General features: G+C 41.4%; 2 protein-coding genes and 2 long non-coding RNA genes across 7 annotated transcripts in view; 2 read left to right on the top strand and 2 right to left on the bottom strand.

Moving 5' to 3' along the window:
• Positions 1–24,697: 24,697 nt before the first annotated feature.
• On the bottom strand, positions 24,698–26,668 carry LOC133543531 (uncharacterized). 2 transcript variants are annotated; one of them, XR_009804398.1, is made up of 5 exons: positions 26,552–26,668; positions 25,426–25,500; positions 25,163–25,227; positions 24,926–25,021; positions 24,698–24,830 (listed from the first exon to the last, which is right to left on the bottom strand). It is a non-coding gene; the product is annotated as an uncharacterized LOC133543531 (long non-coding RNA). The 2 variants fall into 2 exon arrangements; XR_009804397.1 differs by lacking the exon at positions 25,426–25,500 and having other exon boundaries at positions 26,552–26,642.
• Positions 26,669–40,888: 14,220 nt separating this feature from the next.
• On the top strand, positions 40,889–112,238 carry LOC133543767 (uncharacterized). 2 transcript variants are annotated; one of them, XR_009804520.1, is made up of 4 exons: positions 40,889–41,186; positions 63,355–63,468; positions 69,103–69,197; positions 111,924–112,238. It is a non-coding gene; the product is annotated as an uncharacterized LOC133543767 (long non-coding RNA). The 2 variants fall into 2 exon arrangements; XR_009804519.1 differs by lacking the exon at positions 63,355–63,468.
• Positions 112,239–116,060: 3,822 nt separating this feature from the next.
• On the top strand, positions 116,061–126,350 carry si:ch211-212d10.2 (uncharacterized protein LOC557710 homolog). The gene is made up of 3 exons (XM_061888218.1): positions 116,061–116,389; positions 116,774–116,889; positions 123,823–126,350. Exons 1-3 carry the CDS (start codon positions 116,209–116,211, stop codon positions 123,919–123,921), a joined length of 396 nt encoding a protein of 131 aa, XP_061744202.1. The 5' UTR covers positions 116,061–116,208; the 3' UTR covers positions 123,922–126,350.
• A 6,767-nt stretch (positions 126,351–133,117) lies between these two features.
• The window catches only part of cilp2 (cartilage intermediate layer protein 2), a 55,939-nt gene continuing 44,877 nt past the window's right edge, over positions 133,118–144,179 (bottom strand). For both annotated transcript variants that reach the window (XM_061888650.1, XM_061888651.1), the window contains 2 exons: positions 141,091–143,513; positions 133,118–140,524 (listed from right to left, as the gene is read on the bottom strand). In XM_061888650.1, the coding sequence (XP_061744634.1) occupies positions 141,103–143,513 (2,411 nt within the window). In that variant the 3' untranslated portion in view covers positions 133,118–140,524; positions 141,091–141,102. The remainder of the gene's footprint in view (positions 140,525–141,090; positions 143,514–144,179) is intronic.

The following is a 144,179-nucleotide window of genomic DNA, read 5'->3' as shown; positions in this document are numbered from 1 at the left end:
AAAGTATTGACTTGTACTAGCCAATAACCTAACAACCTTCCCTAGTCATGGCGCAAAAAAAAAATGCAACCAACTTAAAATGTCACTACACATGGTCCCACATAACAACCTGCTCACTTTGTGGATATTATAAAAAAAACATGTCGACACACACCATAAAAAAAAATCTAAATTACACCCATTTATATCCATTACAGTGCACAATGGGGAAAATGCTAAACAGTCTCTTTACACTTATCCATGTTTGGCACGTTTTAGCTGCTTGAAATTTTTGATTGATTACAGAACTTTAAGGGTGTGGTCATGAAAGTAAACATGGTAGGAATCAAACGTTCTAATACTCTTAATATCCATATATATTGATTATATAACCATCATGTTGATTTAATATGTACACATACAAAACCCAAAGCCAGTGAAGTTGGCACATTGTGTAAATCGTAAATAAAAACAGAATTTCTCCATCCATCCATTTTCTACCGCTTGTGCCTTTTGGAGTCGCGGGTGGTGCTAAATCCTATCTCAGCTGCATTCGGGCCGAAGGTGGAGTACACCCTGGACAAATCGCCACCTCATCGCAGGGCCAACAGAGATAGACAGACAACATCCACACTCACATTCACACGCTAGAATACAATGATTTGCAAATCGTTTTCAACCTATATTTAATTGAATAGACTGCAAAGCCAAGATACTTAACGTTCGAACTGTTAAACTTTGTATTTTTTGCAAATATTAGCTCATTTGGAATTTGATGCCTGCAACATGTTTCAAAAAAGCTGGCAAAAGTGGCAAAAAATACTGGGGAAGTTGAGGAATGCTCATCAAACACTTATTTGGAACATCCCACGGGTGAACAGGATAAATGGGAACAGGTGGGTGCTATGATTGGGTATAAAAGCAGCTTCCATGAAATGCTCAGTCATTCACAAACAAGGACGGGGCGAGGGTCACCACTTTGTGAACAAATGCCTGAACAAATTTTCCAACAGTTTAAGAACAACATTTCTCAACGACCTATTGCAACAAATTTAGGGATTTCAACATAATTTCATCAAAAGGTTCAGAGAATCTAGAAAAATCACTGCACGTAAGTGATGATATTACGGACCTTAATTCCCTCAGGCGGTACTGCATCAAAAAGCAACATCAGTGTGTAAAGGATATAACCACATGGGATCAGGAACACTTCAGTAACTCCAGTCCGTCCCTACATCTGTAAGTGCAAGTGAAAACTCTGCAATGCAAAGTCAAAGCCATTTATCAACAACACCTTCGCTAGGCCCGGGCTTATTTAAGATGGACTGATGCAAAGTGGAAAAGTGTTCTGTGGTCACATTACAAATTGTTTTTTGGAAACCCAAGTGATCAAGGTATGGGCACCTTACACATCTGTGAAGGCACCATCAATGCTGAAAGGTACATAGAGATTTTGGAACAACAAATGTTGCTGTTATCATGGGCGCCCCTGCTTATTTCACCAAGACAATGATAAGCCACCAGTTACAACAGCGTGGTTTCATAGTAAAAGAATGGCCTGCCTGTAGTCCAGCCCTGTCTCCCATGTGGCACAATTTTATTGGCTGATTTTGTTTTTGTTGTTTTACTTTTGTGACTTTGTGTGAAAGATGGTTGTATCAGCTCTACTCTTTTAAAGGCCTTTGATGTTTCCCTCTTACACATGTTTATGTTGTGGGACATGCGCATTCTGCGTCTCTCTCCGCTGCGAGTCCAACCAGAGGACCCGCCGACAGCGCACTCCAGACACGCCCCCGCATTCATCAAGCGGACCGCGCCCACTCTCCGCCGCAGCCGGCTGCAGGACACACCTGTGACTGACGATGAGCAGCATAAAAGACCAGTGGACACAGGGATCCGTGCGGGAACTTAGTTCCAAATGCGTACCGTAAGCAATCACCCTGCTTTATGCAAACCTGCTCTCCCTGTGCCCTGTACCTCTACGTGTTCTCAGTGTCTTCTCCCGTGTCCCCACAGAATCCTCCGTCGCCCGCAAGGTGAGCTGTGCGTCTCACTCTTTTCCCTGGATCTCCCTCTGGATTCTGACTGCCTCCTTTGTACCTCGACTCCTCGCTCGTTTGACCTGAACCCTCTGCCTGCCCCACGGACTTCCGCGTTCTCTTTTGTCAACACTTGGGTAAAACACACTTCAGTTAATTAACACACTTAGACTAACACCATACACTCTAGAGTTTTTGCCACGCTCCATTTACTTAGTATGTTTTCTGTTGATTGATTATTACATATATACATTTGTTAATATAGATATATATATATATATATATATATATATATTAATAAATCTTTGGACATACTGCCACCTGGTGTCCGTTTTCCGTCACGTCCTCCTTAGTAAACCATAACAGTTTATGTGCTATGGCTATGAGGTTTTTTTCTCCCTTGGCCTCAGTCTGGACCCCCTCTCCAGGGGCCCAGGCTTGGACTGAATTATTTATTTTTTTGTCACCCCAATGTCTTGTATGTATGCGTATAGACAGACCTCCACAATGCGTAGGATTGCGTAGTTTGTACAATATCTATGGATTGACAGTTTGTTTAATGTCCATGTAACTGGACAGAAAGATAGTTCAGTTTCTTATAGATTCAGTTCTGAAAATTAAACGTTTCACAATGTATGCAGTCTTCTTCAGAAAGAAACTGAAAGGATATTCAATAAGAAGACATTAATAATCTATGTCAACTATTAGAGACCTATGTTTACATGACGTGTCTGAGAATGGACATACCTCCACAATGCATCATGTTCTTGGGGTCAAAACACCAACTAAGCGTCCTATTTTACCCATCTCTGCCTCACACATACCCCCTTGTGTCCCCCTCGCTTTCTGCATTCCTCTGTGAGTGGGTGGAAAGTTCAACGGGGATGTGGGAAACCCTGAAGGGTAGTGTGGTGGGTGGTGGCGTGAACAAAGACTAAAGCAAAGTATGTGTGACATTCAAGGAACACTTATCAGTCTGTCTTTCCTTAAAAAGCCGCATCAAAATTTGACCGAACTATTAATAAAACAGCTGTTAAAGGACACAAACATTGTTTTGTTTCATTATTCTCACTTCAGTGAAGGAAGCATAAAGATGCCGATATTAATAATGGAAGAAGGACCTCTGCTGGTTAGATTCTGATACTGCACCCTTGCTGTGCTCTGCCAGAGAATTCAATACAAACCATTAACAATAATAATAATAATAATAGTCATTAGTGACAATAAATGCAATTTCATAAATATGTACTGAAATATACATTTAAATTAGTAACTCCTCACCCAGAATGGGACTCTGGAAATACAAATCCCGTTTCCATATGAGTTGGGAAATTGAGTTAGATGTAAATATAAAACGGAATACAATCATTTTCAACCCATATTAAGTTGAATATGCTACGAAGACAACATATTTGATGTTCGAACTGATAAACATGTTTTATTTTTTTTTGCAAATAATCATTAACTTGGGAATTTCCTGCCAGCAACACGTGACAAAGAAGTTGGGAAAGGTGGCAATAAATACTGATAAAGTTGAGGAATACTCATCAAACACTTAATTGGAACATCCCACAGGTGTGCAGGCTAATTGGGAACAGGTGGGTGCCATGATTGGGTATGAAAACAAGCTTCCCAAAAAATGTTCAGTCTTTCACAAGAAAGGATGGGGCGAGTTACACCCCTTTGTCCACAACTGCGTGAGCAAATAGTCAAACAGTTTAAGAACAACGTTTCTCAAAGTGCAATTGCAAGAAATTTAGGGATTTCATCATCTACGGTCCATAATATCATCAGAAGGTTCAGAGAATCTGGAGAAAAAACTCCACGTAAGCGGCATGGCCGAAAACCAACATTGAATGACCGTGACCTTCGATCCCTCAGACGGCACTGTATCAAAAATCAACATCAATCTCTAAAGGATATCACCACACGGGCTCAGGAACACTTGAGAAAACCACTGTCACTAAATACAGTTCGTCGCTACATCTGTAAGTGCATGTTAAAGCTCTACTATGCAAAGCGAAAGCCATTTATCAACAACATCCAGAAACGCCGCATGCTTCCCTCGGCCCGGGATTATCTACGATGGACTGATGCAAAGTGAAAAAGTGTTTTGTGGGCTGACGAGTCCACATTTCAAATTGCTTTTGGAAATATTCGACATCGTGTCATCCGGACCAAAGGGGAAACGAACCATCCAGACTGTTATCGACGCAAAGTTAAAAAGCCAGCATCTATGATGGTATGGGGGTGCATTAGTGCCCAAGGCATGGGTAACTTACACAATTAATGCTGAAAGGTACATACACTTTTTGAAACAACATATGCTGCCATCTAAGCGCCGTCTATTTCATGGACGCCCCTACTTATTTCAGCGAGACAATGCCAAGCTACATTCAGCACGTGTTACAACAGCGTGGCTTCATAAAAAAAGAGTGCAGGTACTTTCCTGGCTCGCCTGCAGTACAGACCTGTCTCCCATCGAAAATGTGTGGTGCATTATGAAGCGTAAAATACGACAGTGGAGACCCCGGACTGTTGAACGACTGAAGCTCTACATAAAACAAGAATGGGAAAGAATTTCCATTTTCAAAGCTTCGATAATTAGTTTCCTCAGTTCCCAAACGTTTATTGAGTGTTGTTAAAAGAAAAGGTGCTGTAACACAGTGGTGAACATGCCCTTTCCCAACTACTTTGGCACGTGTTGCAGCCATGAAATTCTAAGTAAATTATTATTTGCAAAAAAAAATAAAGTTTTTGAGTTTGAACATAAAATATCTTGTCTTTGTAGTGCATTCAACTGAATGTGGGCTGAAAAGGATTTGCAAATCATTGTATTCTGTTTTGATTTACACCTAACACAATTTCCCAACTCATATAGAAACAGGGTGCGTACAAATCACCAAGTGTAGAGGTTGCTCCCTAGCGGTACCACTGACATACACTTCACAGGAGCCAGACATGCCAAGTTGAACAAAGTTTTAACGTACGTAGATTGTATCAAAGTCTTTTCTCCAGCAGAATGTGACTTTTCAGTCGCGTCCTTATCCTCGCCCCCCTCCTGCTGCCGGCCGCTCACTGTTAATGAAGAAAAATGATTAGATAAACACGTACCGCCTGTGAAATCTAATCACCTGCCAGCTGTGTGTCGCCGTCAGCACTGCCACGCCCCTGTCCTCAGCACCATGGACAGAGGCGGTGACCTTTGCTCCTGCAGGCAGCGCTGGCCACATCTCTCTTCACACCAAGCATTGAAGCAACGTTAAGAACTTGTTAAATTCAGGTCCTAGCGTTGATTTACAATTCACACATACACGTACAACTATGTTCCAACTTTGTTTCAAAGTCCTTTTTAAAGGACAAATATGTAGAATCAACGCTGTGTCGCCCATCCATCCGTTTTCTACCGCTTGTCCCTTTTGGAGTTGCGGGGCGCGCTGGAGCCTATCTCAGCTGCATTCGGGCGGAAGGCGGAATACACCCTGGATAAGTCGTCGTGATCTGCTTTTTGTTGCAGTGCCTGGTTTTCAGGCTACATGTCAGAGCCACCTTTGTGCACACCTGATAGCCATTCCTAATGACGCTTCCAGTCGTGTTCATCTCCCCTGATCTGGCTCCAGTCAAGGTCTTTTTTTCTGTGGTTCTGTTTCAGACAAAAAAATGTGATAAAACTACCAATAAATACTACCGTGTAGCTTTTACCGTATTTTTCGGACTATAAGGCGCACTTAAAATTCTTTCATTTTCTCAAAAAAATCGACAGTGGGCCTTATAACCCGGTGCTCCTAATGTACGGAATAATTCTGGTTGTGCTTAGCAGAAGTCATTTTATTTGGTAAATGGTGTAATGATAAGTGTGACCAGTAGATGGCAGTCACACATAAGAGATACCGCAATATGATGCCAGTAAACACCAAAACTTTAAAAGTTTCCTTGGGAATATAGCACATTACACACAGCGCTCTAAAATCTGTCAACATTTTTGAGTACGACTATGGTAAACTATGAAGCTTGATGGATTGTCGGAGCATTACAGCTATCGTAGTCAGACGTATTGTGCTTTAACAAATGGCACCCATGAGCAGACAGATTAACCGGCGTCTTGTTTCGCAATATTATGTAAAACTAACTTTTCTTTCCTTCTGGTACCTGCTGAGGTGTATTTGGGATCTGCATAAGTCCCGTAAATTTGCGCGGGTCCGCCTTTGTAGTCCGTAGATGTAGATTGTGATGGGGGGTAAAGTTCTAACTTATATCTGTCAGTAGACTCGCTATGAAAGTGCTAAAAGTACCAATGTAGTGGGTTTGCATAATTCATCCACGGTACTTTAGTTATTATCCGCTTCCTTCTGGTTCCTTCTCTCTCCGTCTCTCCCCCGGCGTTTACGGCCGCTGCCCTTTTATTTAGTGCGAGAGGAGATTAAAATTGTGCCCAGCTGGGCGACCCACGCACCTAATGATAATTGCGGGGTGTGCCCCGCCTCGCTGCTTGCTCGCAGTCCACGCCTCCTCGCCGCCATCTCGGGCTGGGCTAAGGTGTGCCCTGCCTCGCTGTCGTACTGCCGGCTCCACCTCTCCACACAAACTTTTTCATGGTATTAAATGTTTTGAGATGTGCCTGTGTAATAAATAAATTAAATTGTTTTGAATCAATTATCCTATTAGTTAAAATAAATAACGACTGTTTGTGTCACAAAGATTCGTGTAATAGTGCCATGTTCTATTGTCTAAAACCTGCTCCTAAGAAAGTCGAAATGTCTCCCGAGATAACCTGAACAGTTCAGTTGCAACACCCGAGTGAATGAAAGTATTCCAAGACAAACTATTGTCTCATTGCAGCAACACCTGCATACTTGGCAGGTACAAAATGAACAGGTAGGGCCGTGTTGGCGGCTTGCGTAACACTGTCACGGTGACAAAAACACATGTCGGTCAGACACGCACTCAAACTTTCGCTTGCTTGTTTGTTGTTGCACATATTTTCTAATGTAACTTGGCTACTTGGGCAAGGAGTGGAGAAGACACACAGGAAGTGGTGGGCGACCAATGAACTGCATTTCCCCCCCGTCTGTGTCTTCTTCCATGCCCCGTGGCTATTAATGCTCAAAGCTACCCACCACACACCCACATGATCACTAGGAGCTGCTAGGAATTGTACTTTATTTTCACAAAATAAATACGCAGCAAGGAGTATGGAAGTAGAATTGTCTCACATCAACTTATATATATACTGTATATCAATATGATATTAATACATATGCATTAGAGATGTCCGATAATGGCTTTTTTGCTGATATTCAATATTGTCCAACTCTTAATTACTGATACTGATATATACAGTCGTGGAAATAACACATTATGCCGCCTAATTTTTTTGTGATGCCCCATTGGATGCATTAAACCAGGGGTCACCAAACCTTTATGAAACCAAGAGCTATTTCTTGGGTACTTATTAATGCGAAGGGCTACCAGTTTGATACACACTTAAATAAATTGCCAGAAACAGACAATTCGCTCAATTTGCCTTTAATAAATATAAATATATATATATATATATATATATATATATATATATATATATATATATATATATATATATATATATATATATATATATATATATATATAAATGGGTATTTCTGTCTGTAATTCCGGAAGGTTTTTTGTAGAGAATAAATGATGAAAGAAACACTCAATTGAACGGTTTAAAAAAGGAGAAAACAGGAAAAAAAAAAAAATGGAAATTAAATTTTGAAACATAGTTTATCTTCAATTTCGACTCTTTAAACTTCAAAATTCAACCGAAAAAAAGAAGAGAAAAATCTTTTGGAAAAAATTAAAAAGAGAATTTATGGAACATCATTAGTAATTTTTCCTGATTATGATTAATTTTAGAATTTTGATGACATGTTTTAAATAGGCGAAAATCCAATCTGACCTTTGTTAGAATATATAAAAAAATTGGACCAAGCTATATTTCTAACAAAGACAAATCATTATTTATTGTAGATTTTCCAGAACAAAAATTTTAAAAGAAATTCAAAAGTCTTTGAAATAAGATTTAAATTTGAGTCTAAAGATGTTCTAGATTTGCCACAATAATGTTTTTGAATTTTAATCATATTATGTTTGAAGAAATATTTCACAAATATTCTTTGGCGAAAAAACAGAAGCTAAAATGAAGAATTAAATTAAAATGTATTTATGATTCCTTACAATTAAAAAAATAAATTTACTTGAACATTGATTCAATTTGTCAGGAAAGAAGAATGATTTTAAAAGGTAAACAGGTATATGTGTTTAAAAATCTTAAAATCATTTTTAATGTTGTATTTTTTTCTCTAAAATTGTCTTTCTGAATGTTATAAGAAGCAAAGTTAAAAAAAAATAAATGAATTTATTTAAACGAGTGAAGACCAAGTCTTTAAAATATTTTCTTGGATTTTCAAATTCTATTTGAGTTTTGTCTCTCTTATAATTAAAAATATCGAGCAAAGCGAGACCAGCTTGCTAGTAAATAAATACAATTAAAAAAATAGAGGCAGCTCACTGGTAAGTGCTGCTTTTTGAGCTATTTTTAGAACAGGCCAGCGGGCTACTCATCTGGTCCTTACGGGCTACCTGTTGCCCGCGTGTACCGCGTTGGTGACCCCTGCATTAAGCAATGTAACAAGGTTTTCCAAAATAAATCAACTCAACTTATGGAAAAAAAAATGCCAACATGGCACTGCCATATCTATTATTGAAGTCACAAAGTGCATTATTTATTTTAACATGCCTCAAAACAGCAGCTTGGAATTTGGGATATGCTCTCCCTGAGAGAGCATTAGGAGGTTCAGGTGGTTGGGGTTGGAAGGTGTGGGGTTCATGGTGTAGCGGGGGAGGGGGGGAGGTATATTGTAGCCCCAGAAGAGTTAGTGCTGCAAGGGGTTCTGGGTATTTGTTCTGTTGTGTTACGGTGCGGATGTTCTCCCGAAATGTGTTTGTCATTCTTGTTTGGTGTGGATTCACAGTGTGGCGCATATTTGTAACAGTGTTAAAGTTGTTTATACGGCCACCCTCAGTGTGACCTGTGTGGCTGTTGACCAAGTATGCCTTGCATTCACTTGTGTGTGAAAAGCCGTAGATATTATGTGACATGGTCGGCACGCAAAGGCAGTTCGTTTAAGGCTTATTGGCGCTCTGTTCTTCTCCCTACGTCCGTGTACCAATCCGTATAGCGGCGTTTTAACACAATTTCCCAACTCATATGGAAACGGGTGTCACCACCTGCTGCCATCTTGTGGTTAGTCTACTCAGTTTCCCTTGTTGGTGCAGCAGACTTGTCTCTGACGTTTGATCTTCTTTAGAGTTCCTGTGTTTCTTGTGGGCGGAGCTGCAAGACGTGCACAGCTGGATCTAATTTCACCTGCACTATATAAGCAGCACCTGGCCAACTGGATGGTACTTGGCTATTCCACTCCATGACGGTGTTTGATGATTCCTCCTAGTGTCTTTGTATTTTAGCCTCAGACCTGCTTGTCCATTCCCTGTGCCATCCAGCTGGTATGTCTATTGTAGTTTGTACGTCTTGCAATTTCGACCCTAGTTTTAGTTTATCCATCCATCCATTTTCTACCGCTTATTCCCTTTTGGGGTGGCGGGGGGCGCTGGCACCTATCTCAGCTACAATCGGGCAGTTTAGCCTTTGTTCTTTTATCACTGTGCCTTTTTGTGTTCCTCTTTTTCCGCACCGTCGCCTTTTGTTGCATTCTAGTTTTTTGAGCATTTTTGTATTGACTTTTTCTTATTTGTGAAGTAAAGACTATTTACTCTCAAATTCATCTGCATCCGTGGGTCCCTTTGTTACTTTGCTAAACGAACTGTGACAGAATAGCCAAGTCAATATGGAACCCGCAGATGATCAGGTTCAGCTGGCCCTCAGGGCTCATGGCCAGCGCATAAGTGACCATGAACAAGCTTTGGTAAACCTGACCACACTTGTGCAAGAGATGCATACTAGCATGTTTGTGCCTCGCCCGCTCCCAGACGCTGAGGCTGCTCAACCAGCAGCTCCCTCTTACCCCACGTACTCGACATCGGGTTTTCTTGCCTGGGAGCCCAGCATACCACACCCACCCAGGTATGAGGGGGACTTTGGACAATGCAGACTATTTTTGTATCAATGCTCTCTAGTTTTTGCACAGCAGCCTCACACATACGCTACAGACTCTGCCCAAGTGGCATATATTTTAAGTTTACTGGCTGGAAGAGCAGCGAGCTGGGCTATGGAGGTGTGTGAGAGTAAACCCGGACTTCGTTACAGCTTCCCCCTATTTTCAGCTGAATTACGCAGCGTCTTTGATCACCCCGTGAGGGAACGATAGGAAGGCAGCCGCCTCCTCGCTACACGCCAGGGGCCCTCCTCGGTAAAGGACCACTCTATATCCTTCCGAATCCTGGCGGTGGAGAGTGGCTGGGGGGAGAGAGCCTTACGAGGAATATTCCTGGCTAGCCTTAGCTCCCAGATCCAAGACGAGCTGGCTGCCCGAGACGAGACCCAGACCCTCGAGGAGCTCATATCGCTCGCCATCCAATTGGACAACCGCCTACGAGAGCGTCACGCCCAGAGGAGGGTGGATCCCCCGACCACATGAGGGCAGTCATCTACCTGGTCCACACGGTCAACACCCAAGCCTCAAGATTTGTCGTTTCCACCTTCCGACTGCAGTGCCCCGAAGGAGGGGCTAGAGGGGGCCATTCCCATGCAGCTGGGTGGCAGTCGCCTGCTCCTGTGGTGACGTCTGCTTCCTCAATCGTGGGAAGACTTCAAGTTGAAGGTACTCTGTCATGGGTGGGGGGTTCTTGTCCTATTAAGGCACTTATTGACTCAGGGGCTGATGAAAATATCATTGACAGTGGCCTTGATGAATCTTTAAAGATTCCTACTATGAGTATTGATCGTATTAAGAATGTTAGCTCACTTGACGGGCGCCACCTGGCTAATATTACTCATCAAACACAGACTACATCCCTCCTTATTTCTGGTAATCACCGTGAGGAGGTTAAATTGTTTATAATGCCTTCTCGTTCGGCGCCCCTAGTTCTTGGACTTCCATGGTTGCGACGTCACAGTCCAAGCATAGATTGGACTACTTGTAAGATTACCAATTGGAGCATTTTTTGCGCTCCGCTCCGTCTCCGGCTAACCTTGCTACTCTTCCTACTCTTCCGCCCCCTGATCTCGCATTGATTCCTGAGGAATATCATTCCCTTAGTGAGGTTTTTTGTAAAGACCGGGCTACGTCGCTACCCCCCCACCGCCCGTATGACTGTGCCATTGACCTCCTTCCTGGGTCGTCACTACCTTCTTCGCGGCTATATAATATTTCGCGTCCCGAACAACAGGCTATGGAGGAATAAGTCTCCTCTTCTCTCACCGCCGGACACATTCGCCCCTCTTCTGCTCCTGTGGCGGCGGGGTTTTTCTTTGTTCAAAAAAAGGATGGTGGGTTACGACCCTGTATAGACTATCGTGCTTTAAACAAAATTACCATCAATAATAAATACCCTCTTCCACTGCTGGAGTCTTCGTTTTCTCCTTTGCACGGGGCGGTAGTATTTACAAAATTGGATCTACGCAATGCATATCACCTTGTGCGTATTCGTGAGGGTGATGAATGGAAGACTGCTTTTAACACCCCTATTGGCCATTTTGAGTATTGCGTCATGCCGTTCGGCCTCACTAATGCCCCTGGGGTTTTCCAGTGTTTGATTAATGATGTCCTCCGTGACATGATAGGCCGTTTCGTGGTAGTCTACTTGGATGATATACTTGTTTTTTCACGCTCCATCGAATTACACCATCAGCATGTCCGTTTGGTTTTGCAGAGACTTTTAGAGAACCGATTATTTGTCAAACCCCAAAAGTGCACCTTTCATTCTACCACAGTGTCGTTTTTGGGGTTGATTGTGGAGAGGGGGCAGGTTAAGCCAGACCCAGCTAAGATCCAACCGGTTGTAGACTGGCCTACGCCGTCCTCCAGGAAGCTGCTACAAAGGTTTCTGGGGTTTGCTAATTTTTACCGACGTTTTATTAGAGACTTCAGCAAAATAGCCCAACCTTTAAATAGATTAACGTCCTCTAAGGTTCTTTTTGTGTGGTCTGCGGAGGCGGACCAGGCTTTCCGACACCTTAAATGTCTCTTTACCTCAGCTCCTGTGTTAGTTCACGCTAATTCTGATCTCCCATTTTTTGTTGAGGTGGACGCATCTGACACCGGGGTAGGGGCTGTTTTGTCCCAGCGCTCCAGTTCTGATCAGAAATTGCACCCCTGCGCCTTCTTCTCCAAACGCCTTTCGCCTGCTGAGAAGAACTATGACATTGGGAACAGAGAGCTTCTTGCAGTGGTCCTCGCCCTTCAAGAATGGAGGCACTGGCTTGAGGGTACCAAGCACCCCTTTACCATCCATACTGATCATCGAAACCTAGCCTACCTCCGCTCTGCTCAACGCCTCAATCCCCGTCAGGCTCGGTGGTCCCTGTTCTTTACAAGGTTTGATTTTTGTATCACCTTTCGCCCGGGCTCTCTCAATGGAAAACCTGACGCTTTGTCGAGGATGTTCTCTCCGCCTACAGAAGACACTCCCACAGAGACTATCCTTCCTCAGTCTTTGATCCTGGGCGCAATGCAGTGGGAGGTGGAGAGACGGGTGTTGGAGGCTAACAGGGACTCCCCATCCCCTGCTGGATGTCCTCCTGGTCGCCTTTTCGTACCAAGAATCCTCCGTCCAGAGGTCTTGTCGTGGGCTCACACAACCAAGATTGCTTGCCACCCAGGTGCCAGACGCACTGAGTTCCTGCTCACTCAGCGGTTCTGGTGGCCTACCGTTCGCTCAGACACTAAGGAATTTGTGGCGGCATGCCCCGTCTGTGCCAGAAGCAAGTCTTCCCATCAAGCTCCTGCGGGGTTGCTGCAGCCTCTTCCCATCCCCTCTCGCCCATGGTCGCACATTGCTTTGGACTTTGTCACAGGTCTACCCATCTCTAGGGGGTTTTCTGTCATCCTCACAATAGTAGACAGATTCTTTAAGTTCACGGACTTTGTCCCCCTTCACAGACTTCCCTCATCCCTGGAAACCGCCAAGCTTCTGGTCACCCATGTGGTCCGACTTCATGGGATCCCCTCAGATATGGTGTCAGACAGAGGGTCTCAATTTTCATCCGCGACATGGAGATCCTTTTGCAACTTGTTAGGAGCCACGGTCAGCATGTCATCAGGGTACCACCCACAATCTAATGGACAGTCGGAAAGAGCCAACCAGGACTTAGGGGCAGCCCTGAGATGTGTCTGTCACCAGCATCCATCACTGTGGTCCACCTATCTCCCATGGGTGGAGTATGCCCGTAACACACTCATATGTTCATCCACTGGGCTGTCTCCTTTTCATGTGGTGCATGGTTTTCAACCCCCCATCTTCTCCTCTCAGGAGGTCGAGTGTACTGTACCCTCTCCGTAGCTGCCTTCCTGCGACGTGTGCACCGTGTGTGGCGTAATACTCGTGCCGCTTTGTCTCGCACGGCCAGTCGGAACCAGATCATAGCTAATCGCCATCGCAGACCATCTCCCGACTACAAACCTGGCCAGAGGGTATGGTTATCGTCTAAAGACATTAAACTACCAGGAGAATCGAAAAAACTGGCACTAAGATTCATCGGTCCATACGAGGTGGAGCGGATGATAACTCCCGTCACAGCTCGACTCAAGGTACCAAAATCCTTCAAATCATATCCTGTCTTCCACGTTTCCCGCCTCAAGCCCGTTGAGTCCAGCAACCTTAGTCCTCCACCTGTGTCTCCCCCTGCTCCACAGCAGATTGAGGGTCATCCAGCCTTCACGGTCAACACTATTCTGGACGCCAGGAGGCGAGGCAGGGGGGTGCAGTTTCTGATCGACTGGGAGTGTTAACCCCCAGAGGATCGGTCCTGGATTTCACGTTCCCTTATCATTGACAAATCCCTAATTTCTGATTTCTATCATAGATTTCCCGGTAAACCAGGAGGTCCGCCAGGTGGCGCCCGTTGATTAGGGGGGGAATACTGTCACCACCTGCTTCCATCTTGTGGTTAGTCTACTCAGTTTCCCTTGTTGGTGCAGCAGACTTGACTTTTTCTTATTTGTGAAGTAAAGACTATTTACTCTCAAATTCATCTGCATCCTTGGGTCCCTTTGTTCCATTGCTAAACGAACTGTGACAACGGGATTTGTATGCTTGATGTATGTATTCGTATTTGTATTGAATTTGCATATGTGGATGGCTTTTTGCATTTGTGTCGATGAGACATTGCTACCACAAACCCGATGCACAAATAAATGTGACCTACACACTCTCCTGAACAACCAGCAGATGACACTGCAGCCAGAGCAGACTATTTACATTGTAGATTGTCACTGAAGGCATCAAAACTATGAATGAACACATGTGGAGTTATGTACTTAACAAAAAAGGTGAAATAACTGAAAACATGTTTTATATTCTAGTTTTTTTTTTCAAAATAGCCTTCCTTTGCTCTGATTACAACTTTGCACACTCTTGACATTCTCTCAATGAGCTTCAAGAAGTAGTCACCTGAATTTTTTTTTTCTTCCCAGGTGTGCTTGAAGCGGCCACAGGAGTATACAATCAAGCACTTAGGTATGGAAACTGTTTCTCCAAAAATTTGTGAAAGAATGGGCCGCTCTCAGGAGCTCAGTGATTTCCAGCATGGAACTTTCATAGGATGCCACCTTACAAAAAAATCCAGTCGTGAATTTTCCTCGCTCCAAAATATTCTAAAGTCTACTGTCGGATTTATTATAAAATGGAAGAGTTTGGGAACAACAGCAACTCAGCCACGTAGGCCACATAAACTGACAGACAGGGGTAAGCGGATGCTGAGGCGCACAGTGCAAATACTTTCTGCACAGTCAGTTGTTACAGAACTCCAAACTTCATGTGACCTTCCAATTAGCCCACGTACAGCATGCAGAGAGCTTCATGGAATGGGTTTCCATGGCCGAGCAGCTTCATCTAAGAAATACATCACCAAATCCAATGCAAAGCGTCGGGTGCAGTGGTGTAAAGCACGTCGCCACTAGACTCGAGAGCAATGGAGATGCGTTTTCTGGAGTAATGATACACGCTTTTCCATCTGGCAATCTGATGGACCAGTCTGGTTTTGGAGGTTGCCAGGAGAACGCTACATTTCGGACTGCATTGTGCCGAGTGTGAAATTTGGTCGCCCCACGGGATGAGATCTTGTGTGGAGCCGCAGATCGAGGGAGATTATCAGTGGTCTTGTATGTCTTCCATTTTCTGATAATTGCTCCCACAGTTGATTTTTTCCACACCAAGCTGCTTGCCTATTGTAGATTCACTCATCCCGAGGAGGAATTATGATGTGGGGTTGTTTTACAGGAGTTAATAACTTAGATTTATACTGCGCTTTTCTAGACACTCAAAGCGCTCACAGAGAAGTGGAACTAAACATTCATTCACACCTGGTGGTGTTAAGCTACATCAGTAGCCACAGCTGCCCTGGGGTAGACTGACGGAAGCGTGGCTCCCAGTTTGCGCCTACGGCCCCTCCGACCACCACCTATCATTCATTCTTCATTCATTCACCAGTGTGAGCGGCACCGGGGGCAAGGTTGAAGTCCCCTGCCCAAGGACACAACGGCAGCGATTTTTTGGATGTCAATAGGTGGGAAGCGAACCTGCGACCCTCAGGTTTCTGGCCGGCCGCTCTACCCACTACGCCTTGCTAAATAAGCCAGCAGTGGTAGCTTGCACGGGCAGCCATTGCACATCATCTCTGGAACTCCCTCCTACTCTAGTTACCGTATTTTTCGGAGCATAGGTCGCACTGGAGTATAAGTCGCACCTGCCAAAAATGCACAATAAAGAAGGGAAAAAACACGTATAAGTCACACTGGAGGATAAGTCGCATTTTTTGGGGAAATTAATTTGATAAAATCCAACACCAAGAATAGACATTTGAAAGGCAATTTAAAATAAATAAAGAATAGTGAACAACAGGCTGAATAAGTGTACGTTATATGACGCATAAATAACCAACTGAGAAGGTGCCTGGTATGTTAACGTAACATATTATGGTGAGAGTCATTCAAATAACTATAACATATAGAACATGCTATACGTTTACCAAACAATTTGTCACTCCTAATCGCTAAATCCCATGAAAACTTGTACGTCTAGTCTCTTACGTGAATGAGCTAAATAATATTATTTGATATTTTACGGTGATGCGTTAATAATTTCACACATAAATCGCTCTTGAGAATAAGTTCGACCCCTGGTCAAACTATGAAAAAAACTGCGACTTATAGTCCGAAAAATACGGTAATAGGGCGCAGTTCAGTCTCACAAGCAAGGAAGAGGTGGGTACAATGTGAATGCAGAGATAACAAAGCCGTACATTCTCTAAATGTCTCAAGATGTCCCTGTGCACAAGCGGCATATTTAAGTATGCACTATTTAAAGCACATGACCATGGTCGACCAAGCTAAGATGTCTGTTGTACAGCAAAAAGCGTACTAAAGAGGCTTAAATCTTCCTGCAAAAAGCAGATACGCCATACTTGCCAACCCTCACAAATTTTCCGGGAGACTCTCGAATTTCAGTGCCTCTCCCGAAATTCTCCCTGGACAACCATTCTCCCGGATTTCTCCGGATTTCTAGGCGGACTTGAGTGAGGACAGCCTGTCGTCACGTCCACTTTTCCTCCTTATAAACAGCGTGCTGGCCCAATCACTTTATAGAATCTACGGATTTTGGAGCTCAGTGCGCAACTGCACATACAACAAGAAGGAGACTATTATATATGTCTCCGTGATCCATAGGTTTATCTATAACCCATAAAGTAGGCAGGCACGGAGCTATTTCTCAGCGTGTGTTTATTCCAGCCGGCACGTTAATACACAGACACACAACACCCAGATTCCCATTATGCATTGCTTCAAAACTACAGCAAGTAGTAATGTCCGAAAAAAAGATAGTGACAGAGAATAGGATGGACAATTCAACCCTAAACTCACTCCTTTCCTGCAAACTAAATTTCACATATACTGCCCATACCTATGCTCCTTCAAAGGCTGTGCTCCTGGCTGCAAAGCATTGCACTTTAAAATACAATGAGTATAGAGGAGTGTTAAGTGTGTGTATATGTGTAGATAAATGAACACTGATATCAAATCAAATCAAATCAACTTTATTTATAGATAGATAGATAGATAGATAGATAGTACTTTGTTGATTCCTTCAGGAGAGTTCCTTCAGGAAAATTAAAATTCCAGCAGCAGTGTACAGAGTTGAGATCAATTTAAAGAAAAAAGTAAAAAGTAAATAATGGGGGTTTAAAAATCAAACAAAATTGAGAAATATTACAAAAAGAATAAAAACAATGGGAATAACAATATAATAGTAAAATAAGAATATAACAAGACAAAGTAGGCAGTAGTGACCATGTTATGAAAACGTATTGCACTGTTATTGTTTTGCATCCCCTGTCATCCTAGTACTCCCCATCCCCCGTCCCAGAGAGGAGTTGTACAGTCTAATGGCGTGTGGGACAAAGGAGTTCTTGAGTCTATTAGTCCTGCACTTGGGATGAAGCAGTCTAGCACTGAACAGGCTCCTCTGGCTACTGATAACGCTATGCAGAGGGTGACTGGCATCATCCAGGATGCTCACTAGTTTGTCAACAGTCCTCTTCTCTGCCACCGTCACCAGTGAGTCCAGTTTCATTCCCATTGTAGAACCGGCCCGCCTGATCAGTTTCTCAAGTCTGGAGCTGTCCTTCTTAGATGTACTGCCCCCCCAGCACACTACCATGTAGAACAGAACACTGGCAACCACAGACTGGGAGTACATCCACAGGAGTTTTCTACAAATGTTGAAGGAGTGCAGTCTCTTGAGGAAGTACAGCCTGCTCTGTCCTTTCTTGTACTGGTGGTCCGTGTTAACAGTCCAGTCCAGCTTATTGTCCACACAAACCCCGAGGTACTTGAATGAGTCCACGGTCTGCACCTCAACTCCCTCGATCACAATAGGTTGTGACCGTGGACTCGACCTCCCAAAGTCAATGACCAGCTTCTTGGTCTTTGACGGATTTAGCTGCAAGACGTTCGTGTGGCACCAGACAACAAAGTCCCACACCAGGTTCCGAAACTCCTCCTCTCTGCCGTCCCTGATGCACCCGACGATGGCTGTGTCATCCGCGTACTTCTGGATGTGACACAACTCTGAGTTGTAGCAGAAGTCAGCGGTGTACAGGGTGAAGAGAAGAGGGGCCAGCACCGTTCCCTGCGGTGCTCCGGTGCTGCTGATCACAGTGTCAGACGTGATGTCCTTCAGTCTGACGTACTGTGGCCTGTCGGTGAGCTAGTTCGAAATCTAGGCAACCAGGCAGGGGTCCACTTGCATTTTGTAGAGCTTGTCCTGAAGGAGGCGGGGCTGGATGGTATTAAAGGCACTTGAAAAGTCCAGGAACAGGATCCTCACAGTGCCATTTCCCTTATCCAGGTGTGAGTGGGCTCGATGCAGCAGGTAAAGGATAGCATCCTCCACACCAACTCCTTCCTGGTACGCAAACTGCAGGCTGTCCTGGGCATGTTGCACCTGTGGTCTGAGGAGGCTGAGAAATAGCCGCTTCAATGTCTTCATTAGATGAGAGGTGAGCGCCACTGGTCTGTAGTCGTTCAGCTCACTGGGGCAGTTCTTTTTGGGAACTGGAACGATGCATGACGTCTTCCAGAGGGTGGGCACTCTTCCCAGCTGCAGGCTGAGGTTGAAGATCCTTTGAAGTGGTTCACCCAGTTCTGCAGCACAGGTCTTCAGGAGTCGGGGGCACAGCTTGTCTGGGCCTGCTGCTTTCCTCGGCTGTAGCTTCCTCAGTTGACCTCTGACCTTATAAAGCACATTTAAAATTTACCACAGGTGTAGCCAAAGTGCTGTACAATGGATATATATATATATATATATATATATATATATATACATATATATATATACATACCCATTGCACAGCACTTTATATGTATATATGTATATATATACATATATATATAAAAGAAATACTTGAATTTCAGTGTATTCTCGCTATAAATATACCATATACCCCCCCCAAACTCCCGAATTGGAAGGGTGGCAAGTATGAGATAAGTGACAAAGAAATCTAATTACCATATTATTCGGACCATAGGGCACACCGGATTTTAAGGCGCACTGCCGATGAGCGGGTCTATTCAGCTGTTTTTTCATACAGGCTGCGCACACGATTATAAGGCGCATGAGACGGGTCATATTGTGATTTTTTTCAAAATTTAATACATTATCATGTGGTCTACATCAGTGTTTTTTAACCTTTTTTGAGCCAAGGCACATTTTTTTCATTGAAGAAATCCCAAGGCACACCACCAGCAGAAATCATTAAAAATGAAACTCAGCAGCCGATATTGACAATTAAAAGTCGTTCTCACAAGTGTTGGATACGAATTCAAACTATTACCAAGCAGGCATCACTATAGCTCTTGTCTCTAAGTACTGTCACGACGTGTGACATCACGCCGTGACTTATTTGGAGTTTTTTGGTGTCTTCATCTGTGTAGTGTTTTAGCTATAGTCTTACGCTGCTATTTTCGTGACTTTTCCTGTTTTGTTAGTATTTTCCTGTAGCAGTTTCATGTCTTCCTTAAGCTCTATTCCCTGCACCTGCTTTGTTTGTCATGTTCGGATGTACTTTGTGGACGCCATCTTCTCCACACGCTGTAAGTATTTGCTGTCGTCCAGCATTCTGTTTTTGTTTACTTTGCAGCCAGTTCAGTCTTAGTTTTGTTTTGCATAGCCTTCCCTAAGCTTCAATGCCTTTTCTTAGCGGCACTTACCTTTTGTTGATTTTTTCTTTAAGCATTAGACACCTTTTACCTACACACTGCCTCCCGTTGTCGTCGAGTATTACACGGTTACTCTGTCGAGCTCGAGACATTACCGACACTCAACAACGGAACATTTGCGGATTATAATTACTAGTTTGTAAATAATATTTTTAACCCAAATAAGTGAAATTACATAAATTCCCATGGCACACCGGACTGTATCTCACGGCACACTAGTGGTTGAAAAACACTGGTCTACATACATTTTTTATTAATATAGCCCTAAATCACAAGTGTCTCAAAGGGCTGTACAAGCCACAACGACATCCTCAGTTCAGATCCCACATAAGGGCAAGGAAAAACTCACAACACAGTGGGATGTCAATGTGAATGACTATGAGAAACCTTGGAGAGGACCCCAGATGTGGGTGATCCCCCCCACCCCTTCTAGGGTAGACCAGATGCAATGGACGTCCAGTGGGTCTAGCATAATATTGTGAAAGTCTAGTCCATAGTGGATCTAACATTATCATGAGAGTCCAGTCCATAGTAAGGCCGGCAGGAGACCGACCCGAGCGGAAACAGGTCAGTAGCGCAGAAATGTCCCCAGCCGATGCACAGGTGAGCGGTCCACCCCCCAGGGTCCCGACTCTGGACATCCAGCGCTTCATCCGTGACCCCCCTTCCACAAGGGAGAGGGGGGCAAAGCAGAAAAGAAAAGAAATGGCAGATCAACTGGTCTAAAAGGGGGGTCTATTTAAAGGCTAGAATATACAAATTAGTTTTAAGATGGTACTTAAATGCTTCTACTGTGGTAGCATTTCTAACTGATACCGAGACTGCATTCCAGAGTACTGGAGCCAAATAGAAAACACTCTATAGCCTGCAGACTTTTTTTGGGCTCTGGGAATCACTAATAAGCTAAAGTTCTTAGAACGCAGATTTCTTGCCGGGACATATGGTACAATACAATCGGCAAGATAGGATGGAGCTATACCAAAGAGGTAAAACCTAAAACTCAAATCTTAAGTGCACAGGAAGCCAGTGGAGGTGAGCCAGTACAGGCGTAATATGATCAAACTTTCTTGTTCTTGTCAAAAGTCTAGCAGCCGCATTTTGTACCAATTGTAATATTTTAATGCTAAAGAGGTCCAGGGAGCCCACTAGAGCAACGCGGGTTGCTGACCTTTGGATCCACTGTGATGTACCTCTCTCTACTCGGCAATGACAATATCTGTGATCATTGTTCTCCGGGCTGTGGGGGCCTGATGATATCTGTAAAGGTGAGCTGAGAAATGTGCCACTTCATGAGTCAAAACCCTATCGATTCGCTCTCTTCCTCCCTGTCCAATTTTCCCCTCACACACATAGAAACACACAAGCCTGTGATCCATGTTCCCGTCACTGTGCTTATCTGGTCCCCTCTGCGTGGTCACCCAGCTCATCATCTGCACAGGACAGACAGAACACACATGTGCGTGAATCACAGTGACTCATAAGGGCCCAAATAGCGGCCGACAAGAGGTGTTGCAGTCTATTTATAGCCCCTTGAGTGTGCACCTTCTCATTATAGGCCACAGAGGAGGCTGACAATGGACGAGGAGTAATGAGTCCCTCTAAATGTCCCCGGCAATGTATCCTCTCATCAGCTTGAAGCTTAGGGGTGGGCACTTAGCCCTGGATGACATTGACTATGGTCAACGTATCGTAGGTGTTTTCATTAAGTTAGTCCACCTGGAAGTCTGTTAAGGCTCGTTGTCGTCCGTTCTGCGACTTTCTCGGCCTCTTATGAGTCCGAGATGGAGAGAGGGTGGCCAGTCTCATTTCAGAAGCAAGTTTCTCTAGACAGGGACGTCAAACTGGTTTTCATTGAGGGCCACATGGCAGTTGTGGCTGCCATCAGAGGGCCACTTGTAACAGGGAATAATGTATGAATTTGCCTCTATTTCATTATTAATTGTATACATTTATTTAGATATACAATACAAACTTTACATTTACAAAATGTTACTGTTAGAATAATTATTTTTGTATTTAATTTCATTTGTATAAATTGTTTTTTTTTTAATTAATGTTTTTTTTTTTTGTTTACCACATTTTACAGTAAATGGAAAAAGAGTAGTTTTTTGTTGGGGGGGGGGGTTTATGGAAAAATCTGTCAGCATAGTTGTCAGTTGTGTCAGATTTACTACATTGGTTTTTACAACAGGGCAGCACGGTGCAAGAGGGGTTAGTGTGTCTGCCTCACAATACGAAGGTCCTGAGTAGTTCTGGGTTCAATCCCGGGCTCGGGGTCTTTCTGTGTGGAGTTTGCATGTCCTCCCCGTGACTGCGTGGGTTCCCTCCGGGTACTCCGGCTTCCTCTCACCTCCAAAAACATGCACCTGGGGATAGGTTGATTGGCAACACTAAATTGGCCCTAGTGTGTGAATGTGAGTGTAAATGTTGTCTGTCTATCTGTGTTGGCCCTGCGATGCAGTGGGGACTTGTCCAGGGTGTACCCCGCCTTCTGCTCGATTGTGGCTGAGATAGGCACCAGCGCCCCCCGCAACCCCAAAGGGAATAAGCGTTAGAAAATGGATGGATGGGTGTTTTTTACAACATTATTGTCACGTCCAGGGCGCCCTCCTCTTTGCTGTCTGCTTGCCGCGCCTCGGGACCCACCCACGGCCGCGTCAAGCAAGGCTGTGGGCGATCAGCAATCAGCGCATCTGGTCCTGATGTGAGGGAGCTTAATAAAGGACCAGTGGACCCAAGGATCCAGACGGGAACTTAGTTTACCCTTCGTGTACTTTTCTTCCCGGGTCTTCCGTTGTTTTCCCAAGGGTGGACCAATTATCCGTGCATCGGTTGGGGATCTCTCTGCGCTGCTGACGTGTCTCTACTCAAGATGATCTCCTGCTGGCCCCACTATGGACGGGACTCTCACTATTATGTTAGATCCACTATGGGCTGGACACTCACAATATTGCACTGGTCGCCCGGGGATATTCCACACACATCTGTGGTCAAGTTTTTTCTTGACATGATGTAGAATCTGAGCCGAGGATGTCGTTGTGGCTTGTGCAGCCCTTTGAGACACTCGGGGTTTTTTCCATGATCCGTGGTACGGATCATGTTTTTGAATTTTCTGTTAGTTTTGGACTCCGTTAGTGCCTATTTGTGACACCTGAGTTTGGTTTGGTTGCCATGGCTGCTTATTGTTTTCAACTGCCTCTGGTGTTCGGGACGCTTACCTGTATCTAATCAGAGGCATTATTTAAGCCTGCCTTTGCCAGTCAGTCAGCCTGGCGTCATTGTTCGCTTCATGCCTTGTCTACGTAAGTCTTGTTTATTTCATGCCACAGTTTCATGTTTCCTGCGCTAAGTTTTTGCCTTAGCTTACGTGTGCGATAGGCATGCTTGCCTTTGTTTTGTAAGTTGGATGATTTATCAAGATTAAATCAAGTTCCTACCTGCAAGTGCTGTTCTGAGTTGCCCGTTTGCATCCCGGGAGAACGGACCGCGCAGTAAGCTGCAATCCCGCCGTGACAGATTTAGGGCTAGATAAGTAAACATTGACTGATTGATTGATTGATTGATTGATTGATTGATTGATTGATTGATTGATTGATTGATTGATTGATTGATTGACAAATCAAAAGTATATGTGCTAAACATTTGTGCATTTCAGGCTTTTGTCTCAGAGTTTGACACATTTGAAAATGTTGTACAAACCCCGTTTCCATATGAGTTGGGAAATTTTGTTAGATGTAAATACAAACGGAATACAATGATTTGCAAATCCTTTTCAACCCATATTCAGATGAATATGCTACAAAGACAACATATTTGATAAAGATTTTTTTTATTTTTTGCAAATAATCATTAACTTTAGAACTTTATGCCAGCAACATGTGACCAAGAAGTTTGGAAAGGTGGCAATAAATACTGATAAAGTTGAGGAATGTTCATCAAACACTTATTTGGAACATACCACAGGTGTGCAGGCTACCCAGTGGGCACAGAGACGTTTAATTAACGTTGAAACAACGTTACTTTCCCGTGTTGAAACAACGTTCGATTTGGGTTGACAATGAAAGTTGGATCAACGTTTAAATACAGACGTTGAATCAACGTCATTGTTTCAACGTTGATTAATCTTTCAGTTTCTACCTAACAGAGACGTTTAATCAACGTTGAAACAACGTTACTTTCCCGTCTTGAAATAACGTTGGATTTGGGTTGAAAATGAAAGTTGGATCAATGTTTAAATACCGACGTTGAATCTACATCAATGTTTCAACGTTGATTCAACTTTCAGTTTCTACCTAACAGAGACGTTTAATCAACGTTGAAACAACGTTACTTTCCCGTCTTGAAATAACGTTGGATTTGGGTTGAAAATGAAAGTTGGATCAACGTTTAAATACCGACGTTGAATCTACGTCAATGTTTCAACGTTGATTCAACTTTCAGTTTCTACCTCACAGATGTTTAATCAACGTTGAAACAATGTTACTTTCCCGTGTTGAAATTACGTTGGATTTGGGTTGAAAATTAAAGTTGGATCAACGTTTAAATACTGACGTAGAATCTACGTCAATGTTTCAACGTTGATTCAACTTTCAGTTTCAACCTAAGATCAACCAACCAATTATCAACGTAATATCAACCAATATATAAATATAATTAAAGACAACAAAACATAGTGCATATATAGCTCCAGGCTGAATCCTGTTAATGCAAAATTAAAATTAAGTACAAAGAAAATGGAGAATGTCAATCAATATAATTATTTATTTAGCCTGTGATGCCCATCCTATTCCTCCCTTCCGTCCAGGGGCATATTTCAGTTTATTTTTTATGGCATCATGGACCATCGTTTCGGTCCCCTTCTGGGTATCCAAGACACTAGCTGTAAACAGGCAAAAAGAATACAAATTAATTAAGGGTGCATGTGATTTACCCCAATCAAGTTAATGTAATTATTGAACACACACACAAACTCACCTGTGACTAAATCGAGCAGCTTCGTCTCGGCAAAGCTATTTTTTTCCCCCTCTCCCCTTCATGTTCAGATTGGACATTAATTAATTTGTCATGAGCCTGAAATTGAACACGCAAGTCATACATGCAGGCCAAAAAGTACGGAATTTTGCATTATTATAATTCCCAATCTAGCACTCATAGATTAGAATTTGGGTCTTACATCGCCTATTTTTAATATATATAAAAAGAGGAAAATACCTGTCCATGATGGTGCTTAAACAGCTTTTTAAGTCATATCCACCAATCTTTGAGAGCCTGGCTGTCTGCAAATATACAAGAGAATGTGTTTAGCATACATTGGAAGAAGGGGCTGGCAAACACATACATACATTCAAGTATAGGGCCTGTTTTATTTACACGTGTTTTATCTACACGATTTCATAACCTGACATTTCTATCTAAATACAATAATATTTCCGATGTAAAAACAGCTACACAATTATAATGTTATAATTACTTACCAGCAAATCTTTCTTGCTTGGTTGAGTTTTTATCAACTCGTCAAGGTCGAGTAGTTCCTCCACTGTCTCCAATTTCTGCACATGGAAGGACAGTTTTATCAAAAAATTATCCTTTTTGGTATCATATGTATCATAGCAAGTGTACTGTGTCGTTCCATATGCATGAACTGAAATCATTGGTAGATTGCCTTGCATTAATGTTCTGCTTTTCAATTACCGGTAGTGGTACATGTACATAGACTTAGGGGCAGACCAAATGAAACGTGGGGGAGGGTATGTTTTTTTTTTGGAAAAAAAGAGATTGTTTAGCAAAAACTGAAAAATAAATAGTTTGTTCTCCTGACGTATATATATATATATAAATTTAAAAAAAGTTTGCTCCGGTAAGCTCTGCGAAAAAAAAAAGTTGGTTGCCTTCTTGTGCCAAGAGAAAAAACTTTGTACCCCCCAAAAAATTTGGCGCTCCGTGCAGTCTTTTATTGTCAATCATAAAACATCTTTCAACAAAATCTGTCTGGATATTTTATTGTCATATATTTTAGTATACATGTTGGCCAACAGGTCAACAGTGAAACCATTTGGAAGTTTCAATACTTGACAAAATCTCTTGTAATAGCAGTACTGGCCTTATCAGCAAACTAAAAAAATAAGTAAAGATCATAGCATTTAATATTACATGGATCCTTTTACGGGCGACCCGTGGACTTGCCTTTTGAGACAAAGCCTTGCTAACAAGTCAAACTAATTAAAAAGTACCTGTACTTAAAATAAACTGGCAACATTTTAAATAAACATTAAAATGAACAAGAAAAACCTAACTGCCATCCAGACGGGTGTTTTGAAGATCAAAATCAAGAGGAAGTAAATTAATACAGTGACTGGCGCGGCTGTAAAAGACAATGGGTACAGAACCAAAAAAAAGTGTTTGTTTTGTGTTAGCCTGGAAAAACAATTGTTTGCTTTTGGGCAGGTGGGGAAAACATTGTTAGTTGTCTGCTTGGGGAGAAAAAAAAGGTTTGCTCAGGTCCAGTTTATACAGTCAAATTAAACGTTTTCCTGCAACCCTCTTGTGAAAGGGCCAAAATTATATTGATATAAATAACCAGTATTATCTCAAGGTACAAACCTGAATCTTTATGGACGTCGATGGTTTTCTTTGCAGTGAAATAGTTTGATTTGCAATTCAAATCTTCGCTCTTAGTCTTGCTTGCTGGACTGGAAAGGAAGTACTTCAGCACGCATGCGCACAAGCTTGGCTTTTAGTTCACGCTGCCATCAAGCAGCGGTTTCGTTGAAAACTGTCGCAAATGGCCGATGCGCGCAGAATGTTAGGCAAGTTGAATTGTACACGTTGAAACGACGTTGAAAAGACGATGTCCCCCAATGATGAAAACAAACCAGATTTGCAACATATGGTGTGGTGGGGTCAGTTGGTTGTGATTTGGTCGGGATATGGTTGAATGACGTCGCGACGTAATTTCAACCTCACCTTGACGTTGAACTAAGGACGGGTGCCCACTGGGTAATTGGGAACAGGTGGGTGCCATGATTGAGTAAAAAACCAGCTTCCCAAAAAATGTTTAGTCTTTCACAAGAAAGGATGGGGCGAGGTACACCCCTTTGTCCACAACTGCGTGAGCAAATAGTCAAACAGTTTAAGAACAACGTTTCGCAAAGTGCAATTGCAAGAAATTTAGGGATTTCAACATCTCTGGTCCATTATATCATCAAACGTTTCAGAGAATCTGGAGAAATCACGTAAGCGGCATGGCCGGAAACAAACATTGAATGACTGTGACCTTCGATCCCTCGGACTGCACTGTATCAAAAACCGACATCAATCTCTAAAGGATATCACCACATAGGCTCAGAAACACTTCAGAAAACCACTGTCACTAAATACTGTTTGTCGCTACGTCTGTAAGTGCAAGTTAAAGCTCTACTATGCAAAGCATCCAACATCCAGAAACTCCGCCGGCTTCTCTGGGCCCGAGATCATCTAAGATGGACTGATGCAAAGTGGAAAAGTGTTCTGTGGTCTGACGAGTCCAAATTTCTAATTGTTTTTGGAAATATTCGACATTGTGTCATCCGGACTAGACTGTTATCGACGCAAAGTTCAAAAGCCAGCATCTGTGATGGTATGGGGGTGCATTAGTGCCCAAGGCATGGGTAACTTACTCATCTGTGAAGGCACCATTAATGCTGAAAGGTACATACAGGTTTTGGAACAACATATGCTGCCATCTAAGCGCCATCTTTTTCATGGACGCCCCTGCTTATTTTAGCAAGACAATGCCAAGCCACATTCAAGACATGTTACAACAGCGTGTTACAACATCGAAAATGTGTGGCGCACTATGAGGAGTAAAATATGACAACGGAGACCCCGGACTGTTGAACGACTGAAGCTCTACATAAAACAGGAATTGGATAGAATTCCACTTTCAAAGCTTCAACAATTAGTTTCCTCAGTTCCCAAACGTTTATTGAGTGTTGATAAAAGAAAAGGTTATGAAACACAGTGGTGAACATGCCCTTTCCCAACTACTTTTGCATGTGTTGCAGCAATGAAATTCTAAGTTAATGATTATTTGCAAAAAAAATTTTAGTTTTTGAGTTTGAACATCAAATATCTTGTATTAGTAGTGCATTCAACTGAATATGGGTTGAAAAGGATTTACAAATCATTGTATTCCGTTTATATTTACATCTAACACAATTTCCCAACTCATATGGAAACGGGGTTTGTAAGTTGCAACCTACAGTTCCTTAAACTGGCAAAAGTGTTTGCCACACCGATTGTGACCCAACAGCTCTATGTAGAGAGGGCAAGACTCCTGAAGAAAATTTTCGAAGCTGTCCAACTAACATCTGGTACACTACGAATAGATGCACGTTACAACATCCCTACTATGATACAAAGAATATTGCAAGTACTTATTTGTTAAAACAATGTTCTTCAACATATTGCTATCCAAGCCTGTGATTGGATACGCAGCGGTGCTATGTTGATCACCAGAGTCACCTCATTAGTGGATTAATTTAAGAAAACATACAGATGATAGACAGTTGCGATAGCAAATCAGATCACAAGTTGTTGACGGTAGCCTATCTAAGTAGCCTGACGTTAACGAGACCGTGATTGGATACTCACTTGTCACTCCAAAGTGAGTATCCAATCACAAGTTGCACTTTACTAAAAGCAGGAAGTGTTGCACCATGGCCAGCAGAGAAATCCCTCAAACTTACTTTTTTAACCTACACAGAAGGAGAACAAAACGTTGATTAGGTGGAAGATATATACAGTATGTGCAAGGCCATTTTCAAGAAAGATATTTAAAGAGAAACTTTATCTTGTGTGACGACGTCGGCAAACCCCAGAAGCTAGCTCAGCTGTTCCAGCCATGAAATTGGGAAATGCCCGCCATTCCAATCAACCGACTATGAGCCTTACCACCAGCCTAAACAGCGTTGAACGGGTGCTACAAATTTGGAGTTCAAATATTTCATTTCTTTATTTTTTCACGTTCAATATGTTTTTTGCAATTTTATTTCTACAGTACCACATAAGATATCTTTTAATTGCTGATGTGGGTTTATTGATTTTTAAATGCGCCACAAAATAACCCGTTTTGTACACTTTTGAGGTGATCCAATGCCCTGTAGTGTGAAAATGTGTTTTTTTGTAATATTTCTCCAGCAATGGTCATGTGGTGACATAAATGATGGTATTTTGAGAGGTAATCATTGAAGTCGAACATCACTGAAAGCCTAGGTGGGAATTGCACGGCTTGCCACTGATCCATGGGGTATGCGTGATAGAACGATAAGGGTATAGTACAGGGGTCTGCAACCTTTACCACTCAAAAGAGCCATTTCAACCCGTTTCACAAAATGAGGAAGACAACGGGAGCCGCAACTATTCTCACCAGTATCTGCTGGTGGTCACCCAAATGACAAGAATAAGGGCATGCTATGAAGCCTTTGCCTTTGACACCTTCTACAACATGTACAAACTGCTTGCCAGTCCAGCAACATGTTGTGAGAGGCTTCCGCAGATGCACGCACACGACTGGAAGGCATACTGGGTGACACAGAGTACACTGACGGTTGTGATATAAACAACTTTAACACTCCTACTAATATGCGCCACATTGTGAACCCACACAAAAGAAGAATGACAAACACATTTCGGGAGAAAATCCTCACAGTAACACAACACAACACAACACATACCCAGAATCCTTTGCATCCATGACACTACCTGACTATGCTATACACCCCGCGAGCACCAAATCCCGCCCACCTCAACCACGCAGTGAGGGGGGGAGGTTTGGTGCTCGCGGGGTGTATACCATAGTCAGGGTTTATCATGGATGCAAAGGATTCTGGGTATTTGTTGTGTTGCGTTCATGTTGTGTTACTGTGAGGATTTTCTCTTGAAATGTGTTTGTCATTCTTCTTTTGTGTGGGTTCACTATGTGGCGCATATTAGTAGGAGTGTTTAAGTTGTTTATATCACAACCGTCAGTGTACTCTCTGTCACCCAGTATGCTTTGCAATATCATACATGTGCCGATAGAAGCAGCGAAATGCATGTCTGGTTGGCACACAAATAGCATTCCGTGAATGGCGGGCGCGATGACGTTCAAGAGGACATTAAGAGTAATATCATCACGGCACGCCCTTAATATTGTAGTCCCAGTGTAAATTGGAGAACATTGATTCCGGGTGATGTCCGGGAGAGGCATTGAATTCCGGAATCTCCCCGCAACAATCTGGGGGGTCGGCGATTGTGCAGCTGAGCCGCATCAGAGTTGCCAAAGAGCCGCATGCGGCGCCGGAGCCGCGGGTTGCCGACTCCTGATATAGTAGATGGCTAGATGAGGTGGCGACTTATTCAGGGTGTACACCGCCTTCCGCCCGATTGTAGCTGAGATAGGCTCCAGCGCCCCCCGCAACCCCTAAGGGAATAAGGTGGTGGGTGGGTGGGTGAAAATGTGTGTTCGGTATTAAAGCTGGGTGGATAAATAATTGAATGAATTGATGAATGGATGGCAAGGTGTGTTTGTTTCAAATGGTAAGATGGTTGATTAATCAGGTGGATAGTGGGCGTTATAGCTCGGTTGGTAGAGCGGCCGTGCCAGCAACTTGAGGGTTGCAGGTTCGATTCAGGCTTCCGCCATCTTAGTCACTGCCGTTGTGTCCTTGGGCAAGACACTTTACCCACCTGCCTCAAGTGCCACCCACACTGGTTTAAATGTAACTTAGATATTGGGTTTCACTATGTAAAGCGCTTTGAGTCACTAGAGAAAAGCGCTATATAAATATAATTCACTTCACTTCAGTAGATAGGAAGGATTAACTACTGTGCTTGTATTCTTAATGTGTCAATGTGTTGAAACATAAACCGAGACTCGACTCTTCAAATGGCTAACCTGATTTCAGCAGCTTAGCAGAGTTCAGCCTTTCCTGGCATCCTTCCCCTTTGATGTATGCGGGTCCTTCATATCCCTTAGTACACCCTCAGTCTTATGGGCGCATTTCAATCATTCCAATTAGCCTTCATCACAGCCCACTGCATAACAAGTGTGGAAAAAGGCAGCGTGTCGTGCCTTTCATTGCATTTGATTATTTTTTTATTTCAATGGGCTTCGATGTTTCCTATAGCAGAGACAAAGGGCGAGGCATCCTTTCGCTCTCAACTTTGTCATGTGAGACATTAGCGGCGGCACCTACTGTCCTAACTTAATGACACAAACTATTGGCTCCATAATGGGTGGCTTAGTAGCCTTCAACACAACATTCCCAGAGAGCATGGCCGCCGATTTGGATGGATCTGAAACTGCTTGAGCCAACCTTACATACACAGGACACAGAGGATGTCGTGCTGTACAGTATGTGCTCTCTCTGTGTCTCTTTCTCGCCAATCCATCCTGACCTTTGGAGACTCATAAGAGGAGACTCCTACACACACACACACACACACACTGCACCCCCACAACCACTATCTGTCCACCTCCACAGATTGTGGACAAACCTAGAATAACAATGTGATGCTCCTGCATCACGTTGCACACCTGACCATTGGACCACAGCACATGCATGCATCTTACATATATTGCATCCATCTTGCACTGCAATTACATTGCATAGCATTACATTTTTTTCTTTTTCTTCTATGTCCCACTCTCCTTTGTGGAGGGAGTCCGGTCCGATCCGGTGGCCATGTACTGCTTGCCTGTGTGTCGGCTGGGGACATCTCTGCACTGCTGATCCGCCTCCGCTTGGGATGGTTTCCTGCTGGCTCCGCTGTGAACGGGACTCTCGCTGCTGTGTTGGATCCGCTTTGGACTGGACTCTTGCGACTGTGTTGGATCCATTATGGATTGAACTTTCACAGTATCATGTTTGACCCCCTCGACATCCATTGCTTTCCTCCTCTCCAAGGTTCTCATACCATCATTGTCACCGACGTCCCACTGGGTCATTATTGTCACCGATGACCCACTGGGTGTGAGTTTTCCTTGCCCTTATGTGGGCCTACCGAGGATGTCGTAGTGGTTTGTGCAGCCCTTTGAGACACTAGTGATTTAGGGCTATATAAGTAAACATTGATTGATTGATTGATTAAAGTACATCTAAACAACAGTTCTGTGCAACGGGTGATGTAGACTAAAAAATTACCCCCTCATCATTGAATGTGCTTTATGTACTCTGTCTGTCACCAAGTTTAAATATTTACATTTAAATAGTACACTGTAGCGTGCATTACTCAACATAAATAATTTAGCTGGTCTTCAAATCGACAATGCAAAACATATGATATGTATGTCAAGTAAGTATATAAGTATTTATTTTTTTATGAAGCGCTTTTCACAGATAAAATCACAAAGCGCTGTACAAAACATCCATCCATCCATCTATCCATCTTCTTCCGCTTATCCGAGGTCGGGTCTCGGGGGCAGCAGCCTAAGCAGGGAAGCCCAGACTTTCCTCTCCCCAGCCACTTCGTCCAGCTCTTCCCGGGGAATGTCGAGGTGTTCCCAGGCCAGCCGGGAGACATAGTCTTCCCAACATGTCCTGGGTCTTTTCCGTGGCCTCCTACCGGTCGGACGTGCCCGAAACACCTCCCTAGGGAGGCGTTCGGGTGGCATCCTGACCAGATGCCCGAACCACCTCATCTGGCTCCTCTCGATGTGGAGGAGCAGCGGCTTTACTTTGAGCTCCTTCTGGATGGCAGAGCTTCTCACCCTATCTCTAAGGGAGAACTCCAGCGGAGGAAACTAATTTTGGCCGCTTGTACCCGTGATCTTGTCCTTTCGGTCATAACCCAAAGCTCATGACCATAGGCGAGGATGGGAACGTAGATTGACCGGTAAATTGAGAGCTTTGCCTTCTGGCACAGCTCTATCTTCACCACAACGGATCGATACAGCGTCCGGATTACTGAAGACGCCGCACCGATCTGCCTGTCGATCTCATGATCCACTCTTCCCTCACTCGTGAACAAGACTTTTATTATTAATATCAAGGTTTATTTGAAGTAGGGACAGATAAAAAAACATAGACATCTGAAACAGTTATCCAATGTATGCATCATAGTGTTTGTAGCCCAAGCTAATTTACAACACTTGTCCCTCCGAGGTACTTGAACTCCTCCACTTGGGGCAGGGTCTCCTCCCCAACCCGGAGATGGCACTCCACCCTTTCCCGGGCGAGAACGATGGACTCGGACTTGGAGGTGCTGATTTTTATCCCAGTCGCTTCACACTCGGCTGCGAACCGATCCAGTGAGAGCTGAAGATCCTGGCCAGATGAAACCATCAGGACCACATCATCTGCAAAAAGCAGAGACCTAATCCTGCGGCCACCAAACCGGATCCCCTCAACGCCTTGACTGCGCCTTGACTGCGCCTTGTGTGAAGACTCTTCTTCGGCATGGTAATGCCGGTGTAGTTTTCCCGTGGATGCGTCGAAGCAGAACACAGCAAAGGTAAGATATAAGGTATTTATTTAATAACAAAAGTCTATGAACAAAAATACTGGTGTAAAGAGAAAAAGTAAACAAAAGACGCTAGCGTGAAAGCTAGGATAAAACAAGGAAAACTAAAACTTGGTACGAGGACACAAAAGAGTAAACAAAACATTTAGCATGAAAGCTAGACAATAAAGTGGCTTGGCGTGAGAGCTAGCGAGAAAATACATACGAATGATGAGAGTCGTCACTGATGCGCGTGGGCAAATTAGGATCCGAGAATGAGTGAACAGAAAAGGTGAGCTTAAATAGGAGGGTGATAATTATTAGCAGGTGTGCGGGGCGAGACTAGCAGGTGGACTGATGTGTAACCATAGTGATGGATAAAAACAGGAAATAAACGGGTCAGACAGAGAATGAAAAAACAAACACGTGAAGATCTGAGCAGCAGATCGCAACAGTATTCCCCCCCAACAAAAGACAGATACCAGATGTCTTAAAAAACAAACAAAAACTTGAACCCCCTCCCCAAAACCAGAAAGTTCACAAACGAAGGGAGGGCGGAGGGAGGCCACGGTGGAGGGTCGCCAGATCGCATGTCCCCGAATCCACCGAGGACACATCATGTGGCGGCGGCGGGTGGAACGCTGCTGCCGAAAAAGTTTTGGCGGGCGACCTCGAAAAGGCCACATTAGTGGCCGCCTCGCAGGATGAGGTGCCCAGCGAGGCGGACGACCCGGGCACGGCCACATCCGTGGCCGACATGGAGGAGGGAGTGTCTGGCGAGGAGGATGACCTCGCAGAGGCCACGCCCGTGATCGACGTGGTGTACGACGCCTCAGCACCGAAATCCCAGCAGGCTTGGAAGCAGCAGACGAGGGTGCGGGGACTGCAGCCAAAGCAGGCCCGAGTGCAGCTGGCGAGGATGATGCGGGTGCTGCAGCCGAAGAAGGCGTCGGAGGCGGCCTGGGAGCCGCAGGAGTCGTCGGAGGCGGCCTGGGAGCCGCAGGAGTCGTCGGAGGCGGCCTGGGAGCCGCAGGAGTCGTGACTGGTGTGAGCTCCAGCCTCATCGTCGGCGCCGGTGTGGGCTCCAGCTTCTTCGTCGGCAGTGCATGGCGGCGTGGAGCTGGTACCGGCGCTTGTCGAGGAGCTGGCACTGGAGTGGGCTCCAGCCCTGTCGACACAGGTGAAGGTTCCAGCCCCGTCGTCGACGGTGTGGGCTCTAGCCCCATTGTCGACGTAGGTGCCGGAGTGGGCTCCAGCTCTGGAGCTGGTGCTGGAGTGGGCTCCAGCTCTGGAGCTGGTGCTGGAGTGGGCTCCAGCTCTGGAGCTGGTGCTGGAGTGGGCTCCAGCTTTGGAGCTGTTGCTGGAGTCGGCTCCAGCTTTGGAGCTGTTGCTGGAGTCGGCTCCAGCTTTGGAGCTGTTGCTGGAGTGAGATCCAGGTTAAAGTCTGTAATTGGTATGAGAACCAGACTAGAGTTCAAAACTGGTGTGAGAACCAGGCCCGAAAAAGCTGCTGGTGTGTGAACCAGGCGAGAGTCGAATTCTGGCGTGAAAACCAGGTTAGTGTCATGTGCTGGTGTGAGAACCAGACTGGGAGCAGGTGTCGGCTTCAGCCGAGGAGCAGGTGTCGGCTTCAGCCGAGGAGCAGGTGTCGGCTTCAGCCGAGGAGCAGGAGTCGGCTTCAGCCGAGGAGCAGGAGTCGGCTTCAGCCGAGGAGCAGGAGTCGGCTTCAGCCGAGGAGCAGGAGTCGGCTTCAGCCGAGGAGCAGGAGTCGGCTTCAGCCGAGGAGCAGGCACAGGGGTCTGCCGAGGAGCAGGCACAGGGGTCTGCCGAGGAGAACTAGGGGACTGGCTGTGAGCAGGACTAGGACTATGATGAGTGATAAGACAAACACTAGGACTCGGGCAAGGACTTGAGAGAGGACCAGGACTTACAATCACACTAGTGCTTTGAGAAGGGCTTGGGCAACGACCAGGACTTACAGTCATACCAGGGCTTGGGCAAGAACTAGGACAAACGGTCAAACTAGGGCTTGGGCAAGGACTGAGACTAACAATCAAACTGGTGCTCGGGCAAGGACTAGGACAAAGACTAGGACTTACAGTAACACTGGGGCTCGGACAAGAACTTGGGTAAGGACTAGGGTTCGGACTAAGACCACGAGGGGAATCAGTACTAATATTACAAAGGCAAGAAACAAGACTCGGGACCGGACTCGAAACAGGACTCGGACTACGGATCAGTCTACGAGTGGAACTAGGACGACTACGAGAAAGACTAGGACTACAACTAGAATCAGAACGGAAACTCGGACCAGGACTTGGACTACGACTCAGTCTACAAGTCGGTCTACGAGTAGGACTAGAGCATGGGCTACGAAGAAGGCTGGGACTCGAACTCTGAGAGAGACTGTGACTAAAACTAGAACTAGGGCACAGACGGAACACAGGTGGAGGAGGTCTAAGAGGGCGTGACTTGACCGGGGAGAACACCGGTGGAGGAGGTCTACTTGGCCCTTGAGACTTGGCCGGGGGAAACACAGGTGGAGGAGGTCTACAAGGCCGTTGAGATTTGGCCGGGGGAAACACAGGTGGAGGAGGTCTACTAGGAGGAGCTAAGCGTTTAGCGGGCCGAAAAACAGGTAAAGGTGGCCTACATGGAGGTCTTTGTTTAGCAGTTTTAAGAACAGGTAGCGTCTGCCCTACCTCCGCAACACAGCTATAGGCCATAGCCCCCCCCTCCAGACGGGAATCCCAGACCCGTTCCCTGTGGTCAGGGACTGACCATAAGGGAGGGTGGTGGGAGGTTTGGAGGCGGGCAGACCCCTCCCCTCTATATTGTCCAGAGTGTCCCTTTGAAAAGGGAGAAAAAACCTTGGACTTGGGCAGAGAATGAGGTTTAAACGGTGGGTTAGAAGAAAAACTAGGTGACTGAGGTTGACTAGAATAATAAGAAAAAATATCCTGATACTTTTGTATATTATTATTAATGTTATTGTCATTTGAAAATGGCTGAGAAAACGAATCTTCCCCAAAAAATTCCTTGTTGATGACGTCATCATCGGAGGACGGGTTTGCGTTACCGGGGGGCGTCGACGAAATGACGTCATCTGCGCGGGACACAAGTTGGGAATTTGCCCAGTCGGTAAAACTGTTAGCAAAGTGTGTTATTGGGTCCCCAAACAATGGTGTAGGGGTCTTGTGTGCTGACTGTAGGTTGCTGTGTTCGTGAGGAGGGAGACATGGAGTGGGCAAGTCACTGTCGCCCGACGAAGCCATACTTCGCGGCTTCCGCCTACGCGGACGAGCGCGAGCGCTGCGGGAGGGAAACTCACCGCTCCCGGAAGCATCGATCGGAACCAGTTTTCCCTCCAGGTCCCACATCATGCTTTCGTCTGGATTGCATCGGAGAGTTTCAGCCTCCATCGCTCGGAATACCCTCCATGTGCCTTCGTCGAAGGTCTCCTCGTGGGTGCCAGACGCGGAAAAACCTTTTAATGCTCGGATCCTACTGTGAAGACTCTTCTTCGGCATGGTAATGCCGGTGTAGTTTTCCCGTGGATGCGTCGAAGCAGAACACAGCAGAGGTAAGATATAAGGTATTTATTTAATAACAAAAGTCTATGAACAAAAATACTGGTGTAAAGAGAAAAAGTAAACAAAAGACGCTAGCGTGAAAGCTAGGATAAAACAAGGAAAACTAAAACTTGGTACGAGGACACAAAAGAGTAAACAAAACATTTAGCATGAAAGCTAGACAATAAAGTGGCTTGGCGTGAGAGCTAGCGAGAAAATACATACGAATGATGAGAGTCGTCACTGATGCGCGTGGGCAAATTAGGATCCGAGAATGAGTGAACAGAAAAGGTGAGCTTAAATAGGAGGGTGATAATTATTAGCAGGTGTGCGGGGCGAGACTAGCAGGTGGACTGATGTGTAACCATAGTGATGGATAAAAACAGGAAATAAACGGGTCAGACAGAGAATGAAAAAACAAACACGTGAAGATCTGAGCAGCAGATCGCAACACCTTGAGATCTTTCTGTGTGGAGTTTGCATGTTCTCCCCGTGAATGTGTGGGTTCCTTCCGGGTACTCCGGCTTCCTCCCACCTCCAAAGACATGCACCTGGGGATAGGTTGATTGGCAACACTAAATTGGCCCTAGTGTGTGAATGTTGTCTGTCTATCTGTGTTGGCCCTGCGATGAGGCAGCGACTTGTCCAGGGTGTACACGCCTTCCGCCCGATTGTACCTGAGATAGACACAAGTGCCCCCCGCGACCCCAAAGGGAATAAGCGGCAGAAAAATGGATGGATGGATGGGTTTTCAATCCAACAAAACAATACACAGCAATGCCATAACAATGCAAACCAATTCCAGAACCAAACCCGACCCAGCAACACTCAGAACATCCACAATAAACAGAGCAATTTAGAGCAGGGGTCCCCAACCACCGGTGCGCAAGTGATGCGGGTTGTCGGTCCCCCGAGGAGAAATACTGTGTCCCGGTAAGGGTACAAGGGAGTGCATATCGGGCAGTGGTGGATTCGGGCTGTAGACAGTCCATGATCCACCAAAACCTGGTTCGGCCCGGGGCACTGAGGCAGGCGACACGGGGGCGAATAAAGTGTATTCATGGGGATGTGCCGCGTATCCCATTGTGCTAGTGGAAATTTGGTATCGGGAACAGAAGAATAGTGTCAAGGTTGCTGTAAGCGCGCACCTTATCTTAATATTAGGGACTAATTGGCTGGGGTTTAGTCATTTACTGACACAATGCGTAGGAGCACGTTCACGGACGGTAGGAAAAGGGAGTATCCGCGCAGTTCTCAGTGGCGAGGCGGGGCCAGCCGACACTGCCGAGCGGGAACCGGCGGGGGCTTCGCGGGAAGCCTCCCCGGCCCCTTATTGGCGTCCTACGGAGGATTTTCCCCTCGAGCAGTCTCGAGACGAAACTTTTTGCGTGCGGCCTGAGACCAGGTTGTTGTGTCACACACACACTCTGTGCTGCCCTCTGCTGTTGGAGAACGCAGAAGCTCCTCTGGAGACCCCAGACACGCCCCAGCGCTCATTAGGCAGACCGCGCCCACTCTCCGCCGCAGCTTGCGGCAATCAACGATTGACACACCTGGCATGGATGAAGGACGGCAGTATAAAAACGGTCGACGCTGACTCTTCGACGTGGGCACGTAATCTATTACCCGTAAGCTGCACGTCTCTGACAGACCGCCTGATCCTGCTTGTTGCCTGTTTCCTTGTTGCCTTTTTGTTCCCCTGATCCCTGTTTTTCCCGCTCTTCCCACAGTGCTCGTATCACCACTGCTCTTTCCCTCCTGGACCTGTTTGCCCTCCTGGATCCTTGACCTAACTTTGGACTTTTGGACCCCCTCTCCTGCCTTTGACCCCCGCTTGGACCTTGGACTTCCCCTGGCTTCTTCCCCACTCAGATTTGAACGCTGAACATCCAACACGCACCTCAACAAACCTCACGGTATTTACATATGGTAATTCCACACATAGTCATTCATGCAGACACATAGTAGCATACACATTCCACGTATTCATCAAGTATTCAATAAACCTGTTGAACTTGACATCCCGTTGCTCCTTCCCCCAGTAGCAACTTAACACAGGTAGAATACATTGACGGTCAGCTGATGCGCCCGGGAAACGCGCGGGTATTCCCTCACTTCGCCATTGTTAGAGATAGATTGTACCGAGTGAGCCGTGACACTCAAACAGGAGAGGAAATCACCCAGTTGTTGGTGCCGAAACACCGCCGGGAAGTGGTTTGCCAGGTGGCGCATGTTAACCTTATGGCAGGACATTTCTCCCGTCCAAAAGCAAAACCCAGTAACTCAATTTTAGTCAAAACTGAGCTGATAATAATTTTGGAGTCCCTAGGTGATATGCTTTACATTAGTGTATGCGATATTGCAATGTGTTCTGTAAGTAAGCTGTTACGCGCATGGCAGGACCTAGCAACTACCACATAACCGCGTAGATACAACAGAAAAACCTAGTATCTCAAGGGACCAATCGGAGCTTCTTTGTCAGTCGCCTTACTGTCTTTAATGAGACATTTGCACGAATGGGGGCTGACGGTCAACCTGATTATGTGATATTATGGCACGAGGGGATATTTGGAAGATTGGCCCAGGACGTTGCAAGCACCTTCATTAAATGTATTGTTCTTGATTCTTCCCCTTGCATACTCTTTTGGGCAGATAACTGTGGAGGTCAAAATAAAAACTGGACGCTGTACACGGATCTTGCCCAATGTGCAAACGCAGAATGGGGCCCACCCGAGATTGCGATAAAATATCTGGAGAAAGGGCACACGTTCATGAGAGCAGATTCAATCCATGGCTCAATCGGCAAGAAAATGAAAGCTCAAGAAAACATCTATACGTTTGATGATTCTGTAGATCTTTGTAAGACAGCATCAAGATAGATTGGTTTTCCTTTGTTTTCTCAAAATCAGCTATAAGTGAGTTACTAGGTTTTGCCTTTTGACGGGAGATTTAGGGTATGACAAAACACTCAATCGGGTCATGGTCCGCTTCTATTGGCCGGGCATCCGGGCAGATGTGCGCCGCTGGTGCGCTGCCTGTCCGGACTACCAGAACGATCGGTACCGGGGTGGCCGCACAAGAAATAAAACAATATATATATATTGTTTTTATTATTATTAAATCAACATAAAAAACACAATATATACATCATAGATCAATACAGTCTGCAGGGATACAGTCCGTAAGCACACAGGATTGTATTTCTTTATAAAAAAAAAAACACACACACAAAAAAAAGAGAGGCTCCGTCACCCTCCTGCGACCCCAATAGGGAAAGAAACCCTATGTTGGATCCATTGCAATTACAGAAAAGGTCAATACAAATGGAAAATAGTAGTTTTACATAACAGTGAATGGTTGTTTGTCTCTAAAAGGGACAAGCGGTAGAAATTGTGTGGATGAATGAATTCAATGTCAGTGACATTGTCAGAGTTATTCGTTGTTGTCGAACCCCGAGATGCAGAGATGGAGGCAGGCATGGAATATGAAAACCTGATTTAATTAAAACTACACAAGAACAAACAAAAATTACGCACGTGGGCGGAATAACAAACTAAGAGAGCTAGCACTGGGAGTTAGAAAAAAAAAAGGAACTTTAGCATGGAAGCTAGAGGATAACAAACAGAAAAACTGGAAATAGCTAATGGCTAACAAAAACAGCTTACCGCTACGACAACCATGACAAGATGTAGCACGACATGTAATAGCTGAAATGATGCCAGACACGACAGGTAGCAAAGACACAAAAGTGACATGAGGCAACGACAATACAATGATCCAGCACTGTCTGGAGGAACAAAGCAGGTAAAATAGGAGCTGGCTGAGTGACGTCAGGTGTGACCAGATGCCAATCAGCCGCAGCTGAGTGAAAACAGGACACAGGGAGACAAACAGGTAGCTGAACCAAAAAAAGAGCATTAGACAGGAACTAAGGACAGGAGATACTAAACACACAGAGGAGAAACTAAAACACAAACAAACTGTCAGTATCAACTCTGACAGACATATCTGTATGAAGACGTGTCTGACTGGGAGAAAAGTGCCTTCATCATGAGCGTGTATGTTTCGTTATACAGTAGGTGTGAAGGGCTATCGTGCAGGTTCTTACCCCCGCCAACCGCAATCACGCAATGGAAAAGTGTGGCATTGCTCAGGAAATCGCGAGGCGTGTAGGAAGTGATCGTGGTGAGAAACAAGGCCAGGTAAGATACGAGAGCACTTTTCTTTGCGCTTGCTATTTTTAAACCCGACCCCTTGTTCATCTCTTGTCAAATCAAAAGTTAATCCTGCAATATATACTCTATGCATCAGATAGTGCAATTACATTATATGGAGTCCAAGAAGAAAACAGTACAAAAGATAATCAGTGCAAGACTGCACTACAAAAAAAAAAAAAAAAAAACATAAGGGGCTTTGTGGGCCAGAATTTGCCAACCAAATGCAGTGAAGCTTTTACTGTAAGCGCACTGAGAGCTGTTCAGAGGCTGTATCGCAGTGAAGTATCTTGATTATGCACGAGTCCTCGCCATGTTGCTAATGTTGATGAACCGTCGCTAAAAGCTCTTGGCTCCGTCGAGGAGCATTAATGAACAACAGCTCCATGCACAGTTCTTATGCACGTGCATGCATTGCAAAGTAAAGTTAAGTAAAATCCAAAAGTGCTTCACTACTCATATTCTGTACTGTATGCAAATCATTTAATGTGATACATAATTCCACTACCAGTATGCCTCTTGAATATCTTGGAAAATTATCCTTTAAAAAAAAAAGTGTCATATATTAATGATCTATTTATTTATGTTAATGCTTAAATTTTTTGTATAAATGCAAAATGCATTGATTTTTTTTTCCACTGGGTGGCAGCATTGTCTTTGTGGTCACATCCAACAGCACAGCACAGCACGGCTAGAGAGGTCTATTTTTTTGTACATAAAATATAATATTTTTAAAAATCTGTCATATTTATAGTGTATGTTCCCTTTTTGTGTCTGCTCTAAAGGAAGGGGTCAATCTGTATTAAATCAGGGCTATAATTGGAAATACTGTAATGAATTGAATGCATTATTAATCTTAATTAATTTGAGTTTGAGTCTGTGTTTATTTATTTGCATACAACATCAATCAATCAATCAATGGTTATTTATATAGCCCCAAATCACAAATGTCTCAAAGGACTGCACAAATCATTACGACTACAACATCCTCGGAAGAACCCACAAAAGGGCAAGGAAAACTCACACCCAGTGGGCAGGGAGAATTCACATCCAGTGGGAAGCCAGTGACAATGCTGACTATGAGAAACCTTGGAGAGGACCTCAGATGTGGGCAACGATGGAAATAACAATTTCCAGTTTCAACACGTTCGAAAAGGAGTAGGAAGAAGCAGAGCTTATTTAATCCTACCCCTTTTCCTTTGCATAGCAGCTGCTAAAACTTTTGTTCATTTCCCGCTCTCAATTTATTCCCAATTTACTCCGTAAGTAATAACAATAAAAATAATTAAACAATAATTAGTGAAGAAAGTTATATTTCATATGGTGAGATACGTAAGATTATCTAGTAAATGAATGGATGGATGAAATAAATCCAGAAAGTGTATCATGGTTCTTCTTCTTTGTACTTTGTAAACACTTTAAGTTTAAAGACTTTCATAAAGCGGATCCTATTCGTACATTGTTTGATTTCTTTGCTTAATCCTTTCCGTAATTTAATTCCACATACTGATATACTGAAGGTCTTAAGTGCGAATAAATGTCTTAAATTAAAATGTTCTCTAAGATTATATTTCTCAGCTTTTGTTGAGAAGAATTGTGGTATATTATTTGGTATTGAAGAGTGTATAATCACTCAAATAAAAATAATAATCATTATTTTTGTTTATTAGTAATAGAACTAATTAATATTGTATTTAAAAACAATAATGCTAATGATACAGTATACTGTTTTTTTTTTTATTGTTTGCAATAATCAAGCTTAAATAAATCATCCATCCATCCATTTTCTACCGCTTGTCCCGTTCGGGGTCGCGGGGGGTACGCCCTGGACAAGTCGCCACCTCATCGCAAAGCCAAATAAATCATATAATGTTAAAAAAAAAAACTGACACAGAATAACACACTGAAAAAAGTAGCCATTTAAATATAACACAATTCTATACTGTACTATAGGCCCACTGAATATTTAAATGTTCTCATGTTTTATGTAAATCTGCACTCGGTAGTTGTACATTTATTTATATTAAAAAATAATCACAGTGGTGAGTCGTAATCGTTAGACTTCAATTGCAGCTAAAATTGTGTTTTAAATGAGCAAAAGTAATTTGGTCAGTCAGGTGCTACATATTTTGAATTTATTCCTTAGTGTTCTCTAAGAAAAAAGTAGTCCTTTTTTTGTTCTGGTCTTTTGCATTTTATACTAGAGTGGCATTAAAAAACTGCTCTTATAAAGACGAATGTTTTGTTTGGTTTTGTTTTGGCTGTCCCATGAATGTAGGATTTGTGTTGTGGCCTTGGTCCGACTGGACAGAACCTTGGCCTCCTTTACCTTAAAAGAACTAAAAGTGTCACGTGTTTCCTGAAATGTGCCTGAAGACCTGGGTGTGGTGAAGAGAATCTGTTATGCAGTCAATTATTATGCAGTGAAGCATTCAGCGTTCACTGGTTTTGATGGATGAAACAAATAACATTTGCATATAAGGAAACATAATCAAAAGGAAAAACATGTCCATATATTTTCAATATCATTTCAATAAACTGAGATGATTAATTACTTATGACACAAATATATTCGTCTGCTTTATGTGTTTTTAATTAGATGCATAAATTACTTCATATATTTGCACGTTAGAGTAGTAAAAATAAAATATTCTGCTGTGGTTTTAGTGCATCATGGGGCATAAAGAGAATTGTTGGCATATTCTATGCGAGACAGGAAAAGTACTTTTCCCATAAAAAAAAGAAAGAATTTTGATGTATGCAGCATCTGCATGTCCTCCAAAGATGTAGAAGTAGACTCAATCTATAGACTCTGTGAGGCTAATTATTAGTTGTTAGACGGGAATCTGCTCCATGCGTAGTTTACTATTGTCAGCCTAATGTAGATAAACGTTTATTGCTCGGGTCCTTAATTACAAAACACAAAACCAGTGAATTCGGCATGTTGTGTAATTCGTAAATAAAAACAGAATACAGATTTGCAAATCCTTTTGAACTTATATTCAAATGAATAGACTGCAACAAGAAGATATTTAATGTTCCAACTGATGAACATAAATAATCAATAACTTAGAATTTAATGGCAGCAACACATTGGGCACAGTAAACTTTTGGGAACTGAGGAGACCAATTTTTGAAGCTTTTCAGGTGGAATTATTTCCCATTCTTGCTTAAGTTGTTCAACAGTCCGGGGTCTCTGTTGTGGTATTTTAGGCTTCATAATGCGCCACACATTTTCAATGGGAGACAGGTCTGGACTACAGGCAGGCCAGTCTACTACCCGCACTCTTTTACTATGAAGCCACGCTGTTGTAACACGTGGTTTGGCATTGTCTTGCTGAAATAAGCAGGGGTGTCCATGATAATGTTGCTTGGATGGCAACATATGTTGCTCCAAAACCTGTATGTACCCTTCAGCATTAATGATGCCTTCACACATGTGTAAGTTACTCATGCCCCTGGCACTATAATACACCCCCATTCCATCACGTATACAGGCTTTTGAACTTTGCGCCTACAACAACCCGGTAGTTATTTTCCTCTTTGGTCCGCAGGACATGACGTCCACAGTTTCCAAAAACAATTTGAAATGTGCACTCTTTGAACCATAGAACACTTTTCCAATTTGTATCAGTCCATCTTAAATGAGCTCGGACCCAGCAAGGCCAGCAGCGTTTCTGGGCGTTGTTGATAAATGCCTTTCGCTTTGCATAGTAGAGTTTTAACTTGCACTTACAGATGTACTGACAAATTGTAGTTACCTATAGTGGTTTTCTGAAGTATTCCTGAGCCCATGTGGTGATATTTACACACTGATGTCGCTTTTTTTTTGCAGTACCGCCTGAGGGATCAAAGGTCCGTAATATCATTGCTTACGTGCAGGGTTTCGGCCTTGCTGATTACATGCAATGATTTCTCTAGATTCTCTTGCAAAAAATAATAATGTTTACCATATGGAATGTTAAGTACCTTGTCTTTGCAGTCTACTCAATTGAATATAGGTTGAAAAGGATTTTCAAATCATTGTATTCTGTTTTTATTTACAATTTATACAACGTGCCAACTTCACTGGTTTAGGGGTTTGTACCTCTGCATTCACTTCAAAATGTTGGTTGCCCTACTCAGCTGATGGTGTGAAACTCATGTGTGTCACAATTAGGAATGACACCTAAATCCAATTCCATAATGGCCCCAGTTTCAACGCAAACAGTAATAACCAGACCTAAAAAAAAGTTTCTGCAAAAGCTTAGCATTGATATTGTACAAGTAACATCTTGTAAGTAATGAAGTTCACAGTCTGACGCTCTTTCCAAACCTTATTGCTGACTTTAACACGCCGATAGCAGCTCTCATAGCACCGCTAGCGCCGCAACAGTAATCACAGCACTTCCTTATTATGCACCAATGGCTATTACAGCCAGCAAGGTTGCATTCATGAGTTTTTGAAATGATCAATATTGCAACACCTACTCAGTGGCCTAGCGGTTAGAGTTACAGCCTTGAAATCGGGAAGTCATGAGTACAAACTCCGGCCGAGTCATACCAAAGAGTAAAAAAATGGTACCCATTACCTTCCTGCTTGGCACTCAGCATCAAGGGTTGCAATTGGGGGTTAAATCAACAAAAATGATTCCCGGGGGCGGCCACCGCTGCTGCCCACTGCTCCCCTCACCTCCCAGGGGGTGAACAAGGGCACGGGTCAAATACAGAGAATAATTTCACCACACCGAGTGTGTGTGTGACAATCATTGGTACTTTAACTTTAACTTTAACTCAAAACTTGTTTTTTTACGTTGCAGTAATTATGACGATTTGCTGTGGATTTTATGTAATATTTTTGTATGTATTTATCGTGAAATATATTCAATTAAAATATTTAAAATTAATTATCTATTAAGTTTGAATGTTACTTTTACAAAAGTTGCACTTTTTTATTTTAGTACAGTACAAAGCACCGTATTTTTCGGACTATAAGGCGCACTTAAAATCCTTTCGTTTTCTCAAAACTTGACATTCCGCCTAATGTACGGGATAATTGTGGTTGTGCTTAACAACCTCAAAGCTATTTTATTTGGTACATGGTGAAATGAGAAATGTGACCAGTAGATGGCAGTCACACGTGTAGGCTGCAATATGACTCATGTAAACACCAAAATGGTAAATGTTCTATTGAAAATATAAAACATTACACACAGTGCTCAAAAATATATCAGAATGTTTTAATATAACTTTGGTAAGCTATGGAGCCACACTGCTTGATAGATTGTACTGTGCTTCAACATTCATCCTCCGCTCTTGCCATTTGTAATATAAATTAGTATACCATGAATTACCATGAAATGATTAACATGGACTCCGACTTAAACAAGTTAAAAAACTTATTCGGGTGTTACCATTTAGTGGTCAATTGAAAGGAATATGTACTATACTGCGCAATCTACTAATAAAAGTTTCAAGAAATCAATCATAGAGTTCTTACTTACCATGAAAGCGATAAAACATACCGGTGTAATGAGTTTACATTATTCATTTAAGGAACTTTATTATTAGAGAGTTCCGGCCTGACGGTTTTTCACGGGACATATGTCTGGCGTTGTTGTTGCACTAAAGAGCTCCGTTATCGATTTAAGTAAAGTCTGAATGTCATTAAAACAGTTAGCTCCATCTTTTGACACTTCTTCCACTCCCGTCCTTGCACGCTACACCGCTACGACAAAGATGACAGGGAGAAGACGCTGTCGAAGATGAGCCACGTAAATAAGATCACCCACAAAACGGTGCATCCTGAAGCGACTTTCAGAAAGCAGCTTGAAGATGATCTGTAAAATATAATCAATGCAACATTTTGACCAAAGAACCACGATTACATTTTATGTAGACCACAAAGAAGTGGTTTACATTTAGAAAGAAAATAAAATATGACTCATAGGGGTGTAACGGTACTTGTATTTGTATTGAACCGTTTTGGTAAGGGGGTTTCGGTTTGGTACGGGGTGTACCGAACGAGTTTCTAAGCTAATGTCTTAACAAGCTGCTTTGCTTCTTCTGTCTCAGCACCCAGCATTGTCCCACCCACTCAACCATCTGATTGGTTTACATACAAAGCGGTAACAGCCAATCAGCAGTTCGTATTCAGACCTGTAACAGCCAATCAGCAGCGCGTATTCAGAGCGCATGTAGTCAATGCTTCAGCGTCGGGCAGATAGGTGTTAAGCAGGTGAGCAGCGGACTCTCCCCAAATTATAAAAATTATAAAAAACACCTCCCAACTACTAGTAACATCATTATGAGCCCGTTGATGTTCTAGAAACTTAAACTGCAGCTCTGCTCGCTCGCAGTCCTGGTTCTGAACAAATTTGAGGTTCCTACATGTGAGCAGCGTGTTGAGGGCTTGCCTTAGTCCATAAATTACATCAACATGCTGGCTCCTAATGCCCCCTTTGTGTTTCAAAACGAGGTCAGGCGTCATTTAGCGTTGCGTTATTTAGCTAATGAGCCTCTGTGGTTTTTGTAGCCGTGAGCTGCGCTGTGCTGCCCACCCGCCTCACTCCTTCAGTCTTGGAACATTCCTCCTGAAGTCGATGACGTCTCGCCATCACAGACGCTGAGCTATGGTCTTGGAATCCAGACTTGTCGTGTCCTTTGTGTGAACAGGAAGTGCTTCTGTTTGGCAACTTGCGCCTGCAGAACACGGGCTCAGTCATTCAGGACGACACTATTATGCATTTTCAGACAAAGAGCCTATTCGCTCTGCGTGTGAAAAGATAGGAGACTTATTGGCTCGAAGTTGTTGCTGTCTTCCAACAAGCTCAAGCATCTTGAAAAAGAGGTACTTTTACATTCAGTGTGGTCATATGTTATGGTAATGTCGAGGAGACAGATGCATAAACACGTAGTCCAATAAATAAATAATGAACTTAATAAAAAGGTAGTGATCATTTTAGTGAATTATCAGATGTCAGGTTCAAACACTGATGACATCTATTAAACAGACAAGAAGCAAGGAACCATGCAGACACAGAGTTCAATTTAGCTCATGGGGAGAACGCATGGCGCTGCCCACTTAGTCACAGTCTCGCCCCACGCTCACAGGTTCAGCTCCCGCGTCCATCTTTTTATTCAGAGTTTCATAGTCAACATCACTGAGGCCGCCTCTAAATGGAGTGGTCACATACAGAATGGGCCGGGGGGCCTTGTGATTTCGCCTTGTCCCAGCTTCGTCTGCGTGCTGGCATCTTACCTTCGTTGAGGTCCTTGAAGTCCTTGGCTGTGAGCGGGCTAAAACAAAGATAACATATGTGGCAGAGGCCACCCCTCAGACAAGAAGTTTTGTCCTTGTGTCATGTCTGTTGATCATGTTTTTGTTTGGCCATTTGCTGTTTGTTTTTTGGACTCCATTAGTTCCTGTTTTTTCACTCCATTGTTTTGTTTCCATGCCAACCGATTAGTTTTCACCTGTCCCCACGTCACGCACCTGTTTTCAAATACCACAGTAATATTTAAGCCACAGTTGCCAGGTAGTCAGCCTGGCGACATCACCATGTACTCACCCTCCACCATCCATGCAAAAGACCCATGCTCCTTTCTCGTCACAGTAAGTGGTTTTGTTTTAGTTGTTCATAGTTCTGCCATTGTGCAAGTTTTAGTTTATGTCCATAGTTTTGCCTAAGTGCAAGTTTTGTTTTTATTGTCATGTTTTGAACCTCCACTGAGAGCCCCTTTTGTTTATACCTTTTGTTTTTTGTAATATTTTTTTAGTTAAGATTAAAGATGTCCTTACCTTCACGCCTTGCCCGCTCCAACTTTCCTTTGCATTACAGGAAAACAAACCCCCAAAGTCCACACCTTGACACCTTGCATAGATTACAAAAAGTCTAACTTGAGTATAATAGCTACTAACTAAAGCAAATGACTTTAAGCGTACTAAAGTCAGTGTGTTAATATATACATACTTATTCTAACAATTATCGACCCATTTAATACATTATTTTACTGTATTATGTAATGTCTTTCATATTTGTATTTCTTTTTCAAGGGTATTTTGAGTTGTTTTTGGTAGAGACCAAGCTGTACTCCTGTTTGCCGTCTCGCCCTGTGATTCCCATTACTGCCCTGCACTCCAGAAGCTCACCTCTCCCAGAAACGTGTTCTTTTCCTTCTCATACCAATGCCCTTTAACTCCCCGTTTTCCCCTTTGAGTCTCTCAAAGACAAACTTTTTTAATGGATACCTTTTAAAAAGATGCCACTGAGTCATTTGCTATAACCTAGCAAAAGGTCACTCATTAGAGTTTGAATAGAAATGTTCTGTCCAAAATTTCATTTGATTCCAGTCATCTGTCATCCGGATCTAACATCCAAATCCTGCTTTATTGGCCATTTAGAGCCCTAAAAAAAAAAAAAAAAGTTGTACTTTCCTTCATTTGCTCCAAACAGCCACAGGTTATGACCAGACATTACACATGATTGATGTTGAAAACACTCATTTCTCATAAAGGACTCATTTCAATAACATTATGTTGCTTTATGGTGCAGTGACCTATTTCTCCCTCCTAAGGGCTTTTCATTACCCCTGTAGCTCAGACCCACTAGCTCACTTCGAGAGTCCTAAAAATGATATAATCTCCATTTGAAAGCTACCAGAGAGAAATTTGTGAATAAATTCCATCCGTCTGTCATCATCCGCTTATCCAATGCCGAGTCGCGGGGGCAGCAGCCTAAGCAGAGAAGCCCAGACGTCCCTCTCCCCAGCTACTAGGTCCTAACCTTACTCTCGCGCTGGGCTCCACATAAGGATCTGGGAGTTCTCAATAGGAGATGTATTTCAGAAGGCGGGGCCTTGTAAAAAAAAAAATCATTGTATGTGACTGGATAAACCACTTGTACGTTATCTTGAATGACGTGCTACTTCTCTGTGACAGTCTCTTGCTGTCGTGCGGGTTCTCAGGACCACCAAGGAAGGACATTGTGGCGCAGGTAAGACTTTCTTGTATGTTTCAATAATAAAAAGTCTCTAAGGGTTGCTTTTCAGCCTCGCCGTATACTGCTTCCTCTGCCGCTCCAGTCGCGTCTTAGTTTTCCTGTGGCTCTCTTTTGCTCCCGTTCAGCAACCACTTCCTCCTGGCTCCTTGTCGCTCCGACTGTTCTCCTGGCGTTTACGGCCGCTGCTCTTTTATATAGTGCGAGAGGAGATTTGAATTTTGCCCAGCTAGGAGACCCACGCACCTGATAATATTTGCGGGGTTGATTCCGGCACACCCCGCCTCGCTGCTTTGCTCGCAGTCCACGTCTCCTTGCCACCATTTGGCGTGCCCTGGCTTGCTGTCGGACTGCCGGCCACGCCTCCTCGCCGCCATCTTGGGCCGGGCTACGGTGTGCCCTGCCTCGCTGTCGGGCTGCCGGCTCTGCTTCGCCACACACTCACATCAAAATCAATTCATTACGCTGGTGAGAGCGACACTGGGAAATCCAAACCTGGTCGGGGGAAGAGCCAAAACATCCTTGCCACCAAGAAATGCCTTCAAAACCGTTCTCTGTTCATCTTTTAAAGAATTAATATTCGACAGATTCCACAAAATAGCAGAATCAACGTCAGCACACAACGCAACAAGGGCCCGCCATTGTTGTTTGAATCAAACAGTCGCTTCGGCGCTACGTCACATTTATGAAATCACGTCCAGCGATCCTGATTGGTTCATATTTTTTTGCTATCTGGAAGGAGTTTGCAATGCCTTCTAGCCCAGATCCTTGTGTGGAGCTCAGTGAACTACATGGGTCTGGCGAGAGTCAGGTTAACTAAGGTCCAGCTCTTCCCGGAGGATCCCGATGTGTTCCCAGGGAGACCTAGGCTGCTTCTACACTAAGGTTATACAGGGTATATCCCACCCAACCAACCCAATCCCTGTCCACACACACACACAATGCCATCGTTTAAGACCCCTTCCCCACTCTGTCCACCAGTGCAAGGCGACCTAGTACGCATGCGTGGAAAATGTGCACGTCATAGTAACCTCTGACCTAATTTGTAAACAATTTGGGGTGCACTTCTCGTCAGTGTGAAGAGCTGCAGTGTTGCTTTGTGTGCAAGTTCTTAAATTAAACGTAACTTATCTGAACAATATCCAGTGTTGTGATATTTCAATTAATTAGAATCCAGTGTGCTGGGGGGCCCTATTGTAGTGAGTCACACCAAAGATTTAATGGACACATGAAATTAAACAATGTGATGTTTTACAGATCATCTTCAAGTAGCTTTCTGAGCGTCTCTTCAGGATGCCCTGTCTTATTTACGTGGCTCACCTTCGACAGCGTCTTCTCCCCGTCATTTTTGTTGTAGAGGTGTAGCGTGCAAGGACGGAAGTGGAAAAAGTGTCAAAAGATGTGAAAGAACATTTTACAACAATCAATCTAGGGATTGAGATATCTGGTCAAGACAATCTCTCACCTTCATTCTCCATTAGTTTTTTCGTGACTTTAAATACTCCGAACCTAGACGTTGAGTCCGCGACATACTGTCGCAGTGCGGACAATAACTGATCCAGTCTGCTTTGCCAGTCTAAATGTATTCGCTGTTTTCTGTAGTCTTCCCTCGTCGACCAGGTAATACATAGCCCACGTTACCTTGTCCTGGGGCTTACCGGTGGTCTCCTACCGGTCGGACGCACCCGGGGGGCATTACATTCTTACAAATTATATTCCAGTTATTTACATGTGTTCTCATTTACTTAGGGCAGTGGTTCTTAACTTGGGTTCGATCGAACCCTAGGGCAGTGGTTCTCAACCTGTTTTCAGTGAACAATTTTTTAATTAATCAGGGCAAAGCATTTTTGGTTGAAAAAAAGAGAAAAAGAAGTAAAATACAGTACTATGTCATCAGTTTCTGATTAGTTAATTTGTATAACAGTGCAAAATATTGCTAATTTGTAGTGGGCTTTCTTGAACTATTTGGAAAAAAAGATATAAAAATAACTAAAAACATGTTGAAAAATAAACAAGTGATTCAATCATAAATAAAGATTTCTACACATAGAAGTAATCATCAACTTAAAATGCCCTCTTTGGGGATTGTAATAAAGATCTATCTGGATTCATGAACTTAATTCTAAACATTTCTTCACAAAAAAATAAATATTAACATCAATATTTATGGAACATGTCCACAAAAAATCTAGCTGTCAACACTGAATATTGCATTGTTGCATTTCTTTTCACAGTTTCTGAACTTACATTCATATTTTTGTTGAAGTAATATTCAATAAATATATTTATAAAGGAATTTTGAATTGTTGCTATTTTTAGAGTATTTAAAAAAAAATCTCACGTACCCCTTGGCATACCTTCAAGTACCCCCAGGGGTACGTGTACCCCCATTTGAGAACCACTGCCCTAGGGGTTCGGTGAGTCAGCCTCAGGGGTTTGGCTGAAAAAAGGTTGACTCCTGTTGTTGAAATACAAACCATTAAAGGCCTTCTGAAATGAGATTTTCTTATTTAAACTGGGATAGCAGGTCCATTCTATGTGTCATACATGATCAATGTGCGATATTGCCATATTTTTGCTGAAAGGATTTAGTAGAGAACATCGACGATAAAGTTCGCAACTGGTGCTGATAAAAAAGCCTTGCCTTTACCGGAAGTCGTAGACGATGACGTCACAAGTGTGGGGACTCCTCACATTGTTTTTAATGGGAGCCTCCAGCAGCAAGAGCTGTTCGGACCGAGAAAACGACAATTCCCCCATTAATTTGAGCGAGGATGAAAGATTGGTGGATGATGATATTGATAGCGAAGGACTAGAAAAAAAATAAAGAATAAAAGATAAAGTACGGATTCAGATGTTTTCAGACACATTTACTAGGATCATTCTGGGGAAATCCCTTATCTTTCTATTGTGTTGCTAGTGTTTTAGTGAGATTGAATAGTACCTGATAGTCGGAGGGGTGTGTCCACGGGTGTCTTGAGGCCAGTGTCTGAGGGAAGTCACGGCAGATACAAGGACGGCGCAAACTCCATAGATCTCCGGTAAGAGGGAACTTTTTAACACAATTTTCTCACCGAAACCTCCCAGTTGACAAGTGGTTGGGAACCATGTTCGCTTGAACGCTCTGATCCATAGTAAAGCTTCACCTCCGGGAATTTTAAACAAGGAATCACTGTGTGTTTGTGTGGCTAAAGGCTAAAGCTTCCCAACTCCATCTTTCTACTTTGACTTCTCCATTATTAATTGAATAATTTGCAAAACATTCAGCAACACAGATGTCCAGAATACTGTGTAATTGCGCGATGAAAAGAGACGACTTTTAGATGCAAAAAGTGCTGCGCTAATATTTCCTAACAGTCCGTGACGTTACGCGCACGCGTCATCACTCCGCGACGTTTTCAACAAGAAACTCCGCGGAAAATTTAAAATTGTAATTTAATAAACTAAACCGGCTTTATTGGCATGTGTTGCAATGTTAATATTTCATCATTGATATATAAACTATCAGACTGCGTGGTGGGTAGTAGTGGGTTTCAGTAGGCCTTTAAAAAAGATAGTTTTACTGAAAATGCCTAAATGCTATTTTATGAAATGTGTATTGCACACAACTTGGCAGAAGTTAGTTTTTCTGTCTCTTCTTTGGGATTGCTTTTGTGTACAGTTGTGGTCAAAAGTTTACATACACTTGTAAAGAACGTAATGTCATGGCTGTCTCAAGTTTCCAATAATTTCTACAGCTCTCATTCTTTTGTTATAGAGTGATTGGAGCACATACTTGTTTGTCACAAAAATCATTCAGAAAAACAACAGATTTAGTTACACTGCACCAATTTTGTCTAGAGGAGTGGTCAAAAATTAAACAGAAGCTTGTCAGAAGCTTGTGGGTGGCTACCAAAAGCGCCTTATTGCAGTGAAACTTGCCAAGGGACATGGAACCAAATATTAACATTGCTGTATGTATACTTTTGACCCAGTAAATCTGGTCACATTTTCAGTAGACCCATAATAAATTCATAAAAGAACCAAACTTCACAAATGTTTTTTGTGACCAACAAGTATGTGCTGCAATCACTCTATCACAAAAAAATAAGAGTTGTAGAAATGATTGGAAACTCCAGACAGCCATGACATTCTGTCATTATGTATGTAAACTTTTGACCACGACTGTATGTGTGTCCGCTTCGGGCAAACACGTGTACGAGACACCCACTTGTAACTGGTCAAAATAAAGACTTGATTGGTTGATCTGTTCTTTATAAACTACTGATGGTATCATTTTCCCGCCAGTGGCATTCTTATATTTCTTGGCTTTAGAAAAAAATGCAATTTTGAGCCAGCGACATACACTATAGCTTTAAAGGGCCCCATTTAATAGTATTTTTAAACGTTTTAAATACATCCCAGATGTCTATTCAAAGTGTGTTAGCCAATACCTAGTCTTAAAAGAATTTAGACAATTTAAAAGTGCTCTTGGCAATCCCTACTGGGAACACACCAGTGTGTGCGTGCGTGTGTGTGTGTTCACTCAATCAACTTCTAAAATACACAACGTAATTTTGCGCTTGTCCAATGTAATACTGGGGGGAGTGGCCTGCGGACCTGCAGCGACATGGGTTGTGCCAGGACCGGCTTCGAAATCAGCGTAGATGGCCCACCCTGGGTGAGTTTATCTATTCACCTGTCGCTCTGTTAAAGGCAGCGGCCGGCAAGGAGAAGGTTATTTGGAGTGGAGCACAAACAAGAGCGAGAGACAAAGACTGACCGACAAACCGATGGCTGAAAAGCATAACGAAAGGCATTTGTGGGAAAATAAATCATTGTTCTGTGACATGCAAGCGGTTGTCCTGCCAGTAATTGGTGGTCCGGAAAACCCAGAGTTGCAAGACTTCCATAATTTGGTTTGTCCTCGTGCGTACACTTAAGGATCATGGTTTTCAGCGTCTTATTTAGCCGCTCCACCAGGCCGTCTGTGAGTGGTATTTGCTGGTGCGCATCGCTTTAATTTTTTAATAATCCGCATCGTTCCTGACATAAAGGACGTACTCTGGTCAGCCAGAATCTCTTTTGGGATTCCAACTCGGGAGATGACCTGGAATGGCCTGCGCGACACTCTTTGCAGAGATGGAGCGCAGTGGCACTGCTTCGGGATAGTGCGTTGCATAATCCACAAGGACTAGCACAAAGCAATAGCCCCGTGTGCTTGGGTGGAATGGTCCGATGAGGTCCATACCCATACTTTCGAAGGGGACATCCATGAGCGGCAATGGGCGCAAGGGCGCCTTGGGGATGGCCGCCAGATTCACCCGCTGACAGTCCGGGCAGGCAGCACACCAGTGGCGCGCGTCTTCCCGGATGCCCGGCCAATAGAATCGGACCATGACCGATTGATTATTTTATTACACCCCATGTGGCCAGTCATAGGATTGGAGTGCACCGCCAGGAAAACCTTTTCCCTGTGGCCTTTCGGAACCAAGCACTGGGAGATTTCCTCTCCTGTTTGAATGTCACGGCTCACTTGGTATAATCTTTCTCTAATTGAGAAATGAGGGAATACCCGCGCTGTTCCCGGGCGCACCAGCTGACCGTAATCCACCTGGTCCCAAGAGTGGCCAGAGCCGCACCCTCCACTCCTCTTCCGGCCACGCGCATGCCCTTGCCGTGGCCGCAAAGATGTCCATAAAGGCATGGAGGTTCTATTCTTCCCCCCTGCACTGCACCGTGAGGGCTGCTGACGTTGACCGTGCTGCGCCCACCCGGTCCGCCGACGCCTGCAGGATCTGGCTCTGCTGGTGGTCCTCCTCGAGCTGCTGGCAGATGCTCGCTGCCACCTCGGCGAGCACGCCCGCGAGAGCCATCAGGGGATCGCTGTCCCCACTTCTGGTGGTCCAGCCATGTTGGGCGCCAACTTGTGGAGGTCTTGCACCTCCGGGTTCTTCGGACCACCAATTACTGACAGGATATCCGCTTGTGTGTCACGGAACAATGATTTATTTTTCCACAAATGCCTTTCATTATGCTTTTCAGTCATTGGTTTGTCTGTCAGTCTCTGTCTCTCGCTCTCGCTTGTGCTCCACTCCAACCAACCTTCTCCTTACCGACTGCTGCCTTTAACAGAGCGATAGGTGATTAGATGAATGCGCCCAGGTGGGCCATCTACGCACCTCTCTGCCCCCCCCCCCACATATATGTATGTTTATGTTGGTAAATGGTAAATAAAAACAGAATACAATTATTTGAAATCCTTTTCAACTTATATTCAATTGATTAGACTGCTGCAAAGAGAATAAATTTAATGTTCGAACTGATAAACTTGTTTGTTTTTTGCAAATAATCATTAACTTAGAATTTAATGGCAGCAACACATTGCTAAAAAGTTTGCACTAGGGCATTTTTATCACTGTGGTACATGGCCTTTCCTCAAAAAATGTTTGGGAACTGAGGAAACCAATTTTTGAAGCTTTTCAGGTGGAATTATTTACCATTCTTGCTTGATGTACAGTTTAAGTTGTTCAACAGTTCGGGGTCTCCTTTGTGGTATTTGGCGCTTCATATTGCGCCACATATTGTCTACTGGCAGGCCACTCGAGCAGGCATTTACTACGAAGCCAGGCTGTTGTAACACGTGCAGAATGTGGTTTGGCATTGTCTTGCAGAAATAAGAAGGGGTGTCCATGAAAAAGGCGTTGCTTGGATGGCAACATATGTTGCTCCCAAACCTGTATGTACCTTTCAGCCTTAATGGTGCCTTCACAGATGCGTAAGTTACCCATGCCTTGGGCACTAATGCACCCCCATCCCATCACAGATGCTGCCTTTTGAACTTTGCACCTTTTAACAGTCGGGATAGTTATTTTCCTCTTTGGTCCGGAGGACACAACGTCCACAATTTCCAAAAAACATTTGAAATGTGGACTCGTCAGACCACAGACTAATTTTCCGCTTTGCATCAGTCCATCTTAGATTAGCTCGGACCCAGCGAAGCCGGTGGCGTTTCTGGGTGTTGTTTCTGGCTTTGGCTTTTTATAGTAGAGTTTTAACTTGCACTTACAGATGTATCGACAAATTGTAGTAGCGATAAACTGTAGTTACTGACAGTGGTTTCATGAAATGTTCCTGAGCCCACGTGGTGATATCCTTTACACACTGATGTCACTTTTTGATGCAGTACCGTCTGATAGATCAAAGGTCACCGGCATTCAATGTTATGTGCAGGGATTTCTCCAGATTCTCTGAAACTTTTGATGATTTTACGTACCGTAGATGGTTATGGTCCTTGCCATAGCTCGTTGAGAAGTGTTGTTCTTAAACTGTTGGACAATTCGCTCTCGCATTTGTTCACAAAGTGGTGACCCTCGCCCCATCCCTGTTTGTGAATGACTGAGCATTTCATGGAAGCTGCTTTTAGACCCAATCATGGCACCCACCTGTTCCCAATTAGCCTGTTCACCTGTGGGATGTTCCAAATAAGTGTTTGATAAGCATTCCTCAACTTTCTCAGTCTTTTTTTTCTACTTGTGCCAGCTTTTTTGAAACATGATGCAGGCATCAAATTCCAAATGCGCTAATATTTGCACACAAAAAAACTAAGTTTACCAGTTTGAACGTTAAGTATCTTGTCTTTGCAGTCTATTCAATTGAATATACCGGTAGGTTGAAAAGAATTTGCAAATCATTGTATTCTGTTTTTCCATTTTTGGGGATTTGTATTTTGCACAGTTTTTTTTGCACATAGAATAGAATAGAATAGAGTTTTATTGTCATTATTGCAATAAACAGGTTCAAAGAACAACGAAATTGGAGCAGCTCCTCCTAAGGTGCATATACATTTTTTTGCACATGAAACTATTATTACTCTATAAAGTGTTATGTGTTAATATCCTTGGGTTGAATTAACTGGATTTGGTTTGTAAACCTATTCGGTTTTTGTCATACATGGGGGCTGTTCTGGCGTCCAACGTCATGAAGAATCTCTTTTCGCTGAGTGAGAATAGAAGAGTACTTGTGCTTTTTCACTCCAACCATACAAAGCCCAAATAATCATCCCAATATGTATTCGGCACTTCCTTAATTTTGATGTTACAGTTTTGGCCAAAGCAGCCAGCATTTATTCCAACTAGCCATAAAACATTTCCCACATGTGACCCACAACAAAACGAGTATCTTTATTGCCATCTTGATGTTGACAAAGGGAAAAACCTGCCCCTACGTGGGGTTTGCGGTGGCACTCAAAGTGATGCAATGGGTAATGACAATTTAATCCTCCAGATGAAGAGAGTGCACATCTGCACTCTTTTTTTTATTTTATTATTTTTCGCCACATGTGTAAAGCAACAAGTGGATACCTTTTTGTCTCGTTGAATTGATCCATCTCCCTGGCTGCCAAGAATTGAGGGCTTGAGACAAGCCATGTTTTGTTCTTCTTTTTTTTTTAGATGTTGATTATGACCATCAGTTTCCACAAACATCTCACTTCAAAAACAGCATTAATACAAAGTCATTCTTCTCGTTTTTTTTTTTTTTTTAAAGGTTTCCTTTGCCGTAATTTCACATCTGGAAAAGTGAAGGCACTCAAATAGCGCCTGGGTTTTGATGCCTGCAGAAATTCTGTATGCAGACTGAAAAGACAACACATTCTCGTGTGCACCTGTGATTGCAATACAATTTTTGTGGTCCAAATAACGCAAACACTCGTTTAAGCTTCCCAATCACCTTCTCCAAATTTTGGATTGTAAACATTGGCAAAGGATGCACTGTTGGGCCATATTGAGATGGTTTCCTCCATGTGCAGCAAACTTACAGGTAAATCATTTTCTATCAACTTTATATTTGATGTTCTACAACCTTAGTTTTCATTGAACATACCGTATTTCCTTGAATTGCCGCCAGGCACATAGTATGCGCCTGCCTTGAATTACTACCGGGTCAAACTTGCTTTGCAAAATAATTAGCGCATGCTTAGTATTACTGCCGGGTCAAACTCGTGACGTAACGAGTGAGACAGGCAGGATGGCGGCAAGGAGACGGCGATCGAGCGGAGAGGGAGGAGCGGAAGAGCGACCTGGACTGATGTTTTATTGAAAAATAAACAAAGTCAAACTGCTCAAGCCATGTCCTTCCTTGGTGTTCCTGGGAACCCGCAAGACGGCGGCTTGAGACCGTCACAATACCGTAGCTGCGTGTGTCAAATATGAGTCATTAAATGACTCCCGCCTCCTGGTGGTAGAGGGTGCTAGTGATCCTTATTGCGACTACTCGGCTGCAGAACAAGTGAAATGAGTGACGTGATATGTGGTGGAGGATGTAATAAAGGAAGATCTCCATAGAGACAGAGGAACTTTTAAAACTGAAGAAAGATAAGGAAGACTTCTATAAACAAGTTATCGATGCTTTTGATCAGAAGGAGTTGGCATCGACTATATTTATAAGTAAAGGTAAGACCATAATAAAGTTTTTTTAATTAAATGTGCTTTTCATGACGGTATCCTTACATCACACTCATATTTTTACTGCATGCCTTTGGTAAGTGCCGGAGTGAGAAGAGGTTTTAAAATAATTAGCGCATGCTTACTTCTACCGCATGCCTTTGGAAGCGCAGGACTGAGAAGTGGTTTTAAATGAATTAGTGCCCTGGCGGCAATTCAAGGAAATATGGTATGCTGTATTTTTTTGACTATAAGGCACTTTTAAAATCCTTTCATTTTCTCAAAAATCAACAGTGCGCCTTGTAACTCGGTGCGCCTAATGTACGGCATTATTCTGGTTGTGCTTACCAACCTCAAAGCTATTTTATTTGGCACATGTTGTAATGATAAGTGTGACCAGTCGATGGCAGTCACACATAGAAGATACGTGAAAACTGCAAAATTACGCCAGTAAACACCACCAAAAGTTTAAATGTTCCATTGACAATATAGAACATTAGACACGGCACTCAAAAATCTGTCCAAATGTTTTTAGTACGACTTCGGTAAGCTATGAAGCTGCACCGTTTGATGGACGAGTATTATTATGTTGTGTGTATAAGGAGCGCCAACTAGCACCTATTAGCAGACATTATCTGGTGTTTTGTTTTGTAGTATTATGCAAAATAAACTTTTCTTACGTTCTGGTACCTGCTGATCTATATTTGGGATCTGCATAAGTACTGAAAAGTTTCGCGGGTCCGCCATTGTAGTCAGTGGCGACCCCACAGTCCAGGGGTCGGGAACCTTTTTGGCTGAGAGAGCCATGAAAGCCAAATATTGTAATATGTATTTCCGTGAGAGCCATTTCATATTTTTTAAGACTGAATACAACTAAATGAACTACAACTAAAATAACCACAATTTCATGTTATGTAGACCACATGGAAGTGTTTTACATTTAGAAAAAAAATCATAATATGACTTATTTTTATGGCAGCACGGTGGAAAAGGGTTTAGTGCATGGGCCTCACAATACGAAGGTCCTGATTAGTCCTGAGTTCAATCCCGGGCTCGGGATCTTTCTGTGTGAAGTTTGCATGTTCTCCCTGCGTGGGTTCCCTCCGGGTACTCCGGCTTCCTCCCACCTCCAAAGACATGTACCTGGGGATAGGTTGATTGGCAACACTAAATTGGCCCTAGTGTGTGAATGTGAGTGTGAATGTTGTCTGTCTATATGTGTTGGCCCTGCGATGAGGTGGCGACTTGTCCAGGTTTTACCACGCCTTCCGCCCAAACGCAGCTGAGATAGGCTTCAGCACCCCCCGCGACTGCAAAAGGGACAAAGGGTAGAAAATGGATGGATGGATTTTATGTTTTTTAGGTTTGTTATTTTTATTACTAAAATATAAGTGTGGCAATAGTTAAACATACCATAACATACTGTATATTTATTAATTGTAGCCCGAATAAATTTAAAGGGATATGAATAGAAATAGCTTTATATTTTCACGCTTGCTCATAAACACGATACAAGCCACCTGGGGCCTCATGTAACAAGCTCGCTTATGCACAAAAACCTGGGGTACGCCCTATTTCGCGGTAAAGATGACGCGGGATGCGTCAAGACTGATGTTGACGTGGAAATGTGCACTACCTCTTCCATGCCAACTTCATAGCTGCCGTACTTATTTCGTGTGAAACGTAATACTAGCAACTGAAGGTTTCAGGGTCTGATTTGGGGTCGCTAGAAAAGAAACAGGACTTGCAGTAATTTTCCTGAAGGAATCAATAAAGTACTATCTATATGCTGGTCTATTTCTGGATGGAATTCAATGTATTATTCCATTGGTACACAAACCAGTGTTCAAAATCCGTCCAGTGGAAAGTCCCAAGTAAAAAAAGTTTTTTTTAAATTTTTGTAATTATTCTTTTTTTTTTTAATCTGTCCAATGTAATCCTTTTTCTATCGCTTGTTATTCTCGGTGTCTCCTAGCCGCTCAGGCAAATCTTATTGTCCAAAAATGCGTTTTCCCATCGATACCATGACATTATTGGCAAGTGCGTGCTCATCAGTCAATTAGTGCACAAGGAATATATATATATATATATACAGTATATACACATATGTATATCCATCCGAAGGTTTGGACACACCTTCTCATTCACAACACAACTGATGGTCCCAACCCCATTGATAAATCAAAAAAAATTCCACTAATCAATCCTGATAAGGCACACTTGTGAAGTGAAAACCATTTCAGGTGACTACCTCTTGAAGCTCATTGGGAGAATGCCAAGAGTGTGCAAAACAGTAATCAGAGCATCAGAGCAAAGGGTGGCTATTTTGAAGAAACTAGAATATAAACTATGTTTTCAGTTATTTCACCTACTTCTCGTGACAAAATTGGTACAGTTCAGCTAAATGTGTCGGTTTTCTGACATGGACTTGTTTCTTCAGCATTGTCCACACATTTTAGTCAGGACTTTGGGAAGGTCATTCTGAAACCTTAATTCTAGCCTGATTTAGCCATTCCTTTACCACTTTTGACGTGTGTTTGGGTTCATTGTCCTGTTGGAACACCAAACTGCGCCCAATGATTTTAGGTTGTCTTGAAGAATTTGGAGGTAACCCTCATTTCCATTGTACCATTTACTCTCCACTACCATGCTTGACGATAGAGATGGTGTTCCTGGGAATAAAGGCCTAATTTTTTGTCCTCCAAACATATTGCTGGATATTGTGGCCAAACCAGTAAAATTTCTGTTTCATCTGACATCACATGGACAGAGATACAAACTTCTGGAGGAAAGTTCTGTAGTCAGTATTAGTCCATAACCATATCACAACCTCCAAAGTGATTGAAGATGTAGGATTTATAAAATATTGTGTTGTGTTTTTAGTGTTTTCCTGCCTTCTCCTTTGCCTACACCTGTGCTTTTAGTGATTCGTCCTCGACGAGGGGCGGACGTTGAGGCACATCTGCTCGCAATTAGTACACTGGTATTTAGGCTCGTCACTGTCAGCTTGGCCTAGCCGGGTATTGTCTGCAGTACTCCTGTCGTGCATGCACCTGCTTCACCAGACCTGGTATGTTTTCGCTCCTTTGTCCTGAATTCCCTAACCTATGTTGTGTTTATCTCCTAGTCCCCCTAAAGTAAATAGGATAACTTTTGTTGCACTCTTGCCCTGCTCAGTGTGCCCTGGCCCTCTCTCCTGCCGACCGCTGAGGAACCTTTTTTTCCAGATTTCATGGTGTGCGTTTCGCCCTTAGTTATCCCTTTTTGTCTAATTACATTTTTTAATTTTATAATTCTACCCTGTCTCCCGTCAATGCATCCTGGGGTCACCCCCACTTTACTAAGACCCTAACAGATTGCTTGTCTAATCTAGAAACTGTTTTCTTGGATCTCATGTGGTCCCTATGAAAAAACAGGACTTATGACTTGACTGGCGGTAACTAAAATACCAAAATCATGTCAAAAAAAATTTCCGGTATCCAACACAAAAGTAGCACATGTCAAAAGTCAGTTTATTAGTACTATTCTGCGGTTAGGGCACAATTTCAGGTATAATCCACGTGTGCTACATATAGGGTAATTCCAAAAGTACATGCATATACTTGCAAAGAAGTAGGTCAGGGCACCAGCAAGTACCCGCAGGAAAGTGCCTGCACGCGGCTCAGGATATGCTCAATGTCCTTCTCGACTTGCCTTAGAATGGTGATCATTGGAATGACAGCTGAACTCTTAACGAGGTGCTGTCTCTCTTTCCAGGCTCAGGCGGAGAGGGTCCAGCAGTAATTGACCACGGAAGTTGGAAAGTTAAGTAAAAGGGAGAACCAGTGGGTTTGGTGTCCTTGAATATACATCATCCATGAAGAATGAACGGTAATTAAGAGATGTGATACTTTGGGCACAATAAGAGGTCACACCTTGCATACTTTCTCCTTTTCAGTGTTGGGAGTAAAGGCTGGTACAGTATATACTCTCGCGTCACGTAGCTTCTGACGGCGTCTTGGTTTGTTTATATTTCTCCCGTTGAGGCTGGCGCGTGACTTGCAATTCTCTTGCAAAACTCTAGGGGGCAGTGTTTTCTCTCTGAGCCACTACAACTCTTCCTAACTAACTTAATTAGAGAGAAAGCGTTTCCTGTGTGTAGTGATAGTTCTAAACTTGTAAACAATGACGTCTCAAGCGACACCAACTTTAATGTTGGAACTGTATATAATCTTTTTGAAACAATGGCCACTTTTCATGTTCATACTGTCAGAACGAGGACTTTTTTGCAAATTACTGTGAGGATTGTTTTGCCGGGATGCAATCGGACTGGACCAGACAACGGTAGAAGGTAAATACATGATTTAATGTTGACTAAAAAGGTACAAACAAAAAAGCGCTCACAGCGGAGGCACAGCTTTGCTAAGGAACAAAAAATCACCTCGAAGGCGAGCGTGCCTAACGCACGTGAAAGCAAAGGCAAAAAACTTAGGACATGAAAAACTGTGACATGAAACATGAAACTAAAAAACTCACTAGACTGTGGCTTGAATAAACAAAAACTTACTGTGGCAAGGCATGGAACGAGCATGAAACTATGGCATGGAAAGAATAAGTATCAGTAATGTCGCCAGGCCGACTACCTGGCAACTACGGGCTTAAATAATAATGTCATGATTAACAACATTTGCTTGAGTCCAAACAAATGAGGCAGGTGAAACTAATGAGTTGTCATAGAAACTAAAACAAACCAGGGTGCACAAAAACAGGAACAAATGGAGTCCAATAGCAACAGAACATAACTAAACCAAACATGATCGAGACCATAGATCATGACACATATTGCTTCAAAACCTGAAGAGACGATCTGCAAAATTGGAACGCTATTCGGTCAGCAAAGAGCAAGACGGTTATGTGCTGGAGAATATAAATCCAGTATAAGGCCCACACTCACACTGCTTTACAGAATGTGGACATCTGCTCAGTTTACCTGCGCAATTAATAAAAAAATAAATATTTACTTTTATATTCATCAACAATTTTAAATTACAGTATTTTCCGGACCATAGGGTGCACCGGATTGTAAAGCACACTGCCGATGGATGGTCTATTTTCGATCTTTTTTCATCTGTAAGACGCACCGGATTATAGGGCGCATCAAAAAAGTCATATTATTTAATTTTTTTTCTAAATGTAAAACACTTCCTTGTGGTCTAAATAACATGTAATGGTGTTTCTTTGGTCAAAATGTTGCATAGATTATGTTTTACAGATCATCTTCAAGCCGCTTTCTGATAGTCACTTCCAGGTGCGATGTTTTGTGGCCGGTCTTATTTACGTGGCTCACCTTCGGCAGTGTCTTCTCCCCGTCATCTTTGTAGCGGTGTAGCGTGCAAGGACGGGAGTGAAAGAAGCGTCAAAAGATGGAGCTAACTGTTTTAATAACATTCAGACGTTACTTAAATCAATAACGGAGCAGCATCTCCTCATCCGGAAACAACAACAAGGCCGGAAATTTGTCCAATGACTAAAGTTCCTTGGGTGAACAATGTAAACTCACCACACCAGTATGTTTTAGCGCTTTCATGGCGAGTTTACAGACAGATAAAAGTAGGAACTTTACACTACTTTATTATAGAAATGGCAACAGCGGAGGATGAATGTCCCATAAAAAGAAGATAAAGAAAAAGAAGCGTATCGACTACAATGTCGGCAGGGACTACAAAGACAGGCGTGCGCAATTTTTCAGGATTCACGCAGATTCCAAATACAGATCAGCACGGACCAGAAGGTAAAAAAAAGTTACATCATATAAAATAATATAACATTGCGAAATAAAATGGCAGATAAAGTCGTACCTTATACACGCACCATGATAATACTCGTATGTTTAATGTGCCGACAATCCCTCAAGCGATTCGGCTTCATTACTTACCAAAGTCTTACTAAAAACATTTTGAAAGATTTTTGAGTGTAATGTTCTATATTTTAAATGGAACATATAAAATGTTGGTGTTGTTTACTTGAGTCATATTGCCATCATATTGCACCCTACATGTATCTCTTATGTTTTACTGCCATCTACTGGTCACATTTATCATTTCACCATGTACCAAATAACATTGCTTCAAGGTCGGTAAGCAAAACCAGAATTATTCCGTACATTAGGCCCACCATTTTATAAGGCGCACTATCGAGTTTTGAGGAAAAAAAAAGAAAAATTTAAGTGCGCCTTATAGTTCGGAAAATACGGTAATGTCAGAAGTTGACAATAGTGTATTACAAGTGTGTTACCCAGTGTAAAGCCTTGTTCACACTGCCGGTCAGTTCAAATATTTTTACCCTTATGCGACCTGTATCAGATGTTTCCATGTCAGTGTGAACCATGCTTTTCCGAATGTTCCATATCTGACCGAGGCCTCTGTCATATGTGGATATAAGTCAGATATGGTATATGTGAGGCGTCCTCAATGCGAACGCTGCCATGCTCACGTCAGTAAACAACACCAAAACGTTATATGTTCCATTGAAAATATACAGAATTACACACGCCGCTCAAAGATCGGTCAAAATGTTTTTAGTACGACTTTGGTGAGATATTAAGCCGAATCGCTTGATGGATTGTCGGCGCATTAAACATACGAGTATTATTATGGTGGGTGTATAAGGACCGCAAAATGGCACCTGTTAGCAGACCTTTTATCTGCCGTTTTGTTTCGCAATATTATGCAAAACCAACTTTTCTTACCTTATGGTACCTACTGATGTGTATTTGGGATCTGCATAAGTCCTGAAAATGTGCGTGCGTCCGCCTTTGTAGTCCGTGTTAACAACACAGTCATAAGCTTCTTCTTTTTTTTCTATTTTCTTGTTATGGGACATTTATCTTTCGCTGTTGCCATTTCTAATGTAATGTGGCGTAAAGTTCTTACTTATATCTGTCAGAAGACTAGCTATCAAAGCGCTAAAAACTGTAGTGGATTTACATAATTCACCCACGGAACTTTAGTTATTAGAGGGTTCCGCTCGGTCGTTTTTTTCACAGGACACATTTCCAGAGTTGATGTTACATTATTGAACCACAGAGGAGGAGATGTTGCTCCTTGTTTATTTAAGTAAAGACTGAATGTCATTAAAACAGTTAGTTCCCTTTCATCTTTCTGTATTCCTTTTTTTTTATTTTTTATTTTTTATTTATTTTTATTATCTTTCTAGCTATCATTATGTATATGTATTGTTGCATTTGAACAACTGTATTGTTGAAAATAGAGGTAAACTATTGGTTTTGTTCATGATCAATTGCGCTTTTTCTATTGGTATTTGTATTGCTCCAGTTTTAGTGTAAAAATGCTCATTGTCATTACTATATTTTTTATTTCACTAACTGCTTATTTGCTATCACTTTTACAATCATGTTTGTACATATTGTATGTGCTGGTGTTGTTCTATTGTTGTTGTTATTGTTGTATTTGCTGTTGTTGTTTTTGTCTCTCTGTCTAATCCCCCTCTTATCCCCACAATTCCCCCCTCTGTCTTCCTTTTTTTTCTCTTTCTATCCCCTCCTGCTCCGGCCCGGCTGCACCAAATGATAATATAAATACATTTAATAAAGTCCAATTTAAATAAGGCAACAAGAGAAGTATCCTACACTTCTCTTTTGTAAAGTAAATCTGAACAGCCGATATGGGCATCTACATCAACTATATGATTTGCCTGAGAAGCTGGACAGGACCAAAAAAAAAAAAAAAACAGTTCCATTTTTTTTTCTTGGACTCCCGTCCTTGCACGCTACACCGCTACAACAAAGATGACGGGGAGACGACGCTCAGAAAACTACTTGAGAATTATCTGTAAACCATAATCTATGCAACATTTTGACCAAAGAACCTCCATTACATGTTATGTAGACCAGTGGTACCCAACCTTTTTGTGTCCGCGGACCGGTCAACGCTTAATGATTTGTCCCGCGGCCCGGGGGGGTGTCCTTTTTTTTTATTTTTATTTTTTCTTCTTTGTCATGAAAAAGGGATGTTTTTGTCATGAAAAGGGGAGTTGTTTGTGGTTGGTGCACTATTTGTAAGTGTATATTGTGTTTTTTATGTTGATTTAATTAAAAAAAAAAAAAAATTGAAAAAAATATTTTATTATTATCTTTTTTTTTTTATAAAAAATTATTCTGCGGCCCGGTACCAATTGGGCCACGGCCCGGTGGTTGGGGACCACTGATGTAGACCACAAGGAAGTGTTTGAAATTTTGAAAATAAATCTTAATATGACTCCTTTTAATGCGCCTTTTGTATGAAAATAGACCCACTCATCGGCAGTGCGCCTTATGGTCCGAAAAATACAGTATATGGAAACACTTAATTCTGAGGAAAAATATGGAATCATAAAATCATCTTTTTTTTATTTCCCTGAGGGAACTCTCCTGAAGGAATCAATAAAGTATTATTTATCTATCTATCTATCTATCTATCTATCTATCTATCTATCTATCTATCTATCTATCTATCTATCTATCTATCTATCCATCCATCCATCCATCTATCCATCCATCTGTCTATCTATCTATCTAAAGAACAAACAAAAAAACACACCACTCGTACCTTGTTGCACCACCTCTAGCTATTATAACAGCTTGCAGTCTCGGAGGCATGGACATAACGAGTAACAAACAGTCAATCTTCATCATCAATCTTGTTTCCAACAGATTTTGTCAGATCAGCTTTGCAGGTTGAAGTCTTGTCGTGGAACATTTTCTTTCATTTGAACCAGAGATTTTACATTACATTGAGATCCGTACTATTATCAATAACTTAGGAGGAGCAATTGCATTGCAGTTAAATATACAACAAAAACACTGCATTTGTTTTTATATTAAAAAACAGTAGCATTGTGGAAAACTGATGACTTCCGGATGACACCTATCTCCAATATAATATTACAAATCACTTCTTTTTAATTTATACTACTAAGAGTGGTCGATTGCAGGCCCGGATGGAAAAAGAGGAGCAGACCAGCAGGACGCCTTAAACGACTTCAACAAATGTGCATCATATAACATTTCAACTTCCTCTGATTTAGCAATTAAGTCCTGCGGCGTAAATTTGCTGCATGCATACTTTGTGCGTGCGGTTGTATTAAATTGCAAAAAAGCCACTTTTTATTTTAAGAGTTTTGAATTGTTGCCCCAAAAAGCTTCCTGCCAGACTGCATATTCTTTTCCCCCCACAGGTTATTCTTCTTGTGTGTAAGTGCACTTGTGTTAAGGCTGCAATATCTTGCGATGATACTTTATCCCTTTTCCCGCTCAGTATGCCAAAGGCTCAAAGGACCCAGAGTAGACTTTGTAGGGCAGGAAACTCACTCTGACACAGATCCTTGAACCCTTGAATATAAATACCATTCAGTATGAACCAATTGTCCTGCTTTTATTGATGAATATTTATATTCCTTACATCACAGCAATCGCATTTGAGCTGCTACTGTACTTTATCCACAATATGTTTTTTTTCATGTGATCAGGCTGCAGTTCGAGGACAGCTGTGTGACCCTGAAAAGAATGTCAAGGCCGGCCTGCATCAGACATCTGAGGCATGAATCATTGCGGTGAAGGAGAGGTTAGTGAAGCATGTGATTCGGTGAAAAAAACAGTTTTTCCCAGCTCACCGAGGAGAGCACTTAAGGCTGGTCAAATTGCAGCAAATGTGAAACAACAAGTTACACAGCAGCGTGCATCGGCGGGTTATTAGCGATGGTGCATTAAAGCCATTAGTTGAGTCATGTTTTGAGACTTTGAATTGTTATATCATGCTTATCGAGATGATAAGACGTCATGTCACCGAACGTCTGTGTGTTGCTACAGCATGTTCTCCATGTTGGCATCAGTGCACCAGTGTTCTGGACCACTCGAGCATTTGTTATCAGCCCCGGAGGATGGCGGCCAGACAGATCAATCAGATTACTTCGGCAAATCGCATTAAAAAGAGTCGGAAGGGAAATCAAAAGGGCGGAAGAAAGAATTGAATGAACTCAACAGACTGTTGCAAAAGTTGCCACGAATAGGTGTCAGACACCTTTTCAGGGGATGTTCAAGTTTAGTAGAAATAATTTTAGTGTAACTGCGGCCAACCCTCAAAAAAGCTCGAACCTCCCATCAACTGCAGAACAAATTGCCAGTGATGGTGTTATGGTTCTACAGGGGAAGGTGACGGCAACAGACACTAGAGAGTTATTTAGCTCTATAGATTTATTATATATATAAACTATATAAATAACAATCAAACAATAGAATATAAACTAAGAAAATGGAGTGTTAACGGGATCCAAAAGTGAATGTGGTGTGAGGCTATGTGTGTGATTAGCTGAGGTGTGTGTTATCAAATGTTGTGGAGAGCAAAGTAACACAACAAGATCCGTGTCCAAGCGGGGCAAGTCAAGGATTGAGGGAGGCAGTCAGTCCAGAGGGAGATCCAGGGAAAAAGTTAGACGCACAGCTCACTTTAAAGACGACGATGGGTACTGCGGGGACGGCATAAGAAAACACACACTGAAAACAGTGGTCCTCTTCAAGGTTTCTCATAGTCATCATGGTCGACGTCCCACTGGGGTGAGTTTTTCCTTGCCCTTATGTGGGCCCTACCGAGGATGTCGTTGTGGTTTGTGCAGCCCCTTGAGGCACTTGTGATTCAGGACTATATAAATAAACAATGATTGATTGATTGATTGATTGATTAATTGATTGAAAACACGGATGGGCAAACACAGCGAGAGCATGATTACATGAAGCATGACGTGGCTTACTGTACTCGAACAGAAGACGATGCGCCGGCATGCCAGGTTGTCCAGGCTTATGAAGGCAGCTCCTTCATTACCGGCAGGTGTGATGATTGCTGGTGAATGATTGTAGCTTGCGGCTGCTGCGGGGCGGAGACGCGCGCGGCTCGTCCCTGGATGTGCGCGCCCGTGGGCGTGTCCCGAGGAGCGCACGGACGGATGAGCGGCGTTGGCAAGAGTCTGAGCCGTAACAGACGGGCAGGCTACTTGTAATATGTAGTTAGATAAGATACAAGTTACTCTGGATTAAATGCAACTAAACAGGATGAGTGATCCCAAAGAGAATTGTAGCAAGTTACACTACAAACCACATGGCAAAAGTAGCTTGCTACATCAACACAACATACCGTATTTTTCGGACTGTAAGGCGTACTTAAAATCCTTTGAATTTTCTCAAAAATGGACAAGGCGCCTAAAGTACAGCATAACTCAGATTGTATTTACCAACCTCAAAGCTATTATATTTGGTACATGGTGTAATGACAAGTGGTACCAGATGGCAGTCACACATAAGAGATACACCAGTAAACAACACCTAAACTTTAAAATGTTCCTTTGAAAATGTAGAACATTAAACACGGCGCTCAAAAATCTGTCAAAATGTTTTAAACTGAAGCCACACCGTTTCATGGATTGTCAGCGCATTAAAGATACAAGTATTGTTATGTTGTATGTATAAGGATCGCAAAATGGTTCCTATTAGCAGACATTATCTGGAGTTTTTTTTCGCAATATTATGCAAAACCAACTTTTTTTACATTCTGGTACCTGCTGATCTGTATTTGGGATCTGCGTAAGTCCTGAAAATGTGCGCGCAGCCGCCATTATAGTCGACAAGTTTCTTCTTTTTCTCTGTCTTCTTGTTACGTGGCATTCATTTTCCACTTTTGCCATTTCTAATATAAAGTAGTGTAAAGTTCTTACTTATATCTGTCAGTAGACTAGCTATCAAAGCGCTAAAAACGGTAGTGGGTTCACATAGTTCACCCACGGAGCTTTAGTTACAAGAGGGTTCCGGTTGAATGGTTTTGCACGGGACACATTTACGGCGTTGTTGTTGCATTATTGAACCACGGATGAGGAAATGCTGCTCCGTCGTTTTAAGTAAAGTCTGAATGTCATTTAAACAGTTAGCTCCATCTTTTGACACTTTTTCGACTGCCGCTTAGCACGCTACTCCGCTACAACAAAGATGACGGGGAGAAGACGCTGTCAAAGGTGAGCCATGCAGGTAAGACCGCCCACAAAACGGCGTATTCTGAAGAGACGCTCAGAAAGGTACTTGAAGATGATTTGTAAAACATATTCTCTACAACACTTTATGTAGACCACAAGGAAGTGCTTTACATTTCCAAAAAAATCATAATAAGACCCCTATAGTGCGCTCTATATTCCGGTGCACCTTTTTGTATGAAAATAGACCTGAATATACCCACTCATCGACAGTGTGCCTTTTACTCCGGTGCGCCCTATGGTACGAAAAATATGGTCTATGCTGTAATTCAGCGCTCGGCAACCTTTACCACTCAAAGAGCCATTTTGACCCGTTTCACAAAGTAAAGAAAACAATAGGAGCCACATAACTCTTTAGAAATTTAGAATGAAATAATACTGCTTACAGAGTTTTTTTTTTTGCTTTGTGCTATGTATAAACCGGGGGTCTCAGACACGCGGCCCGCACCTTAATATGAAAATGTTATGTTAGTGCAGCACCAAGGGTTTTATATGACTGCCGCTTGACAGCGTCACTCCTGCCAACCCTCCCAATTTTCCCGGGAGACTCACGAATTTCAGAGTAGTTATTCTCTCGAATGTATGCTGGTGTTCACCCAATAAACAATAACAAGGGCGTACAATGATGGCACTAACGCTAGCGCCCTCTACAGCTTGTACAAATACTATAGCTTGAATTGTTTGATGAGGCTATTGCAGACACACGTAAGAGACTGCAAGGCATCCTTATTCAACAGCAATACAGGTCACACTGAGGGTGGCCGTTTAAACAACTGTAGCACTCTTACTAATATGCAACACACTGTGAACCCACACCAAACAAGAATGACATACACATTTCAGGAGAACATCCGCACTATAACAAATACCCAAAATCCCATGTATCCCTAACACTTCCGGGCTACATTATACACCCACCACCACCACCTCCACTCCTCCGTGCGTCGCTTGAGGTTCTCATTTACGCTCTTAGTTTGTATTGTTACTATCATCTTTTGGCTACCCTTCTTGTTTTCTGTGACGATGGCACCGCACAGCATATTTTTGTCAGCAGCTTGAATAAATAATTTCTTCTCACCTGCAAGCCGCTTCCTGACATTCCTCTGCATCTTGAAAAGACGAACTCTGGCATCATAAGCCGCGACAGCATAACAGGTTTTAGTACAAAACATGCATTAAATTAAATAATTTTTGATTATAAAGTGTAAAAATAATAGAAAATAGACGCGTGTGATTTTTTTTTAATTTTGCTTACTAATGAAGATGTCATGATCTGTGGTCTAGATCAGTGGTCCCCAACCACCGCCCGATTGGTACCGGGCCGCAGAAGATTTTTTTATTATTATTTTTGTTTGTTTTATTTTTTTTATTATATCAACAGAAAAAACACAAGCTACACTTACAATTAGTGCACCAACTCAAATAAACTCCCTTTGTCATGTACTGTGCTTCAAAATACGAGTAATATTATGGTGTGTGTATAATGTAAGACATATTATCTAGCGTTTTCTTTTCTTACCTTCTGGTACCTGCTGATCTGTATTTGGAATATTCGTAAGTCCTGAAAAATTGTGCGCTTCCGCCTTTGTAGTCCGTGGCGACACAGTAGTCAATAAGCTTTTTCTATATCTTCTTGTTTTGGGACATTCATCCTCCGCTGTTGCCATTTCTAATAGAAAGTAATGTAAAGATCTTACTTATATCTGCCATGAAAGCGCTAAAACATACCAGTGTAATGAGTTTACATTATTCACCCAAGGAACTTTGGTTTTTAAAGAGTTCCGGTCGGATGGTTTTTCACAGGACACATTTCCAGCGGATGAGTAGATGCTGCTCCTTTATTGATTTGTAGTGTAAAGTTCCTACTTATATCGGTCAGTAAACTCGCCATGAAAGTGCTAAAACATACTGGTGTGTTGAGTTTACATTATTCACCCAAGGAACTTTAGTCATTGGACACATTTCCGGCCTTGTTGTTGTTTCCGGATGAAGAGATGCTGCTCCGTTATTGATTTAAGTAAAGTCTGAATGTTATTAAAACAGTTAGCTCCATCTTTTGACGCTTCTTTCACTCCTGTCCTTGCACGTTACACCGCTACAAAGATGACGGGGAGAAGACACTGTCGCAGGTGAGCCACGTAAAAAAGACCGCCCACAAAATGGTGCATTAAGAAGCGACTGTCAGAAAGGGACTTGAAGACGATCTGTAAAACATAATCTATGCAATATTTTGACCAAAGATCCACCATTTCATGTTATGTATACCACAGATAAGTGTTTTACATTTAGAAACAAATAATAACAATATGACTCCTTAAATGCGTCCTATAATCCGGTGCGCCTTTATATATGAAAAAAAAGATCAAAAAATAGACTGTTCATTGGCAGTATGCCTTATAAGCCGGTCGGGAAAATATGCTACTCCCCTTCTGTCACATTTTTCATACTAACCAATTTACTTACAAAGGTTGTGTTGTGGGTGTTTTCTGAAAGAAGATAGATATGTCTTTATTGTCATTGCACAAGTACAACAAACTTTTGTTTTCAGCACAAACTCGTTGAAGATTAGACAAATAAACAGTGTACAGGGTTACAAAACAGAAACGCTGATGGGTCGCCACAAGGCGCCCCGTAAAAGATGGGGAAAACGCTGGGGAAGGATGGTTAAAAAATACAATCCAGACTGGGCCCATAAGGGGTGGGAAAAAAACCTCCATAGCAAAGCACATATACATATTTCAACGTACATTTTGAGATATCTAGCGACAGAGGAAAGGGAGTGCAGGGCCATGGTGGTAGGCCGTAGCTCTCAGGCGCTGACCATGCTTCCATCACCCCTATTGTATTTGCGTTGAGGGCGTTGGATTGGGGGCGGGGGATCTGTTTGTGTGGCATATATTTTTGTGGATGCATATGTGTGTATAAGGCTACAGTGTGTCTCTGTTCCGCGGCCTTGATCTTGTGCAGTTGCTAGTCCAAAGTCAACATGTGTGTGTCCTTGAGAGACAAGAAGGGAGTTTGTTGTGTCTTTGCCTCACTGTCCTTCGGGAGAGTCTCGAAGCCAGGGAAACAATCCAAGTTAGAATGTTTTGTATGCGAGTGAAGATAAAATTTGCTTTTCACTCTAAATTTTCAATGACTGGTGTAGACAATCCGATGTGATCCAAATCACAAGTGTCCACAGTTCTTTCCCCCTCCTCTGGTCGTTTGCGGCAGCTTTGGGGTACTTTGAAGACTGCCAGCAACTTCCAGGTTGTCGACAAACCAGAGCAACGCTTACTTCAATCAGCAAATGTCCTGTTGTCATAATTCCCAATAGGTAGATATCTGCTCGTCCGCCACGGAAAAGGGTCGCCAGACACAGGGCACTCCTTGTGTGTCCAGCAACAACCGCTCCGTCACGACAAGCAGGTTACCCCAAACCCAAGATCTTGTCAATTTCGTTGAGGCCAGTTAAATAGTTCCAATGTTGATTTGGAGAGCAGTGCCAAAAGAGGCAACAAAAAAGTTAAGACAAGACAAGACAAAATAATTGTCACAAAAAGTGAAATAAAGAGCAAAAAAAATATTGTTTTGTACTACTACTAGATATTGATCTTGTTTGACATACAGAGACTTGCCATCTTGGTATTCTTCTATAACAGTAACTACAATATGAAAGACTTTCATATTAGCATTAGGTGCTAACCTACCACTCCAAGCCAATGGAATCTCCTCCGACATGTGACCTAATTTAGGAAGCATCATCTCACGCGTTTTCTTCCACAACCATCATTGTTCATAAAGAGTGTTTATTTATATTTTTATTTTCAACACTAGGGGGACTAATGGGAATGCCCTTTACCAACATCACATCATCGTTTTTGTAGAACTCGATCTTACACTCCGTTGACTTGTCACGCACGCTCTCGCCTGGTGGTGACAGCTTCGTCTTTTATCCTAACTTAAAACAAAATGGCTTTGATAGTTTTTTGTTTTTTTTTTAAGAAAGATGGAGTCAGGTCCAGGTCAGTCAACACTAGGGGGGAAAAGTGAAAAATGGTTCCTATTATGTGAATGACATCAGGCTGGGAAAGGGAAATTCAAGTGTAGCATTGTTCCTTAGTTTGGTACACCTGCACAAATAACTGACCCAAGAACTTTATTATAATAATTATCCATCCATCCATGTTCTACCGCTTATTCCCTTTCGGGGTCGCGGGGGCCGCTGGCTATAATAATTAGCATTTAAAAAAAAAAATTAAAAAAAATGATACCGACTGTACTATAATAAATTTTGGATTTAGTTTTCAGAACTGAACTGAATCATACTGAACACTGTTCCTAACAACTTAGATCAGTGGTTCTCAAACATTTTCCACCGAGTACCAACCACCTAAAAAAAATGTGTCTCTCCAAATACCAACATATTAACCAACATTAAAATACAGCAGCGTAGTAGGCCTAAGTATTTATTATAAACAAGGCAAATATTTTTTTTAATAAGTATATTTGATATTTTGGCCACTGTAACATTACCCACAGTTTGAAAAATTGCACTAAAACGTTAATCAAGTGATTGTTTGGGATACCACGAGATCGGGGGTCGACAAGAGCCGCATCTTTAGCGCCGCCTTAGTGGCTCTCTGGAGCTTTTTCAAAAATGTATGAAAAATGGAAAACGATGAGGGGAAAAAACTATAAAAAATATATTTTTTGTTTTAATATGGTTTCTGTAAGAGGACAAACATGACACAAACCTTTCTATTTGTTATAAAGCACACTGCTTTTATTAAACATGCTTCACTGATTTGAGTATTTGGCGAGCGCTGTTTTGTCCTAGTAATTTTGGTGGTCCTTGAACTCACCGTAGTTTGTATACATGTATAACTTTCTCCGAATTTCTAAGAAGTGTTTTATGCCACTTCTTTTTCCATCTCTTTTTGTCCACCATACTTTTAATGTTGTGCAAAGGTGAGTTTTGTTGATGTTATTGACTTGTGTGGGGTGATAATCAGACATCTTGGTCACTGCATGACTGCAAGCTCATTGATGCTAACATGCTATTTAGGCTAGCTATATATACATATTATCTCATTTGTAGCTATATTTGAGCTCATTTAGTTTCGTTTAAGTCCTCTTAATTCAATTTATATCTCATGACACACTATCTGTATGTATTCTGGCTTTTATTTTTTTGCGGCTCCAGACATATTTGTTTTTGTAATTTTGGTCTAATATGGCTCTTTGAACATGCACTAGATCAGGGGTCACCAATGCGGTGCCCACGGGCACCAGGTAGCCCGTAAGGACCAGATGAATAGCCCGCTGGCCTATACTAAAAATAGCTCAAATAGCAGCACTTACCAGTGAGCTGCCTCTATTTTTTTTATTTTTTTTATTTTCTAGCAAGCTGGTCTCGCTTTGCTTGACATTTTTAACTCTAAGAGGGACAAAACTCAAATAGAATTTAAAAATCCAAGAAAATATTTTAAAGACTTGGTCTTCACTTGTTTAAATAAATTCATTTCTTTTTTTACTTTGCTTCTTATAACTTTCAGAAAGACACATTTTCAAAATACAAACTTAAAAATGATTTTAGGATTTTTAAACACATATACCTTTTTACCTTTTAAGTTCATTTCTCTTCTTTCCTGACAAGTTTTTTTGTTTTTTATTGTAAAGAATAATAAACACATTTTAATTTAATTCTTCATTTTAGCTTCTGTTTTTTCAACGAAGAATATTTGTGAAATATTTCTTCAAACTTATTATGATTAAAATTCAAAAAAAATATTCTGGCAAATCTATCAAATCTGTAGAATCAAATATAAATCTTATTTAAAAGTCTTTTGAATTTTTTTTTACATTTTTGTTCTGGAAAATCTAGAAGAAATAATGATTTGTCTTTGTTTGAAGTATAGCGTTGTCCAATTTTTTATATATTATAAAAAAGTGCAGATTGGATTTTAACCTATTTAAAACATGTCATCAAAATTCTAAAATTAATCTTAATCAGATAAAATGACTAAGGATGTTCCATAAATTCTTTTTTAAAAATTTTTCAAAAAGATTCGAATTGCCTAGTTTTTCTCCATTTTTTTCGGTTAAACTTTGAATTTTAAAGAGTCGAAATTGAAGATAAACTTTGTTTCAAAATTTAATTTTAATTTTTTTGTGTTTTCTCCTCTTTTAAACCGTTAAATTAAGTGTTTTTTCATCATTTATTCTCTACAAAAAAAACTTCTGTAAAAGGAAAAAAAATGTACAACGGAAAGACAGACAGAAATACCCATTTATATATATATATATATATATATATATATATATATACGTATATATATATATATATATATATATACGTATATATATATATATATATATATATATATATATATATACGTATATATATATATATATATATATATACGTATATATATATATATATATATATATATATATATATATATATATATATATATATATATATATATATATATATATATATATATATATATATATACATATACATATATATATATATATATATATATATATATATATATATATATATATATATATATATATATATATATATATATATATATATATAGAGGGAGAGAGAGAGAGAGATTTATTTATTAAAGGTAATTTGAGCAAATTGGGTATTTCTAGCAATTTATTTAAGTGTGTATCAAACTGGTAGCCCTTTGCATTAATCAGTACCCAATAAGTAGCTCTTGGTTTCAAAAAGGTTGGTGACCCCTGCACTAAATCAGGGGTGGGCAAACCAAAATGTTGAAAGAGCCATATTGGACCAAAAAAGAAAAAAAAAAAATCTGTCTGTGGCCGCAAAAAATGAAAGGCCTTATATAAGTCTTCTAATGAAGGCAACACATGACATAAGTGTCTATATTAGTTATATATGCCTACTATTAAAATAAGTCAAGTTAAAGTACCTATGATTGTCTCAGACACACAAGTTGTGGCGAAACTAGTCTCTGCATTTGACCCATCACCCTTCATCGTCCCTTGGGAGGTGAGGGGAGCAGTGAGCAGCAGCAGTGGCCGCGCCCAGTAGTCATTTATGGTGATTTAATCCCTAATTCCAACCCTTGATGCTAAATGCCAAGCAGGGAGTTAATGGGTCCCATTGTTATAGTATTTAGTATGACTCCAGTGTTTCCCCCAAAATATCCGTTGCAGTTAAGGTGGTGGGGCCGTCGCCCAAGACAGGTGGACGGACGGGGAAGGTGCTGGGTGGTTGTAAGGAACAGTGTAATTTGCCCTGTCGCCACCATCACGTTTCCATCTCATCGCTGCCGGGGGGGCAGTAGACTGCAGACTATGGTGAAGTAGGCCGGCTTTGTCGCACAAAGAAGCCTACAATTTTTGGTTGTGTTTTCCGCTCTGTATGCTGAATGGCAATATACGACTACGCACTGCTGATTGGCTGTTAGCGCTCCGCGTGTAACCAATCAGATGGCTGTGTGGGTGGGACAATGCTGGGTGCTGCAGAGACGTACTGACAGAGGCAGAGGCAGACCTAAGCGGAGCAGCTTGTTAAGACTTTAGTTTAGCACCAAATGATAATATAAATACATTTAATAAAGTCAAATACAAATAAGGCAACAAAAGAATTTTCCTACACTTATGTTTTGTAAAGTAAATCCTAACAGCCGATATGGGCATTTACATCAACTATATGATTTGCCTGAGAAGCTGGACACGACAAAACGTTTATTTTTAGTTTAGGCGGTGGCAAAGCGCTGCGGCAAACCCTGGACTCAACAACCTACCGATCTCAGGGCGGACCATGACTTTAAAAGTCTTACATAAGTGTTATAATGAAGGCAACACATGAAGTAAGTGTCTATAATAGCTATTTTAGCCTAGATAACTTCTGGAAATGACTGTCTTAGAATAGCCAAGAGTATAGCTGTGTGTGTCTAAGTTAAAGGAAACGGCAGGCTGTATTCTTCCAATGGATTTATTACAATCTTTGCAAGCTGGGTAACATTTGCTGTAGTCTGGAACATGACTGTCTTAGAATAGCCAAGAGTATAGATGTGTGTGTCTAAGTTAAGGAAAACGACAGGCTGTATTCTGCCAATGGATTTATTACAATCTTTGCAGGCTGGGTGACATTTGCTGTGGTCTGGAACAACATGGCACAAAAACAACTATGAGAAATGCAGCCAATATTACATACAGATAATGTGTCACGGGACATGCACATATAAATTAAATACACAGAGGACATAAGTAAAGGAAATTAAATGAGCTCAAATATACCTACACACAAGGCATAATGATGCAATATGTACATGCAGCTAGCCTAAATAGTATGTTGGCATCGATTAGCTCACCGTCATAGATTGACCAAATATGCCTGATAAGGACTCCAGCAAATTAATAAAATCAACAAAGCTCACTTTTGTGCATTCCCGCACAGCATCAAACGTTTGGTGGACAAAATGAGACAAAATAGAAGTGGCATAAAACATGTCTTTCTGTGGCAGCATCGGAAAAAGTTGTACATGTAAAAAAACTACGATGAGTTTAAGGATCGCTGAAATTAGTCGGACAAAACGGTGCTTGCCAAATGATCTCATCAGTGAAGCATGTATAACATAAACAGTGGGATTTCTAACAATTAGGAAGGTTTGTGTCATGTTTGTTCTCCTACAGAAAATATATCAAAACAAAAAATATATTTTTTTCTTCATCTTTTTTCCATTTTGACACATTTCTAAAAGAGTTCCGGAAAGCCAGTAGTGCAGCGCTAAAGAGAGCGGGTTGCTGACCCCCGCACTATGTGAAGCCTGCGTACCATGGTTTGAGAATCACTGTTTTTAGTGTTAGGGATGGCATGGCGCGGTTGGGAGAGTGGCCGTGCTAGCAACCTGAGGGTTCCTGGTTCGATCCCCACCTACTACCAACCTCGTTCCTGTCCGTTGTGTCCTTGGGCAAGACACTTCACCCTTGCTCCTGATGAATCGTGGTTAAGGCCTTGCATGGCAGCTCCCGCTATTAGTGTGTAAAAGAGTGTGTGAATGAGTGAATGTGGGAAATAGTGCGCTTTGAGTACTTTGAAGGTAGAAAAGCGCTATAATAGTATAACCCATTTTTGGGAATTAGACATCCCAGTTTCACTGTAAGTACCAGTAAACACACTGACACAGTCTGCGTCACCGCTGCTGTCGGGAATCATCTACAAGTAATGCACTCATCTGTCTCCTCAATTTCGTGACAAAATTCTTCTTTCGGCCGTTTGACTTGTTCTCCACCTTTATTTTGGTCAAAGGGAAAGACACACTGTTGTGCCTGACTCCTTCTCCTCATGCACCCCCTACCTCGTTGCCAACACATACTCCCGCATACCAAATACTAGGAATCAAAGATTTTTTTCCATCTGTTGCATTGATCAATAAAGTTTTCCTGTGTAAAAGTAATGTGAGAATTGAGCAACGGGAAGCTTCGCCCCAATAAAACGCAGTCCAACTCCACAAGGGAAAAATAACTTCAATAAGTCGATACATTCCTGCGTCCAAAATGTCTTGTTTTACCGCGTTATCCATCCACAGTAGCAAAGTAAGCTGTTTAATCAGATGAGGTCAGGACATATTAAATGTGGGGGTGTCAGAGCAGATGCTATAAATCAACACAGAGAGCCAAGAACTGCTCCCTTTTTTTCAGTCACAAAAAAAATCTATTTTAAATACATTGTGTTTACCTTTAACAAAATATATATATTTTTTTTCACATAACTAAATTTGTTTGAACACAAAACACTGAGCAATTGTCAAAATAGGCACCCTAGCTTTTTTGCCTCTGCTATTGTTTTTCTGACAAACACGTTACAATGCGGAGCTGTTATTAAAGGCAATAAATGGGATTGGATTGAAATTTCACCCAGAGTTCAAAGCACTCTACGAAACACCCATTGTATATGTAGGCTGTCCAGTCTGAATTGGTACACACTTTTGGTGAACTGGCAAAGACATGTCTAAAATTTGAGTACCGTACTTTCCGGACCACAGAGCGCACCGGTATATAAGGCGCACTGCCGACGAATGGTCTGTTTGATCTTTTTTCATATATAAGGCGCACCATATTATAGGGCAAATTAAAAGACTCATATTATTGTTATTTTTTTCTAAATTGAAAACACTTCTTTGGTAGTTCTTTAGTCAAAATGCTGCATAGATTATGTTTTACAGATCATCTTTGGGCCGCTTTCTGACAGTCGATTCAGAATGCACCGTTTTGTGGGCGGTCTTATTTACGTGGCTCACTTTCGGCAGTGTCCTCTCCCCGTCATCTTTGTTGTAGCGGTGTAGCGTGCAAGGACGGGAGTGGAAGAAGGGTCAAAAGATTGAGCTAACTGTTTTGATGACATTCACACTTTACCTAAATCAATAACGGAGCAGCATCTTGTCATCCAGAAACTACAACACTGGAAATGTGTCCTGTGAAAGAACTTCCGACCAGAACCCTCTAATAACTAAAGTTCCGTGGGTGAATTACGTAAACTCACTACACCGGTATGTTTTAGCACTTTCATTGCAAGTTTACTGACAGATGTAAGTCAGAATATTACACTACTTTATATTAAAAATGGCAACAACAGAGGATGAATGTCCAATAACAAGACGATAGAGAAAAAAAAGAAACGTATAGATTACGTTCAAAGGAAGACTCAAGCAATTTTTCAGGATCTATGCAGATCCCAAATACAGATGAGAAGGTACCAGACGTAAGAAAAGTTTATTTTGCATAATATTGCAAAACAAAAAACGCCAGATAATATGTCTTCCTTTATACACACACCATAATAATACTTGTATGTTGAAGCACAGTACAATCCATTAAGCGTGTGCCTTCATAGCTTACCAAAGTCGTGCTAAAACGTTGTGATAGATTTTTGAGCACCGTGTGTAATGTTCTATATTTTAAATTAGAACATATACAATGTTGTAGTTGTCATATTGCCATCATAGTGCTGCTTACATTTATCTCTTATGTTTGACTGCCATCTACTGGTCACACTTATCATGACATCATGTACCAAATAAAATAGCTTTGAAGCGGGTTCCTGTGGTCAATCCCGGGCTCGGGATCTTTCTGTGTGGAGTTTGCATGTCCTCCCCGTGACTGCGTGGGTTCCCTCCGGGTACTCAGGCTTCCTCCCACTTCCAAAGACATGCACCTGGGGATAGGTTGATTGGCAACACTAAGTTGGCCCTAGTGCGTGAATGTGAGTGTGAATGTTGTCTGTCTATCTGTGCTGGCCCTGAATCGAGGTGGCGACTTGTCCAGGGTGTACCCCGCCATCCGCCCGATTGTAGCTGAGATAGACACCAGCGACCCTAAAGGGAATAAGCGGTAGAAAATGGATGGGATGGAAGTTGAGAATCGTAGTGAGGCCTTTTAGATTTTCTGAGGTCTGACATGTTTAGTAACTTTACCAGAGGCAGCAACCCGACGAAGATGGCGGTGTGTAACTGGCAACCTAGATGTGACACACTCACCAACTTTCTAATTGGTCAAACGGTGGAGGGCGGGGCATTAAAATGAAAACAATCTAATTTTGAAATGAGAATATCCCGGCTGAACTACCGTTACAAGTTATAAAGGTATTTGAAAAGAACATGATTTATTTATGCCTTTTGAAAAATCAGGGCCATTTAATGATGACTTTACATGAAATTATTACATATGGTACCTTTAACTATGAACAAAATGCAATTAATTGTGATTACATATTTTAATTGTTTGTCAACCCTATAAAATACAACTTGCCTAATCATTGAGCACACAGTGCAGCGTTGGATTAAAGCGCACTACTAGTGGTAAAGGTTTCTCCTTTACAAAGGACCTTAGGGATGAACTCTTGTAGCTAAGGCTCAGTCTCAGGTGGTTATTGTGTTTACATGGTGCACGTAGACAGTCAAATTGCTGCAAAGTGGTTGGTTCGCCCAGGCTAATGAAACTACCACATGGCTGCGACATGTGCTGCGTAGATGATGGAGGTGGCTGGTACCAACAAAAAGAACGGAGTGGAAAAAGAGTAAAGGGCCGGCTGCACTCATTCTTTCCACAATAAGACTTAGCTGGAATGTATGTTCACTCCAGTACCAGTAAAACGCTCCTCACAAATCCCACTGCTTGTCTTGATGTTGCCAAGCTAATGATTGAAAACGGCCATAATTCTCTTGACTGATATGTGACGGAATAGTAATAAAATATATAATATGTGTTAGACCTGAGTGAACTCCAAATAATCCTAAGAGATAAGAGAGAGGGCCATTTTTCATCAGAATATTCTCTTGCATTGGCAGCGTTGCGGTTTTTAGGGATCTACTGCACAGGTGTGAAACTCCGGGACCCGTGTGCCGAATCTTGCCCATTTAAATTTAAGGTGGCCCGTCACGTCATTTTGTGTGCCCTGCGAAAGGCTGGAAATTATAAAGCAAATTCTGGCTAAATGTATTTTTTCTTTTTAATTTTGACGGAAAAATGTACTGCATGCAATTGCATACTGTATGTTCTACACTTACACAACCCAAAACCAGGGAAGTTGGCACGTTGTGTAATTCCTAATTAAAGACAGAATACAATAATTTGCAAATCCGTTTCAAATTATATTAAACTGAATGGACTGCAAAGGCAAGATATTTAACGTTCAAACTGAGAAACAAGTTTTTTGGTTGTTTTTTTTGCGAAAAATCATTAACTTAGATTTTAATGGCAGCAACACATTGCAAAAAAGTTGGCACAGGGGCATTTTTACCACTGTGTTACATGGCCTTTTCTTTTAACAACACTCAGTAAACATTTGGGAACTGAGGAGACCAATTTGTGAAGCTTTTAAGGTGGAATTCTTTCCCATTCTTGCTTAAATTGTTCAACAGTCTGGGGTCTCCGTTGTGGTATTTTACGGTTAATATCCATCCATCCATCCATCCATCCATCCATCCATCTTCTTCCGCTCATCCGAGGTCGGGTTGCGGGGGCAGCAGCCTAAGCAGGGAAGCCCAGACTTCTCTCTCCCAAGCCACTTCATCCCGCTCCTCCCGGGGGATCCCGAGGCGTTCCCAGGCCAGCTGGGAGACGTAGTCTTCCCAACGTGTCCTGGGTCTTCCCCGTGGCCTCTTACCGGTTAGACGTGCCCGAAACACCTCCTCTCGATGTGGAGGAGCAGCAGCTTTACTTTGAGCTCCTCCCGGATGACAGAGCTTCTCACCCTATCTCTAAGGGAGAGCCCCGCCACCCGGCGGAGGAAACTAATTTTGGCCGCTTGTACCCGTGATCTTATCCTTTTGTTCATGACCCAAAGCTCATGACCATAGGTGAGGATGGGAACATAGATCGACCGGGAAATTGAGAGCATTGCCTCCTGGCTCAGCTCCTTATTCACCACAACGGATCGATACAGCGTCCGCATTACTGAAGACGTCGCACCGATCCGCCTGTCGATCTCACGATCCACTCTTACCTCACTCGTGAACAAGACTCCGAGGTACTTGAACTCCTCCACTTGGGGCAAGATCTCCTCCCCAACCCGGAGATGGCACTCCACCCTTTTCCGGGCGAGAACCATGGACTCGGACATGGAGGTGCTGATTCTCAGCCCAGTCGCTTCACACTCGGCTGCGAACCGATCCAGTGAGAGCTGAAGATCTTGGCCAGAAATAGCCATCAGGACCACATCATCTGCAAAAAGCAGAGACCTAATCCTGCAGCCTCCAAACCGGATACCCTCAACGCCCTGACTGTGCCTAGAAACTCTGTCCATAAAAGTTATGAACAGAATCGGTGACAAAGGGCAGCCTTGGTGGAGTCCAACCCTCACTGGAAACGTGTCCGACTTACTGCCAGCAATGCAGACCAAGCTCTGACACTGATCGTACAGGGAGCGGACCGCCAAAATCAGACAGTCCGTTACCCCATACTCTCTGAGCACTCCCCAAAGGACTTCCCAAGGGACACGGTCGAATGCCTTCTCCAAGTCCACAAAGCACATGTAGACTGGTTGGGCAAACTCCCATGCACCCTCAAGGATCCTGCCAAGAGTATAGTGCTGGTCCACAGTTCCACGACCAGGGCAAAAACCACACTGTTCCTGAAGGACAAATACCACCCAGCACATGGCCTCTTCAACCTGCTACCCTCTGGAAGAAGGTACAGATCGATTCGCGCCAGGACTACCAGAATGTCTCACAGTCTGTATCCCCAGGCTGTGAGACTGCTAAATGAACAGCCTGCCCCCTTACTGCCCCCGACCATCTTATAACTTCACTCTTCACCACCTCAATAATTGTGCTCTGGACATTGCATTGCTGCAGTATCAACGCAACACCCTTTAAATATCTGACTGTAGCGACAAACTGTAGTTACTGACAGTGGTTTGCTGAAGTGTTCCTGAGCCCATAATATCCTTTACACTTTTTTGAAGCAGTACCGCCTCAGGAATCGAAGGTCCATAATATAATCACTTACGTGCATTGATTTCTCCAGATTCTCTGAACTTTTTGATGATATTACGGACCCTAGATGGTGAAATCCCTAAATTTCTTGTAATAGCTTGTTAAGAAATGTGGTTCTTAAACTGTTCGACACAACGTGGTGACCCTCGCCCCATCCTTGTTTGTGAATGACTGAGCATTTCATGAAAGCTCATTTTATACCCAATCATGGCACCCACCTGTTCCCAATTAGCCTGTTCACCTGGGGGATGTTCCAAATAAGTGTTTGATGAGCATTTCTTAAGTTTCTCAGTCTTTTTTGCCACTTGTGCCAGCTTTATCTGAAACATGTTGCAGGCATCAAATTCCAAATGCGCTAATATTTGCAAAAAATAACAAAGTTTCCCAGTTCGAATGTTAAGTATTTTGTCTTTGCGGTCTATTCAATTGAATATAGGTTGAAAAGGATTTGCAAATAATTGTGTTCTGTTTTTATTTATGAGTTATTAAGTAACCTCTGCCATTGTGTAACGAGGCTAGTGTACGTCTATATTCATAAATATTCACTGTTACAATGTAACCCTCAATGAAAACGAGTTTGACACCCCGATTACTGCAACAACACTTGTCAAAGGTCCTCTACTGGTATATGACTGGAGCGCTCTGCTACTTCTAAGGATGTACTGCAAAAATGCAAGTAAAATGAGTAAATCACGTATTGAAGTCTCTTTTACTGAGCATTACCAGGAAGCATGTGGCACAGGGTGTACTGTATGATCATAAGTGTTAGACCTGATGGAACCCCACCACAATCCTAAGAGCGATGGCACAGAGACAGGCCTTTTTCGTCTGAATATTCGCTTTTCCCAGACGGATGGATCCCCTCATCCCCATTAATTCCCACACTGAGACGGGCTGGCTGGAAGAGCTGTGATGTGGTTGGAAGCGGTGAGCCAGCGTGGATTTCATCCCTGCTTTCGTGGAGTATCAAGTGTTGCTTTATAGACCTGGACTCTCTTTGCCTCACTCTTTAAATTCAACGGGACAGGCAAGAGCGAAAGATAGGATTCTACGGTCGAAACACCATATTTCTTATTGGGAACATGATGGATGATTTCAAGTCGGCTTCCAATGATGACCTTAATATAAACAAGAACACAAGCTTATAGGCCGGGATGTATCTCACTGACGGCTGAATCTCTAGATACAAATAATAAAACCAATGTTTTATGACCTGTATCTAATAAAAAACATGCTCAAATGAAATTTGTGTTTACCTTGTCAGAAAGCCACCAGTTCTCAAAGATCAGACTATAATATGTTCTCATATTATGGCCTTCCTTTGTTTTCTGGAGGTCAGGAAGTACACTTGGTCCTCTTAAGAGTGCTGTCTGTGGGACACATTATTAGGTTTGAGGTATCCGTGAGAGAGAAAATTAGATCTACTCTAAACCACGGGGGTTTGATGCAGCAGCGGTTTGCTTTTTTTTCTTAGGATAAAGCTCAAATGAAAATGTTGCTTGAATCCGTGAATCATTCAATGAATTGGTGTCTTCAGTCTGTTCTTCCTTGCGGAAGCGGAACATGTGCTGTTTTTATTACATCAAGCCAAATTCCACAATGTCACGCTCTGGTAGTGACAAATTGATTATTTGCATCTCTGGCCATCAGCGTCAAGTTGATTATAAATAATTTGTTGACAATTTGAAGGACTGCACAAACCCATTTTTAGACACCCAATTGGTCACTATTTGTATGTACGGGTGTAACGGTACACAAAATTTTCAGTTCGGTACGTAACAAGGTTCAGATGTCACGGTTCGGTTCATGTTCGGTACAGTAAGAAAACAACAAAATGTATATTTTTTGGTTATTTTCCAAATTTGTAAACAATGGCTATATCCTTTTAACACTGGGAATTCTATAATAGGCCCTGCAATGTGGTGGCGACTTGTCCAGGTTGTACTCCGCCTTCCGCCTGATTGTAGCTGAGATAGGCAGAAGCGCCCCCCGCGACGCCAAAAGGAATAAGCGGTAGAAAATGGATGGATGGAACACTATAATAATTCTGCCCATGTTAATCCACATTAAACTGCCCCAAGTTGTTGCTCAGATTAAATAAAATGACAAAACTTTTCTTTCTTCTACATATAAAAATTGCAACATTAAACAGTTTCAAGGCAACTCATCATGCTTAATTTTTTACAACATTTTGGAAGCCTGTAGTTGATTTTTATTATGTAAATGTCATATTTGTATCAACATGTGATAGCATGGACCCTGCCATTCAAAACTAGGCTGCTACATCACAAATGATTAATGTAACTATAGCTGAAAAAATAGAACAATAGCAATATGAGAGACTATTCATCCCTGAACACCATGGAGTTCATGTAGGCTTAATGATGCAGTTACATTATTATTTCAACTATCACAGACAGAAACTCTTCATTTAACATCATGTCTGTTTTTGCTCCTTCAACACAGCTCAATCAACACAGAAAAAGGTCAAGTGAAATAACAGACACACAGGGTTTTGCTATCGTAACACATACACACACACACACATTCGCTCTGAATACGCACTGCTGATTGGCTCTTATCGCTCTGAATACGTACTGCTAATTGGCTGTTACCACTATGGTTGTAACCAATCAGATGGTTGTGTGGGTGGGACAATGCTGGGTGCTGTGTACAGATAGACACAGGAAGAACGGAGCGTAGCAGCTTGTTAAGAGTTTAGCATTGGCGGCTACTTAATATTTTCGTGTGGAAACTCGTTCGGTACACCTCCGAACCGGACCGAAACACCGTACCGAAACGGTTTAATACAAATACACGTACTGTTACACCCCTATTTGTATGCACACTGAAATTGCGGGATGGATAAAAAGTCGGTTGAAGCTCTGTTTCAAATTTACCCGATTACCTGAAACTTAAACAATGTAAAAAGAATGCCATTGTAAGTTAATTATACTAACACAGACATTTGTAAGCGTGTTACCATATCCGCTATTGCTTGTTTACATTATGATAGCATTTAAACACTCCTACAGACATCACAAATGGGTAAGTTTGGTAAGTATGAATTGTTTTTGTTATATTGCAAAACATACAAATGTTGCATGGAGTAATGGATGACGGCATCCTTTGTGCAGAAACTCTATAGGCAAATAGAAGACAAAACAAGATATACTTCCTGCTCAAGGCACAAAACAGGAAGCATTGTGGCGACCGAGTCGCATCGTGATATGGGGTTTGTTTTCCCAGGAATTCAGATCTGGCTTTGGAAACAGCATGCAAGTAGGAAATTATTTATCTAAGAAATAAATCAGACGGTATACAAAGAAAAACGTGCTCATGGCTCTTTAGGCAGAAACTAAAGGAGCTAGCGTGGGAGCTAGAATGTAAAAAGAGGCTATTACCAGGTACAGCGCAGGAATCAAACGCCGTCATCTGTTGTATAAAACAATCTAGGAAGACACACCGAGTGAGGCCAGGGTATGGACTAAATAGCCCTCTGATTAGTGCCCGGGCAACAGGTGCGTGTCCCAAATATTAACCAGAGGCAGGTGAATGTAATCTGCTGTCATGGCAACTGAGACACAAAAACTCAAAAATTGCTGAGAACACCAGTGAACCGAAAAACGTAAATAGACTGTGATCTGGGCTGCGGATCATAAGCATGTTTTGTGAGCGAACTGTTTTAAAAAATGGCGCAATAGTACAAACAATAACAAACCTTTTCAGTGTCTCTGTCGGTGTTGAAAACTGTTTTTTGAATATAAAACATTATGACCATTGGCAAAGAAAGAAACATAAACTAGCTGCACCGTTTTCGTTTTAAAGGCCGCAGGGTTCAAAGCGTATGAAAAAAGTAGCGGCTTATAGTCCGGATATACGGTATGGTAATATGTAAAGACTAAGCATAAAAGCCTTGAGACCGTTTTTCCTGAGGCAAATATCTAGGCCTGGGCCACTCAACTAAATTGTTCTAGGACCCACATTAATAGGAATCTAAGGGGGCTTTTAGGAAGTTAAAATATTAATGCAAGGATCTTCCAATGTTTGTCTCACAAGATTATAGGAGCCAGTTTGGTGTCATACGGGACAGATGTGGCTCCAGGCTGCCAGTTAAATTGTCCTGGTCAAGGTCTTTGTTCTGGAGTAACAATTCCATTTCATGATTTTTTCTTTTGAAGTCGCAGCTCAGTAGTTATTCACATTTGACGGAGTCAAAGTCAAAGCTGACTAACTGATGTCAAAGACTTAAGTAAGTCCTGAAGATGACAATAGCACATATTTCAAACCGTTGTTCAAAACAGAAGATAGCATTTCAGCTGGCTGTGGACTAATATTAAGCACAACGCTAGCAAATGAGTAAAGTACATTCCTTAATTGTATCTATCGGGGTCACATGGAATAACGTCGTTCCTAAACCGATTTTAGCCAGCTTTTCAACTTCTTTTTGTGAGAAAATAAAGTCTCAGAGTTTTGTAAAGTTTAGTCGGAACTCTGCTTGAAAAGACATTCGATGCTAGAAATTTGCAGATTTTTGCAAAGTCAATCGGGCTGAGTCAATTGGTTTCAATTCATGCCTCTTTTGTTTTGGCTCTTAGACATTGCATCGAGGCTTCAATTTGCCTGTACCAAACATCTTCCCAATGTGATGCCAGGCCTCAAATTGACTGTCTCGCGTCTAACTTTAGACCGCTTGGACACACGCATCTATACCTTTGGCTATTCATTTCCAGGAGTTATCTCACCCTCTGAGAAAACTCTGTATTACCAATGTTTTTCAAAATGGTATATATATATATATATATATATATATATATATATATATATGTATGTATATTAGGGCTGCGAATCTTGGGGTGTCCCACGATTCAATTCAATATCGATTCTTGGGGTCGCGATTTGATAATATATCAATTTTTTCGATTCAACGCGATTGTCGGTTCAAAAACGATATTTTTCCGATTCAAAACGATTCTGTATTTATTCAATACATAGGATTTCAGCAGGATCTAACCCAGTCTGCTGACATGCTAGCAGAGTAGTAGATTTTTTTTTTTTAACTTTTATATTTGTAAAGGACAACGTTTTATCAACTGATTGCAATAATGTAAATTTGTTTTAACAATTAAACTTTTAATTTTTATTTTTATAGAAGTCTAATGATAATGTCAATGAGGGATTTTAATCACTGCTATTCTGAAATTATAACTAATATTGATACTGTTGTTGATAATATTTATTTTTGTTTCACTACTTTTGGTTTGTTCTGTGTCGTGTTTGTGTTTCCTCAATTGCTCTGTTTATTGCAGTTCTGAGTGTTGCTGGGTCAGGTTTGGTTTTGGAATTGGATTGCATTGTTATGGTGTTGCTGTGTATTGATTTGTTAGATTGATAAAAAAAAAAAATAATGATAAAAAAAATACTTTAAAAAATATATTGATTTTTTTAAAAATGAGAATCGATTCTGAATCGCACAACGTGAGAATCACGATTCGTATTCGAATCGATTTTTTCCACACCCCTTATACATATATATACATATATATATATATAATATGTATGCATATGTATGTATGTATATATGTGAATATAGATATGTATATTTATGTATATATTTGTATGTATGTATATATGTATATATAAATGTATGTATGTGTATATATGTATGAATGTACTGTATATATATATATGTGTGTGTGTGTGTGTGTGTATACACATATATACGTGTGTATATATATATATATATATACTGTATATATGTATGTATATATGTATGTACATATATATGTATATCTGTATGTTATATATTTATATGTATTTATAAATAGATACATACATACATATATATGTAAGTATGTATATATATATATATATATATACAGTATATACATACAGTATATATATATATATATATATATATATATACATATATGTGTATATATGTACAAATATATACATACATACATATATGTATATGTATATATGTGTATGTACATATATATACATACATACATACATATATGTATATGTATATGTAAATATATATATATATATATATATATATATATGTGTGTATATATATACATATATATATATATATATATATATGTAGGAAAAATCACAAGACTACTTCATCTCTACAGAACTGTTTCATGAGGGGTTCCCTCAATCATCAGGAGATTGAGGGAATATATATATATATATATATATATATATATATATATATATATATATATATATATATATATATATATATATATATCTTGATTGGATTATCCAGAGAATAGTGCTCGATACTGTGGTAGAGCGCAATATGTAGGTGTGGGAAAAATCACAAGACTACTTCATCCCTACAGAACTGTTTCATGAGGGGTTCCCTAAATCATCAGGAGATTGAGGGATTGTATATATATATATATATATATATATATATATATATATATATATATATATATATATATATACATATATATATATATGTGTGTGTGTGTTTGTGTGTAGAATGAATATTAAATTTGAACATTTATGTCAAGGAAGGTTTGCATCAGCCTAATAAAGCTACCCAGTAATATAGACACTTACAGAATGTGTTGTCTGTATTATAAGATGTATATAAGGCAGTTATTTTATTTGTCCCCAGACAGATTTTCTTTTTCTTTTTTTCATGTTTTGTTCAATATGGCTCTTTCCACAATTTGGGTTTCCAACCCCTGCGTTAAAGATTCAGTCAGGGATCGACCGATTCCCATGAGTTTCCACTTGCAGTCTATCGGCATCTGCATTCAGTTTCTATAATGATGGAATTCAGCCAGGACTCTTCTTACCCAGTCACTAAATCCCCTGCTTTAACCCATTTGCTCAGGGGTTATAGGGAAAAAAATCAGGAAATCAGGGTATTTGTTGTTTATTAATTTTATACCTCAATAGAATTCCATTTTAATATTTAAAAAAAGAGAAAGACACAGGTACTTAAAATATAGTTTAGAAAATAAATGTTAAGCCAAATTTGTCACATTATTAATGGCTCAATCGAAGTTTGAACTTATTTCCATCCCACACAATGCATGAAAACATGGAAGAGGAGACCGTATTGTCAGCATTTTTAAATGCAGAGTAACAAGATGTGTCTGGACACAATCCCAAGGGACAACACAAGGAGAAGAATGTAGTGACTGATGTCTATTGCAGACAGGAAAATGCACTGGAAGTAGATGGATGGTGGATTTTACAGAGGGCGGTTAAGCGTAGGAGTGTCTGTGCCCGACCATATCTCAGTCTCATCATTCAACGTCGTTCCCACAGTCTGAGAGAAGGTATTCTGAGGTTGCGTGCAAGTCGGGTCAGCTGTATTTCAATGGAAAATACATCCATCCGTCCACCCCTTTTCTACCGCATGTCCCTCTTGTGGTTGGAGTCTATCTCAGCTGCATTTGGGTACACCCTGGACGAGTCACAACCTTATCGCAGGGCCAACACAGGCAGCATTCACACTCACATTTAAACACTAGGGCCAATTTAGTGTTAGCCAATCTACCTATCCCCAGGTGCATGTCTTTGGAGGTGGGAGGAAGACGGAGTACCCAGAGGGAATCCACTGGGGGGGTCGAACACAGGATGTAAAATACATCACAGTTTAATTATAACTGCAAAATTCTAGAGTTTAGTAATATCTAGGAAAATTTCAACTCAAAGGTTGTAGCAGTACGTGCATACATGATCAGATATTTAAAGGCCTACTGAAATTAGATTTTCTTATTTAAACGGGGATAGCAGGTCCATTCTATGTGTCATACTTGATCATTTCGCGATATTGCCATATTTTTGCTGAAAGGATTTAGTAGAGAACATTGACGATAAAGTTCGCAACTTTTGGTCGCTAATAAAAAAGCTTTGCCTGTACCGGAAGTAGCAGACGATGTGCGCGTGACGTCGCCGGTGTGAGGGCTCCTCACATCGTCACATTGTTTATAATGTGAGCCTTCAGCAGTAAGAGCAATTCAGACCGAGAAAGCGACGATTTCCCCATTAGTTTGAGCGAGGATGAAAGATTCGTAGATGAGGAAAGTTAGAATGAAGCACTAATAAAACAAGAAAAAAAAGAAAAGGGGATGGCTCTAGGCGGCGACAGTGAGAGATTTCAGATATAATTAGACACATTTACTAAGATAATTCTGGAAAATCCCTTATCTGCTTATTGTGTTAATAGTATTTTAGTGAGATTATAAAGTCATACCTGAACGTCAGATGGCTGTGGTGAACGCCAGTGTCTCTCAGAGAAGCCATGGAGAAGCCAAGATCACGGCTGCCTTTTTGAGCTGCAGGATGAGGTCGCATATTCCACTCAAGTCTCCGGTAGGAGCCGACTTAATAACACAATTTTCCCATCCAAAAACTTGCTGGTTGACGTGGAGAAACATGTTCGCTTGATCGCTCTGTGTTAAAGCTTCACAACAAAGAAACACCGGCTGTGTTTCGGTGCTAAAGACAGCTGCAATCCACCGCTTTCCACCAACAGCATTAGTCTTTATAGTCTCCATTATTAATTGAAAAAATTGCAAAAGATTCAGCATCACAGATGTCCAAAATACTGTGTAATTGCGGGATGAAAAGAGACGACTTTTAGCCGTAAATGGTGCTGGGCTAATATGTCCCCTCCAACCATCAACATCACAAACACGCGTCATCATACGCGTCATCATTTTGCGACGTTTTCAATAGGAAACTCCGCGGGAAATTTAAATTGTAATTTAGTAAACTAAACAAGCCGTTTTGGCATGTGTTGCAATGTTAAGATTTCATCATTGATATATAAACTATCAGACTGCGTGGTCGGTAGTAGTGGGTTTCAGTCGGCCTTTGAGTACAGATCTTTCGGTATGGGATAAAGCACGGATGTCAAACTGGTTTTCATTGAGGGCCCCTTGTAACAGTGAATAATGTATTAATTTGCCTCTGGATTTCATTATTAATTATGTAAATTGTTTTAAGTAGACTGTCGATTTTACAGTAGAAACTTTACATTTACTAAATTTTACTGTAAAATACAGTTGGTTTTGGGGAGAAATTTAATTCACATTGGTTTTTATAACATTATATTGTTAATGGAAAAACAATACAGGGTATTTTTTTATTCTGGCAATTTAGCTGCCAGTTATCTATATATATATATAATATATATATATATATATATATATATATATATATATATATATTATTATTATTATTTTTATATATAGTCAAAAATTGGCAGCTCAGTCAACATAATTTTAACACAAAAAACATCCATCCATCAACTTACGCTTATCTGAGGTCGGATCGCGGGGGCAGCAGCTTAAGCAGGGAAGCCCAGACTTCCCTCTCCCCAGCCACTTGGTCCAGCTCCTCCCAGGGTTTCCCGAGGCGTTCCCAGGCCCGCCGGGGGACATAGTCTTCCCAACGTGTCCTGGGTCTTCCCCCGTGGCCTCCTACACCTCCCTCGGGAGGCGTTTGGGTGGCATCCTGACCAGATTCCCGAACCACCTCATCTGGCTCCTCTCGATGTAGAGGAGCAGCGGCTTTACTTTGAGCTCCCCCCAGATGACAGAGCTTCTCACCCAATCTCTAAGGGAGAGTCCCGCCACCCGGCGGAGGAAACTCATTTCAGCCGCTTGTGATCTTGTCCTTTCGGTCATAACCCAAAGCTCATGAACATAGGTGAGGATGGGAACGTAGATCGACCGGTAAATTGAGAGCTTTACCTTTCAGCTTACTTCACTACAATGGATTGATACAGCGTCCACATTACTGAAGACGCCGCACCGATCCGCCTATCGATCTCACGATCCACTCTTTCCTCACTCGTGAACAAGACTCTGAGGTACTTCAACTCCTCTACTTGGGGCAGGGTCTCCTCCCCAACCCGGAGATGGCATGCCACCTGTAGAAGTCGTTCCTTACCACTTCCACGGATACCACGTCCCAGGAGGCAGGCGTGCTGTTTAACAGAGTTTTAAATCAGCATTTGATGCAAAGCACAACCTTTTCAGATGTCTGTCTCTCCAGTTTCTCCCACCACTCTCCTCCGCTGGCCACTCACTGTTAAAGACAATAGCTGATTAGATTAACACGTACCACCTGCGAAATCTAATCACCTGCCAGCTGTGTCTCTCTTTCCTACACATGCCCCACCCCTAGTCAATGGTGCTCCACCTTCAACACCATTGACTGAGACAGTGACCTTTTGTTCCTGCAGCACGCTAACCACACCCTCACCCCACACCACCTTTTCCCGGGCGAGAACCATGGACTCGGACTTGGCGGTTCTGATTCTCATTTCAGTCGTTTCACACTCTGCTGCGAACCGATCCAGTGAGAGCTGAAGATCTTGGCCAGTATTTTCTTGATATTATTTATATTTTATTTCGTTTCGGAGTTCTTAAAACGCATTTTTGCTACAAGTGTTTCGTAAAGCACCAACTCAGTGAGTCTAAATACAACCATAAATAAAGCTTTCAGTACAAATACATCGTTGAAATCTATACTTATATTTTGATAAAGACAGGAAAAACCATACATACTTTGTAACAACAACAAGGCAACATGGCCATGCAGTTACAGTGAGCTGTGATCACTTCTTTGTCTTCTTTCACAACCAGCCAGGTCTTCATTGGTGTCTCCGATTATCTTTAACCTAATAGGAAAATAAAAAATTGTGAATCAAGGCTATCGAGTACAAGGACGCGTCCTCGCAAGAAGCAGTTTACGAAACGCAGGATAAGTTGTAAATTCCTTTGTGTTGGCACATACTTGAGTGTGTGTCGTTTTGGTGATGACTGGGGGAATGGTGGATGGGTGCATTGCAATTTTGGATGCATCATCACTAATGTCTCCCTGCGTCACTGGGCGTTTCGGCCTTAACACGAGACGCCCTCTCCAGGGGTGGCCAGCCACAGGGTGATCGGCCCCGGGCTTGCGTAAATCCCACCTAATAATGAGAGTTGCTTGGTGTTGAGCAGCAGACTTCTAATGGGACTGTGGATGGCAGGTGCGTGATTTTCCCTGAGTCAAGCCTAAACTGAATGCATACCTCCTGGCTTGCTACTTGGGGGCCCAGCAGGAGTCTTTTCCTCCTCATGAACAGCCACTGGCTGCCTCTTTCGGCTACTTCGAATGGCTATAGACAGGCTTTGGCCTCGGACTCCCAGGTCTACAAGCAGATTGGTGGTAGATCTCGCCAGGAAGCCTCTGCAGCCTACCTCCACTGGGCAAACCTCAATGTTCCAGCCACTATGTTGTGCTTCAGCTGTAAGCTCTACATAGTGTAGGTGTTTTCGCTCGTAAGCCTCATCTACTGAGTCCTCCCAGGGTACTGTGTTCGATGATAAACACCTTTTTTTTGTGAAGAGGACCGGAGCACTACGTTGGGTCTGAGGGTGGTTACGGCGATCTCTGGAAGAAACGCAAGCTGCCGGCCAAGATCAGCCTGCATCCTCCAGTCGCGGGCCGAGCGTAGCTGGCCTCGCTCATGTGGTATGGAGCCACTCCTGACTACCTTAGCCCCTTCACGGACAAAAGTAATTGCCTGCTGGTGGTCGGTTGCTGGTGGTGGTAGGAAGTTGGTGGAAACTCGTTTGTCCTCCAGGGTGGACGCAAAGGTCTTTAGGACTTGGTTGTGATGCCACGTGTAACATCCTTGGGTGAGACTGGTTTTGCATGTTGTGAGAATGTGCTTGAGGGTGGCTGGTATGGAACAAAGGTGTCACGCCTATGGTTCATGTTTTGTTTTGGTCATACTATGTTTAGTTTTTTGGACATTTGGTTTTGTTTTGCATTTCCTTGTTTGTCTTACCATGCCAACTGATTTAGTTTTTTGTCATGTCTGATCATGAGTTTTGTATGGCCATATTACCCTGAGCATCCCCAATCTTATCTGTTCTCAAAGCTAAGCAGTGTCTGGCCTGGTTAGTACTTGGATGGGAGACTGCCTAGGAATACCAGGTGCTTTTGACCCTTTGGACTCTAAGTTCCTTTTTTTTTCACTCCCTGTTTTGTTACCATGACAACCAATCAGTTCACCTGTCTTGTCTCACACCTGTTTTCACTTATCATGTTCATTATTTAAGCCACAGTTACCAGTTAGTCAGTCTGGCAACATCACCTCATTCACGCTCTCGATTATCTGCTTCATGCCTTGCAATGCTGTCCATTTTGTCCACGTAAGTTTTGTTATTCATGCCACTGCGCAAGTGTTTTTCTTTCATGTTTGTTGTTTATAGTCTTTGTGCTAGTCTTTCGTTTCATAGCCCAGTTTTTTGTACCGCCATTGTGCGCGCTTTTTGTTGGTTCCTGTTTTTAGTTTTAGTGTTAAATAAAGGTGTCTTTACCTTCACGCCGTTTCCACTCCATTCGCTTTGCACCTCGGGAAAACGAACCAAGACCAAGTCCAAGCCTGACAAAAGGGCACACACCGGGTCTTCGGCAAACCACTGGTGTTGGTAGGACGACGTACGTAAAGTTAAATCATGAAACGCAACATTACCCCAGCAAAAACGATTTATCCGGGAATATCTTAATACAGATTTCCTTTTTTGCTGTTATCTGCTTTTAGCCATAATAATTTCGGCTCGTTGCATACTCATATAGATTGCAAGCTGTTTGCAGTACAGTAGCCATGTTGGCCACTTTGTTCATTTCCCTTCAAAAGGGAGACAGGTCTGGACTACAGGCAGGCCACTCTTGTACCCGCACTCTTTTACTACGCTGAAAAATGCAGGGGCGTCCATGATAACGTTGCTTGGATGACAGCATATGTTGCTCCAAAACGTGTATGTACCTTTTAGCAGATTTGGTGCCTTCACATATGTGTAAGTTACCAATGCCTGGGGCACACAAATTCCACAGTTTCCAAAAAGAATTTGAAATGTGGACTCGTCAGACGACAGAACAGTTTTCCACTTTGCATCAGTCCATCAAAGATGAGCTCTGGCCCAGCGAAGCCGGTGGTGTTTGTGGGTGTTGTTGATAAATGGCTTTCGATTTGCATAGTAGAGTTTTTACTTGCACTTACAGATGTAGCAACAAACTGTAGTTTCTGACAGTGGTTTTCTGAAGTGTTCTTGAGCCCATCTGGTGATATCCTTTACACACTGATATCGCTTTTTGATGCAGTACCGCCCGAGGAATTGAAGGTCCGTAATATCATCGCTTACGTGCTGGGATTTCTCCAGATTCTCTGAACCTTTGGTTGATATTACGGACCGTAATTGGTGAAATCCCTAAATTCCTTGTTGCTCGTTGAAAAATGTTGTTCTTAAAGTGTTTGACAATTTGCTCATGCATTTGTTCACAAAGTGGTGACCCTCGCCCCGTCCTTGTTTGTGAATGACTGAGCATTGCATGGAAGCTGCTTTTATACCCAATCATGGCACCCACCTGTTCCCAATTAACCTGTTCACCCGTGGGATGTTCCAAATGAGCTTCCTCAACTTTCTCAGTCTTCTTTGCCACTAGTGCCAGGTTTTTTAAAACATGCTGCACGCATCAAATTCCAAATGAGATAATATTTGCAAAAAAAAAACAAGGTGTACCAGATAGAACGTTAAGTATCTTGTCTTTGCAGTCTATTCAATTGAATATAAGTTGAAAAGGATTTGCAAATCATTGTTTTCTGTTTTTATTTACCATTTACACAACGTGCCAGCTTCACTGGTTTTGGGTTTTGTAAATCACAACTAACCGTTAAGGATCTTTACAAAATGCCAAAGCCATTTTTATATTTTTCCTTTTGTTCCTTAACTGTGTCAAAAATGTACTTAACCGAGACCCTAAAACCGAGGTACAATATGGTGTACCCACTGTACACCATGGCGTACCGTGCTTTAGAAGTGGTACGTAATGTTGAAAATTGGTTTTCAAAACACACATGCTGACAAGTTGATATGTCGGACTTGAAAAAGAGGAAATGCATCAGTGTTTGCTTTTACTAACATTTCAACACACTCATCAACTTTCACTTCTACTGTACGTTTCAGCTATTTTTGGGAGGGTTGGGGGGAATGTCAGTATAAACAAACCAAATCAATCACACAACTGACACCTACATTAAATGAACACCAATTAGCCTCCTCGTTGTCCAGTTTGGTCCAAGTTTCGGGTATATAATTTGCAGCGTCAAACCACAATATCATATTTCCTCCTTCTCTTGTGCCTCGGGTGCTGCCAACACTTTTATATTGCAGCTGTGTAATGGTGCAAACAATCTTTGATAGTGTGTATTATCATGGTACCCCATAGTTGATCATGAGTATAGTATTGGGGCGGTACAGCTCGGTTGGTAGAATGGCCGTGCCAGCAACTTGAGGTTTCCAGGTTCGATCCCCGCTTCCGCCATCCGAGTCACTGCCGTTGTGTCCTTGGGCAAGACACTTTACCCACCTGCTCCCAGTGCCACCCACACTGGTTTAAAGGCCTACTGAAATGAGATTTTCTTATTCAAACGGGAATAGCAGGTCCATTCTATGTGTCATACCTGATCATTTTGCGATATTGCCATATTTTTGCTGAAAGGATTTAGTAGAGAACATCGACGATAAAATTTGCAAGTTTAGGTCGCTAATAGAAAAGCCCTGCCTTTACCGGAAGTATGTGCGCGTGACGTCACGAGTTGCAGGGCTCCATACATATTCACATTGTTTAAAATGGGAGCCAGCAGCAGTAAGAGCAATTCGGACCGAGAAAGCGACAATGTCCCCATTAATTTGAGCGAGGATGAAAGATTCAAGAATTAGGATATTGATAGTGAAGGACTAGAAAAAAATTCAAATAAATAAAATAAAAGCGACGGCGCCGGGCGGCAGCAGTGTGAGCGTTTGAGATGTAATTAGACAAATTTAATAGGAGAATTCTGGAAGATCCCTTATCTGCTTATTGTTTTAATAGTGTTTTAGTGAGATTTTAAAGATTGTAAAGAAATACCTCGAGGTCGGTGTCATGTACTGTTTTGTCATGTCCGAGCCACCGTAGCCTGTGTTCAGTGTGTGACGTCACGAGAGCGAGGGAGAGTTGGACTCTCGAGTTTTTTAATAAACGGGAGTGATCCGAGGCATTGAGTTAAAACGTGTTGCCAGATTATTATTAAATTAAGACACCTAAATAAGCATATAGGTGAAACGGAGGACATAACAATGGCGACGTGTGATGCACAGAGCCTGCAAGCCAAGTGAGATAACGCCAGCATATCAAAGTTTAATCTGAAGTGTAACAGAAAGTTGCTGCTAGCGTTAGCATAGCATTAGCATAGCATTAGCATGGAGAAGACAAACCTGTCTGTGTTTGATTGCTACTCCGACTCGGCGACGTTGGGACTGCGGTGGACAAGATGGCTAATGTCATTTGAACTGTTTGCTGATGGAAAAGGTCTTATCATCACAGAAGACACAGATGATTTCGTGAAACAGCGGCGGAGTGCACTTCTTTTGCATCATGCAGGACCGGACACACAGGACATCTTCTGCACGCTGGATAACACTGGAGGTGCAGCAGACTATGATGACGCTGTTGCTGCTTTGAATGCATACTTCGTGCCACAAGTAAATGCCACTTTCGCCCGCCAGACATTTCACAAAATTACACAAAATCCAAGTGAGACTGTACAACAATTTTCCACACGTTTAAGATGTGCTGCGAAGGACTGTAGTTTTGGTGCAGGTGCAGACGATCAAATTAGAGATGCTATTATTAGCAAATGCACATCGAGCTATATTCGCCGTAAACTGCTGGCAGAAGGACACGGGTTGGTGCTCGCTCGCACACTTGAACTGGCAGCACAATGTGAGCGAATTGAGGGACGAATGGCGGAAATGTCTGGAAAAGGGGAGAGAGCAGAGGCGTCTGTGAACCGCGTCGCACAGAAAGGACAAGGAAAATTTGGCATGGACCGAGAGAAAACAGATAAAACTTGCTACCGGTGCGGACATGCTGATCACTTTGGGAGGGATCCTAAATGTCCCGCACGCGGTCAAACATGCCGCAAGTGTAACGGTAAAGACCATTTTGCCAAACAATGCAAAACAAAAGGTGCAACGGGAAAAGAAAAAGTGCATAACATAGAGATAGAGCAACATGATTATGCTTTTATGTTAAATGACACTAACAGGTCAGAGAGGCTTAACATGAATGTGGGAGGAGTTAGCTTGAAGATTCCGAGGCTACATGTAATGTGATGGATGAAAAGACATGGGAGGGATTAAAAGCAGAGAAAATAAAATGTCACTCTTATATTCCAAAATCAGAGAGAAAACTATTCTCTTACTCATCTAACCAACCTTTACCTATTAAAGGGGCGTTCACATGCCAAGTAAAAATAGGACAGCGCAGTGAACAAGCAAAGTTCATAGTAATCAGAGGCAATGGGGAACCTCTAGTTGGAAAAGAATTAGCCATGAAACTAGGTATACTGAAAATAGGGGCCAACATATCAGCAGTCACAGACCTGAAACAGTCACTTCAGCACCAATACCCGATTGTATTTCAGGGGGTAGGGAGGCTGAAAACAAAACAGATAAAGCTACACATAGACCCAGAGGTGACACCAGTAGCACAGCCACTCAGGCGTATACCCTTTAACTTACGGGCACCTGTGGAGGCTAAAATGAAAGAACTCTTAGATCTAGACATCATAGAACCGGTCGATGGACCAACACCATGGGTAAACCCAGTGGTCATCGTACCCAAGGCAGACTGTGTCTAGATATGCGACAGGCAAACCTTGCAATCATCAGAGAGAGATACCCTATTCCAACAGTGGATGAACTGCTACAGGGGATGAATGGATCAGTGGTGTTCAGCAAACTGGACTTAAGTGGGGCTACCACCAACTCGAATTGACCCCAGAATCGTGTGGTATTACCACATTCGCCATCCACAATGGAGTCTACAGATACAAAAGACTTATTTTCGGCGTGTCTTCAGCCAGCGAACAGTACCAACATGACATCGCTGCCGCACTTGCTGGTATAGAAGGGGTGGAGAACATCTCGGATGATGTCATAGTTCACGCGAAGGAAGAAGTAACGCACAACGAGCGACTACATGCAGTTTTGAGAAGACTGGAGGAATGTGGACTAACGTTAAATTCTGACAAGTGTCAGTTCAACATGGATCGGCTGATCTTCATGGGAATCCTGCTGTCTGAAAAGGGAATCGGTCCAACAGAGGAGAGAGTGAGAACTGTGAGCGAGGCAAAAGAGCCGGAAAATGCATCAGAAGTGAGAAAGCTTCCTTGGACTTGTGAGTTTCAGCAACAGATTTATTCCACAATTTGCAACATTGTCAGAGCCACTGCGACGTCTGACAAGACAAGACACTACTTTTGAATTTGGTCCCGAGCAGAAAAAACCGTTTGAGGCGCTGAAAGAGGGCTTAGCCAAAGCAGGGACACTTGCCTACTTTAACAAAGACGCACCAACCAAGATCATCGCAGATGCTAGTCTAGTGGGGCCAGGAGTAGTATTAATACAGAGCCAGAAGGGAGAGAATGTTCCCATATGTTACGTCAGTCGAGGTCTAACTGATTGCGAATGTAGGTATTCTCAGACAGAAAAAGAGGCCCTAGCTCTTGTATGGGCCTGTGAGAGGTTACACCCATACGTATATGGTAGACAGTTTGATTTGGTTACAGACCATAAACCTTTAGAATCTATCTATAATCCACGTTCAAAACCATGTGCTCGTATAGAGCGATAGGTTCTAAGGCTAGAGCCCTATGATTTTAAAGTAATACATATCTCTGGGAAAAAGAACATAGCAGACCCGTTATCACGTCTACTAGGAAACAGCGTACTGAAACAGAAACATGCACACGGATCCGACGAATATGTGAGATTTGTGGCAGTGAGCGCGACACCCAGCGCACTGACAACCCGTGAGGTTGAGGAAGCGTCAGCCCATGATGAAGAGCTGAGTGAGGTGCGTAAAGCCATCGCTAGTGGACACTTTGAAAAGTGCACAGCATATGCTCTTGTTGCTAGTGAGTTATGTGTGATAGGACAACTGGTTCTACGCGGGACGCGTATCGTGCTACCACAAGCACTGCGGGCACGCGCTCTCTCACTAGCTCATGAAGGACACTTGGGAGTCGTCGGTACCAAACAGCCCCTCAGGAGCAAAGTCTGGTGGCCAGCTATGGACAAAGCAGCGGCGAGACATTGTAAATCATGCCATGGTTGCCAAATTGTTGCTCGCCCAGATGCAGCAGAACCTTTGAGACCCACACAGTTACCGGAGGGGCCTTGGCAAGATGTTGCAATCGACCTACTCGGACCCCTACCGACAGCTGAATCAATTCTAGTTGTAGTTGATTACAACAGCCGTTATTATGAATATGACGTGTTAAAATCCACAACTACATCAAAGGTGATAGATAGTCTAGAGACGATTTTCGGTCGACATGGACAGCCCATCACACTGAGGTCAGATCAGGGCCCTCAGTTTAAATCAGAGGAATTCAGTGAGTACTGTGACACCAAATGCATTAAGCACTTAAAAACGACACCACGATGGGCGCAAGCAAACGGTGAGGTGGAGCGTCAAAATGCTTCGCTGATGAAGAGGATTCGCATCGCTGTTTCAGATGGACTTGATTGGAAGCGAGAACTCAGAAAATATGTCACAGTATACCGGCGCATCGATCACACAACCACGGTGAAGAGCCCCGCTGAGTTGCTTTTCAACCGAAAAATGAGAGGGAAGTTGCCAAGCATCACGGCAGCAGGACACGCTGATCTGGAAGTAAGAGACAGAGACGCAGAACAAAAAGGACAATCCAAGATCTATGCTGATGAACGCCGTGGAGCCAGATATTCAGACGTCAATGTTGGTGACAGTGTCCTGGTGAGACAAGAAAAGACTGATAAACTCAGCACACCTTTCCACACAACGCCACATAAGGTGGTGAGCAAATCAGGAAACCAAGTAGTTGTTGAGTCTCCAACGGGAGCCAGATACTCAAGGAATACAACATTTGTGAAACGATACAACAACGCTCATGAGACACCCACCAGAATGGATGCATCCCAGGACGCTGAGGACTGCACAATAAACAGAGAGACACAACCTGCTCAACGCGCAGAACAGAGTATCACAAGCCATGACACCCAAGACACAAAGAGGCCTTCGAGGAAGATACGGTAGCCACAGAAGCTGGCAGACTATGTGATGACATAGATTTTTATCTTGTTACGGTCTGGTGATTTAGTAGAAACATTTAAAAAAAAAAAAAAAGGGAGAAATGTTTGAGTCAAGTTTAGTGACAATATTGTGTGATGTTGTAATGTGAAATTAACAACTTCAAAGTAAGGTCAAAGCAAGTTTACAGTATGATATATTTGTTGACTGAAAATGTGTGTTACTACTGAATTGATGCATGGTTGAGAATACAGAAAAGACATACAGAATATTTCAGTATGTGTTTAATAAGAAATGTTTTGAATATTCCCTAATGTTTGTAGTTGACAATTGAAAATAACCTGAAGTTTATGTCTAAGGAAATGAGGGATGTCATGTACTGTTTTGTCATGTCCGAGCCACCGTAGCCTGTGTTCAGTGTGTGACGTCACGAGAGCGAGGGAGAGTTGGACTCTCGAGGTTGTTGATAAACGGGAGTGATCCGAGGCATTGAGTTAAAACGTGTTGCCTGATTATTATTAAATTAAGACACCTAAATAAGCATGTAGGTGAAACGGAGGACATAACAGTCGGATGGCTGCGGTGAACACGCAGTGTCTCAGAGAGAAGCCGAGGAGCCAAGCTCACAGATGCCTTTTTTGACAGCTGCTGCAGGACGACGAATAATCCACTGATGTCTCCGGTAAGATATATATCACAATTTCCCCATCCAAAAACATGCCGGTTGACGTAGAGACATGTTCGCTTGACCGCTCTGCTTCACAACAAACAAAGAAACACCGGCTGTGTCTCGGAGCTAAAGACAGCTGCAATCCACCGCTTTCCACCAACAACATTGTTCTTTATAGTCTCCATTATTAAATGAACAAATTGCAAAAGATTCAGCAACACAGATGTCCAAAATACTGTGTAATTATGCGGTTAAAGCAGACGACTTTTAGCCGCGAGTGGTGCAGCGCTAATACTTCCTGACAGTCCGTGAAGTCACGCGTACGCATCATCATTCCGCGACGTTTTCAACAAGAAACTCGCGGGAAATTTAAAATAGCAATTTAGTAAACTAAAAAGGCCGTATTGGCATGTGTTGCAATATTAATATTTCATCGTTGATATATATACTATCAGACTGCGTGGTCGGTAGTGGTGGGTTTCAGTAGGCCTTTAAATGTAACTTAAATATTGGGTTTCACTATGTAAAGCGCTCTGAGTCACCAGAGAAAAAGCGCTATATAAATATAATTCACACATGTGATATTGATTTTAGGCTACCTGGTGTGATTACAGTACCGCTGAATGATGAAGGATGGAGTCATCTCCCTAACAGGATATTGACTTCAGCCAACATCTATTAAAACCAGGAAAGATACACTGATGCATCATTCCAAATAATGTAGGGCTTCCGCCAAGATGTCATTATCGTGGCTTGGTCACTTGTTAGTATGACGTACTCTCTTTTGTGCTGTGCGTTCCTCACTTATAGGGGATCAAGTCAAAAAACAAAGCTTTGCAGAATCACAGCCATCCTCCACGCAATACTTGGCTAAGTTCATGAAAATAAACACCTGGTGGTTTTTTTTTCAGATTGGCCATTTTGTATTAGCTTGGACGACATGTCTGTGCAGTCATGCCATAATATCACCATATGTTTTTCATTGTTTTCTAAATGTTTTTCTTCTCTGCGGGATTTGAAGGGTTTCATGCTGATTTTAATATTAGTCAAAGATCCTCTATGTGACAGGAGCACTCTGTTGTATTTGAATACCCATTACAGCGGGGGTCGGGAACCTTTTTGACTAAGAGAGCCATGAAAGCCAAATATTTAAAAATATATTTCTGTGAGAGCCATATATTATTTAACACTGAATACAACTAAATACGTGCATTTGTAAGTAAGACCAACATTTAGTATAATAAGTCTCTTTAAAAGACAAGAAATTTGATGTTCAAACTCATAAACTTTTTTTTTTTTTTTTTTGCAAATAATAATTAATTTAGAAATTCAAGGCTGCAACATGTGCCAAAGTAGTTGGGAAAGGTTATGTTCATCACTGTGTTGCATCACCTTTTCTTTTAACAACACTCAATTAACGTTTGGGAACTGAGTAAACTAATTGTTGAAGTGGAATTCTTTCCCATTCTTGCTTTATGTAGAGCTTCAGTCATTCAACAGTCCGGGGTCTCCACTGTCATAGACCCCGAACTACGACAGCGTAGTCGTAGTCCGACTGCTCTTTTGATAACGTTACCTCTTAAGTCAACCAGGACTGCAGTAATGTTGGCTAGACTAATGTTACCTAAGCATAGTTAGCGGCTAACGTTAACGTTAGCCTTTTTGTATGTGTATTATAATGTTAACGGTATCATGTAGCCTACACCACTCCAGAGTTTTCAGGTCTGTCTAATAAATAATGCAAATGATTGCAGGATTTTCCCCTGCATGTATTTTTCTTTGGTGGCCCAATTAAAGGGGCACTAACGGTCAATATTTATTTATTTTATTTATTTATTTTTGTTAAAAAATATAGGTGAAGGCTGCCTAAAGTGAGTTTTGTTAAACCAAGTATTGTGGGTTTTTTTTTTCCATATACAACAACCTACCTGGATTCGATAAGAGAATCGATAAGGAATCGGTTCGATAAGAGGATTCGATAATGGCATCGAAATCGATAATTTCTTAACAAACATCATTCCTACGTAGCATGGAGCCAAACATAAACAATCGCGTAAGGCGAACAAGAATCTCGAAAGGACTGGCAGGCCAAAACGGGTATAAACATGAAGACTCAAGATTATTTATTGTCAATTCTTAACATGCACAAGACACATTAAAACTGAAAAGTACATTTTCGGAACAGCCCCACTAAGAGCAGACATACACTACAGGGAGACAAGACGGGACCGCCAACGGATCAGCCATTTTTACGGCGCTTCTTAAAAAAGGTTGGAAAAAGGGGATATTGGGAAAGTCGGAAGAGTGAAAAGATATCAGTCAAAGGCTGGACCCCAAGGGAAAAAACCTAATTTACAATGCACACATAAACACGTTACATTTAATCACGACAACTCACACAGGCGTGGGGGAGGGGGTGGAGCCCTGGAAGGCCCCGAGGGGAAAAACAAGCATGGTAAAGGCGTGGGGTGGGGGAGGGGAGTTGTGTGCGTGTGTGTCCAATTGTTTTGGGTGTGATGGTGTAATTTTTTTGTAGACTGAGGCCGAACTGAAAAAGTCAGACTCCAGGTGTTGTTGAGAAGGGAGGGAGGTCAAACGCGTCCATCATTGAGGTGTCCTCGGGGGTGTTTTTCAGAACAGCCTGGTCCTAGCGTCAAGGCCATTCAAGGGAGTCAAATCAAAGATTTGAATGTTTGTTTAATGAATTGACTTATACAACGTTTAGCTGGCTGACTTTGGCAAAATTGATAGTTAAAGTTATTTTTCACACAACTTTTTATCACACTTGCTGCTACTAGCTAGCAAGGTACAAGCTAAAGCTCTTATTGAGGTTGAGTCCCTCCAGACGCCCGATGTCATGCCTTCGCTTTAAATGTTTGTGTATCAGAGATGTTCTGCCCTAAAAACAAGGTCCCCTTTGCAAAATGAGCAAGGTATTTATGTTTTTAACAAGAAGAAGAGGAAATGTTCTCACTTTAAATGTCGGGCATGGCTGCGAATGGGCAAAGGTGCGTATTCCAATCAACCAACAAGGGCCGATGTGTTTAAATCAGCGCCCCTAGCAACCAAAGATAATTAAGGTGTGCTGAAACTGAACTTAAGAGAACTATAACAGGAACCTAAATAGGACATGACCTGTAGGCGCAGGCCATGACAAACATTAGTCAAAGATCCTCTATGACAAGAACACTCTGTCGTTTCAAGTACTTACAGCAAAAACATGAGTCCAAAGAGGGGTCAAAAAAAAAGTTTACAGGCTTTACTTTGAAATGCAGAACAGGATATACTGTGCCTGTCATTGAATTTCTTCAATGTGTCCCACATGACCCGTTTCTTTCAATAAGCAGCATATTCCTAGAGTCAGTTTTGATCTACCGAGTCAACGATTATTTGGAAAAATGTTTCCCCATTCAAAGGAGGCGTGACGCCTTTGACAGTGAGTTTCAACAGGAACGCCAGCTGAGACGCGGCGCTCCAAAACAGCTTGTGATGTTAAGCGGTGCAGTGGAAAGTTAAAGGCTGCCATCAACAGAACAATAACGGGCTTTATTTTGGTGAAACGCATACACTGCAAAAAAGGAGTGTTCAAAAACAAGAAAAAAAAATACAAAAATTAGGGGTATTTTATTTGAACTAAGCAAAATTATCTGCCAAAAGAACAAGAAAATTTGGCTTGTCAAAACTTTCCCAAACAAGTAAAATTAGCTAACCTCATTGAACCCAAAAATACTTAAAATAAGTATATTCTCACTAATAACAAGTGCACTTTTCTTGGTAGAAAAAAAATGAGACCTTTTTGCTCAATATGTTGAAAATGTTCCTTAAATTAAGTTAATGCTAGTGCCATTATCTTGACATAATGATATGCGCTTGGCATTACCAGCAAATTTACCGTATTTTTCAGATTATAAATCGCTCTGGAATATACGTTGCACCGGCCGAAAATGCATAATAAAAAAGGAAAAAAACATATATACTTCGTACTGGAGTATAGGTCGCATTTTTGGGGGAAATTTATTTGATAAAACCCAACACCAAGAATAGACATTTGGAAGGCAATTTAAAATAAATAAAGAATAGTGAACAACAGGCTGAATAAGTGTACGTTATATGACGCATAAATAACCAACTGAGAAGGTGCCTGGTATGTTAATGTAACATATTATGGTAAGAGTCATTCAAATAACTATAACATATAAAACACGCTATACGTTTACCAAACAATCTGTCACTCCTAATCGATAAATCCCATGAAATCTTCTTCCTCGATGTCGCTTCTAAACAACTCTGCCAACTCCAAAGGTATGCACCGCTTCCTCTTGTCGTTTTCTGCTGCATATTTCACTACGTCCAGCTTGTAATCTGCAGTACATGTTTTTCTTTTTAGGTGCCATTTTTGTTCAGCCCTTCTCAGTTTTTATAAGATACCGCCAATGTTGAAATGATCCATTTAAATAGCTACGGCAGTAGCATATAGCAGTTTGCATTCCATGACCCACAATGCACTTCTGCCATGACCCTTCCCCGCCGAATTCTTATTGGCTGGCGTGTATGTGACGATTGCTGAAATGTTCTTTGTCTCTTCCGCGAATGCGCTAAATAATATTATTTGATATTTTACGGTAATGTGTTAATAATTTCACATAAGTCGCTCCGGAGTATAAGTCGCACCCCGGGCCAAACTATGAAAAAAACTGCGACTTATAGTCCAAAAAATACAGTATACTAAAACCTAATTTATTGTTCTTAATGGAAAGGCGACCACTTGTTACTCTCGGGGTCTCCTAGCCGCTCAGGCAAATCATAAGGTCTAAAAATGCCTTTTTTTTCATCGATAACATAACATCATCGCACCAAGTGCGTACTCTTTCAGTCAATTAGTGTGCATATATACAGCCCGGCCCCCAGCCAAAAATGTTTTAATTGTAATTTTGAAGAATTTATCTGAATGTGCATGAACCATTTAATTTCAAAATGGCTAGACATGTTACATATTCAATGTTAAAATATTAACTGTCCAACTGTACTACTATATGAGTACCGTATTTTTCGGACTATAAGTCGCAGGTTTTTTCTTAGTTCGGCCAGGGGTGCGACTTATAAACAGGAGCGACTTATGTGTGAAATTATTAACACATTACCATAAAATATCAAATATTATTTAGCTCATTCACGTAAGAGACTAGACGTATAAGATTTCATGGGATTTAGCAATTAGGAGTGACAGATTGTTTGGTAAAGGTATAGCATGTTCTATATGTTATAGTTATTTGAATGACTCTTACCATAATATGTTACGTTAACATACCAGGCACCTTCTCAGTTGGTTATTTATGCATCATATAACGTACACTTATTCAGCCTGTTGTTCACTTTTCTTTATTTATTTTAAATTGACTTTCAAATGCCTATTCTTGGTGTTGGGTTTTATCAAATAAATTTCCCCCAAAATGCGACTTATACTCCAGTGCGACTTATATATGGTTTCTTTTTTTCCTTCTTTATTGTGCATTTTCGGCAGGTGCGACTTATGCTTCGAAAAATATGGTAATTATTTTCTGTTGTTTCATTGAAAATAAAACTGGCGTCCGGTTTAATTATGTCAAAGTAATGATTTTTTTTTTTTTTTTCATGCTTGAAATAAGAATTGAGTACTTTAAAAAAGTAGTTTTATACTTGTGTTGACACAGCTTTGCAACAGTTGATATTCTGGTTTCAAGCATTTTTTATTCAATATAAGTCATCAAATCTAAGCAATAAGCTGCAATATCTTACTGAGATCATTTAGGACCAAAACAGTTAAAACAAGTAAAACACTAACAAAAAAATCTGCTTAATGAGAAGAATTATCTTATCAGACAGAAAATAAGGAAATATCACCCTTATTTGAGATATTTAATCTTACTTAAATTTCAGTTTTCACAGTGTAATTACTTTTCAACAACTATTGTTTTCTGATGTACCTCGCTCTTTAGGGATCCGGTCCAGTTTCTCCAAGCAGGCCACAGAGAAAGCCTTCAGAGGGAGACGGTGTCATAGACTGACCTCCACAGAGGGACAGGAAGGGTCTGTCTGGGGGTAATAATGCAACATGTGCACTTCAGAGGAGCAACAGCAGGCCCAAACGTTTGGGTCGTTGACCAATGTTTGGCGTGCGACTATTTTGGCTGCTGCTTGTTTTGATTTCTACACCAGCTGTTTCCCCGAAGTGCAGGAGTGGGTCTCTATCTATTTATCATTATAATGAGCTTATATTGGACACACATCTCAGACTTCTGAAAAAGATATCTATTAAATAATAATAATAATACATGTTGGCCATGTATCCGCTGTCCTCAGCTGTTTCATCCTTGCTCAATCATGTTTACTGTACACATGTCTATGTCCTGTTATTCCTGATTTTGTGGCTTGTTTTGAGTAGCTCTGGTTATTTTGATACAAGACAGCCTGAGGTCCACAATGAATTACACAAATATGTTCCGTATTTTCCGGTCTATAAGGCGCACTTAAAATCCTTTTTTTTTTTGGCTCAAAAATCGACAGTGCACCTTATAACCCGGTGCGCCTAAAGTACGGAATAATTCTGGTTTTGCTTACTGACCTTGAAGCAATTTTATTCGGTACATGGTGTAATGATAACTGTGACCAGTAGATGGCAGTCACATATAAGAGATACTTGTGGACTGCAATATGACGCAAGTAAAGAACACCAACATCGTATGTGTTCCATTGAAATTATAGAACAGGGTTCCCCAAACTTTTTGACTCAGGGGCCACATTTGTTTAAAAAAATTTAGCCGAGGGCCGGGCTGTAAAATATATGTCAGGTCAGGAAACAACACAGAGGTTATTTCATCCCTACAAGCCTGTTTCGCAGGTTTCCCTGCTCTTCAGGGGATTTTATAATAACATAGGCTCCAGCACCCCCCGCAACCCAGAAAGGTATAAACGGTACAAAATAGATGCATGTATAATAAAATCCTCTGAAGAGCAGGGAAACCTGCGAAACAGGGGATTTTATAATAGAATATATAATAAAATCCCCTAAAAAGCAGGGAACCTGCAAAACAGGCTTGTAGGGATGAAATAGCCTCTGTGTATTTACCTGACTTAACGTATATTCCGCTCTACCCCGGTATTGAGCAATGTATAACGGATGAACCACAGTAACCTTGACTATATATATATATATATATATATATATATATATATATATATATATATATATATATATATATATATATATATAGAATGATTGGCAATACTAAATGGTCCCTAGTGTGTGAATGTGAGTGTGAATGGTGTCTGTCTATCTGTGTTGGCCCTGCGATGAGGTGGCGACTTGTCCAGGGTTTACGCCGCCTTCCGCCCGACTGTAGCTGGGATAGGCGCCAGCACCTCCCGTGACCCAAAAAGGGATTAAGCGGTAGAAAATGGACGGATGGATGGGTGTATATATATATATATATATATATATATATATATATATATATATATATATATTAGGGCTGCTAATCTTTGGGTGTCCCACGATTCGATTCAATATCGATTCTTGGGGTCGTGATTCAATTATATATCGATTTTTTCCGATTCAACACAATTCTCGATTCAAAAACGATATTTTTCTGATTCAAAACGATTCTGTATTCATTCAATACATAGGATTTCAGCAGGATCAACCCCAGGCTGCTGACATGCAAGCAGAGTAGTAGTTTTTTTTTAAAAGCTTTTACAATTTATCAACTGATTGAAATAATGTAAATTTGTTTTAACTATCAAACGAACCAAAAATATGACTTATTTTATCTTTGTGAAAATATTGCACACAGTGTGTTGTCAAGCTTTTGAGATCCAATGCAAGTGTAAGCCACCAATGATAATGTCAATGAGGGATTTTTAATCACTGCTATGCTGAAATTATAACTAATATTGATACTGTTGTTGATAATATTAATTTTTTTTTCACTACTTTTGGTTTGTTCTGTGTCATGTTTGTGTCTCCTAAATTGCTCTGTTTATTACAGTTTTGAGTGTTGCTGGGTCAGGTTTGGTTTTAGAATTGGATTGCATTGTTGTGGTATTGTTTTGTTGGATTAATGAAAAAAAAATTAAAAATGAAAATCGATTCTGAATCGCACAACGTGAGAAACGCGATTCAAATTCGAATTGATTTTTTCCCACACCCCTAATCTATATATATATATATATATATATATATATATATATATATATATATATATATATATATATATATATATATATATATATATATATACCCAGTTTCCATGAGTTGGGAAATTGTGTTAGATGTATATATAAACGGAATACAATGATTTGCAAATCCTTTTCAACCCATGTTCAATTGAATGCACTACAAAGACAAGATATTTGATGTTCAAACTCATAAACTTAATTTTTTTTTTTTGCAAAAAATAATTAACTTAGAATTTCATGGCTGCAACACGTGCCAAAGTAGTTGGGAAAGGGCATTTTCACCACTGTGTTACATCACCTTTTCTTTTAACAACACTCAATAAACGTTTGGGAACTGAAGAAACCAATTGTTGAAACTTTGAAATTGAAATTATTTTCCATTCTTGTTTTATGTAGAGCTTCAACTGTCCGGGGTCTCCACTGTCGTATTTCACGCTTCATAATACGCCACACATTTTCGATGGGAGACAGGTCTGGACTGCAGGCGGGCCAGGAAAGTACCCGCACTCTTTTTTTACAAAGCCACGCTGTTGTAACACTTGCTGAAATAAGCAGGGGCGTTCATGATAACGTTGCTTGCATGACAACATATGTTGCTCCAAAATCTGTATGGACCTTTCAGCATTAATGGTGCCTTCACAGAGCTGTAAATTATACATGCCTTGGGCACTAATACACCCACATACCATCACAGATGCTGGCTTTTGAACTTTGCGCCAATAACAATCTGAATGGTTATTTTCCTCTTTGTTCCGGAGGACACCACATCCTCTGTTTCCAAATATAATTTGAAATGTGGACTCGTCAGACCACAGAACACCTTTCCACTTTGCATCAGTCCATCTTAGGTGAGCTCAGGCCCAGCCAAGCCAGTGGCGTTTCAGAATATTGTTGATAAATGGGTTTGGCTTTGCATAGTACAGTTTTAACTTGCACTTACAGATGTAGCGACCAACTGTAGTTACTGACAGTGGTTTTATGAAGTGTTCCTGAGCCCATGTGGTGATATCCTTTACACACTGATGTCGGTTTTTGATGCAGTACCGCCTGAGGGATCAAAAGTCCGTAATATCATCACTTATGTGCAGTGACTTCTCTGGATTCTCTGAACGTTTAGATGGTAAAATCCCTAAATTCCTTGCAATAGCTCGTTGAGAAATGTTGTTCTAAAACTGTTTGACAATTTGCTTACAATGTCATGACCCTCACCCATCCTTGGTTGTGAATTACTTAGCATTTTATGGAAGCTGCTTTTATACCCAATCATGGCACCCAACTGTTCCCAATAAGCCTGCACACCTGTAGGATGTTCCATATAAGTGTTTGATTAGCATTCTTCATTTTTATCAGTATTTATTGCCACCTTTCCCAACTTCTTTGTCACGTGTTGCTGGCATAAAATTCTAAAGTTAATGATTATTTGCAAAAAAAAATGTTTATCAATTTGAACATCAAATATGTTGTCTTTGTAGCCTATTCAATTGAATATGGGTTGAAAATGATTTGCAAATCATTCTATTCCGTTTATATTTACATCTAACACAATTCCCCAACTCATATGGAAACTCATATCAACATAAAATTTTAACTACTTCTCAAATCATGTTTTCGTCTTTTGAGTGTAGCCGTAATTTGTCTTTGCAGTACATATATTTTTTTTCCCGAAAACATATTATTGAGAAATTTAGACATTTTGCGTCATACCATTTTGACATTGTTCTCAAATTATGCATTTATTTTTTTATTTATTTTCATCACATTTTCTGATTTTTCGCTATTCCATGGCATAGCAACACCGTTGTGTTTACTTCGTAGCCATGTTTTATTTGAACATTTTATGATACTGTAGCATGTAAACAAACATCCAAGCAGGGATGCCCGGGAAATGAGTACGCGCACATTGCGCGTTCATGTGTGAGAACTCCTGTCACGTGACACCCCCGACCACTATGCTAGCCTCGTAAAAGAACTAAGAACACATTTGTTATGGAAATAGAGATAAGTGGGAGATTTCGACCTTATAAAACCTAGCGAGGCTGTTTTTTAATGGCGTCATTCCCCGCCGATAAAGAGCGCAGCGTCGCATGGCGACACATCGGCGCTGCCTCGGAGCTCTCCAGGAAGAGATGCCGACTGATGTACTCTCCCCTCGGCCCTCAGTCGGACGTGTGCCTCTTCTTCGCGAAAGGGGAGTTCTTCGCCATGGACGCCCGCTGTCCACACGCCGGTAAAGCTCCTTCAAATCAGACATTTTTTTAAACCAGACTGTGATGTATTCCTCGCAGTCAAGCCAGCCACCACTTCGAATAACGCTAAGTTGATTTATAGTGCGTGCTTACATCCCGCATTACGGTAAAAAAAAAAAAAAAAAAAAAACCTGTCAATGACGATTTCAAAATAAAATCTGACATCTGGCTTGACGTTATCATTTAACGATCATTTGCATTTGAATACTGCATATTAAAACTCAAGTATATGTTTCAGCTGCACTCTGACAAATACCAAACCACATCATGATACAAAGCCAGAGTATATGAGTCCGTGCTGAGTCGGCATTTCAAAGTAAAAGCTCCTTGAAACGTAGCATAAAAATAACAATGTGACATTTCAGGAGGTCCTTTATGTGAGGGCGACATTGAGGAAGCTGATGGGATCCTGCGTGTCTTCTGTCCATGGCATGACTACGACTTTGAACTCAGGACTGGGTTGTCAGGGACATCACTAAAGGTCAGTTCCCTTTGACTTAAGCACACGGTCGATCAAAGTTGGACTTAGATGTCCCTCATATTTATTGAAATAATATGAATAATATTTTGGCCAATTTAACATTACACACAGTTTGAACAGTAACACTATGTTTAAATTAGGGTTGTCCTGATACCAATATTTTGGTACCGGTACCAAAATGTATTTCGATACTTTTCAATACATTTCTAAAGGCCTACTGAAATGAGATTTTCTTTTTTAAACAGAGATAGCAGGTCCATTCTATGTGTCATACTTGATAATTTCGCGATATTGCCTTATTTTTGCTGAAAGGATTTAGTAGAGGACATCGACGATAAAGTTCGCAACTTTTGGTCGCTAATAAAAAAGCCTTGCCTGTACAGGAAGTAGCAGACGATGTGCGCGTGATGTCACCGGTGTGAGGGCTCCTCAAATCCTCACATTGTTTATAATGTGAGCCACCAGCAGTAAGAGCAATTCGGACGATTTCCCCATTAATTTGAGTGAGGATGAAAGATTCGTGGATGAGGAAAGTTAGAGTGAAGCACAAAAAAAAAGAAAAAAGGAAAAGGCGACAGCTCCAGGCGGCAGCAAAGGGAGCGTTTCAGATGTAATTAGACATATTTAATAGGATAATTCTGGAAAATCCCTTTCGCTGCTTATTGTGTTAATAGTATTTTAGTGAGATTATAAAGTCATACCTGAAAGTCGGATGGCTGCGGTGAACGCCAGTGTCTCTGAGAGAAGCCGAGGAGCCAAGATCACAGCTGCCTTTTTGAGCTTCAGGATGAAGTCGCATAATCCACTTAAGTCTCCGGTAACAGCCGACTTATTATCACAATTTTCCCATCAAAAAAACTTGCTGGTTGACGTAGAGAAACATGTTCGCTTGACCGCTCTGTGCTAAAGCTTCACAACAAACAAAGAAACACCGGCTGTGTTTCGGTTGCTAAAGGCAGCTGCAATCTACCGCTTTTCACCAACAGCATTATTCTTTATAGTCTCCATTATTAATTGAACAAATTGCAAAAGATTCAGCAACACAAATGTCCAAAATAATGTGTAATTGCGCGATGAAAAGAGAACACTTTTAGCCGTAAATGGTGCTGGGCTAAAATGTCCCCTCCAACCAATAACGTCACAAAAACGCGTCATCATACGCGTCATCATTCCGCGACGTTTTCAACAGGAAACTCAGCGGGAAATTTAAAATTGTAATTTAGTAAACTCAACCGGCCGTATTGGCATGTGTTGCAATGTTAAGATTTCATCATTGATATATAAACTATCAGATTGCGTGGTCGGAACTAGTGGGTTTCAGTAGGCCTCTAAATAAAGGGGACCACAAAAATTTATTTACCGGCTTTATTTTAACAAAAAATCGTATGGTACCTTAAGCATATGTTTCTTATGGCAACTGAAGAACAATTTTGTTCTTAAATAAAATAGTGAACATACAAGACAACTTGTCTTTTAGTAGTAAGTAAACAAACACAGACTCTAAGTAGTCTGCTGATGTATGCAGTAACGTATTGTGTAATTTCTCATTCTATAATTTTGTCAAAATTATGAGGGACAAGCTGTAAAAATTGATTACTAATACAGTACGATACTAGGACTGGTATACCGTACAACCCTAGTTTGAGTACAGTAAAATAAAACACTACTTTTATTCAAATTTTTCTTTGACGTACCACCACATAGAGCCTACTTACCACAGTTTAAGAATCACTACTCTATATGATATAAAGATGAGCTTGCTCTGTGTATAAATTAAATTATAGACTCAAAGCCGGCTGTTGCTACAAACTTTTAAAAAAGGTATTCCTTTATCAGTCAGTCAGCTACAGATGAAGGAGATTTAGGTTTGATCTCACTGTTTATCTTCAGCAAAAAATGTAAACCTAGCATGATGTTGCTGGTAAAATGTGACTTTCTTGCTCACAAGCTACAGTAGTACTAACATAAAATAGGGTGTTCACACTTTTTTAACAAAGAGCCATTTATAGAAAAATACACAACATTGCAAACTGCATGGCATGACGTGCAGAAAAATCATGGTGCTGCTACAATGCATTAAGACTGATTGTTGCAAAGCATCGAATATTTTCTAGCATCCAACATCAAACAACTGTTCCCTCAACCTACCATCATTGCTCGCCTGCAACAGAAAGCTAACAAGCCAAATTCTGGTGTCCGTGAACATTTCTCCAAAGTACAGATTTTGTGATGATTTATATATACAAAAGTAAACAGTGACATGTGCAAAGACAGTAATATTTGATAAAACAAGGCGGCGGCAAAGAAGTACTTCCCAGGTTATCCCTTCTTTATCACACAGGTAAACTCGACAAGTGAACAGCGGTTTTTACTACTTCCGGCGCTGACGCAAGACAACCATGACTATAGTGGCCACAAACAGTTAGCTTCTACAGCTTGGGTGCCCAAAGTGTGGCGCAGGGATCTGTGGTCTGTGACACATTTGTCATTGGCCCTGGGCACATTCCCCCTAAAAATACCAGCAAAATTTGAGAAAACAGCAAGAAGTACAATGACAAAAAAACTAACAGTTGACATCAACTAATAATAACTCAAAGCTTTGTCTTTAAAAAACAACACCAAAATAAAGTGTGTGTGTGTGTGTGTGTGTGTGTGTGTGTGTGTGTGTGTGTGTGTGTGTGTGTGTGTGTGTGTGTGTGTGTGTGTGTGTGTGTGTGTGTGTGTGTGTGTGTGTGTGTGTGTGTGTGTGTGTGTGTGTGTGTGTGTGTGTGTGCGTGCGTGCGTGCGTGCGTGCGTGCGTGCGTGCGTGCGTGCGTGCGTGCGTGCGTGCGTGCGTGCGTGCGTGCGTGCGTGCGTGCGTGCGTGCGTGCGTGCGTGCGTGTGTGTCTAGGTGAAATGACCAAAAACATGTTTTTTATTGTAGTTTCTTCAAAATAGCCAATCTCTGCTCTAATGACTTTTTTGCACACTTTTGGCATTCTCTCGATGAGATTCAAGAGGTAGTCACCTGAAATAGTTTTCACTTCACAGGTGTGCTTGAAGCTCATTGAGAGAAAGCCAAGAATGTGCAAAGCAGTAATCAGAGCAAAGGGTGGCTATTTCGAAGAAACCAGTATATAAAACATGTTTTCAGTTATTTCAATTTTTTTGTTAAGTACATAAGTACATAACTCCACATGTGTTCATTCATAGTTTTGATGCCTTCAGTGACAATCTACAATGTAAATAGTCATGAAAATAAAGAAACGCATTGAATGAGGAGAAGGTGTGTCCAAACTTTTGGCCTGTACGGTATATATAGTGATTTTACAGTAAAAAAAAAAAGGGCAGTTCAGTCACTAGAATTTTAACATAAAAACAACAGTGGTACAGTTTTTCAATTTAAAGTAATGTACTGTAAAAAAAACTGGCAGTTCAGTCACTAGAATTTTAACGTTAATACAAGAATGGTACAATTTTTCAATTTACAGTAATTTGGTGTAAAACCCCCGGTAAATTTCACTGTAAAATGATGGTAACTGAGCTGCCAATTTTTTTAACAAACAAAATCTAAAGATTTAATAACGAGTTACCATCTATTGAAACTGATCATCGTGAACCTGAATACCGTATATTTATATCTGGGGGTATGAGGCTAACTTCCTCAAACGTGGTGCCGTTGTATAGTAAACATTGCTTTTTTGCCCACGGACCACTGTGAAAAAGTTTAGCCACCCACATGCATACTGGTCAGAGAACACAATGAAATGAATAGAATTAAAAAGAACAAGGGAACTTATGACTCCTGGTTGGTTAGTTGGTCGAGTACCTACTCAGTGGCCTAGTGGTTAGAGTGTCCGCTCTGAGATCGGTAGGTTGTGACTTCAAACCCCGGCCGGGTCATACCAAAAACTCTAAAAATTGGACTCATTACCTCCCTGCTTGACATTCAGCATCAAGGGTTGGAATTGGGGGTCAAATCACCAAAAATGATTCCTGGGCGTGGCACCGCTACTGCCCACTGCTCCCCTCACCTCCCAGGGGGTGATCCAGGGTGATGGGTCAAATGCAGAGAATAATTTCGCCAAACCAAATGTGTGTGTGAGACAATCATTGGTACTTCAACTTTTTAAAAGACAACTTGAAAAAAACATTGCTGTGTCTAAATTGGAGGCAGTGCTGTTAAGTTGATTTGTCTATGACATGGGTGTCAAACTCTGACCCGCGGGCCGAATTTGGCCCGCCGTGTAATTTAATTTGGCCCTTGAGGCAATAATAAATTAACATTAGAGCTGGCCCGCCGGTATTATACAGTGGAGGTGCCGCTGTATCACCATACTCAACGCAAATTTTCATACTTGCCAACCCTCCCGATTTTTCCAGGAGAATCCCGAATTTCAGTGCCCCCCCCCGAAAATCTCCCGGGGCAACCATTCTCCCGAATTTCCACCCGGACAACAATATTAGAGACATGCCTTAAAGGTACTGCTTTTAGCATCCTCTACAACCTGTCGTCACGTCCGCTTTTCCTCCATATAAACAGCGTGCCAGCCCAGTCACGTAATATATGCGGCTTCTACACACACATGTGAATTCAAGGCATACTTGGTCAACAGCCATACAGGTCACACTGAGGGTGGTCGTATAAACAACTTTAACACTGTTACACCACACTGTGAACCCACACCAAACAAAAATGACAAACACATTTCGGGAGAACATCCGCACCGTAACACAACATAAACACAACAGAACGAATACCCAGAATCTCTTGCACCACTAACTCTTCCGGGACGCTACAATATACACCCCCGCGACCAACAAAACTTGATTTTGTTTACAATTTTGGCCCACTCTGTATTTGAGTTTGACACCCCTGGTCTATGAGGATGAGTGTTGAATGCAGCAACTTTGAGGCATGATGCAGCTGACCTGATGATAAACTAGTTTGAGAAGAATGTTTTTGTTTTATTCATACGACTACTGTACTTTTCAGTTTTGCAAACATTGACTATTGTGTGTGAAGTCCTACTTAAAGTTACATTCAGTTCAAGAATCAGGTCATCGAATTAAGATACCGGTAAATTTTATGATGGTTGCTAAAATGTGGATGAGGGATATTTATTTAAATTTTATTTTTTTCCAACTGCTACATTGCCACCTTATTTTGGTTAAGAGCTACCAGCTGGATCTTAGTCCTTAGGTGAGACATTGAAGTTGTAGGTGTCAGTGTAGATGCACTGTGCTACTGCTTCTAAAATGCCCATAAAAAAAGTAATAGATGTTTCCTCCATGTTTGAATGAATGTGCAGTGTCTCAGTGGTGATGTCCCATACACGCAAAATCCTCATTTAAATAATGCCATCCGCACCACTTCACAATTCTACACACAGTTTTAGTAAATCACAGGCAATTTTATAGACTGCTCACGCAGTGCGTGGTATTTGGATCTTAGTAAATCAGGCCCATGCTGTAGCGAACAGCCAAATTTGACGAAGAAGGCAATGTAACTATTGTATTAGCACAGAAAAATAGTGCTGGAGCATGATGGAGCCAAGTGTACACACGATACCCCCTTCACATTTCTGACCTCCCCCTCATATATGCCCGCCTAGAACCGGCCATCACAAAGTATTGCTTGATAAACTTATTGTCAGCATTATTTTGAGACCAAATTAAACACTAATATAATCGTAATATATCCATCCATCCATTTTCTACCGCTTGTCCCTTTTTGGGGTCTCGGGGGGTCGCTGTAGCCTATTTCAGCTGCATTCGGGCGGAAGGCGGCGTACACCCTGGACAAGTCGCCAACTCATCGCAGATCGTAATATATACAACTATCCATCCATCCATTTTCTACCACTTATTCCCTACGGGGTCGCAGGGGGCGCTGGAGCCTATCTCAGCTACAATCGGGCGGAAGGCGGGGTACACCCTGGACAAGTTGCCACCTCATGGCAGAGCCAACACAGATAGACAAACTTTCACATTCACACACTAGGGCCAATTTTATTGTTGCCAATCAACCTATCCCCAGGTGCATGTCTGTGAAAGTTATGTGGAAGCCGGAGTACCCGGAAGGAACCCACGCAGTCATGGAGAGGACATGCAAACTCCACAGGACCCAGGACTACTCAAGACCTTTGAGTTAGACGCACTAACCCCTCTACCACCGTGCTGCCCATATATAGAACTAATAATAATAATAATAATAACAATAATAATTTAAGTATTTTTTTCAAGTGTTCTTTTTCTATGCAATGAACTATGATTTCTTATTAGTCATTTGTTGTTTTTGTTTTAGCCATTGTACTGGAAGGTCAAAAAACAAAACTATGAAAAAAAAATTGACTCCACTCTTAATGTACATTACAATAAATATTGAACATCTTGAATTGCAGTTTTTCTCCAGATTGAAACACTAGGTCAGGTGGTGTGTTTTGTTGTCTTTTTTTTTTGGTTTCTGTCACTTTTCAACAAATTGGGCATACTGCTCGTTTGTATTTGTTAATGGGCGGATTCATCTTGCTCACTCGTTTGAAGCCAAAATATTCCCACATATAAATTTCTTTTTTCAATCATCTTTCTTCCTCCTAATTGTAGTTACCTCTCAGTGCTTCTCACTAGCGAGTTGCGACTAGCATGCAAGGCTCTCTGTTGGTGCATCATGTGTGTATAGCTAACAATTCCCGCCTCCGCCCACAGAAACAAGCATTGTGGATATTGACAAGAGGATTCAGTCTTTATTTAATTTTGCAATTGAGTAAACGCGCTGAAGTGGTTGTTTAAAAACAAGAAACAATGAAAGCAAACACACACACAAACATGAACTTTTAACAGACTGCAAAATTATCAAGTTCATTTGATTTATCATTTGAATAATTGTTTAATTGCCCAGGGTTACCTACTGTATGTTTCCCATGTTACTTAATTTTGTTTCCATTTGTTCAGCAACAAGTGCACGAGGTCAAACTGGAGGACGGTGACGTGTACGTGAAGCATGCAAGCTGTCTCTCACTGCAGCCATTTCCTGTCCATCAGAAGACCTGAGCTTCATCACTTTCATCTACCTTCGTCACGCCGCCAAGTATCTTGATTATCGGGACGTCAAGTCAGTAGCGAGCACATTCAGGGTTTTTATTAGACATCCCCTCCACCCCCTCCCCACAAATCTTAGCCATCTGAACACATTACTGAGTCCTATCTCTCAGTTTTTTTTCAGACTTTGTACTTTGATTGCAAAAGAACTCAGGCAGTGACCATATCTGAGTTGTTTTAAGGAAATATCAGTACCGTATTTTTCGGACTATAAATCACATTTTTTTTCATAGTTTGGATGGGGGTGCGACATGTACTCTGGAGCGACTTATGTGTGAAATTATTCACACATTACCGTAAAATATCAAATGATATTATTTATCTCATTCGCGAACGAGACTAAGAAAATGTCAGCAATCGTCACACACACGTCAGCAATCGTCACATACACGTCCACCAATAAGAATTCTGCGGGGTAAGGTCATGGCAGAAGTGCATAGTGGGTCATGGAATGCTAACTCCTGTATGATATATGCCACTGCGTTGGCGGTAATTTATAAAAACTGAGAAGGGCTGAACAAAAATGGCACCGAACAGGAAATTATGTACTGCAGATTACAAGATGGACGTAGTGAAATATGCAGCAGAAAACGACAAGAGGAAGCGGCGCATACCTTTGGAGTTGGCAGAGTTGTTTAGAAGCGACATCGAGGAAGAAGATTTCATCGGATTTCTCGATTAGGAGTGACAGATTGTTTGGTAAACGTATAGCATGTTATATATGTTATAGTTATTTGAATGACTCTTACCATAATATGTTACATTAACGTACCAGGCACCTTCTCAGTTGGTTATTTATGCGTCATATAAGGTACACTTATTCAGCCTGTTGTTCACTATTATTTATTTATTTTAAATTGCCTTTCAAATGTCTATTCTTGGTGTTGGATTTGATCAAATAAATTTTCCCCAAAAATGGGACTTATACTCCCGTGCGAAGTATATATGTTTTTTTCCGTCTTTATTATGCATTTTCGGCCGGTGCGACGCATACTCCGGAGCGATTTATAATCCGAAAAATACGGTAAATTGTTTTAATATAAACACACCAGCTGCTCACTTTTCAGACAAAACTTGAACTCTGAATCCAATATGCTGTACTTCCTCATGTTTTTACCTCACATTTTAAGCCTGATTGCATCAGTCATGGTATTAGCCAGAGTTAGGTATACTCTTGATGAATCCAGATTTATCCCAGGGCAAGGTACAGTCTGTCTACTCCAAGCTATATACGCATATTTGGGGTATATTTTCACCTAGTTTAGACCCTCAGCGTTAGTATTTACTGTATTCTGGGTTAGTCTCCCATGCATTGCATATGTTCAGAGTAGGGCTGGGCGATATGGCCTTTTTTTAATATCTCAATATTTTTAGGCCATATCGCGATACACGATATATATCTTGATATTTTGCCTTAGCCTTGAATTAACACTTGATACATATAATCACAGCAGTAGGATGATTATATGTGTCTACATTAAAACATTCTTGTTCACACTGCATTAATATATACTCATTTTAAACTTTCGTGCAGAGAAGGAAATCACAACTAAGTCAATTGACCAAGACTGTATTTATTAAACAGTTGTTAGCAGGGGACTTTTTAATTGATGCTACATATTAGCAGTAATGCTACTTTTGGTAACAACGCTTGTGTCCCACACTTGACAAATTGAAGTTGTCTATTCGACATATTCCCGCTTGAAGCCGAACCACCGCCAGACGATGGACCCCCTGCTGTTTTTCTCTGGAATGAATTCTTCCTTCATTTGTTACCAGATTCGCATCTTCTTTTCTCTCGTATTACCACTCGCACGGCTCCACTAGCATCACAGCTAACATTACCCATGCTGCCACCTCTCTGCCCTGCGAGGGCATATACGTATGTGACGTATGACGTGACAGTATGTGGCGTGTGTAAGAAGGTGCGCTTACACTCTGTGAGAAGGAGACACAAGGAGAAGTGTGAAGAGCCTGTAGTGTAATGCCCGCAGCTTAAAGCAACTGTGTGAGAACGTTTAATGGAATATTACGATATAGTAATTTTCTATATCGCACAGAGACATACCCGCGATATATCGTGTATATCGATATATCGCCCAGCCCTAGTTCAGATACGCAAAAGTTTAGTCTAATATTAGACTTAGACAAACTTCAATGATCCACAAGGGAAATTGCTCCACACAGTAGTTCAGTTACAAAGGATGGAAAGGATAATCCACACAAACGTGTGGATGGACTGCAAATGTTTGTAAAATCTTATTTGGGATTTTCTTGCTCCATACATGCCGTTTTTAGAGATGACATTGTATCAAACCGCCCAAAAATTGTAGCACATAAGAATCCTTCAAGTAAATTAAATATCTTAGACAAACTATTAAAAAAAACTTGTATGTGTATTTTTTTCAGTCTTTATAACTGTTTACATTTTCTGTGTCTGCTACAACTACAAAACCCAAAACCAGTGAAGTTGGCACGTTGTGTAAATCATAAATAAAAAACAAAATACAATGATTTGCAAATTATTTTCAACTTATAATCAATTGAAAAGACTGCAAAGAAAATATATTTTATGTTCGAACTGAGAAACAAAAATTTGTTTGCAAATAATCATTAACTTACAATTTAATGGCAGCAACACAATGAAAAAAAGTTGTCACAGGGGCATTTTTACCACTGTGTTACATGGCCTTTCCTTTTAACAACACTCAGTAAAGGTTTGAGGGACCAATTTTTGAAACATTTCAGGTGGAATTCTTTCCCATTCTTGCTTGATGTACAATTTAAGTTGTTCAACAGTCTCTGTTGTGGTATTTTACGTTTCATATTGCACCACACATTTTCAATGGGAGACAGGTCTGGACTATAGCTAGGAGCTGCACTCTTTTACTACGAAGCCACGCTGTTGTAACACCGGCAGAATGTAGCTTGGCATTGCCTTGCTGAAATAAGCAGGGGCGTCCGTGAAAAAGACGTTACTTGGATGGCTACATATGTTGCTCTAAAACCTATATGTACCTTTCAGCATTAATGGTGCCTTCACACATGTATAAGTTACCCATGCTTTGGGCACTAATACACCCCCATAGCATCACAGTTGCTGGCTTTTCAACTTTACGCCTAAAACAATCCGGATGGTTATTTTCCTCTTTCATCTGGAGGACACAACGGCCACAGTTTTCAAAAACAATTTGAAATGTGGACTCGTCAGATCACAGAACACTTTTACACTTTGCATCAGTCTATCTTAGATGAGCTTGGGCCCAGCAAAGCCGGCGGCGATTCTGGGTGTTGTTGATAAATGACTTTTCTCTTTGCATAGTAGAGTTTTAACTTGCACTTACAGATATAGCGACAAACTGTAGTTACTGGCAGTGGTTTTCTGAAATGTTCCTGAGCCCATTTAGTGATACCCTTTACACACTGATGTCGCCTTTTGATGCAATACTGCCTGAGGTATCGAAGGTCAAGGGCATGCTGCTTATGTGCAGTGATTTCTCCAGATTCACTGAACCTTTTGATGATATTACGGACCATAGATGGTGAATCCCTAAATTCCTTGCAACAGCTCGTTGCGAAATGTTGTTTTTAAACTGTTCGACAATTTGCTCACACATTAGTTCGCAAAGTGGCGACCCTCGCCCTATAATTGTTTGCGAATGACTGAGCATTTCATGGAAGCTGCTTTTATACCCAATCATGGCACCCACCTATTACCAATTACCCTGTTCACCTGTGAGATGTTCCAAATAAGTGTTTGATGAACATTCCTCAACTTTCTCAAACCTTTTTGCCACTTGTGCCAGCTTTTTTGACACATGTTGCAGGCATCAAAATCCAAATAACTAAAGACCTGTGTACTGATGTCATATAGCACTAAGCCCACTCACAATGGACCGACATGTCTCCGTCTGCTTTTTTCTAACCCATCTGCTGACACAGTGGGATTCAAAGCAAGTTTTAAAAACGCCACAGGAAGGTAAGGTCCCCATAATTCAAATGAACCAGGGACTTAAAAACTCTAGTGTTTTTCTGTCTGTGCGCTGAATCTTTAGTGGTGAGTGCAGGCGCTATAAATTCGGTCAGCTCCATTTCCTGGCAAAGAAGCACAGCAGCGAGTCGCGAAAGTGTTGGTGTCTCTGCTGCTTGATGGGCAGTTTTATTACAATCATAATTTCACCACTTAAAACTCACTAGATGGCCATTTCTGGTCTTTTTTTGCAGGACTGTACTACTCCTCTTGCTGCACTTACAACGAATATTGTGTTCAACTTTGTGTTCATGCATTTAAGATTCAAGATATTTATCTTATTCTCATATATGCAAAGTAACATCAACTTTTAATATAATAGCTGTTGCTTGCAAGAACTTACTTAAAATGCATCCAGAAAGTATTGACAGTGCTTCACCTTTTCCACAATTTGTTGTGTTTTAGCCTGATTCCAAAATGGAATACATTCATTTGTGTCCTCAACATTCTACAGCCAGTAAGTACCCCATGCTGACAATGTGAATTTTCTTATTTATTTTTTTTTAATTTGCAAAATTGTTGATGCACCTGTGGCGGCAATTACAACCTCACGTCTTTTTGAATACAATGCCATAATTTTGGCACACCTATCTTTGGGCAGTTTCGCCCATTCCTCTTTGCTCATTCCTCTTTGCAGCACCTCTTAAGCTCCATCAGGTTGGATGAGAAGTGTTGGTTTTCACTCATGATGTCTCTTTGCATTGCTGCATTCGTCTTTCCCCCATCCTGATGATTCTCCCAGTTACTGTCGCTGAAAACCATCCCCACAGCATGATGCTGCCACCACCATGCTTCACTGTAGAGATGGTATTGGCCTGGTGATGAGCTGGTTTCCTCCAAACGAGACGCCTGGCATTCACGCATAATAGTTCAATCATTCTCTCATCAGACCAGATAATGTTGTTTCTCATGGTCTGAGAGTTTTTTTAGGTACAAACAGGCAAACTTTTTACTAAAAAAATACTTCTGTCACACAGGCCTGATTGGTGGATTCCTGCAGAGATATTTGTCCTTCTGTAAGGTTCTCCTCTCTCTACAGAGGAATGATGTAGCTCTGACAGAGTGACCATCACAATGAATGCAGCAAAGTACAGACATCCTGGATGAAAACCAATGCTTCCCATCCAATCTGATGGAGCTTGAGAGTTGCTGCAAAGACGAATGGGTGAAACTGCCCAAAAATAGGCGTGCCAAGCTTGTGGCATCTTATTCAAAAAGACTTGTGGCTGTAATTGCTGCAAAAGGTGCAACAACAAAGTATTGAGCAAAGGCTGTGAATACTTGTGTATGTCATTTTTTCAGTTTTCTTTAGTTCTAATAAATTGGCTAAATGAAAAAAAAAAGTTTCACATCGTCATTATGATGTATTGTGTGTTGAATTTTGAGAACAAAATTAATTTATTCACTTTAACATTAATCCATAAAATACTGAGAAGCTGTGTATGAATTTGTTGTGTCGCGCCCTGACTCAAAAAAACTGGATGGTCAAGCAATAGCTTAGGTTGACAAACACATCGCGTGTTACTCGGTGTGTAATGATTAATTTTAACAACAATTTGATTTGATATTTGTGGTTGCCCATACGATTCAGGAACAATCTCATTTTTTCAGGACGGTATGATCCGAAATGATTCAGTGAGTTAAAATAAACTTAGTAACTGTTCAGCAAAAAAATATATAATAACCACTGTGACTGTGAAATAAATAGTAGTTACTAGACACTGCAGTTTCCTATATCCCTGTTATTTCTTATAAGGGAAGTAAATATAAATGAATTATGGATACAAACAAGTAAAATAAAACAATTATTGGCCAATGCATTCACATCTTATTTGACTAAAGTGCAACCAACAATTAAAGGGGCTTTTTGCTCCTTGCTCATAGTTAGATTTTTCAAAGCAAAAAATATAAGAACACATTTGTGATAAAACTCTATAATTTTCACACTTACTAAGTGGCCCGAATAAAATGGTGTTTACTGCAGTGACTCCCCCCGCCTCATCCACACGTACCAAGGAGAGATTATGCACACATATGAAATCAGTCCAAAAGAAGCAACTAACAATTTGCAGTCATGTTGTTGTTATGATATAATATGCACTAAACGACAGCTAACACTAACTATCTAAATCGCAATTATTAGTGTGGTAAATTTTTCGTATGATTGTGAACTAGCATGTATTTGTTTTTGGTCACAGAATCCTTTAGGGCAGTGGTCCCCAATCACCGGGCCGCGGCCCGTACCGTGGCCCGATTAGTACCCGGCCGCAGAAGAATTTTTTTGTTAATTTTTATTAAAAAAAATATATATAATTTTTTATTTTTTTATTTTTTATTAAATCAACATAAAAAACACAATATACACTTACAATTAGTGCACCAACCACAAATACCTCCCTTTTTCATGACAAATGCGTCCCTTTTTCATGACAAAAAAAAAAAAAGGATTCCCCCTGCCCCCTCCCCCACCCGGGCCGCGGGACAAATTATTAAGCGTTGACCGGTCTGCGGATACAAAAAGGTTGGGGACAACTGCTTTAGGAGATTATTATAGTGGGAAATATGCCCTTGCATCGGTTCCGGTGTAGATGGCCATCAAAGCTCATCCAGAGAGTGGGGGCTATTGCTACCAGGACATTGGGGAACTTAAAAGCTAGCAGCAGTTGGATTTTAGGTGGAAGTGTAAACACAATAATGTCATCTGGTAAGAGCCCCCACCGGTAGGAGTAGAGATGAGGAGTTGGAGGTCACCCGACTCCATTGAGCAAAGTGACAACGCCCAGGTGTTGTCTGCATTTTTACGAACGAACTGGGTGTTTTCCAGAATCGCCGGCCCTAAAGCTAGGATTACAAAGAGTAAGGGTCTTCGTGTAAGGAGTATTTTAGGACAGTGGTCCGAGAGGACATCAGAAGAGTAATCAAGCCCTTACTCTTTCTCCTGGAAGCTGGCGTTCTAGGCTCAGGCTAGCTGAAACAAATAAAGCTTTTTGTTCAACGTTCGTCTTTGGCGTCATCTTGGCTCATCACCCATCAAACGACCAAGAAATATACAACATTAGCTAACAACACCCAAAGCAAATGCGAGTGCATGAGGTGCTGTACATACGTACGTAATTACGTCATTACATTGTAGAAGCCATAAGAGGGCGGGATATAATGCTGAAGAATACACTGGAAAGTTTGCGCCCATTAAGCATCTGTGTACGTGTTGCAAACAGTCCCTTTAAGGTTTATTTAAGAAAAGGAAACATTTTCTGCTCACATTTGTAACATTCAAGTGATTTTCAATAAAACCACAGTAAGCAACATTTTAACAATAGACTGCTAAATAAAGTTCCCATAGAGCGTCTGTTTTCCACCCGGGCGCCGCCAATGAAGGACATCTCTGTTGATGGTGTTTTGCTCCTTGCTTCTTAATTTCCATAGCTACTTCATCCATCTCTTGTATGTGTTTGTTTCTGATCTCCTTGTGTTCCGGAAGTCGGTGCGTTGACATAACTCGCGGTTGCGTATTTTGTGGCTTAATTATTGTGTTGTGTCATTTGCCTTTTGTTGAGGCTTTTGCCATCGTGCTGTAGCTTCAATATTTTTTGTTGTAATTTATGATGTTGTATTGTGGCATTCACATTTGTCATGATCTTTCTTGACCATTGTATGTATCCGACATTTTTGTTTTGATGACACCGCAGACAAACAAATAGACTTACTTTTTAACATCCCTATTATAATTGTGCTAAAATTCATATAGTCTTCCGTTCTTTAAATCAATGTTTTCCTTTTTCTGGTATCAATAAAATCTATTGATTCCTTTCTAAAATGATCATAAAAACTGTGCGTTTCCCACCTAGGCTTACAGTGATGTCCGACTTCAATGATTACCTGTCAAAATACTATCATTTATGTCACCACATGACCATTGCTGGAGAAATACTATGCAGGAACACATTTACGCACTACTGCGCATTGAAACACCTCAAAAGTGTACAAAACGGGTTATTTTCTGGCGCATTTAAAAATAAATTGAAACGCATCAGCCATTAAAACATCTTATATGGTACTGTCAAAATTAGAATTGCAAAAACATTAAAAGTGAAAAAAATTAAATATTTGAACTTCCAATTTGTAGCATCTATTTGACGGCTAATAAGCCAGTGGTACTCCTTGTAGTCGGCTTATCCGAGGGGAAATGGCGAGCATTTCCCCATTTCATCTCCAGAACAGCTTAGCTAGCTTCCGGGGTTGGTGCCTCGTCTCACAAATTGTAGTTTCTCTTTATATATCCTTTTTGAAAATGGCCTTGCAAATAATAAACGTTTTGTTCTCTGCTATCCCAGTATGGCTATGTACATAAATTGAAACTTGTGATTGGACAACAAGTGAGTATCCAATCACAGTCTCGTTAACATCAGGCTACTTAGATAGGCTACTGTCAACAACTTGTGATTTCATTGGCCATAGCAACTGTCTCCCAACTGTATGTGTTCTCAAATGCATCTGCTAACGGTCCCGATGAGTATCCAATCACAGGACATGTAAATGTCACGTTCAACGTGAGGCCATCTAGAAGGCCTCACTGACAACTCGCGATCTGATTGGCTATGGCAATTATCTATCAATTATATGTGTCTGTTCACTTACAGGACGCCCACATAGTTGATTCTGAAGGCCCCGGGCAGATTTGGTACAACATGGCAACATAAGCTAGCTGAATTCTGATTGGACACAAACGCTAACCTAAAACCAACAGCACTGGAAGGAGCGTAATATGACATTATAAGAATATGAATATTATCAGATGAATTGATGAAATTGAAAAACCAACACCAAGAATTAATAAACGTGGACCCCGCTGACAAGTTGAAAAACGTATTCGGGTTTTACCATTTAGTGGTCAATTGTACGGAATATGTACTGTGCTGTGCAATCTACCAATAAAAGTTTCAATCAGTTAATCAAAGATATTTAGGGAAAGTAAATAAAAAAATAAACTTTTGTCTTTATTTATGATCATAATTTCTGGTTATTTTAGGCCATTAGAGAAGGCCTTGCTGGCCCTGACGGCACACCACTGACTGTACCTACAGATTCTTTACCATGACAAAGTGAGAGAACCAGCAATCGCCATCAAAAACCCTTTATTTACAGTCTTTTAATCGTACAAAGTTTGTACAATACACCATTTACACATGAAGACATAATTCCAAACAAAAAAAGCGACAACAAGGAGACTGGTGTCATCATGCAAGGGTTACCGTTTTTATTGATTGCTTTGAAGCAGCAGTCAACGCAAACTCCAGATTTTCAAAACAGGTGACATACATACATGTGGTCAAGATGACACTTTTTGTTTGCCACTGTGCCAAGACATTTAAAATGAGCAATACAAATGAATTCCCTTTCAACAAAACAACTTGCAAACATGTGCATGAGATCTTCCACTCAATCAATCAATACACAAAATGCACAGCAAAAATTGCTTTTATGTATTTTTTTGCCAATGCCATTTATTTGTTGTCTTTTTACTTACACTGTCAAATTTGACCTCTTGCAAAAAAAAAAAGGGGTGCAGAATCAGAATTGTATCGATTACACTAAAAACTGAAATACTGTAAATATTACAGAAAATATATGTAAACCAAAATAAAAGATATCTGAGTTTAAGAAAAGAAGAAAATAAAATATATTACAGTAAAGTATAAAACATGATTAGAGTATAAGAAATTGATTCTTTGTTTTGACGATGGTGGCAAGGGTCTGCAGACTGGTTGCTAACTGCCGTTTTGTGTGGAGTAGTTTTAAACAGGTTCTTTAGTGATCTGGAGACGGTGTGCAGGCTTACACCAGCTAGTTACTATACCTAAAGCAATTAAGTTTTTACTGCTTGGATGATATCGATGTTAACTGTTTTGCAAAAACAGAGGGGAAATGTGTCAATCCAAGGGTGACAAGGGGAAGCGATAGCGATGATGAAAACCAAGTAGATGCCAGTTTGTGTACGCAGGTCAAAGCAATCAAGAAAAACTAATGCCACAATATGAAAACTGTTTTTCATCTTCATTTAAGGTGGCTTGAAGAATAAATGTTTTCAAATAATAAACATTTTGCATTGTATACAAAACGACTCCACCCACTTCAAGCATGCATGGAAGACCATTTGGAAATCCAAAAGTATATCATCAGAATCATATAAATTAAATGTGGTTCTTGCCTTGACATTGAATGACCATAAATTAATGTTAATGAGACATTGTGCAAATCTGTGTTGTGGTATTTATAATTAACCATGTCAATGCTTAAAAAATATTGCTAATCTCCTTATGCAACTTCTGATAAAAATACAAATCGTAATTTTTAATTTGTTTACTATTTATAAACATTAGGAAGTTAGTATATGTATTACCTTGAACCATTTTTGGCTTTTTTCTCTGTCGCTTGCGCTGTGAAAAGTGCACCGACACTTAATTTCCATCATTTGGAGAGCGATTGCACCAGACCTGGGCAAATTAAGCATTTCAATCTGGCCCGCCGGACATTCCCAAATATATTTTTTAGATCTTATAAGATGGAAACTGTAGCCGCCATTATGATGTGCAGGGATGTTTTCAAATGACCCTAAGTCTTGAACTATATACAAAGTATCTTAATAGTTGGAATCTGCGCTTTTGCGTGATATACTATTTCCAATGGTAATCTAAGTCGCAGCAGCTCAAACGAGGCACCAAGAAGTGTGGGTGGGGAGCGTTTCCACAGAGTGTCAGCCTGAAATGCGGGTGTTGGGGACAGACGCAGAAAGAGATTTTTACAACAAAGTTCTAAAGCTTGGTGATGTATCAGATATATCCGATTGTAGGTGAGTTTTTTTTTTACCCTTCACGTTCATATTTCGCTGTTTGTCACATTTCGCTTGATTGTAAAATATCCAGATGGAGGGGAGGTGACGTTCATATGTTGTCAATTTTCAGTGTTTTACCGTTCATAGTAACTATTGTAAATCCTACATTCTTTATTTTCATGTACATTTTGGGTGTCTCATTCAGTAAAAAAAAATACAATTCTATTCCGTTTTTGAAGGCGGGTCTGTCGTAAGGTTTGTAGCATTATTGAGAGGTTTTGTATTAGTGTTCCGAAAAATCAGATATACCGACCCCAAGACACATTTTTTTCTCTAAATTTGGCCCCCGGAGTCAAAATAATTGCCCATTCCTGGGTTACACCACCTGTGTGTAAGGTATTCCACAGTACCGGGACATGAGTGAAGCGAAGTTTTAACATGTGTCATTAGGAGCAATTTTTGCTCTAGAAGTCTTAATGGCGAGCTTCTATTAAGGCACCAATTATGCAGGATCTCTGGTTGAAAAGGGCTTTAGAGGACAATAAGATAGAGAGAAATGCTGTCTCGTACAAAAACGTTGCGGTGCTTGCGTCCAACGATCTACTAATGCCAAGATGATACTACACTATGATTTCTATATCAAGCAAACAGTAAATCTCCAAAAAGCCATAATTCATTCTCCTGCCTGACATTTTACGATTTCTGCAAAGTGAAAACGCTATTCCCACGGAGGCCTTTTCCCACTGAGATAAAAATGTTCTTTCCACACACAATAAATCTTGTTTTTGTTTGCTTGGACCGCTTAAACTAGCATAATTTCATCGCCGAAACGCTGCAAATGTTTTGCTTCCAAAGTTGCCTTTGAAGTCCGCAGCAGGCCCAGCTTCCCATGCGAGGCCTTGGAAGGGCTATTATTGTTACCTTGTCGTTCAAACGCCCTCTGATAAGTTATTCTCATGAATAAGCCGTCGCTGCTGTCAAAGCATTCTCCGCCGAAAGCCTTCCGGCTTCCATGTGCAAGCACTTGTGTAGCCCCTGGTGATGCACTGCGAAGACCCCCAATTACTTCACTTTTCCCCCAAACAGTGTTTCATCTACCACTAGGTCATCTTTTTTCTACTCTTGACGTTTCCTCCAGTTGCTATGCAGATGTTAATACCAAATGACCCGACGGACCTCGCTATTGTATGAGTAAATCCAACCTTTCCACGCACCTGGATTCAATTAGTGTCTCTTTTGCAGGTTGTATGAAACATCTGCTGCACTTTGTTTTCATCCACCCATCAAACCCGATTGTGCTTATGATCAGAGAGGCGAGAGGCGGGTTATAACACAAAGGTATGGTTGTTATTTGCAAGGTTCGCGCTATGACGCCATAGGTTGGATAGCCGTTTTATTCAAAATCAATAGGGTACTTGGTCTGGAATTGTGCAACAATCACTGAAAGTTAGTCAGTGGACATGTAGGACTCGTATGTAACTCGTAGATTTTGATTTTGACACCTCAGCTATATGGTTACTGATTAAAATAATAATGATTCTTAACTGGGGCAGCACGGTGGAACAGGGTTTAGTGCATGTGCCTCACAATACGAAGGTCCTTAATAGTCCTGAGTTCAATCTCAGGCTCGGGATCTTTCTGTGTGGAGTTTGCATGTTCTTCCCGTGACTGCTTGGGTTCCCTCTGGGTACTCTGGCTTCCTCCAAAGACCTGCACCTGGGGATAGGTTGATTGGCAACACTAAATTTGCCCAAGTGTGTGAATGTGAGTGTGAATGTCTGTCTATCTGTGTTGCCCCTGCGATGAGGTAGCGACTTGTCCAGGGTGTACACCGCCTTCCGCCCAAATGCAGCTGAGATAGGCTCCAGCACCCCCTGCGACCCCAAAAAGGACAAGGGGTAGAAAATGGATGGATGGATGATTCTTAACTGCATATACAATGATGGAACATACTGTGCTCTGTTCAAATTCATAATTTCATTTAAGCGCGGCATTACTATGAAACTTTATATTCGTTTTCTTTATTTGATGACCATGTTGTAGACGTTAATTCAAAATAAACAAGATTCTTGATATGAGAGGAGTATTTTCTGACAAAAAGGAAATCAGCAGTCAGGTGACAAGTATTGTATCAACTGCTAAGTATCGAGTTGATATCTAACTTATCCCTTTATACTACTTGAAATCATTGATATTCTTGATTTGATATACTGTATAAAGTGGAAGCTTTAAAGAACTGTGCAATGTTTTCAAAGACTATAACATGTATGCTCAATGCCTGGTGAAAATACCCCAAGAATTAGTGCACTCTGATGAAGCTTCGAGACTAGGCCTGGGCAATTATTTTGACTGGGGGGGCCAAATTTAGAGAAAAAAATGTGTCTGGGGGCCGGTGTATTTAGGAACACTAATACAAAACCTCACGATAATGTCTGATTGAATGCTGAAAACGTTATGACAGACCGCCTTAAACGGAATAGAATTTAAATTAGTTTTACTGAATGAGACACTCAGAATGTACATGAAAATAAAGAATGGGGGATTTACAATATTAACTACGAACGATAAAACACTGAATATTGACAAGCTATGAACGTCGATCGACATATTTTACAATCAAGCAAAATGCAACTAAATTGCATAGCCATTTTATTCAAAATCAATAGGGTCCTTGTTCTGGCATTGTGCAACAATCACTGAAAGTAAGTCAGTGGACATGTAGGACTCGCAGATAACTGCATATAGAATGATGCAACATACTGTGCCCTCTTTTTCATAACTGATCAATCTCTAATTTGTTCAAATTTATCATTTCATTTTAAGGGCGGCATTGCTAATAAACTTTAGAATTCTTTGCTTTATTTGATGACCACGTTGTAGATGTTGATTCAGGATCAACAAGATTCTTGATATGACAGAAGAGTGTTTTTCGACACGAAGGAGATCAGCAGACAGGTGATAATTATTGTATTGTGTATACATTTATGTTGGAATACTACTTGAAATCACTGGGAATCTTGATTTGATATATAAAGTGGATGTTTTAAATAACTGTGCAATGTTTTCATAGACAAACAAATAGGTGCCTTAATACTATGTATGCTCAATGCTTTGGTGAAAATACCCCAAGAATTAGTGTACTCTGACGAACCCTCTAGATCAGACCTGGGAAAATTAAGGCCCGGGGGCCACATGCGGCCCATTAAGCTTTTCTATCTTGTCCGCCGGACATTACCAAATAATTTTTTTTTAGTTTTTAAGATGGAAACTGTAGCTGCCATTATGATGTGCTGTAATGTTTTCAAATTACCGTAAGTCTTGAACTGTACAGACTATTTAAATGGTTGGAATCTGCGCTTTTGCATGATATACTAGTTATTATGGTGATCTAATGAGTTACTATGGTAATGTAATTAGTTAATATGGTAATTTAAGTCACAGCAGCTCAGACCAGGCACCAAGCAGTGTGGGTGGGGAGCGTTTCCACAGAGTGTTTCCAGGGCGGCCAGCCTGAAATGCGGGTGGTAAGGACAGACGTGGAAGGAGATTTTTAAAAGAAAGTTCTAAAGCTTAGTGATATATCAGATTGTAGGTGGGGGGGGGGGTTTCACGTTCATATTTCGCTGTGTTTGTTGCATTGTTTTGCGTTTTGCTTGATTGTAAAATATGTCAATTGAGAGGCAGTGTGACGTTTATATGTTGTTAATATTCAGTGTTTTATAGTTCAGAGTTAAAATTCTAAATCTCACATTCTTTATTGTCATGTACATTCTGGGTGTCTCATTCTGTAAAAAAAAAAAAAAAATTTTTTTAGCATTCGGACATATAAAGTGAGGTTTTGTATTAGTGTCCAAAAAATAGATATACTGGCCCCCAGACACATTTTTTTCCTCTACATTTGGACCCCAAAGTCAAAATAATTGCCCAGGCCTGCTCTAGATAGCCCTGTTGAAAGCAGCCAGTTTTGGGACGCTGTTCTACTTGTCCCTTTTAGTGCAGTTGTAGTCAGATGTAATGTAAACTAATAATGTAAACTGTATTACATGTGAGGCAGTAAAAATGATAAATGTTTGGTTTTCAACATCTTCCTTCCTTCCAAACCAAGCAATACAAGCAAGCAATTACCATATTTTTCATACCCTAAAGCGCACCACATTATAAGGCGCTCTGTCGATGAACCGGTCTATTCGGGTCTATTTTCATAAAAAAGGCGCACCGGATTATAAAAGGTCATATTTTGATTTTTTTTCCTACAATTAAAAAAACTCCTTGTTGTCAACATAACATGTAATGGTGGTTATTTGGACAAAATTATGCAGATCAATTTTTTAGAAAATGAAAGGATTTTAAGTGCGCCTTACAGTCTGAAAAATATGGTACACAATGTCAAATCAGAAGTCAATTTTCCATTAATGTCCCTTTTAGGTTTACACACATTTAAGATCTTTAAGTGTAAAGCAACATGAACACAAAGCAAAAACATACAAACAAACGCTCGGTGATGACTCAGAAGTCTCTGACTGCTTTGATTGAGAGAGTTGCTATTGAATCAAAATCTGAATTGGACGACATCCTTGGCATTCAGTTTAAGGATTGTTGTCCTCCTTACATTGGTTTTGGGTAGCTTTTGTAGCTTTGAGTTGACGGTGGGTTATGTAGTTGTTACTTTTACTGTTAAAAACAAATCACACATGTTAAATTTGCAAAATTGAGGTGAACTCCCCGAAAGGGGCTTGTTACTTTAATTAGTTTTTATCTTGAAAATGAGTGAGTTTGGCTGTTAGTGTTTCACCACGGTCAAGCTGCACTAATGGCTCCCAAAGGATGGCACGGTTTTGCTTCTAATTAACAGCTGAAATATGTTTACTCGTCCTGGGTTCCCCCGGAGGAGCATAGTCACCCTTGGCTTGTGTTTTTGGGGATTAGTTCAGCTTGGAAGAGGTTCTGCAAATTGTCAAATGTTCAGATGAACAAGTTAGATTTTGTGTTTTGATGTTAATTTAAGTTACACTTAATTTGTTTAAAAACAAATGTATTCAATGAGCTGATTGAAATAATTATTTTGGATGCATGGATGCAAGGTTACATGTACATGTTTTTTCAACAGCAGCTTTTTGTATTGTGGATTTTATTACCCGGCTCATAAACATTCTGGGAGAAAAATATGTCAGTTTGGAGCCTAATGAGCTCTAGGTGAAAAATGAAATATTGAATATCGTCTTTTATGCTGCAAGAGATGCTCGTCTGTTTTGGTGTGTGGATAAATCACAGACGGCCAAGTGTCATGTCACTATAACAAAGAAAACAGCTGAAAATGTGTTTCTAGATTCTCTCCGTTTGAACAGAAAGGGCTCAGTGTTTGCAACTTTTCCTTGCAGTGAAGGCCAATTTTTTTTTTACGTTTGGGCTCCACCGATAATAGTTTCCGGTCAATACGTCTTTCATTCATGAAATCTCACCAAAGTCTTAAATATATGCCAGCTTTTCATATAACTACAATATGTACTGTATGTATTTCAGGAGGAACAAAAAAATAAAAGCAGAATATTAAAAACCATTCAAGTATAAGATTATTGGTTATCTTCAGCCAGGATCGACACATGATTTCTCCACAGTAAATAAGAAGCAAGTGCCTTTCTATAAAAAAAATGTCATATTTCAGTTCCTGAACATGAGTCACCTTGAGTGAAGATCTGGAAATGACAGAGAAAAAAGGAGTCAGTCTGGTCTGATTCACAATTGGAATCCCATATCTTCCAAAAGTGAGTACAGCAAGCATTTTTAAGACAGTTTATAGTCTCAAATGACAATACTGTAGAAATTAAACTTACAACTTGGACAGTAGTAGCAGCACAGAAAAGGCCATGTATGTCTTAGTAGCTAGCAACACAAGTACAAAGACAAGTGTGCATTGCCTACAGTCAAGTGTTGCTGTTGTGGTAGCATCATGATCTGGGGCTGCATGATGCAGCTCACGTAAAACCTTAATTTCAGCATGAATGGTAACATTAGGAAGCTAAAATTGGGCCTCATGGAGGTTTTTTAAACATGATGACTTGGAGGAATGTGAGAAGTTTCAAGTAAAAAATACTATAAAATATATATATATATATAGTTTATACAGTTTTTACCACGTTTACATCTTCTCAAGGGACCATACGAGGAAAATGTTATATTATATATAAAAGGAGAGTGGTGCATTTTCTTACTGCATTGTATTACTGTGTAATACTTTTCTCAGATTTTCATTTCAACCTACCTCCTGACTCTCTTATTGGGGTTGTGTGCGAATAGTCGCCCTGCTCCTGCTTGTACTGCCAACCCTACGATTCTGGATCCTGACCCGTGGCTCAGAAGGATAGGCCACCACTCGAGTGGATGATCTCCGCACCTGCATGCCTTCCATCTCTCTCATGTCCCTCGCCATCTGTGACAGCGTCTGACCTGGATTGGTCTGCAGACGCTGAAAGAGGCTCTCTCTGTTGATTTTCCTCTCTGGGCAGCTGAAAGTCAAAGCCACCCCAGAGTCAGACTTCATCTCTCTGGAGAAACCATCGGAGGTGCCGTCAAAGCACCGGCCAATGGCGATTTCTTTTGCAACTCTGGGATTTTGGTCTGTGACGGTATATATGCCGTAATTGTGCCCCAATGGATCCACAGGGGCTAACATGCTGAAGGCATTGGAGTCGTTATTTTGCGCCACCGGAGGGTGTTTGATTAGGTACTCCTGCAGGAGGTTGTTGGTGGCGATCTTGCGACAGTTCCCCTGTGGAAGGATTGATATGAGGGATCTATCCACCTCAGCTTGATCAAACAACATTCCGCTGCATTTGAACTCCACGCAAGCTGCTGATGTATTGGCCTCTCGCATGTCGCGAGTGCTTCGTATATCTCGGATGCCATAAAGTTTGTTTTTGGTTTCTGGATGCGTTCCTCCTAAGTTCTTAGACCTGACCATCACTTCCTTTTGTCCCTGGACTTTAACCTTAATGAAGCAAGCTCTGAACTCTTGAGGGTTAGGCCACCAGGAGAGGTAGTCTCCTGTCCAGGTTGTCAGATCATTTTCCTCAAAAGGCACAACATTGTATTCATACTTGTCTTTTTCCACCCTAAAGAATCTAAAATGGTTTGAATCAACTGGAGCATTTTCACAGGCTATTAAATTCTGATATGGATATATGGGTCCATTGGTCTCATCAAGGTTGTTTTGGTTGGGCTTTGCTAGATTAATTCTGAAAGCTGTTTTCTTCAGAGCTGGATCTTCGTGGTCTGAGCGCTGGTAGTCGATCTTATCCAGGTATGGCTGAGATACTCCAATGATATTCGGATTCATCTTTGGTGAGGAGGGGGCTGCTTCCAGTTCCTCGCCACCCATCATGGCTGTTACATAAGCGGTGTAGGCATCAGGCCTCTGGGCATCACAGAAAGCAGGTAAACAGGCCCCATTATGGCCAGTAATGACACTGTCGAAGCGGCCCCATGCCCTGGGGTTGGAGGAATAACCAGGTTTGGGTTCCAGATTTATCAAGCTGACCACAACGCCTTCCAGTTGTTCAACGGGAAGAAACTTGTCACTCATGTAGGCACGGACTTTGACATAGCAACGTCTGCTTTCAGGCACGTCCAAGTTAAACAGTCTACGCTCTCTGATCTCCATGTTGCCTATGAGGAAGGTGCGCTCCTCTCGTTTGCTCCGGCCGTGCCCACCTTGGGTTGTGGTGCTGGAGAAGTCACCCTCTTCCTCCCAGACTCCAGTGTCAGGATTTAAAGACCACAGTTTCATTTTGGGGATGTGCTCTTGCATTTTGACGTGCTGTGTGTCAAGAAGGACTTGAACCGCTCCGGCGCCAAGCACCTCCTTGTTGCTCTCGTCACGGAAGTCAACAGAGAACATGCCGTAGGTCCTCAAAGGGAGCATATCACCTTCATTGTCCACAAAGTTGAGATCACCAGGTGTAGCAGAAGCCGTGGTGATATTTCTTGGGTCAATGAAAGTGACACTGGCTTTTACAGTACCCTCATAAATGTCTCCATTTTCTTTGTGGAAGGAATTGGCTGGAATAACCAACTGTCCAATAGGGTCTTCCCCTTTTATCTCTCCCAGGTTAATAGAATTAGTCTCTCCCGCATTAATGTCAATTGGAGCCTGCTTCCTCATGACCTTGACGTCATGGTAGATGGATCCACCCTTCTTGTCCAAGATAAAGACCTTGGGAGTGTCTATAAACTTCTCAGTGGGGTCCACAAAATTCACCACCAGTCTCTGTGTGTCAGGAGGAACTTGCAAGGTGAAACCTCCCTGGTATCCAGTAGTGCCCACCCTCTCTTTGCCAATGTAGATGTAGCCAAATCTTAGTGGCTCACCATTTTCAGCTGTGACCACTCTGCCACGCACTAGCACTGTTGGCTGTACACACTTCTGACATTTACATTGGGATACAGCCTTGATTGGGAGGTTGTAGCTCCCACAGTCGATGGTCCGAGTTTCCATCGTTTGGGCACTGCAGCAAAAGCCTTCTCCATCTCTGCAGCGCATATCATAGTCTAGCAAGCCAGCACATTTGTTATGAGGGCAGCGGCCTGCATTGTAAAACTTGGAGTTAGTCCCAGGTTGAACGCAGTCCAGTGGGAGTCTGATCAGATGCGCCTCGGGGGTAGAGTTGCAGGCTGGAGTTCCTTTTGCTGTGAATTTGCAATAAAACCACAAAGTGAGTTTTGTTGATATGGTACATAAAAAAGATAAATGGCCCACTTGACACATATTAAACATTAAAGACTACTTGTTCTCAAGCACACTGAGGAAAGTCAGTGCACAAAAACTGCATTTGACTCTTTTTAGCAAGCCGGGTCAAATACAACACTGGTTCTTCGCTTATTGAATACAGTGGAACCTTCAAACCTTCCAAGTTGTCCTCATTTAAAAATATATATATATAGTAGATAATGTTAATTCATCCATTATTTCCAGATTTTAAGTGTTTTTATTATTTAGCAAATGTTTAATTTTAATTGTAACATTCCTAACATGCATACAACAGTAAACAGAAGTTGGAGAATAGGACACAAAAAAGAGTCAATTCATTGACAACTTAATGCAGAGGAAAGTAATTGATACTCAACATTATTGCAAAGCATAAACCTGGTCTTTTTATCATGGCTTCCGTGCTAGTCAGTAGCTAGCTTTGTAAAATGAATGTAATTGGCATTTATTTAGTGAATTGTTCAGCCAAAAGGAGCTTTCCTATGTCTCCGTTTAGTTAAATTTCCTGTTCGATGGTTATGTGAATTTTGTGAATTATATTTATATAGCGCTTTTCTCTAGTGACTCAAAGTTATCATCATAACCCT

This window comes from Nerophis ophidion, linkage group LG26 (genome assembly GCF_033978795.1).
Source record: "Nerophis ophidion isolate RoL-2023_Sa linkage group LG26, RoL_Noph_v1.0, whole genome shotgun sequence".
NCBI lineage: Eukaryota > Metazoa > Chordata > Actinopteri > Syngnathiformes > Syngnathidae > Nerophis > Nerophis ophidion.
Note: the sequence above shows the minus strand (reverse complement) of the source record. Positions and strands in the feature narration are given on the sequence as shown.

Bases quoted from the DNA above. Each gene is read 5' to 3' on its own strand.
- si:ch211-212d10.2 (XM_061888218.1), top strand. From the start codon at position 116,209: ATGGCGTCATTCCCCGCCGATAAAGAGCGCAGCGTCGCATGGCGACAC. The intron at 116,390-116,773 runs GTAAAGCTCCTT...GTGACATTTCAG, and splicing joins CGCCCGCTGTCCACACGCCG to GAGGTCCTTTATGTGAGGGC. The intron at 116,890-123,822 runs GTCAGTTCCCTT...CCATTTGTTCAG, and splicing joins TGTCAGGGACATCACTAAAG to CAACAAGTGCACGAGGTCAA.